This window comes from Leiobunum rupestre, chromosome 5 (assembly GCF_980474605.1).
Source record: "Leiobunum rupestre chromosome 5, qqLeiRupe1.1.hap1, whole genome shotgun sequence".
In the NCBI taxonomy this organism is placed as follows: Eukaryota; Metazoa; Arthropoda; class Arachnida; order Opiliones; family Sclerosomatidae; genus Leiobunum; species Leiobunum rupestre.
In genome coordinates, this window is record NC_143388.1 from 57,920,480 (window position 1) to 58,030,237 (window position 109,758).

Genomic DNA, 109,758 nt, shown 5'->3' on the forward strand with positions numbered 1-109,758 from the left:
ATGTCTCCATTATGTAGTACTTGATGGAGTGTCGCTCGGTAAGGATGATAATGGTGACTGTTTAGAACGCTCCAGACGTAGCCATTTGCCACACACAGGTCATTGCTCTCAACTCTGACGCTCTATCGATGATATGCAACAAAGTACGCAAGGACAACGTCTTCGAAATCAAAGTTGTTTCGGCCTTGTCCACGGAGCCCTTGATTGATGTTGCCCAAATTGTTTAAGTCCCTTATGACTCTGAGAACAGTTGTGTGACTAGGCCTACAGTTAGGAAAACGATTTCTAAATAAATGACTTACTGTACGGGCGTTCCGGTTACCTACACCGAAAAATAGCTCAAGAATATGGGTGAGTTGCTCCAATTTTTAATGAGACATACTTAACTTGAATTGATAATTTCGAATAATGATATTATTGCGTAGTGGTACAGCTTTAAATAATAAATGGCAACTTTTTTTTAAGAGTGAACGTAAGCAAAAAAAACATATGACTTTAGATCTACGCTTAAAAATGTCAAAAGTTATTTTTTTCGAAATTCTAACTGCCTTATTCCAACATAGAAACATGTTGGCCATTTTCGATTAAAATAAATGGATTAAAAATCAATTTCCAACTACGACCAACTTGTTTTTTTTCATGACCTCATATTTAAGTGGATATTTAGGCGGATTTTAACCAATCCAAATTTATTCTAATCTATTAGAGTCTGATCTTTCACTTTATCATTGAAACTTTTGGTCTGCAACCTACCGGTGAAATTATTTTTCTCCAAAACCTTGAAAGATGCCCCGATTTTCCTGAAAATTAAACTTTAAAGCAATTACTAGTCATCGAATATCCCATGAAAATTTCGTACTTCTACAATATATAGTTTTTGTGAAAACGCTTGTATCGATCAATTTCAAACACCCTGTATAGGTAATGAACTTGCTGTTGAGGATTTTGTGTAATAAAAGGGAATATAACCTCAGGTATTTGGTGTGGAACACCAACGTTTGCAACTCTGGCCGCTGTTGCCTTTGGCTTTAGAAATGTTTGGCGCCACTGCACAGGAAGCCATATTTTCACCCCTATGCTCGTCACTATGACCAAACTAGACAAGGCGTATTTAAGGGCGGGGTTTATTGGTTTAAACTCCACCCCTAAATGCGCCGAGGTAATGTTACCTTAGAATTGAACTTCATAAAACTAGGTAACGTACGCGGTAGAAAACGGTTTGAATCGGTTTAAAAAGATTTAGCCTGGCTCACGCAACTCCTTCGAAACGTTTCGAATCGTTATCAAGGCCGAGTGTGAACGCAGCTTATGTTTGCAAATCTAGCAGACCCGAAATATCACGTTTACGTTTTAGTCGATTCCCCACTTTTATTAAAATTAATTAGAAATTGGTTTGTTGATGTTTGATTTATTATAAATGATAAATCAATTAGGGTAGAGCCTTGGAGAAAGATTAAGTTTTTACTGAGCTTCATTTATTCTGCACATACACCGAGAGGTAAGGGGCTGGATGTAGGAGAAGCAACAGCTGTTTTTTGAAACTGTTAATTAATGGTTCGACGAAAAAACAGGTACGTGAAGCATCATAGCATGGCAATGAAATAAAATTTCAAATTCAAGTGTATAAGTATACCAAATAACAAACCAAATTTTAAATTGGAGAAGATAAAGTAACAATTTCTTAAAATTTCAATAAATGTCTTCTAATTTCAGTCCTTTAAATAACTTTTTCTGATATCTGAGTAGCAATTATGGTATTAAACGCACTCTAATCCACAGATCAAACCAATATGGACTACATAATTATTGGTCGCAGCTTAGATCCAAAGCTGGATTGAGTGATCATATAAAACGTCTAAATGTGCTTTATAGGATAAATATGATCATTCTGGGAATTGTTCAAAATAACACAAATACGGTTTGCCATGGAGATAATTGGTACAAATGTGCCTAGCATACATGTAGTTTCAGCCATTATTTTGATAAGAAAGTAAAGATATTGGCGCCCAAAGAGATCATCATTTTGAAAAGTAATGGTGAATTTAATTTAAAACGATACAAAAATTAAAATTAAGAATAGAGACTATATTAATTAATTTAGTGTCTTTTTTTGGTATGAGATGGTGTAAATAACGGGATCTTCCACTTTGAGATTCTTCCTTCGACGCAGACACGTCAGCTTCTTCGATATGGCTTCTCTGGCAGCGTCCCATTTTTGCACGGCGGTTAACACCACGCCAATTACAACAAGCGCCATTCCGACGAAAGTAGTCCACGGCGGATTACTACCGAGAAAGAATATTTCCATCAATAGCACGAGGGGGGACTCCACGTTACCCGAGATGGACAAAGGACCAGCGTCTTCGTACTTGTAAGCCACGAAGTAGATGATGGTTCCGATCGAGTGCACCACGCCCGAGAGTACAGTGACGGCGGCGTCGGTTCCGCAGGTGGGGAACGCGAATTGGTTCGTGATGACCACGGCCATCAGAAACCCCCATGACGTCACGAAAGGATACACGGTGGAACAAGTGTAGGACGAAGTTTTCGTTAGTTTTTTACTGAAGATACTGGTCCCCGAGTTCCAAAACATGGCGCCAACGGCTAGTACCACTCCCGTCAGATGCGTTTCCGTGTCGCTTTCGCTAGAAAAGATGAAGGAAGGCCTGTCGATGAGGATGACACCCGCGATGGTTAAGAAGGCGTTGAAGAGGAAGATGTTGTGGAACTTTTCACCGAGTAGACACGGTCCGGTTAAGGTCACAATCACGGGGAAACCAGCCACGATGGCGGTTGCGTCCGCGGCGGGGATCACGGAGAAAGCGATGATAATGGACATGTGGAAGGCGATGTACGTCACGGCGCACCAGAATAGATTGAGTCTTTCGCCCTTGACGCCGAACAAAGGGATACTGTCTTTCGCCAGGACGGGCATCAAGATTGAATACTGGATCACCATTCGGATGGTGCCGATGACGAATACATTGTCAGGGTTGACCACCGCCTTCGTCATAACGTAGCTGAAGGCGAAAAGAGTGTTGGACAAAACCGAACACCAGATTCCCAGTGCCGGTATCCTCTCAATCCATTTGACCACTGTTGACAGGTTCATTGTGTCTCCGGTCACTTGTTAAACATCGACTTCTTCTAATAGATATTTTAGTTGGTAGCGGTTGTGTTTTTAAAACTAAAGTAATTTAAATTTGTCTCTATTTAAATCTATTTAAAAACACGAGGGCCACGCTTAACGCTCGTGGAATTGGGTCTATTCAAAGACACTTTTTGTCACTTATCAAATCAACAGACGTCTTTCTTCGTGGATATTTTGAGAACCATCTCGTCGTTGCCAACTTCTCTGCTAAAATTACATGTCCTATTTTTCTTTTTAAAAAAGGTTCAAAAATACAAAGAGATTAACTTGTGACCTAGAAAACTAAGAACAGTCAATTAGCATAGCGTTTGCGGCAACAAATTATTCCTTTGTTTGAAATTACGAAGACTCTTTTAATTTTTAAAGATAGCGACGAAATTTAATTTGGGCTTTTTGCCAAGTATATCGTTGAGTTAAGAAAAGATAAATCGTCACTGAGATAGAGAAGTCTGGCGTTCTTACTTTGTTAGTACGCAACCATCACTTTATAAATTACTTTAAATATGTAGTACCCTTCTTCAATCAAAGAGGGAAATTCTTAACACTCTCACCTCCGTCCGTCTCGCCTTTTGGGTTGAACTATAACTTTGATTTGGGTACATTTGTTTTAACTTCATTCGTCCGAACGGTGGTACAAATGTCCGAATTCCGGAAAACAGGATCGTATGTCTGAAAACGTATTTCATTTGCCCGAAAAATGTATCACAACGTTTGTTGGTGATTTAGTCGTTCAATTTATGTTAACTTTACTGGCGAATTTCATTTGTTCGAGTAATCGTTTGTCCGTTTTTTCGAACATTAGGAATGGGGTTTTTTTTTTAAATATTGTTAATATAAGAAAATAGTAACATTAACGTGAACCTAACCTAACCTAACCTAAAATATCCACAACACAGCAATAAGAAATACTAATTTAGCGACAGAATTCGGACAAGTGATGCTACCGATTCGGACTAATGAAACATTTGTTATTTCGGCGGTTCGGACAAATTAAATTCGAACATTTGTTCCACCGTTCGGACGATTGAAATTCGAACAAATGTACCTACCCCATAACTTTTGGCTCAAAACATTATACAATTTTCTTAACTTTCTGTAGTAACTTCAACCGTATTATCAGAAGAAAATAGGGGGAAGTACGCTTCTAGTCAGCTTTGGCAAGGCGTCATTTTTCACAAAATTTTCGCGCCATAACGGTTTGGCGGGAAATCGCGGATGAATACATCGTTTAAAAAATCAATTTTTCTTAAATCGAACAATTGTAACTTATTTTCCTTTTCATTCTCTGCTAAATGAGCTAAGGTATCTTTGCTTTCGTCGTTAATCGCCGTGTTGAAATAAAACAAAAGTAGAACTACTTTTTCAGTTTGGTTTATTTTGCGCTAAAATGCGTTTTCGTGGTCACACAACGACTTCTACGGCTTAAAGCTACAGATACGTACTTCCCATATTTTCTTCTGGTATTATGCAATTTATAGATTTAGATTTACTCGAGCACTGAATTTCTCTATAGAAGTTAGAGCAGTGAATACGGACTTAGATTCAGAAACTTTTAATGATTTTAATAAATAACACAACTGTGTAATTATAAATATTTCCTTTTATTACCATGGTGAATTAATATTGTATTTACTAATGAACAAAAGATATGCTACTTCATGGTTTTATTCTTTTAAATTAAACCACGAAGTAGCAGATCGTTTGTTCATTAGTAAAAACTAGAGCTCTGCGTAACAAATAAATTAACTGACAAAATTTCGATTAATCGTAAATATTTTGGTTAACTGTTTATTTATTAAAATTAATTTATATTTTCGGATAATTGTAGGTTATGGATAAAAATAAAATAAGTGATTAATTTTTATCCAAACGCCGAACTCTAGTAAACACAATACACCTGTGTAAGTTCATTTGCAAAGGGTGCTATTAAATTTTTCACAAGTTTTCACCCCCGATGTATCGCGACTGAGAGTGGAAATAGTAGACGTGCAAGTTGTAGTTTTTTATTGTTAGTAAGCGCGTCATTAAACGATAAAACTAACTTAAAAATCTATAAAAATTCGGAAAATCTACATAGCCTTTCTTAGATAGGTAGAAATAAAATCATGGTTGATGTAACCAAAATTAAATAATATTACATACAAAATTATTATTTATTTATTTATTATTATCAAGGATCCTATATGTTAGAAGGATATAAGGCGAGGGACGAAAAATGGCAGCGCCGTCGGTGGGTCATGCGCGATAGAGAATCAGTCTTTAGATTCCATCAAGGACAAAACATGGAGGAAGTACCACCAAAATTTGTCCTTGAGGGAATAGAAACAAGACGTCCCACATTTAGAGGCTCTCTTAATATCGACGGCGCTGCCGGCGTGTTGAAAACACGGGCTGGCCGGAGGGTTACCTATCCTTCTAACATATAGGATCCTTGTTATTATGTAACCTAGACGCAAACCGAACCAACATTATAATTGGCTGACAATTATCTCTTTTGCCTTGAAAATTTAAGTTGCATCATTTCAAGGGACTAGTCACGCCACGTAATCGCTGTACCTAGACTGTACTCACGAGAGTACGCGTACTCTTTACATTCTGTACCTTTAAAAGTGTTGAGTACGCGCAATCGGTGCACAGTCTATCTGACAGTGGCACCTCGCATCAATTGTACGTGAAATAATATCCCAGTAGAGAGAAGATAATTTAAAGTAAGTACCGTATTCTTTGATGATTTCGAGTTACGAAGGTACACGTTTCATTAACAGTGTAATTAGTTCATCATAATAGGAATATTTAGCTTTCATCACTCAAAAGTATGCCCTATTGGTATTTTATTTCATGAAACATTGTTCATTACGTATTAAATTTAGACAGTAAAGTTGAATAAAATATTACATATTGACAGATAAATTGATTAAAATATTATATTTCGACCGTAAAATTGATTAAAATATTAAATTTCTACAGATAAATTAATTAAAGTATTATATTGTTATATTTCGACCGTAAAATTGATTAAAATATTATATTTCTACAGTAAAATTGATTAAAATATTATATTTCTACAGTAAAATTGATTAAAATATTATATTTCTACAGTAAAATTGATTAAAGTATTATATTGTTATATTTAGAGAGTAAAATTGAATAAAATATTAGTAGATAGTAAAATTGAATAAAATATTATAAGTAGACAATTAAATTGATTGCAATATTATATTTCTACAGTAAAATTGATTGCAATATTATATTTCTACAGTAAAATTGATTGCAATATTATATTTCTACGTAAAAATTGATTAAAATATTATATTTCAACAGTAAAATTTATGAAAATTTTATATTTCGGCAGTAAAATTTATTAGAAGTAGATAGTTATATTGATTAAAATATTATATTTCTACAGTACAATTTATTAAAATATTATATTTCTACAGTACAATTTATTAAAATATTATATTTCTACAGTACAATTTATTAAAATATTATATTTCTACAGTACAATTTATTAAAATATTATATTTCTACAGTACAATTTATTAAAATATTATATTTATACAGTACAATTTATTAAAATATTATATTTCTACAGTACAATTTATTAAAATATTATATTTCTACAGTCCAATTTATTAAAATATTATATTTTGATAGTAAAATTGAATAAAATATTATAAGTAGATAATTAAATTGATTAAAATATTATAAGTAGATAATTAAATTGATTAAAATATTATATTTCTACAGTAAAATTGATTAAAGTATTATATTTCAACAGTAAAATTGACTAAAATATTATATTTGGACAGTTAAATTGCTTAAAATATTATAAGTAGATAATTCAATTGATTAAAATATTATATTTCAACAGTAAAATTTACTAAAATATTATATTTGGACAGTTAAATTGCTTAAAATATTACATTTCGGGAGTAAAATTTATTAAAATATTATATTTCGGGAGTAAAATTTATTAAAATATTATATTTGGACAGTTAAATTGCTTAAAACATTATATTTCGGCAGTAAAATTTATTAAAACATTATATTTCGGCAGTAAAATTTATTAAAATATTATAAGTAGATAACTCAATTGATTAAAATATTATATTTCAACAGTAAAATTTACTAAAATATTATATTTGGACAGTTAAATTGCTTAAAATATATTTCGGCAGTAAAATTTATTAAAATATTATAAGTAGATAATTCAATTGATTAAAACATTATATTTCTACAGTACAATTTATTAAAATATTATATTTTGATAGTAAAATTGAATAAAATATTATAAGTAGATAATTAAATTGATGAAAATATTATATTTCTACAGTAAAATTGATTAAAGTATTATATTTCAACAGTAAAATTGACTAAAATATTATAAGTAGATAATTCAATTGATTAAAATATTATATTTCAACAGTAAAATTTACTAAAATATTATATTTGGACAGTTAAATTTATTAAAATATTATATTTGGACAGTTAAATTTATTAAAATATTATATTTGGACAGTTAAATTACTAAAATATATTTCGGCAGTAAAATTTATTAAAATATTATAAGTAGATAATTCAATTGTTACACCGTGAACGGCGATGTAGTTCCCCGTACAGACGCCTTTAAAGACCTGGGTATCACGCTTGATTCTGGTCTATATTTTTTAAGAACAGGTCAACAACGTTGTTGGTCGCTCACGTCGCACGCTCTTTGGTGTCCTGAAGTTAGCGAGAGTTTTAAAGTCAATAAATTGTTTTAAGACTCTATATTACAGCTTGGTGCGTTCCAAACTAACTTATGACATATTGTCTTGGGGCGGTTGCGCTGACTACCTCTTCGCTTCCATCGAGGGAGTGCAGAGGAAGTTCAAAGAGCTTGCCCACACTTTTTTCCTACAAAAGGAGCCATACGACTATGACCATCTTCTGGGCTGCCTTGGTATGGAACCCCTTCGAAACTTTGTCCGTAAACGTGAAATATTATTTTTATGGCGTTTATTACAATCCTCTAACCTCCCGGCACTTGTGCCTCTACTAAACTTTCACGTTCCTAGCCATAACACCCGGCAACAAATGACTTTTAATATACCGAAAGTGTTAACGCCGTTGTTTCGAATGCAACAAACATATAATTCAAATGTCAATATTCTAGATATATTCTCATGTACATACTCTGCTATTATGAATCTTTCATAACTTCATTTTGTAAAACTTCCATGAACTTTATTTTTATAACAAATAGTAACCGATCTTTTAGGTCCCTGATGTAAACCTCTTTTTTGTAGTGTACTGCCTTGTAGGTGCTAACCGCACTGTTGTTGTGCACTCTAAATAAAGCTTTCATTTCATTTCAATTGATTAAAACATTATATTTCTACAGTACAATTTATTAAAATATTATATTTTGATAGTGAAATTGAATAAAATATTATCAGAAATACATGTATTTCTGATATTATAAGTAGATAATTAAATTGATTAAAATATTATATTTCTACAGTAAAATTGATTAAAATATTATATTTGGACAGTTAAATTGCTTAAAAATTTAAAATATTATATTTCGGCAGTAAAATTTATTAAAATATTATAAGTAGATAACTCAATTGATTAAAATATTATATTTCAACAGTAAAATTGATTAAAATATTATATTTCGGCAGTAAAATTTATTAAAATATTATAAGTAGATAACTCAATTGATTAAAATATTATATTTCAACAGTAAAATTGATTAAAATATTATATTTGGACAGTTAAATTGCTTAAAAATTTAAAATATTATATTTCGGCAGTAAAATTTATTAAAATATTATAAGTAGATAATTCAATTGATTAAAATATTATATTTCTACAGTAAAATTGATTGCAATATTATATTTCGACAGTAAAATTGACAAAAATATTATATTTAGACAGTAAAATTGATTAAAATATTATATTTAGACAGTTAAATTGATGAAAAAACCCTAAGCCTTAAAATTTATTATAAGTAGATAGTTAAATTGATGAAAATATTATATTTCGACAGTAAAATTGATGAAACTATTATATTTCGACAGTAAAATTGATGAAACTATTGTATTTCGACAGTAAAATTGTTTAAAATACTATATTTCAACAGTAAAATTCATTATAAGTAGATAGTAAAATTAATTAAAATATTATATTTCTACAGTACCAATTTATTAAAATATTATATTTCGACAGTTAAATTGACTAAAATATTATATTTCGAAAGTTAAATTGACAAAAATACGAGGGACAGGTCACTTTAATCTTTTGAGGGGTGGGTCGTTAGATAAATTATCGATTCGACCGATTATATTAATTAAATCTAATTAAAATGATTAAATCGAATTAAAATGATTAAATCTAATTAAAATGATTAAATCTAATTAAAATGATTAAATCTAATTAAAATGATTAAATCTAATTAAAATGATTAAATCTAATTAAAATTATTAAATCTAATTGAAATGATTAAATATAATTAAAATGATTAAATCTAATTAAAATGATTAAATCTAATTAAAATGATTAAATCTAATTAAAATGATTAAATCTAATTAAAATGATTAAATCTAATTAAAATGATTAAATATAATTAAAATGATTAAATCTAATTAAAAAGATTAAATCTAATTAAAAAGATTAAATCCTTATTAGAATGATTAAATCCTGATTAGAATGATTAAATCCTGATTAAAAAGATTAGATCATGATTAGAATGATTAAATCTCGTTTAAACCGTGATTAGATTTTCTAATCTTGATTAGATTTTTTAATCTTGATTAGATTTTTAATCTTGATTACCCTGATTTAATCACGATTACCCTGATTTAATCATTTTACTATGATTAAGACGCACCCAAAGTGACCTGCCCCTCGCAAAAATATTATATTTTGACAGTAAAATTGCTTAAAATACTATAAGTAGATAGTTAAATTGATTCAAATATTTTGTTTGGAAAGTGAAAATAAAACATTAAGAACCTTTATAAACTATTCCACGTTAAACTAGTAGCTAATTAAAAATCGTGAGATCGAATATATTGATTTAGATCTAATCGATGACTTATTGTCTTTGCATTATGGTGGTTTTCAATTACCTTCTATAAAGCAATCGAATTTTATCAGATTTATAAATTACATATTTTATAATATTAAAAATATTTTTTGTGAAATTTCTATGGAAATTTATAACTATTTAAAACTTAATTCCAAAAAATAAATCTACGCGATTTGAAAATTTGAATGAAGAGTTTTAGATTAGGAAAACTTACCCAACTTAACCCAACTGAGGAAAGGAACGTTGAAAATTAATTAAGCGTGGTATCCAAGGTGCAATATGTCATATTAATTCGAAATCGAAGAAGTTACAATAACGCAAAATACCGTCAGCTTATCGGTCTTTACTCAGCATTTCTCAAGTCAAACGGACTTCGAGCTAAACGTTACAAGCCAACGAAAAACTCTTAAAAGTACAGTTAACGTCGACCTAGAATTTCGCGTTCCCAACTCCCTTATTGTATAAATACATACCTAAAATAATTGACGAAGTATCCAGGGTAGATTTGGAATATAAATAACCACTTTTAACCAATCTAGCCAATAATGAATCTTCCAATTTAGCACGCTTTCGCAACTAATTAAATTTCAAAAACCAAGGGCAAAAATTCAAAATGTACTGTCCTAGATACTTGTCTATAAACGAGACGATAACGGATCGGTAGATATTAAATAACCGAAGATCAAATTACTTTTGAGATTGCCAATACTCATCAACAACTACAAAAATAATCGCGTCGCTTTGAATCTAAAAGCAGTCGATTGCAAAGACGTTCTAGGTACATCGAATACGGTGATCGTTATAACTTTAACGTACTCTTCGGAAACGAATTCAAGTTCAAATGAGCCAATAGGGATGGCCAAATAATCTTCAGAATTGTCTCGTATTGTGTAATTTCTAGGTATTCTTGTGTAAAATTAACGAGGAGAGCCTTGAATTTTCTTTACTACGCTAAATCCTGTTTGAATCGTGAGGAAGCTATTGAAATATTGAAGTAATTTGTATGCCTACTTCAAATGAAGAAGATGAACTGCGGGGATTTTTCGTTGACGTTCGGGAAACCGTTCAACCCTTCCTAGGAGCGCCTTTGGCGAGTCATTAGCGAGTTTCAGCACGACGTTCCTAACGGCGACTTGTTGACTATCGCCACATTGCGCAGACGTTAACTTCAGATAACTTGGCAAAGGAATCGAAGCATTCTGAATTTTCCGTTAATGCTTCTATAGGGTTTAATCTCATCTAAGACCATTAATTATGTAACTACTATTTAAATCATACGGTAAATTTATTTTCAATGCCATCGCTTCGTTTTTGTTATATATTTTTTAATGGTTATTACCTTATAACCTTGTTATTTTCCCCACATAAGAAAAATGAATTTATACAGAAATTCTAAATTAATAGTTTCAATTGTCTATAATTCGAATATTTTGTTACGATTACAAATTTAACAAAAAATGGTTAAATCCTCCTGTATTCAACTTATTTAACCCACTAATTTTTTTAACATTATATAATTTTATTTTTTGGATTTCCGTACTAATTTGGCTCCCTCTTTAATCTCATAAGCGCAGATAAAATTATAAAATTAAAAGCTAAATTAAGTTAATGTTCTTCTAACTTAAAAATCCACTAACTTCTCGCTTGTAATTTGCATAAAATAATTTATTATTTTTTAAGGAAATTTATAATCTTAACAAAATCTTCTTAACAAAATCAAAACTAGGTTTTTGTATCATATCGCAAGGTGAACGCAACCCGTCAAAAGTCGCGGATTTTCTTGCGTACATTTTCATTGGTTAGACGCTTTAGCGCCTACTGCCGTCGGAAGGGGAAAGTTCGGAAATTGTCTTCCCCCTTTTCGTAAAACGTTCAGTGTAAAGGCTCGTCCAATGAAATTTGTACATAACACTGCATTAGCGTGTTTAAAGGCTAGCTGCGTTCTCGTTGTGTTTGTTACTCCTAGCTGGCAGTCGCTGCGCTGATAGAGATGCCAAACTCTCTATTCGCCCAGCAATCCTTGTTTTTTAACATTTTCGACGATCTCAGCACCACCTGTACGCGGGAGGGAATCTATTTTGGCACGTGGCTCTTTTTATTTTGGTTGTTTACATTACGTTTTTAAGGGCAAAACGCCAACAAAGAGAAAGCCAAGTTGAAACTGAAATTTAACTGTAGTATAATTTTTTTACTTTTCAATGTTTCTCGATAATTATAAGAAAATATTGTAGTTATTTCTTCCGAATTATGTTTGCTATTTTTGCGTCTGAATTACTCTGTTCAAAACGGCCACTACATCCCGAGCGCAACGCGTCGCTGATGCTAGGATTTTTCATAGAAAATATAAGAGCAGAATAGTTTAACCACGGTTTTAAATTGTATCTCGTGGTACTAAATTTATATTTCAATTGCCGATGCTTAAGTCCTAACATTACTGGAAGCTAGGAGCAACAAACACAGCACAAGGAAAACGCAACCCGTTAAAAGTCGTGCATTTTCTTGTGTACAGTATTCATTAGTTAGACGCTTTCGCGCTTGCTGCCGTCCGAAGGGGAAAATTCGGAAATTGTCTTTCCCCTTTCAGTAAAACGTTCAGCATAAAGGCTCGTCCAATGAAATTTGTACACAACACTGCGTTAGCGTGTTTAAAAGCTAACTGCATTCTCCTTGTGTTTGTTGCTCCTAGCTGGAAGTATAATAGGCCTAAATAACCCTGAGACGAAAAATAGTCTGAGTAATCTTTAATCTTCTATATTTTCTATGGATTTTTATTGTCGCGATTTGGCGGAGTTTCACGTCTCTAAAAGCGCAGCGAGTCCAAGGGTGTCTACTATTTACAAAACTATGAGATGCGTTCGTGGACAATGGTTTATCTGTGTTATTGTATTATCGATACAATTCCAAAGATGAAATAGTAAGCCTAAAATTCAGACTAGTTGCACTTTGGTCCAAACGTCGTATTGTGTCGTCATATACCCAGTTTCACACTAAATATAAACAAGCTAAATTAAGTGCTGCCGAAAAAGTTAGAAAAGATAGGCCTTTAATATAAAATCGTTGATCTAAACCTAATATTTTCGAAGTTAAGTTTGCACACGCGTCATCATCAGAAATTTGGGGCCGCCCAATACTTCAAATTTCGTTGGCCCCGACTGCAACTCGGGTAGGCAGCACCCCAACTCTGCTGGCACCACTACTGCTTCAGTTGTTAGGTTTATAAATCTTTTTTTCGATAATTCACTGTAGTCCGCCATTTTGTTTTAAACCTGGTAGCCCTGATAACTTATCGACCATAATGTCGTTCCACGATAGAATATCCCTTTGTAATTTTCGTCCGTCCATCCGTTAACACGAGGTACATTTGAAATAATTTATGTTGTATGGTTGGTGTCTAAGGCCTGGGGCCGACACCACCTTGTGAATTTGGTAAACAAAAAAAACAATATTTTGTATGAGATTCCCAACTAAATCCAAGCTCTCAACATGGATAACTACATAGAAATAAGCAATGAGGTAGAATAAATAGAGATCCAAACAAATCTGGGATTCGCGTAACACGTTTTATTTGAGTAGGAGAATTAGGCTTAAAGGGAATATAACCTGCAAAGCAATCTTTACGGAAGACCCCTTCAATTTTTCAAATGTCCCTGTACAGTGGCGCCAAACATTTTTAAAGCCAAAGGCAAGAGCGGCCAGAGCTGCAAGCGTTGGTGTTCCACACCAAATACCTGAGGTTATATTCCCTTTAAGTTTCAACTCTATCGAATCGTGTTGACGCCATCTGTTCTTAGCCGTAGGAAAGATAACTGTCGTCTGCTTTATTGATCTTGGCGGAAATTTTGAACGCAATACTTGTTTTGATAGTTCTAAGATATGTACAATTTTAAAATTTGGTAGACCTTAAATATTTTGGTTTTAAAATTAAAATAACTTTTGCAATGGGTAGAAAATGTTCTGTCAAAAGTTTTGTAAATACTGGGAGAAATAAAAAAGTTTCTTGTCATAAGTAAGAAACTGAAAAATTGATAAGATCATAGATGTTTCTGTTATTAAATGTTCTGTTTTGAAGATTTCCTATTAATCGGTCGGATTTGTTAAAAGAATGGCTTGAAGCTATCGGTAATTTTAACTGGACTCCTGATCCAAATGACGTGATTTGTGGTGACCATTTTTTGGAATCGGATTATCGTTAAATTAAGATTACTATATACAACCGCGGTTCCAACTTTGCTTTTACCAGAGCAACACATAAAAAGAGGAATTGTATTTAACAAATTGACTAAATAAAATTAAAATAAGCTATTTAAATTTTAATTTAACAAATAATTTTAGAAAACCTACAGTCACATTGACTTAAATGAACAATCTACCTCTTTCCTTGGTTGTGAAAAACATAGGCAAACAATTCAGACTTAAAAAGAAAACCAACAACAGATCGAATTTATGGAAATTGAAACTGATCAAGTACAATACACAGCTGGTGCATTAGAAGATACAGATATATGTATAGAGCTTGCAAATTATGAAATTGAAAATCTAAGTTATATAATATGAAAAAAAAATTAGCGTAGTATTAAAATATTTTAAAATTAGGAAAAACAAAATGAGGTGACTGAAGAGACAGAAATTTATGAAGAAAAATATGCTAGAAAGCAAATTCCTTTAACCGAATTAGATCATGTTTTTTTAATGAACAGTAACTTTTTTTTAAGAATGCATTTCAATTTAGAATTATTTTCAGAATTACAGTTTGTCCTACAAAAAAGGTGTTAAACTATTTTAAACTTTGGCAATGTCATTTTTTTGGTAAAGAATACAATGCGAAGGGTGGTTTACAAAAGCATTCTTTCTTCAATACATTATGAATTTCACAGACTAGATTTTTCCAATCTGAAAGTAACCTATGGCTATTTTTGCAGTCCCTAACAATACAATTTGAACCAGTCATGAATGATGTACCTTAAAAAAGATACAGCATATATTAAGCCTTGGAAAGATTTAAGTTGAGTTACTTTATATACTTACCAAAACTCTCATTCAGTTGATTATTATTTTTATTTAACTTTACAATTTGTAGTAATAAACGGTAATTTCCTCATTAGAAATTTAAAGATATAAACTAAACAGTTTACTTAACTTGATTATCGTTAAAAAAAACAAGCGTGAACGGTTACGTCATGGAGGAAGCACGTGACTGATACTGCGTTCAGTCAATACACGGCCAACTTTGATTTCTCGCGCATCTCTCGCGCTACAGCGGCCATCTCATTCGTTGACGTTTCTGTGTTAACCTATGAGCAAAAGATGTGTATGACGTCAGCGCCCCTAGCGGATTGTTATTTTTAGTATAGTTTTTACATTGGGGACAATATAACCACCGAGCGTGGCGCTGAACTCCTACACATTATAGTACAGTTTATAGGGGGAAAATCCTTGCTCGCGGAATTTCGACGAATGTGTTGGCCGTAGTAGCGCGAACAGCGCGTGATCAAAGTTGGCCGTGGTCAATAGGAGCGGACAATGTATTTGTGCTAGGCCTCGGTATTGCGCAATGATTTTTAAATTCCAAACATTAAAACCGAGGCCTAGCACAAATACAGGTCCCAAAGTCGGGGAATTCATTTCCTCGCCTTAAAATTTTCGTCGATTTTAAAAGTAGATTACAAGCGAAATAATTAAGGGAAAATTATGAAAGTAGTCTTAAATAAAACCTGGAAACTTACTAAAAATCATATGAAAAATTCAAAGTTGAGTACAAACACTAAAATTATTAAAATGTATCCGAATTACAACACAGTTAGGAAAACAAATTTCCGTAGGAAAAGCATTAGGGAGAAAAAACAATTTTCACGAAAATTCGTCCGCTTAGACTCAGTTCGTGTCTCCGCCGTTCGGCAGAGCCACTTGATTTTTCAACCCCTCCTCTTCTATGGAGATGTCCGCTCCTATAATATTGACTGAACGCAGTATCAGTCACGTGCTTCCTCCATGGTTACGGATTGAAATATTTTCCCTAAAATTACCTCGCTCGCGATTTTATCACTTAGTTTTTTCACTTCCAAGGCCAATCACAAAAATATGGACCAAAAAACTTGGCAGTGAAAATCCATAAAAGATGGTAGCTCTCATGAGGTGTAAAAATGGCCGCAGGAAAACGATTTATAGATTGAAACAAACCATCATTCGAAACCGCTCTTATTTTCAAGGATAAGGACAGGTGCTGTTCAATAGTTTGATTTCCAATATTTAAGGGGCAAAGACGACTTTAAAGGGGTAATATTCACCCGAGGTAACATGGTGAAGGCGTTATTTTTTAGTAGATGGCGCTCTGATAGCAGCATGACGTCATAATTTTTATTTTCAACGATTGGTTGACAGTTTTCAGTTTTTGGTGGAGAACGGTTTTGTCGAGATTTAAAACACTAAAAACTCTTCCCTGATTGGATAGTTTAAAATCGTATTATAGTGCCATCTATGGCGGAGAGTGTTAACTTCTGTTAAAATTAATTGTTAATTTAAATTACAAAAATTATATATTTTTAATAAGAATTTAGAGTACTATAATTTAGTAATTAATTAATAACTTTTTAAAAAAGTTTATTTTTCATAAACTTTATAGTGTCGCCATCTATCTCAAACATTATTAAATAGGAAGGTACCTCGGGTGGATTTCGCCCCTTTTTGCATATTTCCCTGTAGACAATATGTGAATGCGTCTATTGGAACAAACATAATTAGGACCTCGTACCCTAGATTCGAAATCACTGCCCTACCCGTAGTCAATAGAGTTCAACCACTTCCTTCATAGTTACCATGGTAACCAACTATAAATAGCGCATTAAAGCGACATATGGAGTCCAATTTTTCAGGGGACACGTGCCGGAAGTGGGTAATCGTTTCGTTACAAAGCTGTCAATCGGAAAACTCCCTGATTTCGAATCTAGGTTACGGAGTTATACATTATCTTTGATTGGACATATCCCTGCTAAAACCACGAAGGTGCCATTAGTTAAACTTATGATAAGCTTATGGTATTAGCCTAGCTGATTATTATTGTTAGTAACAGAATTCCGAAAGTCACTTCACGATAATCCAAAGTTTTCATTTAATGAAGATAAAGAGGGATCCTTTGACGCGTAAAAGCAAACAATGAATACACAAACTAGCACACTTAAAATATTTTACCAAAATGCCAGAGGGCTATGCACTAAAGCTCGCGAATTTTAAAATAATATTATCGATACCGAGCTCGATGTGTATTGTATTACGGAGACTTGGTTCCAGTGACGGCGATCCCGTGGGGGCTCTGGGGCTCGAACCCCCACAGGGAAATCCAAACGAGGGCAGAGCCCCCACAGAAATTAAATTGAGGAAAAATAGCAATCAGGGTAAAATTTATAATATCACTGCCTTTATTTGGGTCCGAATTCAGTCTTTTGACAGAAGTTATTTTGAGATTGCAGATGCGAGTAGCATTAAGATGATATAACCGTAAAATTGATTTCGATAGATTCGTCCAAACAGAAAATCGCCCCGTCGTGTACCCTATTTTACCTCAATACCTTCGTTAAGTATGTGGCCAAGAAGGGCTTAATTATCTAGCCATGTACACAGATATTTTTCTAAAGATATCGACTTAACTTTTATTATCAATGTAATCCATGCCGGATGAGATATTATAAAGAACACTTTTAAAAATATATAGAAATTTAGAGCTGTACATTATCTTGCTTCAGTTTTAAGTATATACATTTTTGGTTGAAAAAATAATGGCCCGGGCCCCCACAGAAATATTTTCCGATCGCCGCCGCTGCTTGGTTCAATGAAACTCATAGATCCTCAAATTATTTCCCGATAAATTTGGGAAATAAAGTAAATTTGGATAAATAATTTAAAATAATTTTTAGACAAACCTAATTTTTCGAGTTACCTGGTTTTGGAAGTAAGGTAGTGAAACGTGAACGAGTTAGATGGCGTCTGTATTAATTGGCACGAAATTCCAATATCACAATAGTGCGTAAGCGGGTTTTGGTGTCCCGCGAATTGACCAGAAATTTATCTTAAAGGCCTAGGTTTGCTTCTGCCTGTCCCCCTTAAATTAACTTGCCTGAAAAGCAAATACCCTGGTGGTAGGCCAACCGCTTAACATGTTGGCCCACCACCAGGGTATTTGCTTCTCAGGCAAGTTAATTTAAAGGGGACAGGCAGAAGCAAACATAGGCCTTTAAAATTAAAATTTCTTAATGCAACCAAAAATGTAGTTCAGAAATGATCAGTACTACCTTAAAATATAATATTCAATCAAGTCGCTCTTAATTTAAAAAAGTATGTTCATTTTAAGACGAAAATCAACAAAAATCACTCAAATGCCCCACCTCCGGGCCCCCAATCTCACAAATGTTAACAATGTCGACGATGTGTCATGGTACCTCAAACGTACCACGAGAAATCGAGCAAACACTGACATCGGCGAACACCAGACGTGAAATTAAATACACACAAATCCCCTAGGATCCTTCCACCAACAATTATGATTTTTATTTTTTTTAAGTTACGGCGGACTGAAGCTCCTTCTCCCACGATTCTATCACTATAAAAAAAGTTCAACATTTAGACGTAATGCAATTGCTTGGTTTTTCCATGTAAATTACTTAAATTGTTTTATTTGTGTGTCCATTCTTCTTTATGATCCCCTGTAGCACAAAAAGTCGGTTTAGGGTCGGGCTTTGGTCGAAAAGTCGCTTTTGGGTCCTGGTCCAAATACCGACTGTAAAAGTCTTAAACATTTTTGAGATAATTACGCGTAAGTACGTTTTTGGTCGCTATTAAAGTCGGTATGGTGACCTAACATTTTGGACCACTTGCCGACTCTAAAAGTCTTAAACATTTGTTTAGATAATTACGCGTAAGTACGTTTTTGGTCGCTATTAAAGTCGGTATATTGACCTAAAATTTTGGACCACTTGCCGACTCTAAAAGTCTTAAACATTTTTGAGATAATTACGCGTAAGTACGTTTTTGGTCGCTTTTAAAGTCGGTATGGTGACCTAACATTTTGGACCACTTATCGAGTCAATAAGTCTTATCATTGGAACTATTTAGCATCCGAACGCCGACCTTAAATAGCTGTCGTGACTTGTAAAAGACATGACACATTTATAGCCCGACCAACAGCCGACTTATATCCGACATTTTATTGGCCAATTAATTGTGCAAAACTGTAAAACTTTGAGATTTAATCAAACAAATTGAAATATTTTTTAAATAACTTCTTTTCTGTACTCATATATTCAATCTGCAAATGATTGCTTTTTTAAATACCTCTCAACTCGAGTAGGTTACATTCATATAATCATATGTAACATAATTACTCATAAGTATGCCACTAGCTCTATTTCTTCACTAAGGGTTTGTTTCACAGATATTGCGTCATCTGTACCTTACGTAATATTTGACGTCATATTTGATGTCATATTTGACGTCATCGAACCTCAAATGCCGATTATGCTCGTCGAACAATTAGCTCTACGTCTGATAAACCGACGGCCATTTTTTTTGTAAACAAACCGGTTTGAACAACCAAGGCTTAGGAGCTAAAATGAACTACAATTATAGTGTTAAGTTCTGTTAATGTAATTAATTTGCAAATTAATAAAGTTCTCGGAGACTTACGTTCTAAAATAAATTTGCATTGACAAATAAAAGAAGCAGGTTTATTGGAAAAAATAGTTGAAATTCAGGTTGAGCTTTTCTGGCGCAATTATAAGGTTGGAGACTTTGCAGATTCTTTTGAGCCTAGGCCTAACTCTTCTAAGCTTGATAAGGGTTTTAGTTGTTATTGGTCATGTTCCCCAACCTTTTATTTTTCTAAATTACTCATTATTTAACTTCATCCGCACAAACCGAGCGAGTTTATAAATTTCAATAAAGCACATTGGGCTGACTAAAATTCCGACGCAAAAAATTCCTTCTAAATTTAGAGGTTTTCCATTGGCTTAAATACATATTTTACTAGCCAATAGTGTGACTCCCAAAATAACTAGGATGAATAAAAAGGTTAAAATCTAACGTAGTCCACCTTTTTACTGGTCCGTGGTGAAACAAACCGTTAGTGAAGATTTTTGAATGGAATAAAGGTACAGTGGCATACTTATGAGTAATTATGTTACATATGATATAATTAAATATGTTAGGTGAGATATTATTAATGAAGATTTATTCTAAACCCCAGGAAAATACAGAACTACGTACCATAGATTCGAGAGCTTTCCGATTGACGGTTATGTAGGGAAGTGATTACCCACTTCCGGCCTCCATCAATTATTCATTGTTTCACTCCCGTTCATGGGACTGCATGTATATATAGCTATATTTACGACTTTACGTGGTAATTTTTCAGTCAGATAAAATATCAAAAAGGAAGTTGGCCCGACGCCGTTAGGCAGTTGGTCCAGTGCCTTTTGGTAGTCGGTTTAGGGTCAATCAGACAAGGTCGGCCGACCATCGGTCTATCCAATTTCGACTAAAATATTAATATTTGAGAGTCGTACAATATTGGTCGGCCGCTCCCGATGCGACTAGGACATTTCGACCAGTAAAAGGAGGGTCGGCCAACGGTCGACCGACCATGCGTCTCGACACTTTTTGTCGACGTCGGCCCGACCCTGAATTGCTACAGGGGATGTACGTTTTTTACTTTCATTTATTCTATATTAATTTATTATTACAGTCCCCATGTGTTTTAATAAGCCTGACACTTTCAAAGACTAACAGATTTGCCAGTCCCTGGTAATTTTAACGATTTATATGAATATATAATGTATTTTTGATATTAAAATTAGCGTTGGGAGAAAGTGTTTTACTTATATTTATTGTATTACTTATGACATCAAAGCTGTTTCATTTTAAAAATTCGTTTTTATGGTATATAGAGCGGCTTAGAGCCACGTAGCGGTCAACACGAGAAGTGCATAAACTGCTAAATTTTCGACTGCTAAGCAGACGATTTGCTAATATAATACATAAGGCTACCGCTACCATATTATTATCTTCCCGCGTTGACCGCTAAGTGGTTCTATGTACATGGAAATTGGTGAGTGATGGAAATTGGGAACCATTGCTACGTTTAGTCTCACATCGCGGGGAGCGTACAAGTAGAGCCTAGCGCCGCCGATCCAACGCCGCCGTCGCCGATATTTTATCTGGCGCCGAACCGCCGCCGCCGAGTCAATTCTTTTCACCACTGCCGATAAATTTTGTTCCCGCCACAGAATTTTTTAGTATTCCTACGTAACTTTTTTTAAACCATTTTGAATTTTTTGAATTTTCAAAAGGGGGGAAACATTTTCCCCCTTTACGCCGCCGAAAATAATCAACGCCGCCACAGAATTTTTTAGTATTCCTACGTAACCTTTTTTTAAACCATTTTGAATTATTTGAATTTTCAAAAGGGGGGGAGACATTTTCCCCCTTTACGCCACCGAAAATAATCAACGCCGCCAAGGAATTTTTAAAAATCGGCGTATCCGCCGCCTGGTGTTTTTCGCCAAACGCCACCGGCGACCGTAATTAAATCGGCGCTATGCTCTACGGACAAGTACGCTTGGGAAACTACCAAGAGATGCTACTAGGTACTGGCCTTCGTCCAGTGGCGTAGTTGATGGTCCGCAGGGCCCGTGGCGCGGGGGGGGGCATAGAGATTTTTGTGGGGGGGGGATTCTGACGCCACTGACTTCGTCGCTCATTCAACGATAGGTCGTATCTACCCTTCTAAAATCACGAAAACGTGTTGAGAGTCAGGAAAGTCTAGTCGAGGTGCCGTGAACTGTCGCTTAAAATGAAAATATTCAGATAATATCTCGCGTTTAATTCCGTAAGTTCATTCCAGTTTGTTATTTACAGCTTGTAGTATTGATCGTTCAACGTTGAAGGTCGCTGATTGGAAGTTACAGAATGAAGAGAGTGGCTAAATTCGCTTCTTGGAATTGGAAGAGATGGAACGAATCCAAAGTTTCCAAACCCTCTGTTGTCTTGAGAAGGCAAAAGGCGACGGCCGCGCCCCTGGCGGAAGGGGCGGAATTGAAGGCGCTCAAGTCCTTTGATGAGATCCCGGCCGTCACGTCGCTTCCTGTTATTGGAAATATCTGGGCGTATTTACCCGTCATTGGTACGTCCGCGTGCTGTTCACGATTTCCCCTAAATGTAATATATTCCGTCACTGATTTCTAGACCTAGCGTTACATTTGTTAACGGTATAGACATAAGCTTATAATTTATATTTAGCCTAAGTGTGTCAGTTCCCTACAGGTGCGTAGGAACGTTTTGGATTAAAGGGGTAATAATAATCAGCTAGGCTAATACCCTAGGCACCACCTTAGGCCTAAGTCATCAAGCGACTTTTGAAGCCATTAATTCAGGTGGCCCGGTTATAATGCGTAGGAGGGTGGTGGCCAGCCCTGCATACCACGAGATCGAGCCAACAGCTCCCTACACTAACTATTACCGTTAACCTCGACAAGTTTTTATGGAAGGGGAAACCGAAGAACTCGGGGGGAAAACCCCTGAAACCAGTGGGGAGAGAACTTGCAAACTCGTATTAGCCTAGCTGATTATTATTATTATTAAAGATTTGTTTCAGTTCCGGTATTAGGCAGGATTTCATGACCGGCCTTTGCGCCTTGGTCGCCCTTTCAGACGATTTTATTATACAGAATTGAAAGCTTTATTTTTGACGTGGGAAATATGTTATTTACTTCTGGTCACGCGTATAGCTAGCAGTAATTATTTTGACTAACTTACACACTTATGGTAAGTAATGTAGCGACCAATTTTAGTAATGTAATAATGTTAGTTAATTTAGAAGCCCGATTTAATTTTTATTCTGTAATAATGTTTTCTTTCCCACGTTAGTCAGAATTTGACCTTTCCAAGAAAGTTTACGGGCTGGGGTAATTTTGGGCCACCTGATGGGGATGCTGGTCGTCACCACCAGGGGGACCCGTGAGAAGTTATTCTTAGCCTTGACTGTTCTCATTGAAGTGACCGCGCCGCGCTTCGGGCGGTCACTATGTGAGGGGGGTTGAAAAAGGTGACCTTGTGGCCAGAGGTAGCCTAAATTCCCCCTTCATTATTCCGTACATCCATCTTCGGGATTAGCGAGTTCCCCTATTATACGAACAATTCACCGCGAACCCCCTAAAACCCTTTCTCTTTTTCCCTGCAGTTTCTTTTCCAAGAAGTCCGAATTGAGGGTTGCCAATTATCTTATTCGGAGTATTTATCCTTTTGTGTTATATTTTTAAAAATAGTTTTAAGTGAAGTGTGATACATGCCTGGCGTCTCGGCGGCACCAGGCTTGACATAATTGCAAACAATGATTTATTGGGGACGCTACGGCTGACCCTTTGAGTGTCCCGCTCGTGGGAACCGAAAATTTAAAATGAGCGTGATAACGCTTTTCTGGCGATTGGTTGGGTCCGTCCACGACTTATGGTCCGGCTCCTCTGATTGGAGTGAATGTGCGTGCCTCGTGAGCCACGTGACTTTGGCCACGAACAAAACCAGGGTGTTCGGGCCCCTTTGGTCAGAACTGGCTTGGGTCTCACCTTTATTCGATAAGGTCGAAGATTCTCTAAGTTGTCCCGGGAACGGCCTTTAAAAATGCGAGGTGGCGGGAATCAGTGAAGCCGCGAGATTCTCGACCGCAAAGTGCGGGTACCGTTACGGTCTCGCGGAACTAGAGAAGTTCTCGGTCAGAAATGACCAAAATAAGGCTTCGATTAGTCGTACCCAATTACGGGGAAGCTACCGCGTATGTGTGCGGGATCATGAGCGGCAAGAGGTGCGGTTAAAGACTCCGACCAACATGGACCACCAATCCGGACCGTAAAAATAAGTATTTTAAAATAAGGAGGATGGCTGTGGCCATCAGTTGTTATTTAAATTGAATTCTTTCAAGTGTTTTATTTAGTATGTGTTTAGTATTTGTAATTGTTTTTATTTGGTTTACCTTCTTTAATTAAATGTTAATAATTAATTTTGAATTTCGTGTAATGGCAACTCTCAATTTAATGTTTAAGCAAATATCCCCTAGACATCCCTTTTCAAACTCGCTAACCCCGAAGGTTACGCGGGAGGGAGGATCAAACTCACCATTGTAGGTGTAACGTTAAATTTTGGATTATTTTAAATCTCAAGATAATTTTGATAATGAGAAAATACTTTTGCTATTTTATGACCTATTTGTTCCTACGCTCTCTCCCAAAGAGCTTTTAGCTAGGGGTAGCTCGTGCGCTGGACGCCCGAGCTTTTAACCCCTCTTTTGTGGCTCTTGTTTTACAAACACACCAAGATGGTGCTTGATAACCAGAAAAGGGAATGGGGGTTGTAACTGGCCAGATCTCCTCCATTTCCACCGAGCCTTCCTTCATTTCATCTGTGTGTCGTTGCCCAATTATCCAACTCGCTCTCCTTCTCTGTGGGGCTGCCGAAGAAGCCCCTTTTAGTTTTATAACCCCTGTCGAATTGACAAAGAACGTATTGAGGTTTGCCGACTTTGCTAACAGATGTTTATTTCTTATATTTATTTGTGTACGCGTTACCAATCTTGTTGTATTACTATTTTTGGATTTTACGCTCACCCGTAATAGGTGAAAAGTGTTTTATTTTATGGTGGTCACCGCGAATGGGTGGAAAGTGTTTCATTTTATGGTGGACAGCTGGCGTCTTTCGCCAAACCAACTTTGAAAGTGAACGATTGCGCGAAATGCGGGTGGTGGTGATTTATCCTTTTGTAGATGCCGGACCTTGGTGACGATCCCAAAAATATCTTCGTGGGTAGGGATTCGTCCCGGGATTCCCAGGGGCACGGGTCTTGATTGGTCCAAAAAGGATGCAATTCCAAGAGACCACGTGACCCCACTCATATTTAAACTGGAATCAAACTTTTTTTTGAAAGTGCTCTTACAAGTGCGACCGAGGAGAGTCTTGAGAGAATAAAATTGAAGACGGGTGTTAAGACACCGCGGTTCGCGCGCAACTTGTCGGACTAGGGTTCTAGTCCCGACGACGCGGAGTGCGTGCTTTTCCGAGAAGTTATCCCGAGAAAAGAAACGGCTTCGTATCCGTAGCCAACATGGCCGCGTGTCCATTTCTCGCGCCACCGTCACCACACCAATCTCCGTTGGAACTCAACGCCATCCTGATGAGCGCCACCGTCACCACACCAATCTCCGTTGGAACTCAACGCCATCCTGATGAGCACCACCGTCACCACACCAATCTCCGTTGGAACTCAACGCCATCCTGATGAGCGCCACCGTCACCACACCAATCTTCGTTGGAACTCAACGCCATCCTGATGAGCGCCACCGTCACCACACCAATCTCCGTTGGAACTGATGTTAATATTATTAAGTTCCCTATAAAGCTGCGCAGCTACTGCTCGCCCCCCCCCCTTGTGTGGGTATGTGTTTCTAAAAGTGTCCAATTTGATTTAATCGATTATTAACTGTTTTACTTTATCAATGATTAAATGTTTATTAAACATTGTCATGGCAAACCTCAATCCGAGTCTTCACTCGTACCTATTAAGCTAATTTAATTTAAATGAAATCCCCTAGACATCAAACTGACCATATATTGTAATTTCCTTATGTTAACTCGCCAACCCCAAAAGTGAAAGTTGAGCGAGCACCCGGGCCATAATTTATTGATGTAGTCCTTACATGATTTGGCTCCTTCCTCCTTAAAGGAGCTTCCCGAGACCCGATACGTCCTACCGAGGCGTGCAAAGGCTACATAGGCTTGGACGCTGGGTCTCCTTTAGGCTATGGTGAACAGTGCGTGGAGAATTTTATTCAACTGGTACTAAGGTACCAGAAGCTTTCAATGGCCTTCGGGCGTAGAACATTGTCATGTAAATAAAGTAATTGACCCTTCTGGTCATCTTTCTAAGAAAAGGATTAATTACATTTTCAATAAGCCTCTGGCATTAAACCTCTGGTTTATATTTGAAATAGACCTCCGGTCTCACTTTTAATTTAGTGTTTGATCATTTTATTAAGGCCTTTGCGCCATTTCTTGTGTTGTATAAAATAACAGTTAAATTCTTGAAATCAATATTAAACATATCCACATGTGGCAATTCTCAATGAGTAAATAGTTCATTAGCTTAGAATTTAAGCCGAAACACATCCCCAAACATTAATGAGCAAATTATCAGTATACAAGGTGTATCCTAAATGGAGGTAGGACAGAGCGTCTACGGGTTCTAGAGATTATTTTAAGACGAAAATTCTCTATGGCATTTTTCCGATTTAGGTCACCATTTCGAAGTTACGAAACGATTGATGTATGGACGACCCCTTCATTTAACTTTGCATTTTAATACCTTAACGTAAATTAGCGGTTTCATCCATAAACATCGGCACACGGCCGAAATAAAAAAATCTTTCTCGGCGAAGGCAACCTTTACCGAATGAATAAAATATTCACGCGCTCACTACAAAATATTTTTTTTTGTTACCATGGCAATTATTTATTTCTTTTAGGAAATAAGTGAAAATAAACTTTACTAAACTTATTATAAAAACAAATCAGATAATCGCCATGGTAACGAAAAAATAGCGCGTTCGCGTCCCAACAAAATGATTTTGTAGTGAGCGCGTGAATATTTTATTCATTCGGTAAAAGTTGCCTTCGTCAAGAATTTTTTTTTTATTTCGGCCGTGTGCCGATGTTTATGAATGAAACCGCTAATTTACGTTAAGGTATTAAAATGCAAAGTTAAATGAAGGGGTCGTCCATACATCAATCGTTTCGTAACTTCGAAATGGTGGCCTAAATCGGAAAAATGCCATAGAACATTTTCGTCTTAAAATAATCTGTAGAAAACGTAGACGCTCGGTCCTACCTCCATTTAGGATACACCCTGTATATCTCTCTAACCCCAATAGTGACAGTTACGCGAGTGTCCGGGACAAAAATAATTTGTTAATGGGATCTGTGCAAATTCATATTAATTATCCTCCTCTTATTTCAACGCATATAGAAAACCCTGCCACAAGGCACAAACTAAACTAGATTGTCAAAGCCAGAATAGGGGGCTTCACTAACTTCACGTAATTTACATAGTAACCAAAAATACCTTTATGGAATATACTTACGAGTTATTATGTTATATATGGTCTTGATTATGTAATTAACGGGAAGTTGATTATAGGCAAATACGACCCAGGTAACCTGCATAAATCTAACAAGGAGAAATACAAAGAGTACGGGAAGATAGTGCGAGAGGACAGGACTAAATCGAAGCCTATGGTCCACTTGTACGACATCAAGGACATTGAGAAAGTGTACAGGCAAGAAGGGAAAGTGCCGCACAGAGATTCTTTTTTCATTTTGAAACTGTTCCGTAAAAGCCATCAGAAGTTGTTCGCCAACGGTGGTCTTCTGGCCAAGTAAGAGTATTTGTCTTCCTTCGCCCTTTGTACGCGTGGACGTAACGAAAGATATCGCTACAGTAATGGAGACGACTGGTACCAGATGCGATCCAAAACCCAGAAGCACTTATTGAAACCCGTGGCCATCCAGAGTTACTTGCCAGCTCTAGACGGCGTCGCCTTAGAACTGGTCGATAAAATTGAGAAAATTGTTGACGACAACAACGAAGTTACGGATTTTACGTCAGAGTTGTACAAATGGGCTTTGGAATGTAAGTCCTCAAATTAGACGCTCCTGAAAGTATATAACGTAGTGGGATCATTTCGTTTTTGCAGCTGTGGGTTTAATAGCGTTAGAAACTAAGCTGAATTGTCTGAAAAGCAACCTCAGTGACAATTCCGACTCTAGCAGAATGATCAATTCCGTCAATACCATTTTACGGCTGTGGAACGTGCTGGAATTTTCGCCACTGAGACTGTGGAGGAACTATCCGTCTAAAGCTTACAGGAGATTCCAACAGCACATGACCGAGTTTACCAAGTATTGGTTTTTCTATGCTTTAAAGCCACCAGATGCGGTGTTCCGAAGTGGTAAATGTCAGGTGTCAAATAATGTGCCAAGAAGTGGTAAATACCGACATGGCGAATAATACTTTTACTGGCTAATAAGCCAAATAGTGGCAAATTATAAATTTTAATCAAAAACATGCCAAAGAAAAAATATATTTATGCTGTTTTAGACAAATATACTGGTTTAAACAGGTTTTGGGCTAGAAACTCAATTATAGCCCAATGTAGTTATTTCTTTTGGATATTTTTCAACGACTTTTCCTAAGTTTGAATTCGTCTGCTATATACCTTTAAGGTGTTTTTAATGGTTCTTTTGTGAAAATTTTTAACGTTATCTAACATGTAAGCATAGGTCAACGGCCTCGGGTATTTTCAATAAATATTGTGAGCCTGAGACGAGACCGATAAGTTTTAACGTTAAAACCGAGCCCGAGCTGAGGTATTGTGGAACGCATATTGTAACTAGTGAGCCCGAGCTTGAGCCCCTGTTATAATACAAATTACTTCGAGCTCGAGCTAGAACCCATTTCATGACTAACATAATAACATTACTTGGAGCTCGAGTCCGAGCCCGTATTAAAAATTAAAGTACTAAGAGCTCAACCTTGAGCTCGACATAGTTTTCATATCTGAGGTGAGCCCGAGCTGAACTCACGATTACGATTGAGCCCGAGCCCTAGACCGATTTGAATACTGTTTTGGTATCTGAGGATGAGCTCGATCTCCTTCCAATTCGCAATATTGTTTAGCCCTAAGCCCGAGATCAAATGTCGAATTGTAATTGTTGCGAACCCGAGCCCGAGACCACCGGTCGATTTGTAAATATGGTGCCCGTATATTTATAACTACAGTGAGTCCGAGCCCGAGACGCTTTGTAGGTCTTAAATCTACTGAGTTCGAGACCTCACGTTGGCGGGGAGACCAAGGTGAGCCCGAGAACATCCGTAAGCTCGACCATATACGCATTCAGTGAGGTGAGCTCGAGCCCAGCTCTTGGCGTTGACCTATGTATGTAAGTTATGCTACATATATGAAAGATATTATTTACATAATTTAAATGCATTTACTGATTATTAGTCACAATTTTCCACTTTTGGCCATATTTACCACTTTTTGCCACTGACATGGACTTTATTAAAAAAAAGTGACATTTAGGTAACACTAGATGTCGGGGCTAATATTAAAGTTGGCATTTTATTTGCGTAAAAAATCGTCATTTCGTTACCAGGATTAGCATGAAATGTATCCAAGAAGCCAAAGCGCGGATGGACGCGGACACGAGCGTAGACAAGGAAGCCACGTTACTGGAAACCTTCTTCTACAAAGAGGGCATGGACGAAAGGAACGCGGCAACCATGATTTCCGACCTTCTCCTCGGTGGCATCGACACGGTAAGGGAATAGTGCCTCCTAGGCTTAAGTCCTAACAGTACTGGCAGCTAGGAGCAACAAACACAGCACCCCACGCAAGGAGTGTGTAACCCGTCAAAAGTCGTGCATTTTCTTTTGTACATTTTTCATTGGTTAGACGCTTTAGCGCCTGCTGCCGTCGGAAGGGGAAAATTCCGAAATTGTCTTCCCCCTTTCGGTAAAACGTTCAGCGTAAAGGCTCATCCAATTAAATTTGTACACAACACTGCGTTAGCGTGTTTAAAGGCTAGCCGCGTTCTCCTTGCGTTTGTTGCTCCTAGCTTAAAGCAATGCCAAAAATAAGTAATGATTTTCAAAAAGTCCAAAACGCAGCTAATAATAATTTAAGCATTTTAGACCTCACACGCCGTCGCATTCGCGCTGTACAACTTGGCCAAATACCCGGACGAGCAGCAAAAGGCGTACGAGGAAGTTCGAAGAATAGCTGCAGAGCCGCAAAGAGGCCCGCTGACGAAACAAGTTCTGGATGAAGCCCGTTACGTTAAAGCTTGCGTCAAAGAAAGTCTCAGGTGAAAATAAATACACCTAAAAAGCAGGCCCGTACACGGGGGGGGGGGGAGGCGCCAGGGGATGCTCAGCGCCCCCAAATGAGTACTTGAGCATCCCCAATCCGACTGACCCAAAAAAAATCGATTGCTCAATTACCGAAAGATATGATCTAAAATATTTGTATATTAATCAAAAAGGAAAATTACTTTTACTAGCGAGCTGGTATCATTAAATATTTGAAACCATTTTACTAAATGTTATGAAAATTGCTTTCGCGCGTCTCACTGCACCAGAAAAACATTTAAATTGTAGAAATATTGAACCAGCTTATCAAAAATGTTTTGACGGATATTTTAGGGCTACAACCGGATTAGTATATTTACCAATTTCATAGGTGGGGAGATAAAAATTACTCAAGGTATTGGCACCCCCAAAAAGAATTTGAGCGCCCCCGAGTTTTGGCGGCTGTGTACGGGCCTGCTAAAAAGTCTACGCGATTATTTGATTGTTTTAATGATGGATATAGGTTGCATCCGGTACTTGTGGCTACGTCGAGAAGACTCAAGGATGATATCGAGTTATCCGGATATCGAATACCTGCTGGGGTATAACGTCACTGTTACTCTAAAGCGACCAAATTGTTTGAAATTTTAGAAACCCTTATCAAGAATCTATTCAGTTTGACCATCTATATCAAGGTCAAAGAATTAATTTCGATGAGCACATACCCTTTATTAAGTGTTAGGTATTATAAATCGACATATTCTGGTAGTTTCATACTCAACTTGGCACACAATCTGTAAAATAGTTAGAAAATTTCCGATTGCTTATATTTTAGGCAAATGCCTACGGGAAGATGAAACCCATTAAAATGGGTTTTTGTGACACGATTGATATTTCATGGTTTAAAATAATTATTTTAAAAACTTAATCATTTATAATTTTTATATCTCTCCATGGTCAAATTTTTTTAACTTTTACGATAAATTATTGAATCGGAGCGTAAAATTGAAAGAATCTTTTCGATTTTCAAAGTACTTATTTTTAAAACTCGGGCTTAAAAGGCGTCTTGTGGTTGCTGTTAACGCATAGCCTATGTACGCTTCTAGCTTATAGGGAGCAAGTATGTTATAAAATTACGCTGTTAATCTCAATATATTCTGGTCTAAAATCCCTATTAACCTCGATCTCGAGTTAGCAAAAATATCGACTTCAAGTTCACACTACACCACAAACGAACCCGGCAGTTTGTGACTTTCAGGTAAACACGTCGAGGAATCTCCTTCGAAATATAATTTTGAACGAGACCAAGGCCCATTGAAAATTAAAACCCTTTCATCATGAAAATTGACGCGTATACTTCGGCGAAATAATAACAAATTACTAAATCAGAACATAAAATTATCTATTTTAAGGCACTCGATTCGTTGCGGAACGAAAATATTTTGAGATTTGAGATAAAAAAGGTCATTAATATCTATGGCCAATAAGGTAACCTTGTTGTCAATAATAGATAAATTATTAGCTCGTGCTCAATATCTGAAGTACCATACTTAGTCTATGTATACGAAGTTTATATCCATTTAAACTTTAAGATTAAAAAGTGGGTCTTACGAAATTTCAATCAATTTTGATGGTCCCTTTCGATAAATAAAAGCCTCCTGGTATTTGACACCTTTTGCGCCACAAAATGTCCCACGCAGGTTTTGATTATCCTTGAGAATTTATTCGTAAGTCGCCTCGAGGAGAATTTCGAAGACGCCAACAAGTTCAAACCAGAGCGCTGGCTCAGGAGTGAAAATGCCGAAAAATACCATCCATTCGCCACCCTGCCTTTCAGTATGGGCGCAAGGTCCTGCATCGGGAGGAGAATCGCCGAACAGGAGATGTGGACCCTCCTCATTAGGGTAAATCACCATTTGAAACTAAAACCTTACGGGGAAACAAGCATTTAGAGTTGGAGCCCTTAGAAGTTCGATTTTTTAATAGCAATAACTTTTTTCAAAGAAAAAATCACCTCAGGGAAAATTCTTCATAAAAAGAAACACGAAAAATCAATATTAAAACAATTCTATGTGTCAAACCATTAGCGCCATCTAGTAAGACTTCTGGTATTTAAAAATCGACCTCTAATGGAGTTACCCCCGTATAAAAGAATGTTGTCTTTGAGAAATGTGTCTATTAGGCGCAAATTGTAGGTTTTAGAAGGTACTTCTTGTATTTCAGCTCCTTCAAAAGTACAAGATTGAATACCACTACGAAGATATTGAAATTGTCACTAGACTCGTCAACACTCCCGACAAACCATTGCGACTCAAGTTTATTAAAAGATAACGGAGTTGGTCCTGTAGTGTTGTTTAACAATATTTGTATATTTATCGCACGCGTAATAAAATAGACGTTCGAATTGTTATCTTACTACCGCAATAAAGTTTATATATAGTTACAATTGTCGAATTATTTCTGTTCAACTGCCGATGCTGATAAAATGTCCATCCAAGAATGTGTGTATTTTTACTTAGGGACCTTGTCATTCTTTAATTTAGTGGCGGTGAAACAAAACCACGGACTTGTGTGAGGATGAGACACACTTGCCAGACTGGTCACACTTGAACCGAAGCGCGAACACTGAGCTCTGCTACTTGTTGTAAATAGTATAACTTAGTCTTTTGAGAAACGTAACATTTATTATGTTTTCAGTGTTTTATTCAATAGTAATTCTTCATAAATATTTTGAAATGTGTAGCGTATTAAACTTTAATTTTATTTCTTCATCTTGGCAATTATAAATTCAGTGATTTAAGCCAAACACCCCTTGACGCCCTAAACAACGTTGCTAATTCCAAATGACACGGTTAGGTCGCGAGGGTTTCTTTAGGCTAGGAATAGTCAGTTAGGTCTGGAGATTAGTGGTCGAACACTGTAGCAATTTTTAGACTAAATTCATGTTTTATAACACTTTGCTTTCGAATACAAGCCGCAAAACAAAGTCGAAAATTTATAGTTTTTTTTCTTAGATTCATTTGGCTTTTAAGTAGTATACGCGATAAACACTCCGTAACGCATTTGTCTTTGCCATAGTAGATGTATTTCGTAGTTAGTGTTATCTAGGAGCATTAATTAATTAAGGTGTCATAGTTATGATCAGCTTTACAAAATACTAAGCATTTAATACGATTAACAAATTGGGGGCCCCCTAACCAGTGGCGTAGCTAGGGTGGGTGGCCCGTACCGGGTGCCACACGTTTGGAACCGTTTTGGGGGTGACTAGTAAGTAGCACACCATGATATCCGCACCGGGTGCCACCCATGCTACATGTAGCTACGCCACTGCCCCTAACATTGCGGGGTTTGCCACTGATAATGTGAATGTCAATAATTGTAATCGTTTAGATGTGGGTTTCAGGAAAACGTTCATCAGAAAATTCGTACATTATCTGATAATAGATATTATAGTTGTCAAAGCTTTCGCCACGTAAACTCTGAAGCGGTGAAACACATTATTCAGAGATTACTATGGTGTCAATTAAAAGCGAGAGCGGTTTTCGATATTTAGAGGACCCACTAGAAAACGCTCAGAGGAAATGTATAGAAGCTAGTGTACACACGGCTTTATTGTAAAGACAGGCGCGTAGGAACGTTTTGGATTAAGGGCGGTACAGTTTGAACGTAATAAAAAATACACTTTTGGTGGCCCTTTCCAATTTTAAGAGGGGTACGTTGTACCACTGTACCACCATTCCTATGCCACTGTGTAAACATACTCTTTACGCTTTCCACCTACGCACAGTGGTGTAGTCGGGCCAGGGCGTCACCCCGGTGCTTCTTTCAAAGTCAGGGCCTTGGTTTTTCCATTTGGCCAGGGCGCGCCTTGCTTCTATTCGTAAATCGTTTTTCCCGAATAAAGGGTGTGTGAATTTATTATAAATTTTGCCCGCAGGAAAATACCATAACAATTTCAAATAGTTACCTAGGTACGGCCAGCTTCGATCACGCGTGAAATCGAAGTTGGCTGTACCCAGGTAGCGCCCCGGTTCTTTTTTTTTAGGACTACACCATTGCCTACGCATTTTCTGGCGCGAGAGTAGTGTGTTCATTAGTGTTAACACAATTAAGTTTAACACAAGTGACCTTATGATAAACTTAATAAACTTCAATATCCTGGATCTCGAATACCGAAAGGTGGCTTGGAGAAGAAGAATCAGATAGATACAACTGAATTCGCAGCTTTTCGGAGTCGAAACATGACATTGCATTGGTAAGAACATTACCCAGCACAATTTGTGAACCCTATTGATCAGAGTAAATGTCATTCATATCCCATTTAACGTGTATGTTTCTTATGATCATTATAAATACCGCTAACAATTCGCTTCAATTACTGTTTTACAATGAACGAATAGTAAGAATTTTAATAAAATTACAGATATTGAGAGAAACTTAAGTTCTTATTTAATTTTTCATGGCTTTTATAATGAAATCGTAGTGGTGCGAAATCATCGGGAAGATGGCGCACGGTGACACTTTTTCGCAACCGAACAAGTCACACATGATGGCGATTAGATAGAATTTGTTGCCTAGTCTCGCTACAATCGGACCTCCCAGCGAACCCTACAAAGGGAGTTCAATTAATTAAACGCACATTTCATCTTGGAAGGCAGTCATTTGAATTTTGCGTCTAATCGATCAGATCTAACCTAACTGCAAATTCCTCCTCTTTCTGTCCAAGTTCAGATACAGTTTTACCACGAACATGTTCATTTCTACCATGAATATCCAACTGCATTAGGACATTTTTATTGTCAAGGCTTAGCGCCAATTTTATTTCGTAAAATTTTAATAGGCATCTTTTCGGTTGAACAAAAATAAGTGTAAATATTAGTATTACCCACCATTGATAAGGATAATTAATAAAACTCTTACTTGTACCGGTAATTCTCTAAGAATTACAAGAAATTTTCTTCGCTGGTTAACACGAAAAGTATTTAAGAGGTTCTATTAATTAACGCGTAAAAATTTGACAATGCGCACCCATCCTAAGCTATTCATAGTAGAAATGAATACATTTGTGGTTTTGCGAACATGAAGACGAAGTTTAAAACCCCTTTAAAGGGAGTATAATCCTCGCAAGGAAGGTCAATCTTCCGTCACTATTAGCTCATGGCGTGACAGTAGTAGGAAATCCTCCTACAAGGGTATATTTCCCAACGATATATCTATACACTTCGCAGCAGAATGGTAACTTGGAATTATCTACAGCGTTCTAGACCTTGAATCTTGACCTCCCTTGCTAGAGTTATTATTCCTTTAACACAGTGGATTCTGGTAGAACTTGCCCTACAACCGATCGTTTCCCACTCCGCGCAAATATCGGACGAGCAGGCAACACCGTCCGTTTCGCATTTCCCCAACTCGTGAAAGCAACAGTCCAGAGTAAGATGTTTCATTCTGTAAAAAGATCCCGAGAAGATGTCGCCATAGCCTGTAAAGATATGGCAAATGATAACACGGTTCATAGGAAAAAAATTAAAGGTTCTTACCAGCCGGTACAATATAAGAAACCAGTTGCACCCTCTCGTAGAAATGCGACTTGCTCGGCGGCAAACATATGGTGGCGATCGAGCCGTTGTGAGAAACCAAGTCCAGACTTTCGTTCATTTTCATCATGGCGAATCGAGCCACTTTCCAAGTGTGGGTTGGAGGTATCAGTATAGTAACTACCTTCGAAAGATTAAACACGTTTAAAGAAAATGGGATCAGGGCATATCCCACTATAAGTATACAAACGCACGGTTTTACAGATTTTTTTCGCAATGTCTTTATCGATGCAAACTTCGATTTCTTTAGTCCTGTAATAAGCGGTAAATAAAGCGGAAATATATCTATATATTTTGATAATGTTATTTGCTTGAAAGGTGTAACTTCGCGGGTTCCAGCACATTTTTAAAAATACAGTTAAAATAGAAAAAACAGTGCGGTGAAATAGGACTATTACTGAGGTATAGTGAAAATATGATTTAAAGGCCTAGGTTTGCTTCTGCCGGTCCCCCTTAAATTAACTTGCCTGAAAAGCAAATACCCTGGTGGTAGGCCAACCGCTGAACATGTTGGCCCACCACCAGGGTATTTGCTTTTCAGGCAAGTTATCTAAAGGGGGACAGGCAGAAGCAAGCATAGGCCTTTAAAATAAGTAAATATCACTAGGTAGGGTAATTTTTAAATTTTACATCCGTGTGCGGAGATATCGCATCTTTTGAAAACTGCCTCCAGCCTGAGAAGATAAACGTTTCATTATTATACGATTAAGAAGGAATCTTCTTCAGTAAGAAATTTATTAAAAAGGTCTGATTGAAGTAATTGTAGATTCCGCGCCAATTGAAAAGTAACTTACCCCACCAGAAATAAGGGACAAGTGATGACCCATTTGGGGCTAATTAGAGCACCCGCCGCTATGAATTTTCGGTGTTGCATGATCCGTACCAAAAACGGAAGGTGGGGGTGTTCGTAGGTGTGCCAAGGAGATAAGAGATCCTCGTAAGCGATGGTGCTGCACCCGCACTCGGGGTGGGTGCAATGCTCGTTGGATTTAACGTCGTGGTCGCTGGAGGCACTGGTCAGTATTAGGATCCCCAATAGGTAACAGCTTTCCAAGATTGCTATAGAGAGATCCAAGCCTAAATGAACCATACCACAGACTCGGAATGATGGTGTATCTCCTACCTTTACCCCGAACGTAGAAAATCATGTTTCTTTGTTCTTCAGAGTAATCTCAAAGTTGCGACATTGACTTAACAATTACTACTCCATTTTTGTTTTTCGTACAGATGTAGCGTTTTTCCGTAATTGTCAAGTATTGCTAGGTTGGCATTTTTCTGTTAGGCGGACTTTCGTCAAAGTAACCTTTGAGCGTTGATTTTCATAAGGACCAGTACACGTGTAATTCAAACAATGCGATTTAGATTCGTAGTGGAAGTTTCGTAAATCGGAACTGTAAGTGGCTGTATGTGGGTTAGAGTGGACAACAATTATGAAAGGTCAATTTAATTTCACCTTTGGACAATAATAAACGTTCCGCAAACTGTTGATAATAATCTGAAATCTATATAGGTTTCTACAGTTATAGAGTGTATTGCGGTGTTCCGATTTCTATTGCCTTTTTAAATATTGTAACATTACGATACCATACTAGTAAATCGTAATCAAAGAAAAGGTACAACTGAGTCATTAATGAAACAACACAAATTAAATTATACCCCTACTGTTCATTGTTCACTGTGCCGTGATAATGACTATGCGTCATCTGTAGATGATTTAGAACTTGTGATGGTAATTGAAACTTGTTGGAATTAATAAGTAGGCGTGTTTTTTTTTATATATTTTACTTCAGCTTTCAGTTATTCTGGCCACTGTTAGAGAAATGATTATAAATAAATTTAAAATAAATTTTATAATAACATGTTCTAATTTTATACATGTTATTCTTTAAATAATTTCCTAATTTGCATCCCCCATTTTACTCTCCCACCGTTTAGGGACCCTCCCGAAAAATAGACATGAGGGGGCTGGTGTCCAAGGACCTTTAAAAAAAATATCACTATTAGTCTCCCTCGCGATATGCAGCAGACAAACTTCGTTAGTGTACACTAACAAGGAGACATCCCGATGTGTAACCAACCGATTTTTTTCAAACTCGGGGGATTGGTAGACCTTCATGTATAATGAAACATCCTAAAGGGAATTTATTCAATGGGCAACCGTTTTGACATGGCAACGAAAAATGTTTCTGACAACATGAAATGGAAATTTTCCCATTGAAAATAACATGGCATTCTGACCGATTCCTAGGGCAAGACAGTCGGGAATTATTTTATAGAAGGGGTATTATATGACTTCTCTTTTCCGTGGAACAAACACCTTCGTTATTTGTCGGTAAGACTTTGTATCCTGCCTGCGTGGCCATAGTGAGCTTTCCGTGTTGTCTGCAGTTTGCGAGTGCATTGCGACCCCTCCGCCGTTTGTCCAATTGGCGATATTTGCTGCTTCTCGTAGTTGAAGTTGCATACGCTCTACAATGCGGCTATGGGCCTTTCCATTAAACCCGTACCACAGCAGGGGCAACCCTCCTCTTGACCATGGGCCCTCGCTCCGTCGATGTTTCAAATTCATTTGACTTTGAAGAGACGGACGTATTAATTGCCTAATCAAAATTATATTATCAAATCAGGTCTGTTACCAGGATGATGATACTGTGTCCAAGGAACGCGCAACCTTTTTGGCTAGTAGACAGGCTCACACTGAATCGTTTGAAACTTTTTATTGAAGCTTCGGAATCGTGGCTCTCGCTGCGAGTTGGCGGAACTTAAACACTTTCCGCGCAATTGACAGTCTGCCTCTTAAAAAATTCCATGTTAATAGCGAAGGCTGTGGACATTTTCAATCCGGCAGAGTCCTTTTGCGCTCATATGCAGGTGTCATGTCGGACTAGACTCTACTATGGTGGGTCGATGCCGCCTCCGCTCCAGCCCTCTGTGACCGTACAACAACACGCACCTACCATGAATGAATTCATTTCAACCATGAATATCGAACTATAATAATAATAATAATAATAATAATGAACTAGGCTAGTACCCAAGGCACCACTTTAGGCCCAAGTCATCTAGCGTGTTTTATTGCCTTAACCAGGTGGCCGGGTTACAATGCCAGTATGAGGTCTAGTATGGAGTTCCAATAACCCTGTCAAGATCAGAACCCGATTCTAGGGCTATAATTCTCAACGTTTTTTAATAGTATACACAGTACGCTCGACTTTCTCGTTAAATTGGGCGAAATACGGACTTGTGGTGATCGCCCATTTGGTCGCTAAGTCACCAAACATCTTTGATGTTCATTGTCCGTAATGATAGTTTAGACATGGATAGGAAAGATATTTATGCAGGTTGATAAAACGTGGTGGTGTTTCCTCAGTATTATTTCTTAAGTAACTGGTTCCCATGAGTGATTTGGAACCGGGTAGAACATAAGTGGTTCCGTTTGGTTGGAGTTTTGTTACTTTTAGCAGATGGAACAGGTCATAATACAATGAGGTGCTGCGTGTAAGACATCGAAGACAGCTGTGCGCTCATCGGTGGGAAAATAATCCTAGATCCTCGACAACGCCTATTGAGGAGATATATTAAACGAGAAATTTGAATTGCATCTTGGACCTACTAAACTTAAGGCCATTAGCTCGAGCAGAGGCAAGGATTTCCTTGATGGTGGTGTCATGATGTTCGTCACTGAAGGCCCAAAAGAGCAAGTCATCAAACTAAAATAAAAAGCTAGAGCAAAACACGAGAACCACCAATGGTCAAGAGAGTTTACAGTAAAAACGCGAACAAGTAATGAGACCAAAGAATATTAGTTTTTTCCCCAATTCTTTGGTTTCATTACTTGTACGCGTTTTTACATCAAACTAAAATAGAAGGACCAAAAACCAAAAGCAGTGCATACGTTGCTAGACATCAGGAGCACAGGTCAGATCATACGGAATGCGTAAAAAACAAAGCGTTCAAATGACGTACTCATGGCCGGCAGCTTTCTACTTTGTTCATCAACCCTGATCTGCCAAAAAGCCGATTGAGCATACCGTATCTGGTAGCCTGCCTTTCGGATTTGTGCAATTGATTCCTCAGGGGAAGGTAGCGAGTAATGTTCTCGTTTGATCTATTTATTAAGTTCAGAGGCATATCCGAACACCTCCATTTGGTTTGAGGATGACCACCATGTGATGGAGCCAATCGTTGGGTTCCGAGATTTGGCTTATAATATCCATATCTTCCATTGTAAGTAACTCAGCGCGACAAAGTTCTCTAAAAGCCTGGAGTAGGTAGGGGTCAAGCAGGGTGGGATTAGCGCTTCCATGAGTTGAACGGGATAAGTACCAGGAGGCGTGCCTAGGACCTGAAAGGCATATCCCAAAATCATGTCAAATGGCCGTGGGGTGTCGTTGACAAGGTAATCCATACGACGCGTATGGGGAGTGAGCTTGTGCCTAGTTAGTGGCTTTATGCATTACAGTAAAAGTTACAGTCCCACGAACTGGTTAGGCTTCCCCGGAATAGGTCTAGAGACTAGACTGGTATGTCTACTGGGCTAATGGTCGAGACCATAGATAAAATAACTTCGTATATAGATAGGAAACTTCATGTTGTAGAAGTGACGCCAGAATTTTGGCCGAAATCTGGTGGCGGCACCCGAATAAGATTATTTAGTGAAGTTCGCACTACTCGAAGTCCGTACTAGAACCTTGGTGTAACGCAATCCCAATTGCAAAGGCTTAAGCGAGCTATATGCATTAAAAGTACTTTTTCTTGAACTGAGAACAAATTTAAAAAATAGCACTAAAGAAATAGCATTCAGTAAAGATTTCAAGTTTGTTTTAAACGCTATTTCTGGTATATTTGAAGACATTTGACCTTTCAAAATACGTTTATTTCCAAAACTCCGACCTCAAATTTCTCAATACGTTCTACGCTCTTGAGAACACAGCCAACTGGCGCAGTCACTAGATGTCAGGGCAACCTCGTCAGAGTCAGTTTGCCCCATTGAAGTTTCCTATCTATATACGAAGTTATTTTATCTATGGTCGAGACGTTGAGATGTCGAAAAAGATAGTCTGATAAAACATTGACACGGGATTCCATGTCTACCTTGTAGCTGATTGAAAGGGCGCCCAACGTAAGGCGGACAGGATATAATTTTCGTAGATCGAGGTCATGAGCAGATGATGTGACAACTTGAGGTGTATCCGATGCTAGTGCATAAATGACTAGGTAAATTTAAGCCTATACGTGAGTAGGTGTGGGAGACACTTGTGAGGAAGAAGTGGCCGGTTGTGGAGAGTGAGAAGGGGAAAAGGGTACAAAGCTCATTGGGTGTGGTTGAAGCTGCAGTAGGGGGTCCAGCGGTTGCGGCCACGTAGAGACAATATGCTGGGTTATTTGATAAAGTTGGGGCTCTTGTGGTCAGCTGTGGAAGTATAATGGTCGTATTGGTAACACACACGGCCCACTGTTGGGCATCGCGGATGCAGTGAAAAGCCCACACTGGTAAGGAAGGGATGTGATGAACAACGATTGCGGTCTTTGGCAAAAGGGTCATGGCGCGGACAGTAATACGACGGGGTGAACAGTGGAGTTGAAGAAGTGTGGCGTAACGTATGACAAGGAAACTGCTTGAATGGCAGGATACGATGGATAACCATAGCTAGACTACTCCACTAGATTCCTCGAAGATTCCCTCAACTACTGTCCAGGGTTCTCATCACCTAATTACAGTCAATTCCCCACCAACCAATAATACGTGAATCGAACTCAATGCAACACATTTTTCACTCGCCTGAAGCTTGATTTCTGCTCGGATCAAGCCATATACAAAAGTGCTACGCAAGGTAGTGAACAAATAAAGACTTAATTTTTAATACCAATACTTAAACTTGTAGAATGTTTTTAATTATTCTTATTAAATTAGAATACATCAACTCAAAGATGGTCTGGTTACGGTAGTGGAATTTAAAATTCAGTCACAGAGTAGTTTGACGATACATCAGCGAAAGTTATCACTTATGGTAATATCAAAAGTGACATAATTACCAAATGTGTGACAATCCCTGTATTTTCTTATGCTAAAAGTTTAATGAATGCTCGACTCGAGATCGACCACATAAAAGACTATTTATTGTCGCCTTTCTGGATCTTTTTTTAGTCTATGGTATTATATCGTCGGTAGATGGCGATAGCATCTACACAGAACGACGAAAAATCAAACAATACACTAACTTTGACCAGTGCTACTTAGTTCCTCCGTTCCTCACTACGAGGCGTTATTTGTTGGTTTTAACTTCCTTCCCTCCCCAAGGCATACTTTCCCAACTTGTATTTCGCTCGTAACATTCATTAAGAAATAGGTCCGATTGACACACTTTTGGTAATATTGATAATTTTATCTCATTGTACACCACTTTCTACGTGCTTTTCAAAAAGTGTCAATTTTATAATATACCTACCAAAAGGCCATTAAGCGGTTAATGTTAATGTTAAAACATATTGAAATAAAGTTGTATCCGTTTACAGTTAGTCAACAGAGTTTAGAGGGTGTAACGGCGCTAGCTTCTCCGAGGTTGCACCTATAATCTATAAACTTATCAAAATATCAGCAAATGATGCAAAAATTATATTAAAATCATTATTTATATAGTCAAATTTAGGAATAACGATGAGGAAAAACTGATAACGACTGCTTTAGCCTCTACCTATTTAGGTTCCAAGGGTGAACCTAAGGGGGCGTAGCGGTAGTTTTCGGTCGCAAATAAGAAAGCTATTTTGGTCATAAATCAAAATCATTTATTGACGCCTGAGCTTCCAATTTAACACATATGGCTCAATAACTGTTAAATATAAAAATAATTATATTGTATTGCATTTTACCCCTATAATTCCATTCCGGCCTTGTTTAAAGACAAAAAAAAAGTTTGAAATTCCCGCCCATTAAAAATAGAAAATGATATTAGTTTTCAAATTTCGCGTCTTCAGTCTCTTCACAAGTGTCTAGTATAATAATAGGAGCAGCGTTGCCAGATTTCCCAAGTCAAATTACAAGATAAAACTATATATTTTCAGTCCAAATTATAGTAAAAGCTTGGCCAAGTTACGTTTCGTTTGGAGGTTTAGTATTGGTTTCTTTGAGTAGTGGCGTTTGTTTATTAGCGTTTTCAATTTTATTTCTCGAGATTCGCTCTGAATCTGTCTCTGACGTCATAGGTCTCACCCTAATCGACTAGAGTAAAACCGCAAATGGAACATTCCAATTCCCGCGCTTTGTTGTTTTTCGTCTGCTTGTAATTTGAATTTTCGCGTCTGGGCCTGCCATTTTGCCAAAAACTCTAAAAGGAACGCGCAAAAATTTACTCCGATCTCTTATCTCGATCCGTTTGAGGAATTTTATCCCTTTTGAGGGATTTTCCGACATAAAGGGATTTTATTTTGGAAGAGAGGGAAAAAGGGAAAATTAAGGGATTTTTAGAAAAATAAGGTTTTTGAGAATTTTCCTAATTTTCGCTATAAATATTTAAATACCACGCCTCTAACTTTATTGGAATCCACGAATGAAATTAACTGTGATTCGGAAGTAGATTTTAAAATATTTTTAATAATTTTTTTCTATGAGGCCTAAATATTATAAATCTTATTGTTTTAGTTAAAAAAATTGTGAAAATTATAAAAAGGGATTTATTAGAACTGACAAAGGGAGGAATGAGATTGTCCAAGAGGAAGCACTGATTGGCAGTCAAATGGAAAACGCTATTACTTAAACCATAAGTGTATAATATATGTACATAAGTGAGACACTTCCTATTCTTCACATGCAAAAGTTTTACTGAGAGCTATTCACGAGACAGAATAGCGTCAGAAAGAATAATTGAAACTTGCTATGGGTTATTTTTGAAAAATAAAGTTGATTTAGGTTTTTAATTTGCATTTCATGATTTGCATTGCAATCTCCCGTATTACATTTGGATGGAAAAAGCTGTTAATTATATCTTTGGTTGTCATATCACAAGCCGTAGGGTTAATGGGTTGAAAAGAATCATTCATTGGACCAATATCGCAGTCAGAAAGTAACATTTTAAGAGCTGAATGACTAAATTTGGAAACCGTCTCAGTGTTTTTGATATTACAGTTAGTTTTTAAACTTTGTAAATCACTTTGTGAATTTGTTTCTTTTACAACATGTTTTAATACTTCGAGAGTCTGAGACTCTGGCATTAACTCTTCTTTTGGATTAACCCAAACTTCATTCTCAGGTTCATAAGACGGGATAAAACTGGTCATTAATGTCCGTACGATAGCTTCTTCTAGTCTGTGATAATGGTCACTTTCTAACTCCACCCATGTATTAACGCTGATAGATGGCTCAAGAGAATGAACGTAATGCCACCATTTTGGTGGTACATATAGAACTTGTCCCGGTTTGAGAATAACTGCATAGGGTACACTTTTGTGATAATTGGGGTATTTTTGATGATTTGGGTTTAAAATATTGACTTTACTGAAAACACTAGATTCTTCATATGGAATTCTAGTTGGATACATGTTGCCAGTTTCATTGGGCGAAAAAAGCACCCATAATTTTTTCCCAACCAACTGAGCCACTAGGTTGCAACCATAAGTATCTTGATGGCAAGGTGTATGCGCGTGCTTGCTGCCTATCCAAAACGTGCTATCATCTCCTTTACGGTCATTCAAACCAAAGTTTCCCCAATCCACTGACTCTAGTATGTCTTTTTCTTGAGCAAAAATATCCTTCACATAGTTGTATGAGGAATAACACCAACTGACTTCATGGTCAACTTCTTTGAAAGGGTGATTTGGATTCAATTTACTCTTGTCTTTATTGAGCCACTCTGAGAATTGAGTTATTGTTCCTTGAATTGTTTCAGCTTCTCCTTCCCATAGTGGTTTATTTTCTGCTACATTCTTAATAAGTGAAGTACGAAATTTTAAGTTAACCTTCTCAGTTATTTCAGCCCATTTTGTGATAGTTTTCCATTGGTATGAAGGCCAATGTTCAACCATATTGTTAAATATTGTAGGCTCTCCGATTGTTTTAATATCTAACCAACATAACTTATTTATATCTACATTCATTTTTCTGTTTAAAGCTTTTACCTTTTTATAGCAGACGAAAGTACTGTTTTTGCCTAGTGATATCAGAGAGGAAAATGATTTTATTATTTCCATTAACAATATTTTTAGAATCAATTACATTTCAAATATAAGAAAAAATTCAAGTGCAAATAAATATTACCGTCAACTAAATACATTTTCGAATGGCCGTGATAATGACGTAACTACTTTCATTATTTATTTGAAAAATGGTGAAGCTACCGCCATCTATATATTTAAAATTTTATCAATGCTTAACAAATAGATGGCGATAGCTGCACTGTTTTCATTTAAAGGGAGTACGAGCAAAGATAATCTAGACTACGTAGTCTAGATTATCTTTGATTTGGCTGACTCCTCATTTGGCCGACTGCTCATATGTCCGAATTCCCATTTGGCCGACTGCTCATTTGGTCGACTTTTCGGTCGGCCAAATGAGCACACCATATGATCGACTACTCATTAGCCCGACTTATCTTTTAGACGAAATTCTGGTCGGCCAAATGAGCAGCCAATTTGACCTCATTTCACCGACTCTTATACTATAGCCTGTCCTTAACTATGTCTTTAGTGTTAATTTGACTTATAGACAGGGGCGGCTGAAGAGCAGCCTTGGAAATAACGGTGGTCAAAGACAAATTAATTAATTGCTCAGACCAGTTTATTTATTCAAAATTTGGGGGGTCACTGGTCACCGTGTACAGTTTATTAATTCGAAATAATAACAAAAAAACAGAAGGTGACCAGTTTAATAATTCCAAATAATAGGAGATGACCTATTAATTTAAGGTTTATATCAATTTAAATTTCCCTATTCACTGGATTTATATGTACAGCGACTCCGCTTACTACCGCCGCGGCCGCACGTCGAGGTTTTATGTAGAGGTAGAAGCAGACCACATAGTACATACCCCCTTTTTCTATATCCCCCGATCTTGGAGGAATAAAACAAGTATACTTGTTTTATTCCTCCAAGATCGGGGGATGTAAAAAAAGGGGGTATGTACTATGTAGTCTGCTTCTACCTAGGCTTAATGCAATATCGCAGTTATAAGATACTCGTGTTTAAACGTTAAAATTTTCTTTAAATTGATCTATTTGAAATGGGACGGTATTGTTTATATCGAACATGTACAAGTCACCAATCATCAAAGGGATTTACCTCCCAAGATATAAAATTTTTCCCTGTCCCCAAGCCTTCAAGGAACTTAGAACTGTGTAAATTGTGGCTAGAAGCAATAAATCGCCCTGATATAAAAACGCAGAATGTTAAATCACATCATTTTATATGCTCAAAACATTTTATCGGTGGAAAAGGCCCAACACTGGAATTTCCGCATCCTGTAAAAGAAATTACTAAAGTATGTCAAACATTAACATTATTCACCTTATCTCTCTCTCTCTAATCATCATTTTTCTTAGCCTTCATTTGTGTTAGACCACAATTATTGTATGTATACCAAGGATAACCCAGAACAACAAATCATGGATCAAACTGAACCTTTAGTGCCAGTGTTAACCAAAACTTTACTTCTAAATGATGGCGATGCAAATGGTAAGCCTGAACAGATGTTGGAAGAATTTTCTCTAAATGAAGTGAACGTTCATGTGACAGAAAATTATAATTTGCAACACCGGCAAGACAATGAACTTTTGATTGAACAATCTTCAAACAACCACACACAAGAGTTTCAAACTAATGAAGAGGGTTTAAACAATAAATTACAAGAGATTGAAAGTAAAGTAGTTCAATCAGAAGAGCCCAATAATATGCATTTGCCAATTGAATCTCTTCGCCAATTAGCGCAAGAATTTTTATTATATCAATCAAACAACTTAGACTCCATTTATTGGTTTATTAATTTAAAACAAGAAAAAAAAAAGTCTAATCTTGATATTACCCAATTGATTTTCAGCCAATGTTCAAATACTAATATATTTAAAGTGGAAATGGATGGAAATTTAATTCCAAAACTCAAGTTTTGTAATGAATATATTTTGAATAGTCATGCAATCTTTAAATCAAATGGAAAAGATTTGAAACAACCTTTACCTTCTCTTGCTGAAGTATTGGAATTCTTAACTGAAATTGATAAATGGACAAGCTGTAAAGGAATTCAAGGTGAATTATTTAACTACTTTCAAGACAAGTATTTAAAATCAGCCAAAAGTTGCAATGTAAGTTTGTCAATAAGATCTTCTACGTGCCAACAACTTTTTGCGAGTAAACGGTCAAAAATTTGCCAAAATTGTCGTCTCACAAAAAAAATATTACAGAATAGGAGAAAAAGAGAGAACAACCACCCAATAAATGAAGTTAAGAATAATACTAATATTCGCTACATGTCTGAAAGCCAAATACGTAGGAAGGTGGCCTTGTTAAACAAGAAAATAAAGTTGCTGAATCTGAAAATATTATAACGGGTAAATCAAAAGAAGTTGATTCGAAATTCAGTTTAGCCACACACATTCTGCAATTGATGGTCAGAGGAATTACAACTAACTTTAAATATGCTTATTTATTTTTTCCCTGTGGTTATCTCAAAGCCGAAGATCTGTACTCAATCGTTTGGGAAGGTATTGAAAAGTTGCAGGGAGCTGGGTTTAACATAATATGTGTCGTCTGTGATAAAGCTACATCGAACCAAAAGCTAATAAAAGTTTGCACGGAAAGTGAACAAAAATTGCATAACCACAGAGTGGGCTACAGAAGCAAAAACCCATTTAGAAATAGTAAACCATTATATTATATATCCGATGTGTGTCATGCTGTAAAAACTGCAAAGAATGGACTTAGCAATAGTGGAAAATTGAAGAAAAATACAAAAAATTAAACAAGTAAAGCACCTCAAACCGTACAGCTCTTAATGAAAAACGGAAATTTTTTGTTATGGAAGCATGTAGAAGATAATTCAAGATATGTATCTAATTGATTCCTCATCTATTTTACGGCTTGCACCAAAACTGACGTACAGCCATGTTTTTCCTAACTCTTATAACACTATCAGAGTTGAACTAGCTACACAGGTGTTAAGTAGTACTGTTGCAAATGCAATTGAAGAAATTGTAGGTGAGGAGGCGTCTGAAACTGTCAAATTTATTCGCATGTTTGATCAGATCTTTGATATTTTAAATGTTTCAAACGTATCAATGACAAAATCCAAGAGAAAACAAGCCTTAGCACCTTTAAATAGTCTTAATGATTGGCGTTTTAAGGTAATGAATTGAAGTGAGAATGAACGACTAATAGTTTGTTTTTAATTTTAGTGGTTAGAAGACATTTCTTGGATATCTGGATGAAGTGGACGCTTAAGAAGTTGATGAGGGTTTTGACAAATCAAAAATGCTCTTAAGTAGAGAAACACTCGAAGGAATTCAAATTACTGGTAAACTGGTGTTGGTTAAATTAAAAAAAAAGGTATTATTATATAAAAATGGTACAAATTATTTCAGTGTATTCGACAATTGAAGTAGTGAAGTTTTTATTGGATAAAGGAGCCTAATTTGTGTTGACAGCACGGTTAAATCAGGATTTAGTAGATAACTATTTCAGTAAACAACGTTAAGCTTGTGGTGCCGGGGAAAATCTCACTGTAAATCAGTATGTTCAAGGTGTTAAAAGATTGAAGCTAATGAAATTGTTAATGGTAAATGTTACTAATGGAAATTTTACAAATACAAAAAAAAGAGAGCCGAAGATGAAAAATGGCTCGAGATGCACAGCTGTAATAAGTTTTTCTTGTAACTCAATACTAGTTACAAGAATAACTACTATATAAAACAATGCTATATAGCTTGGTTTTTAGACGAACTCCTGATTTAAAACCAAACAAATTAAAGTTCAGATTTAATTAAAGCTTTTTATTTGTGATAACTTTGAGCTCTTTCCTTATTCCGCTACTATTTAGACAATTCTTCTTAATCATTTGAAATATATTTTTTACATTTTTTGTTAAACCTTTTAAATCTTTAAACGTTAAATTTTATCTTTAAACGGTTCCATAGGGTTAACAAAAGTAACAATAATATCACAGGTTTTTTGAAAAAATTCAAAAGCTATTGCTGACAGGAACAATAAACCACCTCTATCCTGTTTTTTGCTCCATGAGTGGTACTCTTCTTTGGCATCAATCTTGTTGATTAAACAGATTCTCCAAAAATTTGGGCATTCGTACAGTCTGATAATTTCATTCACAACATAGCCACCAATTTGATGGATAATTTTAGGGTTATCTTCTGGGTTAGTTCAGTTTTGACAGGTTGGGTTTCTACTTCTTTGTTTTCATATAATGTAAAAATTTCATCAAATAACCTGTTTACAAATATAGATGTTACCAAATTCTGGTCCCTTTCTTGCAACGCAGGGAAATGAGTCAAATCTTTAAACGAAAATTTGACCTCTTTTAAGAAATCGCTATTCGTAAATAATTCGTGTCTCTTCCAAAGAAATCTACCTTTGCCTAAAAGGTTGGTAGAATTTTCAGCAAAAGATGACAACATTTCTGTAGCCTTAGTATTGAGCGTGCTAATTTTTCTTTTATTAATTTCTTCAAGAGAATCCTTAAGAATTTAGGACAAGTAAATTATTAGTATCCTGGTTCCTATATTGATATGGTAAGAACTTAAATACAGTACTTACAATTACAATTTGGGGTCTTCCTACGTAGGTGACATTGTACAAATTAGAAGCATTGCTGAGAACAGTGGCGTAAATAGGGCCCCCAAACTAGAGAGCTGCAACGGAGCGGAAATTATTCCGTTCCGCGGCGCTGGAACGGAATCGGAGCTAATTTATAAGAAAGTAGAGGAACGGAATGGAATCGGAGCAAATTTCCGAAAATTTGTTGTAACGGAACGGGATCGGAGCAAATTTCTGAAAAATCGTTGTAACGGAACGGGAACGGAGTAAAATTCCGAAAAATCGTTGTAACGGAACGGGATCGGAGTAAAATTTCCGAAAAATCGTTGTAACGGAACGGGATCGGAGTAAAATTTTCCAAAACCTTTGTAATGGAACGGGATTGGAGCAAATTTCCGAAAAAAACGTCGTATATTGAAGCATGGACACTGTTTTCATTTCTCTCTTGGCTGCTGATTGGGTCTCCCACTTTTCCAGACAGTGAGATCATAATCCCCCTTCTTCACCGGCTCGTGGGAAACATAACTGCAACCAAAGATAATTTAAACTCGTACCCTAGATTCGAAATCACTCTATCGCGCGTTGCCGATAGCGTTTACCCACTTCCCGCCGGAACTCAGAAAAATCGGGCTACATCGGTTGCGGCACGGCCTACTTCGATCACGCGCTGCGGCGATATAGCGCGGCAGCGCGTGATCGAAGTTGGCCGTGCCGCAACCGATGGAGCCCGATTTTTCTGAGGTCACGTGCCGGAAAAGCGTAAACGCTTCGTAACAAAACCGTCAATGGGAAAGCTCTCAGTATTCGAATCTAGGGTACGAGTTTAAATTATCTTTGCTGCAACTGAAGCCTTTTTATCTACGACTACGTTGCGTACATCAATGCGCAGAAGCGCAAAACTTACAAAGGATGTTTAGCGAAAAGAGGGAATAAATAGGCGGGGTGACCCGGCTTGTGGTAAAGTTTTAGTTTTACATTCAATTCAATAGAAATAATAATTGTTTCTGTAAATTTCTGTATTCAGGAAAATAAAATAATTTTTCCTCATTTTTCAAGACTATAGACTATTAAACGCGCCTTACCAATCGACCGCCATTACCTTACAGTCTAAGGGGAGGGTGATGACCAAACTGGTTTTGGGGGGATGAAATTTCTGTGGTAGAGGGCTGGCTCGTTGGTTGTCTGTACAATAATGGCGGCGCCCAGTTTCTAAAAAGAGTGTATACTGAGGGAAAGCAAAATATAAAACGGGAGCGAAAACAGAGCATAAATATTAAGTAATATAGACGATTAATGAAACTGAGCGGAACACGAACGGAAATAATATCGGAGAAACAAACGGAGCGGAAACGGACGGAAAATATTGACGACAACTGAAACGGAGAGGAAACGGACCGAAATGATAGGCGACAAACAAAACGGAGCGGAAACGGACGGAAATAATAGGCTAGAAATAAACCGGAGCGGAAACGGACGGAAATATTGGGCTAGAAATAAACCGGAGCGCAAACGGACGGAAATATTGGGCTAGAAATAAACCGGAGCGCAAACGGACGGAAATATTGGGCTAGAAATAAACCGGAGCGCAAACGGACGGAAATAACGGACGAGAAACAAAGCGGACCGGAAACGGACGGAAATAATAAGCGAGAAACTAAACGGACCGGAAACGGACGATAAACAAAGCGGACCGGAAACGGATATATGTACCATACCGGGAAACAAAACGGAGTGGAAACGGTATGGTATTTTCGCTGCTCTGCAGCTCTCTACCCCAAACGTTTATGATTAAAATCGGTGCTATATAAAAGGGCCCCGAGTCGTTTTTCGCGTGGGGCCCCGGAGTTCCTAGTTACGCTACTGGCTGAGAATTGTTTGAATATTTGCTGACAAAAATTGTTCATTATATTTATTACATAAAGTTATTTGTGGTATTGGTCAAAAACTCGTATCTTTCTCGTCCCAAAAATCTATAGTAGAACCACCCCATGGTACCTTTTCCCCATAGTCAATCCACCCCATTACCACCCCTCCCCCTTTTTCCCATGCGAGAATTATCGTGGTACCCCTTTTCCCCACTAAGGCACCCCTTCCCCCTTTCCCCCACTAAGACACCCCTCCCCTTTTTTCCATGCGAGAATTACCGTGGTACCATTTTCCCCACTAAGGCACCCATTCCCCCTTTTACCATGCGAAAATTACCGTGTTACCCTTTTTCCCCACTTAGGCACCCCTTCCCCCTTTTCCCATGCGAGAATTACCGTGGTACCCTTTTCCCCACTAAGGCACCCCTTCCCCCTTTTCCCCACTAAGACACCCCTCCCCTTTTTTCCATGCGAGAATTACCATGGTACCCTTTTCCCCACTAATGCACCCCTTTTTCCCATGCGAGAATTACCGTGGTACCCCCTTTTCCCCACTAAGGCACCCCTTCCATTTTTTCCCATGCGAGAATTACCTTGGTACCATTTTCCCCACTAAGGCACCCATTCCCCCTTTTCCCATGCGAAAATTACCGTGGTACTCTTTTTCCCCAACAAAATTACTCAAAAACACTTATCCCAAACCCCACCCAGTAAAGCGAGAAGTACCGCAGTCTCGGTTTCCCTCTGTTTCGCGGGTCGCTTTTTTAGATATGTGATACGAAAAGCGAACGGGATATGGTTGTCCGCAAATCCCCAGTCCGATCCGCAGACCGCACCGTCAGCGGCGCCTCGCTTTTCAGGGGCGAGGGAGAAAAAGGCCTTAGAGTTTCATTATATAGACTTTTTTTTGCGATGAAGTAATGGTTTAATATAGTTCAAAGAAAAAATCAACATTTGAATACAAGTTAATGAAATTGTACAGCTATAAAGCCGTTATATAAAGTTTTAATTAACCTATAATATTACTAACCTTTATTTATTTTCTTTTGTTGAACTTTAGTAATTTTTTTTGCTTTTAATTTAAAATATGAATGATCTTTCAAAATGAAATCCATGACTGCCCTATTCAAATTTCCTAATGGTTTATTTTCATACATTCCAATCATAGGCGGCGCGTAGGGTTTGAATTCTTTAACCTCGACTTTCCCCCCTTTTTTTCCCCGCCTCGAACTGGCACTACGCTGTTGGATTTAGCGCCTTCTTTCCTTTCACCTCCTCTACTATTCCTCCATGATAGAAGTGATTGTCGACTATTTTTTTAGTTATTACTTAATGCTCTTTCTATAAAATAATAGTGAGAGCGCATGGTGATAAATTGTTCGAAATTGGTATACAGCTCTGAAAATTAATATACACGTGCCTTGAACTATACTCTCGACTACCTAAATTTTATTTTTGAAAAAAAAACCGACTGGAAAAACTTTTATAAGCAAAAAACGCCCTTGTTGCCGAGGCTGCGTGCATCTTAGTTTAATTGTGTTTTGAAATATATTGTTCTACGTTACACCGTACCTCCGCAACTTTAGGAATAAAAAATTGTAAATCGCGTGTAGCTCGCGTGGTAAAGGTGGTAAAGTTATGAATTTTTTTATGGTAATACGTGTCACAGTACTTCTTCAAACCTGATATGGAACCACATCGAGGTATTTTTTTTACTTGACGTTTTTTACCATTTTTCATTTTTCTCCATAGGAAAAAATGGTAAATCGCGTGTATCTCGGGTGGTAAAGGTGGAAAAGTTATGAAATTTTTTATGGTGATACGTGTCATAGTACTACTTAAAACCTGATATGCCATTTTTCCCTATGGAGGAAAACGAAAAATCGTTAAAAACGTCAAGTAAAAAAAATATCTCGATGTGGTTCCATATCAGGTTTTAAGTAGTACTGTGACACGTATTACCATAAAAAAATTCAAAACTTTTCCACCTTTACCACCCGAGATACACGTGATTTACCATTTTTTATTCCTAAAAATGTGGAGATACGGTGCAACTTAGAAATTAGCATTTTAAAAACACAATTTAACTAAGATATGCGTGTACTCGGCAACAAGGGCGTTTTAGGTAGTCGAGAGTATAGTTCAAGGCACGTGTATATCAATTTTCAGAGCTGTATACCAATTTCGAACAATTCGGGTATATTTTGTAACCATGCGCTCTCACTATAATATATAAGAATACATGTATAACAAGTGTTATTTATTGGAGCGCGCGCTTCCTAATATTTCCGTGTAGAGGGTCTCGCGCGTTTTTGCGCGAGCTCAACAAAAACAAAAATATGAGCACGCTCTCTAACTTCAACTGCACGATGAATCTAACGTAATCACGTGACCTCTCGTATTTTACATAAAGAGCTATTATTTAACCATGGATTGATTTAACATGGGCATATGCCAGACCTCTACTAATTCGTAGCTTGTTCGGGGGTGTGGCCAGTGTTCATTGCCGTGGTAACGCGTTTAGTTCGGCCATGACACTTACGACGCCCATGGTAGGCATGTGCTTATTTCGTAGGATCGTGTGGTGTTTTGCCTAGTGATCTGTTACTTGAAATAATGTCATGGCGGCCGTTTCAAGGCGGCGCTTAGCTACGACGTACGTCTACGACGCTACGAGCAAGCACCCGTATTGGGACCCTAGGCTTTTGGCAGCATCAATTTATTTATACGTTGGGAGAATGGCTATGTAGAGAATATACGCGGACAACGTGGTTCAATTTCACCACCGCGGCACCGAAAGAGGGGAGGCTCGTTGGTTGTCTGTACGATAATGGCGGCGCCCAGTAAACGTTTCTAAAAAGAGTGTATAGTACGAATCCGGACTCATCGTTTACTCAACGGTGAGTCCGTTTAGCGTTATTGTACCCAAAACTTTCGGCGGGAAATTCAAATTTCTTAATGTTGCGCTCCTTTCGTAAGAAAGGAATCGATTCCTAAGGGGGGGGGTTGAACCCCCTAAACCCCCCCTTATATACGTCCTTGAAACAGTGACTTGCAGGTCCTGGTTCTCGGAAATATTTCTTCTTGGTGCTTTCCTTTAAGCGCCTACTCTGAGTTTGGAACATTTTTTCGAAAGGTGGCGCTAGTGGTCGACATTTACGTTGAGAAAACTCGTTTTGGAGAGGAAGAAAATAAATGATTTTGCTACAATAGAATTAAAGTTTCCTTTTATTTTTCGAATTTTACAAAACGTATTCCAGTCTTGACAATAATTTCATCCATTCTCCCGGTTTTACAATTTTGGGTTTTAATCGATTCAATTTGTTTATTACATAATAATCCGTTATCTCTTCTGATTGTGGAGTTTTTAGCCTCTTTGATATTTTTAATTTTTGAAAGGCGAAAATATGAAACTTTTTTTTTTTATATATACTATCAACTTTAGGATTTTAACAACTACCGTTAAACAGATAATTCTGTCATTCCAAAACAACAACGTAATAGGCATTTCCTATTTATTTAACTTAAATTCTTTTAAATTTTGGTTAAAAATCACAACCAGGGATTTTTTTATTAGAATTAATTTATATTTTACACCTAAGTACTTAAAGTAACGGATGAGTTTGACTGGTGCAAAAGTGTCGTATGTAGAGTTACGGGGTATTGTTAAATTATATTTAATGAGTGGTTGTTTAATTTTCGAAACTTCTCTTATATACGGTAAACTCAATCACAACTTCACGCCAAAAGTAATCGAATACTTTTTTTTGGGGGGAAGGGGTTTGCTACTACCGTAGAACAATATTACATTATACGTCATTTGTGGTATAATTATTATTTGTTAATGTACAGCTTGACAGTTAACTCTTTTTTTAAAGTTTATATATTTACAGACATTGCTCTCTGATTTGTATGATATATTATCTTTTTGTTTTTACATTCCACTAATGGAATTTAACTAAAAGATACATTTAGCTGTTTTTCCCGAAGGTTTAAAGATTTTATAAGTGTGTGCATTTAAGTTGATGGTCGATAGATTTAATTGGGTTTGATTTCCCTATATTAGACAGGTTAAGACCGCCTTAGTAAACGCGTAGACGTAGCTGTATCGCTTACTGTCTACACTCGTCTCCTACTCGTTCTCCCTACACGTTTTCTAGCGCGCCCTTAACCTCTCTTATAAAAACCGTTGGTCGATTTATGGTTTATACCGATTATCCCTGTTAACGGGTTACCGTTATTACCATTTTACCGATATCACCTTTTACCGATAATTCCATTTTACCGATATTTTGAACGATACATTCTTTTACCGATAATTCCATTTTACCGATATTTTGAACGGTACATTCTTTTACCGATAATTCCATTTTACCGATATTTTGAACGATAAATTCTTTTACCGATAGTAACAACCGATATTCCTCTTTGACGATGGTTCAACTGATATCGCTTTTATCGATAATTCAACCGATATTACCTTTTTACCGAAAATCCAAACGATATTTGCTTTTTTACCGTAAGTTCAACAGATATACATTTTTACCGATGGTCCAACTGATTTTACCTTTTTACTAATAACCCAACCGATATTGACGGTTTTACCGATAGCCCAATCAATATTTTCTTTATAACGATAATACAGCCGATATCACCTTTTACCGATATTCAACCGATAATTATTTAGTACAGATAATTCAGCGAATATCGCTTATTTTACCTATATTTCATCGGATATCGTCTTTTTATCGATCATTTTCCTAATATAATTTTTTACTAACTTTTAATTGAAAGCGTGCATTATTTACATTTTTACTATAAATTGAAATAATTGAAATCGATAATACTAAAGCAATATTTGATGAAAGCGCGTCTTTGGATTCAGATTTATATTTACGATTTTCTTTGCATATTTATCATTTCTCCCCAATTAAATTTATCGAGCTTATTCTCTATTTAGGGTTTGTCATTTCTTTTCTATATATTGGTGGTTGAAAGTGTGTTATCACCGGATAATTATGTATTTTTAATTTTACGAAAATATATGACAACGCGTATGAAAAGTTTTTTTGCGTTTTTTTTATTCATTTTCCCAAAGGCCTTATTTTAGTGAAAACAGATCTAGATCTTGGTACGTTTCAATATTGAACTTAATAACTATAATTTAAACCATATTCTGTGCAAGGTAATGCCTTTCTCTCCCAATATAGCCAATTTATATCATCTATAAATCGCAACCAAAAAACACGATTTAAAATTAGCTAGCGCCATCTTGCGACGCTTTTTAAAAAGCGTCAATTTAATTAGATATTTTTTTTAATAAGAAAAGAATACATTTTAAAGAACAGCCACCGATTAGGTGGCGCCACTACGTACTATTGGGGTTAAGCTATTTCCACCAATGAGAAAGCGGGTGAAAGGTTACGCTTTATTGTTGCCCAATAGAAAAGAAGGCGAAAGGGCAATAACCTTTCATCCACTTTCCCATTGGTGGAAATTGCTTAACTCCACTAGTACTTGTTAGTGGTGCCATCTCACCGGTGGCTGCTCTTAAAAATTTCCCACATTAGATGGCGTTGGCCAATTTCAAATCGTCTAATGGCTAAAAATGAAGCTTATATTTACAGCTTTTATTTTTTATGTAGTCGTTAATTTTTGCATTTCTTTTTGTTTTAAACTATCAAATCTTGTTTGACAAAGCGTTTGCTGTTAATCTATTTATTAATTTATTCATTCTATTCGGGCCATACTTTTTAACGTTATTTAAACGAACTTTAATATCAATTAAATATTATCGAGATTTAAGCCTAAGTTGATGTTTGTCTCAAGCCATTTACAGGGCGTTTTTGACACAAAGTATAATGGGAAGTTTTAGCATTTACAACACCTATTAGTTTCGATACAGCTTTATAACTTTCATCCACTGAATGTAGGGAAAATAAAAGTGATTTCTTAAGCTGGCTTGACTTAAAACCGATAATTGCGAAAATTAACGTACCGGAAATTTAAAAAGTACACCGATATATATATTATTTTTGATAAAATGCCCCTTTTTTTGCCTAGATAGCTGCTTTGAAATCGAATATATTATTTTTCCATACACTACCGGTCAGGCGCGCTCCCGAATCGTCCTTATTTATAGCGGGTTCCTACGTATTTTCTTATATAATTTTTCATAAACCGAACATCTTAAAATATTGTGTCCCTTGTTTTGGAAATAGTTATGGTTTTTTTTTAGTCGCGCAGTTTGTGCCACTCAGCGATTTGCCTCCTGGGGGCCCCGCAAACCTCGAGCCAGTGCTGCTGCGGGGCCCCGACCGACTTGGGCCCCAATTCCAACCTGCCTATGACTTCGTTTTTGGTGACTCTGTCCCAGTCCAAGACGAGGAATTCTAAGCTAAGGTTGCTGAGGCCCTCGTTGTAGGGCACGTCGAAGACGAACGACTCGTTGAAGACTGGGTTGATAGTCCTCTTCTTGACGTGCGTTTTCTTCTTGGCAATGCGCTGGTTATTGTAGAGCAGATACATCTTGACGTACGGGTCTGGGGATAAAGAAGCCGTTAACGATACGAAGCGTTTGTCATTAGTGGGTTAGTTGATACTGACCACACAAACCAGTTATGTCCATTTTGGGGAGGTTCCTCGCCTTTAGGACGACCACCGTTAGTCTGTTAGCCGCTGGCTGGTGACATAAGGATACCAGTAACTCTCCTCGGCCTTGAGATCTTATCTGTCAGGAGATAACGGTCATAAATGTAAAAGGAAGTCGCGCATAATAAAAAAATCAGCTCTGCTAATACCCAAGACACCACCTTAGGCCCAAGCCAACTAGCGGTTTTTAAAGCCTTTAATTTAAGAGTCCGGGTTAAATTGCGTTGGAGGGTGGTGGCAAGCCCTTCACTCACTACACTCACTATGACCATTAACCTCAACAAGTTTTTATGGAAAGGGAAACCGAAGAACTAGATTGAGGAAGGAACTTGCAAACTCAACCAAGAAGGCGTTATTCCTAAATTTCACCCAGTGACACAAGCTAGAATCGAACCCGGCTCCTCTTGCTGCGCTGTGAAAGTGCTAACCACTCTGCCACCCTAACTAATGACTATATCTATATGGGTACGGAATAGTTATAGTTCTTTACCTTGAGGTTTCGTGGCGATATTTCCTTGTCCAATGATATTTGTTGGTCTTCGAGACCGTCGCATTCGGCGGCCGACATGGGACAGATGACCTCTCCGATGACGTCGTCCCTGGAGTACCTGTCGAAGCTGAGGACGACAAAATGCAGAGTGGTGGCTCGCAGTTGGTTGGGGTTGAGTCCGTAGAAGGTGAAGTCCTCGTCGTAGACCGGGTTTAAAGTTTTACGCAGGACCCTCGTCTTGACCTTGTGCTGTTTCTCGGGCAGGAGCTGCAACTTGACGTACGGGTCAGAGGTGCCCATGTTGACGTCTTTCGCCGGCAAGTTGGTGCAGCGCAGGATGGTGACGAGCAGGGCGTGCTTCTCCGGACTGTACTTCAGACGGAAGTTGAGTTGACCCAACTTTCCGATTTGGTTGTTGATATTGTTGTTCTTGCCCTTCTCTTCCGTCACTTCTTTCTCTTGGGTGTCCTTCTCATCCTCTTTGCAATGAGCCGGACTGCGCTCTTTGTCCTTCTCGTTCTCCACGTAGCATTTTATAGAAGCTGCCCCGCAAAGATTCAAAAACACAAGTTATTATTCAATCTTGCCTTTTTTCTTTACCATATGGGTAAAACCAGAAAAGTATTTTTTATATACTAGGAATGCTACAGGTCCATGGACACAAGGGACGGGGCTTTAACTACGTCAAATGCGTTTTTTAAAATACATTGGCTAACTGCCTTCGCTAAGAAGATGCGCTGCAGCCTGCTGGAACACACTCACTCAGCAAATTAATTTAAGAAACTCCGATTGGTTCTCTTGAAGAAATCGTCACGTGGCTCACGAAACTGATTTAGTTCCTTGTAAAATCATGTATTTAAATGGTTATAAAAGAGTGCAGAAGGCAAGTGAACTTCTATTCGAGACAAGGCTTAATGTCGACTGGCGCCAAGCGTCACTTAGCGCGTCTCGACTGAAATCTCCGTTGTAATTTGTAAACCACGCCCGTTTCTATGAGAATCATCAGGAACACTATTGTCTTCTTTAGAAATTCCAAGTATATACAAATACAGTTTTCTGGTAAAGCTTTCTAAATTATGCCATAATTTACTAATTTCCAATAAGGTATCACTGGAATAGTTTTGTATCATGCAAACACTTTCGGACGAGCGTATAGTTAAGAAACTTACCGTAACTGATGCCCATAATGCTATTTTAATAATCAACTATAATCAGCTAGGCTAATACCCCAAGGCACCACTTTAGGCCTAAGACATAAACGACTTTTAAAGACATTAATTCAGGTGGTCGGGTTAGAATGCGTAGAAAGGTAGTGGCAAGCCCTTGATGCCACGCGAGCCAACAGTTCCCTACACTTACTATTACCATTAACCTCTACAAATTTTAGTGTGTTATTCAGTAGCTTTAAGCCTAAGAGTGCAATCAATGAATGTTTCTGAAAAACCAATTGCTAACTGGGTGCGTACGGAAACGGGCCGTTCCTACTTGGCCTGAGGGTAGAATGCATGCTTCATTTTAGCATAATTCTCTAATTATGTTCTATAGGTGTCTCAGTTAGTCGAAATAACTACAAAATGTGAAATGACGTCAAATAGATAAGCGCCTCTAGCGAGACCACTTAATAACAAATTATCACTCGTTCCATTTCCTACGGTGGGTTCCTGGGACCCAATATCAAAGATGACGGAACTCTGAAAGGTCTTTTTGTTTCGAACGCGAATTCAATTTCCGTGTCGCGTTGGGGGCATTGCTCTACCCGTGAGGAAAAGTCAAGCAAATCTAAAAACGCAATTTTTGAGGAAAACTATGTTTTGGTTTTATCAGTGGCGGCTTAAGAAGGCTGGGTCCCCGGGGCGGCGGCAGTGTTTTGTGACACCCCCAGGACCGTGCAGAAGTTTTCACGGGTCCGTCTTCTTCAAGTTTAATCGTTCTGGTTTGCACCCCCCCCCCCTCGAGCTTCTCCGGTGGCACCCCCTACTGCCCTGGTACCGGGGCGGACCGCCCCCCCCTTAGGCCGCCACTGGGTTTTATATCTAGCATAATTGCAATTCAATAATAATATTTCAAATTTACTTAAAGGTAGGTTAAGGCAACACAAAAATATTAAGTAATATAAAATACTAATCAGCTAGGCTAATACCCAAGGCACCACCCTAGGCCTAAGTCATCAAGCGACTTTTGAAGCCTTTTAATTCAGGTGGCCGGGTTACACTGCGTAGGAGGGTGGTGGCAAGCCCTGCATGCCACGTGATCGAGCCAACAGCTCCCTACACTAACTATTACCGTTAACCTCAACAAGTTTTTATGGAAGGGGAAACCGAAGAGCTCGGGGGAAAACCCCTTAAACCAGTGGGGAGAGAACTTGCAAACTCAACGCAGAAGGAGTTGTTCCGAGTTTTCACCCAGTGCCACAAGCTGGGATCGAACCCGGCTCCTCTTGAAACAACCAATTACAAACGCTTCTTATTTCGAATTTCTTTCGAAAGTCAGGTATCTCGACTTGATTGACTTTTGGTCGCAGTAAGTGATTGCTTTGTTAGTTGTTCGGCTTCTTCGGACCGCGTCATTAGAAGCGTGTCTTTCCCCGTATTACGGTTTCGGCATTTTCCCAAAATAAGTCCCAATCCGAATGACCCCTTCATTCGGAGAATCTCCGCTGGAGTACATGATTCCAGCTTTATTAATCATTTTGTCGGAACGAAACCAGCAAAAGTAACAAAAATAGGTTCTGTCGTATTGGCTTTTCCATTTAGGCGGCCGAAACAATTGAGTCGGGCCAGCGCGTCATTTGGACGACGAGACCCCTGGCGCTTCTGTTATCGCCGCTAGCTTTTGTTTCTATGACGACAAATGTGATAAAGCGAAATGAGAGGGCAAATAAAAAGGAAAGGGGTAATTCCGGGTCCCCGCCGAGTTAGGCCTAGTCGCTTCGACGCAACGCCGTTCGTTAGGCCTTGGCCGCCTGTTTACGTCGCGGGCTAGGAAAATCAATAAGCGCGGGAGGTCGGTTCATTTACCTTTTTGCAACTTGATTTCTTTGGCTTGTCGCTTGTTTTCGGTGTCTTCGAGGGAGGTGTTTTTAACCCCATCTTGCGGAGACGGTGGCGATCTAAGTTGAGTGCCTCCGGGGCCAGTGGGGCTGGGGGTCTTTTTGAGGACCGGTCCGGCGGGCCCGCTGCTAGGACTTCGTACGGCCGTGGTGGTTTTTCTCAAGGGCAGAGTCGTGTCGTTGGCCGCCGCTGCTTTCTTTTTGCGTTGCAACGAAGAGGAGACCAGCGTCGAGCGCCATTTTCCGTTTTGCTCGGTGAAGAGGCGTCGCCTGTAGCAGACGCAACTGACTGCGGCTAGAGTGGCCACGAACAAGGCGCTGCCCACGCACAGCCCTACCAGCGTAGGAGTCGCTACTGTTGACAAAGAAAAGACAAAATATAAATTGTATGATTTATTTAATATATCACGCTGACAGGTCTCTGGTGGCCTGACGATTTGTTGGTAATAAAAATAAATGTAATGAAAGAAATATACCCCAGTTACTTTTCTTGCGTAACGTTCTACCGACTCATTTCCGCCCCAACCCCTTATGTCGTGCGACGGACAGACGGACAGACACAAGTGTGACGCCGCTGACTCGCTGGCCTGCGGTATTGGGAAATTCAAGTGGGTTTCAATCTGTGTCGTGCGAGTGGGTTATTACGTCTATTGCGTCATTTATGTACTCTTTGAAAAATACTTTCCCATATAGGCTTCGAGTGGGGGAAAATTGGGGTTTTTATCGTTCAGGCTGAAACTACTAGCTGTTGTACAGATATAAAATTTATTGAGCAGACAGCAATTCAATATAAAGGCTGCTACTAAAATTGTAAAATAATCCTACATTTCTAATTGTGTTACCGTTTGGTACGATTGCTTAAAGGTGATGTAAATGGTTGTTGAACGCCAAAAAGCTCAAAACCAGAGATCTATATAGCTACGCTACAGGAGATATGAAACACTACCCTAGAGCAATGGTAAAATCACGTGTAGTGTTCAAGCCCCCTTTTGTTTCCCTTTGATAGGCCAGCACCTCAGTGGCAGCTAGGAGCAACAAACACAGCCCCCCACGCAAGGAGAACGCAACCCGTCAAAAGTCGTGCAATTTCTTGCGTACATATTTCATTGGTTAGACGCTTCAGCGCCTGCTGCCGTCGGAAGGGGAAAATTCTGAAATTGTCGTCCCCCTTTACGTAAAACGTTCAGCGTAAAGTTTCATCCAATGAAAGTTGTACACAACACTGCGTTAGTGTGTTTAAAGGCTAGCTGCGTTCTCCTTGTATTTGGTGCTCCTAGGGGGCAGGGAGTAAAATATTTATTTTCCGAAAATTATCAAGGGTTTCTGGTTAGTTTTACCAAGAATGTATTTATTTATACTCAGGGAGAATGAATATGTCGAGACTATCGACGGACACGTTGAGCCCCTAACCCCGTCACGCTAAGGGGGGGGGGGAGGAAAAAAGTAGGCGGTCTTATTTTTTGCGTCCTCGCTGCAGCGTTAATCGCGTCGAAAAACGTAATTTTTAAGAACCAATGAGATAGCAGTATTATTTGATTTTATTAAAGCGGAGGATCATACCGGGGTCCCCAATGGGTGGAATTGGAGGAACGCTAAAAATAATATCGACATATTCATTCTCCCCGAGTGTAAATAAATACATTCTTGGTTTTACTCCATTCCACGATACTGGTGTACGGCCTCCTGAAAAACTTCCATATCTCCCTTAGCTTAGCTATAAAGGATCTCTGTTCAAAACCCGTTTAAAATGAATCAATAAAAATGGCGGCAAGCAGAAATCTTCTACGTGAGCGTTCAACAACCAAACGTTTATTAAACATATCGGAAAAACCTGCTGGCGGAACCGGTTAATGTAGTACCTGGCACTTAACCAAAAATGAAACAACACATTTCTGGTTGTCATGGCACACTTTACTCTTGACATGACTCAATTTGTGTGATCGTAAACCCTAATCTTTCTAAAACACGTGGTATCCTCCGAGCCCCAGATAACACCTTTGCAGGCCATAAGCACTGTGTTTAATTGTGTCATAGGACTGGATTTAACTTGGCCAAAAACGCCGTGACGCAAAAATTAGGCCTATGGGGCAGGGTTGGCAAGAACCAGCCAGACCGGCATAAGCTGGGAAAACAAGCGAACTAATCTTTTATTCCGAACGAAATATGAATAACAAGAGTTTTTCAATACCGGAATTACGAAACTAAAACTTTCTGATTTGAATAGGCGCTTAAATAAAACATCTTCCTAGAAATTGCCAAGAAGTAATATTTCCGACAGCCAGGACTCATAAGTTTTTATTTATATAGTGCTTGTTGAAATATTAGAAAGCTGGAAACTTTCTCGAACGTAACATCGGTTTTTTGCTAAGCCTTAACATGCCAAAAAAAGTTACCTGGTTAAAAGGAAACCTTGTTGCATACCGTACTGCAAAAGTAATACGTTTAGTTCTAAAGGAATTAGTTTTCATCTTTTTCCGAAAGATAATTTTATACGAAATGAATTAACTCTGCCTCCATTAGAAGCTTGAAAATTGCCCGGTATTATAAAAATATTACATAATTTTAATTATTTATACCATAAGAGGATGATAATAATAATAATATTATCTTCTTATACTTAGTTTTAGTAACATTATATATTTTACCTTAACATTTATTATCGAAAATTAACATTAGTATGTTCTTTATACACGTGAGCCGACGCGTTTCTTATCTGACGCAAAATTCTCATGATGGCAAAAACGCGTCTCCAATTGGCTTAAATATGACTTTTTGGCTAGCCATTCTAACCGTTTAACCAACCGACCGGAAATAGCTCCTTCCCAGATGAATTTGGAGAGGGGAGTAGAAACCGAGTATCTTTTATTGAAGCGTTTATTGTGTGGTAAAAACATCAACACTAGGAGAAATACATATTAGGGCCTGATATACATGTAAGATTGTGTTTACTGTTTTCTATGATACTCATTAACTCCAAACTAGTGTATACGTTATTATGGAGGAATAAAAACAACGTTTTACTGTACACTATAAAAGCTCTTTAATTTTACGAAAGAGGTGCGTTACATCATAAGTTTATAATATTTTATATAAGTGTGACACTTCCTATTCTTCGCATGCAAAAGTTTTACTGAGAGCTATTCACAAGACAGACTGAATTACGGGCTTCGCCACCGTTTTGCCTCGCTAGGGGGATATTTTCTTCTTGTGATGAAGTCACTTTATTACTAGCTCTCAGTAAAATATTCACCGAAGTGACAAACTTATTCAACAATATTATAGACTTATGGTTACATATTTCGGATTACCCTTAAAATCCTTCAGATTACCATGTTATTTTCAATGGAAAAATTTCAAATCATGTTGTCTAAAACGTTTTCGGTTGCCATGGCAAAACGAAAGCCCGTCGCAACTTTTCCCTTGCAGATTTTTTAAGGTACATGGAGGTGTACACTATACCCGAGTTTGAACAAAATCGGTGATTATCACCTCGGGTCGTCTCCTTGTTAGTTCCTCCGTTCCTCACTACGAGGCGTTATTTGTTGGTTTTAGCTTCCTTCCCTCCCCAAGGCATACTTTCCTTTCTCCCCTCCCAACTTGTATTTCGCTCCTAACATTCAATAAGAAATAGGTCCGATTGACACACTTTTGGTAATTATGTCACTTTTGACAGAACGTAAGTGTTTTTGCTCAGCCTTAATATGTCAAAAAAAGCTACCTGGTTAAAAGCATCCTTCTTGTTAAAAGGAAACACTTGTTGCACACAGTACAAGTGAAAGGTTTCCATTATTTCAAAAGGCACTATATAAACAGTAACTTTCAGGTCCTGGCTCAAGAAAACATTACTTCTTGGCAATTTCGTTGAAGATGTTTTATTGAAGCATCTATTGATTTATTCCACCAGGTGTAACAGAAGGTAGGGATAACTGGCGTTAGTTATGTTAACAACAAGTTGGAGCGCTTTTAGCAGATGCTTTTTCGATGTAAAATATACGCCTTTTAAGTTTTAAGCCTCCGAAATGTTTCGGGGTTACACGAAATTCTTAAAAAAATACTTTATAATCATTAATTTCCTATTAATATTTTTCCAAATATTGTTCTTGAGCATTAAACTGTTATGAAATAAAATTTGCCACTTAAGCCTTGGCCATAAAACTAGCCAAGTTTCAAAACGTAGACCATCAAAAGTGTTTCTCTCTGAGACTGACTGGAGACTGCTTAATGTAGTTTGATATTCTTGGTAGAAATGGATACATTCATACTTAATGAAAACGACGTTTAGAAGTTTGATGGCTATGCGCCATTTGAATCAGGGAGTACAGAACGGGAGTCGTTTTGACAGATCTTTTAGGGTTCTCAACCAAGACGCCAGAGAATCGAGGTGGGGTGGGTGGAAAGGTTGGCAAAATACGGGACAAGATACGTCTTGTTGCGCCATCTACCTAATTTTTGTGGCTTTGCTGTTTATGGAGGAAGTGCATGCTGCCGTCTTTCATTAGATAACGTAGATCCTAATTGTAAATATTTAAATTATCTTAAGTTTCTTGAGTGAAGCGTATCATTTTTAATACAACTGAAATCATAGTACTAAATCAATGTAAATATAATTTTGTATCATATTTCAAACCTTAAGCCTTTGCAATGATTGGCTAATATATTTCCCATTTTTGCCTTTAACATGGCCTTTTTAAACACATTCCCTAAAATAGAAAAATAAATTGTATAAAATGATATAAAATAATTATAAGATCTGTTAAAATAATTACAATGTTTTTTCTTTTAACTTTTGAAAGTCGATTTATGTAACAATGGTCCATGCTTATTTTCACCACGTGTGTCAAATTTTAATTTCTCAACAAAAACCGCATGGCCGCTGATAATAGATGGCGTTAAATAGTCTAGGTGTCCCGTATTTTGCAGAGGCGCCGGCTGAAGTGTAGCTCATTGCAGCAGAACCAAAAAACCCCCCTCTTTTCATCTCCCGTTCTGTACTCCCTGTTTGAATTAACGTTGGAACAATGTTGAAATTTTTAAATTTTGTAATCCGACCTGGCATATGCATTCGGAGGAGCAACAGCAAAATTGCCTGAAATATTGAACCAAACTTTCGAGCATTGGTGTCGCACTTTAATAAATTGATAAGCTGCTTTGTTCTCGATTGGACTGACACAGGCTTAAGGAGGATATAAATTAGCGTAAAAGTCTCGCGCATTTTTATTATTTTAGGGAGCTCGCGCGAAATCGCTCGAGCCATTTTGTACTAAAATATCAAGAGGCACGTGGAACTTTTTAACAAGTTGAATAAGACATTAATAGAGTTCATGGTTAGGCTAGCGTCTATTGGAGTGCATGCTGTCATTTACACCAAAATATTTAATTTCAGCAGATGGACTCAGCCCAGAATGGTCTCAAAAGGCTTCACAAGTTCACCTATTTTTCATAAACGCACAATGTCAGTTCAATTAATAGTTTAGTCAATTTTAACTTCAATAGTTTGAGTAATTCACAAAAAAATTACGAAATTTGTGTTTTAGTTCAAAGATCTACAGCAAGAGCACTTTTCGTGAGCGTCCAACACAATCGTAAAGCTTAGTTTCCCCTAGCGCGACTAATAATGTATTTTTGAACGCGTGTAAAAACTTTGAAGTGTTTTTCCCTCGTGTGGAAATCATTCTTGAAGCCATTTCTTCGAAGATAAGTTAGGTTTCATATAATCGGTCATTGTCTGTTGGTCGTAATTGGTCATTGTCTGTTTGTCATAGTTCTTAATTGTTCGTTTGTCATAATTAGTTAATATTAATAATAATAATCGAGGCTAATACCCAAGGCACCACCTTAGGCCCAAATCATCTAGCCACTTTTAATGCCTTAAACAGGTGGCCGGGTTACAATGAGTAGGAGGGTGGAGGCCAGCCCTTCATGCCACGCGAGCCAACAGCTCCTCAATCGAAGTAATTAGTAATAAAAAAATTTGAAAATATTCGGCTTTATTTTGATTTCTATCTGCTTTCTTTAGAGTTGAGGACCTAGAGTAAGTTGAGAAATCCTCTCATGAACCTACACAAATTTGGACTTTAATCAGAAGTTTATATTATCTTTCTAATAGATAAATGGTATACTTCTGCTTTTATTTCAACGAAATATGGCAGTTGAGACGTATTCACATAACAAAGACGTCACAATGACGTAATTAAGAGAAAGCAGTGTGCTTGTCAAAAAAATAGAAAAGTGTGAAATTATAAATTATTGTTTCCCCCTTTTTCTAAAACCCAAGGCACCAATTTAGGCTCCAATGCAAATTTTAATGCCCTTAAGTCAGCTCGCCGGATTAAATTGAATAGGATGGTGGTGTCAAGCCTTTCAAGCCAAGCGAGCCAACAGCTCCCTACACTTACTATTACTAAAGATAATATAGACTTCGTATCCTAGATTCGAAATCACTATCTCGCGCGTTGTCAATAGCGTTTACCCACTTCCCACCGAAACAATTAGTTCCATAGTTACCATGGTAACCAATTATAGATAATACCACGGCCAAATTTGATGACGCGCTGTGGTTTTAAGATAACTAGCGTCACCGTGGTGGATGAAAATTGAAATTGAGTGATTCACAATAAATATGTAAGTACCTATTCCCTTTAAATCCAAGCTAACAACTTTATTTATGTGATACAAATGTAGACTTTGAGTACAAATAATTGCTAATCCAGAGACGCGTTTTAAGTTGAATAACGTATTCAGAGCTGTAGATTGAAATAGGACATACGCATTAATGAAGTGGGTGTTTGGTTGACTTCCTTTTTAGACCGCGCGGAGTCGGACACCGTATTTACGGCACTGCGCCTAATTACGACCAAAACAAGCCAATAACTTTGCGACTGACAAACTAGTTCAAGGGAAGGTTCGTGTCCACCACAGCGTGTCTTGGCAATCACCCAAATGTTCAAGGACTTACCAACCCAGGAATCTTCTACTTAGAAGTTTGGTAGGCGAAATCTTCAAGTATTGTTTTATCTCCCTTACAATATTGCAACAAAGTTAAATTCGTCTGCACAAACGCTTTTGTTGGCCAAGTTTTGAAGAACGACCAAATATTGAAATCTAATACTATTCTTACACATCCTTTTAATTACGCTAACTAAATGATAATATTAATTTTAAACACCTTTATTAATATAAATTGGCATATTTTGTAGTAGAAGAAGTATTTTTTTATGAAATACAACATAATTTCCATTGTCACAATTTTTCGCGGAGAGTTTGAACCAATGAGATAGAATAAATAGAGATCCAAATCCCCCTTCCAGGATCTACCGTTTCGCGGGACCGTATGTGTTGAGGTGGAGAGTTAGACCTAGTAAATGAACTTAATCAAATCATGTTGGCGCCATCGATCGTGGTATTCGAAAACTAAACCTTAACATATTTTGCAAAAGTGTCTGCTTACAGAAACAGATGGCGCCAAACGAAGTTACACGATTGGATAAAGTTGAAACTTAAACCTAATTCTCCTACTCAAATAAAACGTGTCCCGCAAATCCCAGATTTGTTTGGATCTCTATTTATTCTACCTCATTGGTTTGAACGTAAACACGACGTTTTATGGATGAAAGTCGAAAACTATGCTCATCAACTAAGTTGGCAAAAAAAATGTTGACTCGTGTTAATAGGCCTTTGCGACCGCGACTCGTGAAAAGTTACATCATTTGACTACTAAAAATCATTACGGGAATACCCGTGAGAAATTTAATGTAGCTGCAGCCAGTGGCGGCGTAAGGGGGGCGGGCGATGGGGGCAGTCCGCCCCGGGTACCAGGGTAGCCATGGGTGCCATCGGAGAAGCTCGAGGGGGGGAGGGGTGCAAATCAGAACGATTAAACTTGAAGAAGACGGACGTGAAAACTTCTGCACGGTCCTGGGGGGTGTCACAAAACACTGCCGCCGCCCCGGGGACCCAGCCTTCTTAAGCAGCCACTGGCTGCAGCTAATATTTAAAGTTCGCGTTTGTAAATTTTACAAGGGGTCTATTTGAGCGTTGTAGGCAACGATAAATCTGCATACATATCGCCTCTCCATTTACGCGTTGCGGATAGTTTGCGTCTTGATCAGTGTTGCCAAAATGATCATATATCTTTATCGTATATGAAATAGACGCTTCAATAAATCATCCTCCAATAAAATCGCCCAGAAGTAATATTTCCGAGAACCAGGATCTGCAAGTCACTATTTATATAAAGCTTGTTGAAATAATGTAAATTTTTTCAATTTTACGGCAACAACAATTAAGCATTCCCTTTTAACCAGGTAGCTTTTTTGACATATTCAGGCTTGGCAAAAACACGACGTTCTGTTTACAGGTGAAAAGTTTCCATTATTTCAACAAGCACTGTATAAACATTAGCTTGCAGGTCTTGGCTCTCGGAAATATTACTTCTTGGCGATTTCCTTTATTTAAGCGCCTATTTGCCAGGGTTGGACAAAAGTATATTGTTTTTAGTAGTCAGCCTGACTAGTGGGGGTAAAAATGGGGGTATAAAAACAAGAAGGACCGTCCCAATTTTAATTTACCCGTCAGAATTAAAATAGTAATTTATTATCACTTGAGTTACGCGACTTTGGTCAATCACAATTTTTTGAAATAAAATGGGATTGATGAATGATGAATTTATGATACGCCACATTTGCCATTATTTATTAATATTTAGGTAAATTTTTCACAAGTCAAATTGACTAGTCAGTCCCCCACATTTCGATTAATTTTACTAGTCAGAGCATTTATTTTAGTAGTCGAATACCGTGACTAGTGCCTTATTTCTGCAATAAACTTACAAAAATATAAGCAAACGATGCAAAAATTATTTTAAAATGCAAGTATCAATATTTATAAAGTCAAATTTACGAATAACGATGAGGAAAAACTAATAGCGTCTGCTTTAGCCGCTACCTATTTAAGTTTCGATGGCGAACTAAAGGGGGCGTAGCGATAGTTTTCAGTCGCGATACAGCAAAATAATACAACTTAAGCAGCAAACAGTGGAATACTATTCTTCAGTGTGCTAAAATTGTAACAACAATAACTCATTTCTACTGGATTATCGTTCAATTGGCTGTTACGCTATCGTGCGTGGTATCAAGGGTCATATTATCGTACGTAACTATAATTATCGTAAGGGTTGGCAACGCTGGGACTCTTGCCAAGGCCCGGATGATAACGTTTCGGGGGAATGTACTTGTAGATGTAGTGGGGAAAATGTCAATATTGAAATTGCCGATAAGCCTTGTTCCGTATTCTAGTACACGAGTGTTTTGAAATGTAGGCTTATCTTACGCGCGAGATTGCGGCCCACCTACCCCCCCCCCTTCTCAATTATTCCCCTATCAAACCTTTGCTACCGGAAATACAATATGGTTTAAATTGAACCTCTAGTTTGGCTTTAAGGGTATCGTGAAATAACATTATATGGTCTTTCAAATTAATAATTATTTTAAAATTTCCGTTCAACTATTTTTTAAAAAAAGTGAATATATTGTCAAAATTATAAAAAATAGAAAGAAATGAAACACAAGTTGTCATTAGTTAATTAAAAATAAGTACTTTAAATATAAAAGTAATACTATTTTAATTATAAGTATATTCAAAAAGTAAATACAGAAAAAATTGGTGGCTACTAAATTTGGTAAAAAAGATAATTTTCATAAAATATAAAGTAAATAATATTTCTTGAAATATAAATAAATATATAATATTATTAAATAACTGGTTAGTTAAATGTTAAAGTAAAGTTTATATTAAATAGCTGAAAATATTTCCATGGTCAATTGTCAACCTTTTCATCATTTACCGTTCGTCATAACATTATATCTCGACATTTGAAAAATAATCAAAGATATGAAGTTAGAAACGTTGAAAAAATTTCGTGGATATGATCCTTCCGGGAAGGAAACGAGAGCTAATTTAGCGTAATTCATTAAATTCATGAAATGCGGATTTACCTTCTGAGACAGCTTCGATGCGGGGCCCATCGTCGGAATGGGGAACCCCTGATCTCAAATTCATAGCCCCTCAAATCAAGCGACGTTTTACTTCTTTAAATAGGCAGATAAAATACACTCAGTCCTGAGCGAAAGACAATGTAACACCAACACTGATCAAAGTTCTACTTAAAAAGTCCGCTTAATTATAAAATTGCGAACACTGGCATAATCAAGACGGGGTCGATTCTAGTTTCATCAACGTATTGAACGAGATAGGAAATTCTCCAGAATATTTTTGAGGCCAGAGCCTCCAGACTCGATCTAAAAGGCCCGACCTAGCGCGCGTGCGTGGTGGAAGAGGGCCCGCGATCGATTGATACGTCACGAGTCGCGGCGGAGTTTCGGTCGCCATGGCAACCGGAAGGATTTTTCCCTCTTTTAGATTTTTCCCACTTCCTTTTCTCCGCATGCTCTCGACCGGCCGGGGGGGGGGGGGGCTGGCTTTGACGTCATGGAAGCGTGGGGGTTTGTTGGGACGAGTTATCCCGAAGGAGCCGATAAAAGGAAGCTGCGAGCAGAGGGGGGGGGGGCTAAAACAATATTAGAAATCCTCTCTTTGGTCCGTGTGCCGTTGACGATGGAGTCTTGGCCTTGCTTCGATGGAGGGGGTTTGTACGTCTTTCAGTTTTGATTGATTAGAACCGATTATTTGATAAACCGGGGGAAGTTTCGAGGATTTAATGTTGAAGGGGGTGATTGGAGATGAACCGAATTAAGAGATTGCCCCTGAGCTCTCTTTAGAATATTGAGAAAGGTAATAGCATAAGTTTATAATATTATTCCATAAGTCTGTCCCTTTGGGGAATATTTTACTGAGAGCTAGTCACGGAGTGACGTCATCACAAGAAGGAAATCTCCCCCTAGCTTCTTACTGGTTATTTTTTAATTAACACAATTGTTAATTACCATTACTTAATTTTTTAAAGAACCAATTTCAAAAATAAAAGGTCTAAAACTTACTAAGCCTAATCATTTAACCGACAACAACGGCGCCATTTTGTCAAAATTGAACTACGTCGGATATGAACTTCAGCGACGCCAAGTTTGTCCACATTGAACTAAAATGAACCGTGATTTTCCTATTCCCAGTATTCAGGCGTACTTTTTAAAGCCTGAACAGTGAGTCCCCTTAGATTCTTGGTCCATGATGGCGCTAGTTACGTTAAAAACATCTCATAGGCTACGTGTGACGCGTTAGCAAGCGGTCGCAAAATGAAGCCCGTCATGCAGTCGGTCTCGTAAATAGTTCTCAGTAGAACTTTTGCATATGAAGAATAAGAAGTGTCACACTTATGTAATAATATTATACACTTATGGTAATAGGGATAATACTACTGATATATATTGTAAAATTTCTTTCGAATAACCTTTGTTTAGAGCTGGATGAATTTGAAACCACGAAATAATCGTAAAGATAGCATTCTTGTATTGAATTAATTTATCTGGTCTGAGTGCTCTGGCTATTGGTTTCAATGTATTTTCTCTATTCTATTGGATTTTGAGTAGCTCGAAGTGTTTTTACGGTACAACTCCAAGTAAGATTGGTGTAAATGGACTTACAGGTCTGCTACTCGATCTAGAATACGTAGAAACGTGCTGGAGTTGTAAAATGAACTGTAAAATGCCAAACGGTATTTGAGAATGAAAGTTGGGTTATATATATATTTTTTTATTAATATGAATCTCAATAAAATATTTATCCATTGATCTCAAATAAAGAACCGTGAAAAAAATCTGGGGCGTTGGAGAAATTCCAGAAACGTTTCAGAAATCTTAAAATGAAATAAAACATAATTCGTAAAATCCGGGTTAATCAATAAATCAGATTTAAAACATCTAAAAAAAACTTTAAAAAACCAAATCTCAAATTGTATTTTAAAAGCTCAAATTGATTTTAATATCTCAAATTGAATTTTAAAATCTCCAACTGTTTTTTAAAATCTCAAATTGAATTTTAAAATCTCAAATTGTATTTTAAAATCTCAAATTGTATTTTAAAATCTCAAATTTAATTTTTAAATCTCAAATTGTATTTTAAATCTCAGATTAAATTTTTAAATCTCAGATTAAATTTTTAAATCTCAGATTAAATTTTTAAATCTCAAATTGTATTGTAAATCTCAAATTGTATTTTAAAATCTCAAATTTAATTTTTAAATCTCAAATTGTATTTTAAATCTCAGATTAAATTTTAAAATCTCAAATTGTATTGTAAATCTCAAATTGTATTGTAAATCTCAAATTGTATTGTAAATCTCAAATTGTATTTTAAATCTCAAATTGTATTGTAAATCTCAAATTGTATTTTAAATCCCAAATTGTATTTTAAAATCTCATAGGGATACGCTGTGTAATTTTTCATAAAACCAATAGTCTGTAAAGGGAAACTTAGAAGTGGTGACATCGCGTTCGACCTCTTGGGATAGTAATATTGCCTTAGGAGTCCCTAATATCTCTTTCGGGACAATGCACTCCCTCTCATCTAAAACGAATCCCGAAGGCCAAGAAATCTTTCTATTCCTTACGCTTTTGGTCTTAGGTAAGCGTTGATTCGTGATGCGGTAATTGACTCCTACGCGAATAATTTAGTATTCATTTTTCTATTTTTATTCGCAACCGAGCATATTAATCTTGGAGATTGTATTCCTTTCCGCCTCCCCCCGAGCCTCCTGTTTGTCGACTTACCAATGACCCGTACATCTCATTTCTTAACTACCGGAAAACATTTTTCTTTGTGGGCTGGATAACTGACATCCACTCCATTATGATTATTGTAATAGGATGATAAGTAAAATTTTTCGGAAACTACACGTATTTACCATCACTTACTTTCGTATAAGCAGGCTTATTGATTTAAATTACAAATTAAAAAACTAATTTAAATTTCAATTTAAAAAACTGATTTAAATTACAATTTAAAAAACTGATTTAAATTACAATTTAAAAAACTGATTTAAATTACAATTTAAAAAACTGATTTAAATTACAAATTAAAAAACTAATTTAAATTTCAATTTAAAAAACTGATTTAAATTACAATTTAAAAAACTAATTTAAATTACAATTTAAAAAACTGATTTAAATTACAAATTAAAAAACTAATTTAAATTACAAATTAAAAAACTAATTTAAATTTCAATTTAAAAAACTGATTTAAATTACAATTTAAAAAACTGATTTAAATTACAATTTAAAAAACTGATTTAAATTACAATTTAAAAAACTGATTTAAATTACAAATTAAAAAACTAATTTAAATTTAAATTTAAAAAACTGATTTAAATTACAATTTAAAAAACTGATTTAAATTACAATTTAAAAAACTAATTTAAATTACAATTTAAAAAACTGATTTAAATTACAAATTAAAAAACTAATTTAAATTACAAATTAAAAAACTAATTTAAATTTCAATTTAAAAAACTGATTTAAATTACAATTTAAAAAAATTGATTTAAATTACAATTTAAAAAACTGATTTAAATTACAATTTAAAAAACTGATTTAAATTACAAATTAAAAAACTAATTTAAATTTCAATTTAAAAAACTGATTTAAATTACAATTTAAAAAACTAATTTAAATTACAATTTAAAAAACTGATTTAAATTACAAATTAAAAAACTAATTTAAATTACAAATTAAAAAACTAATTTAAATTTCAATTTAAAAAACTGATTTAAATTACAATTTAAAAAACTGATTTAAATTACAATTTAAAAAACTGATTTAAATTACAAATTAAAAAACTAATTTAAATTTCAATTTAAAAAACTGATTTAAATTACAATTTAAAAAACTGATTTAAATTACAATTTAAAAAACTAATTTAAATTACAATTTAAAAAACTGATTTAAATTACAAATTAAAAAACTAATTTAAATTACAAATTAAAAAACTAATTTAAATTTCAATTTAAAAAACTGATTTAAATTACAATTTAAAAAACTGATTTAAATTACAATTTAAAAAACTGATTTAAATTACAATTTAAAAAACTGATTTAAATTACTATTTATAACCTGTTTTAAATTACTATTTATAACCTGATTTAAATTACAATTTAAAAAACTGATTTAAATTACTGTTTAAAAAGTTTATTTAAAATATTTATTTAAATTACTATTTAAAACGTTTACTTAAATAACTATTTAAAACGTTTATTTAAATAACTATTTAAAACGTTTATTTAAATAACTATTTAAAACGTTTACTTAAATAACTATTTAAAACGTTTACTTAAATAACTATTTAAAACGTTTATATAAATTACTATTTAAAACTGATTTAAATTACTACTTAAAACTGATTTAAATTACAATTTAAAACTGATTTTAATTACAATTTAAAACTGATTTAAATTACTATTTAAAAAGTTTATGTAAATTACTATTTAAAACGTTTATTTAAATTGCTATTCAAAAAGTTTATTTAAATTACTATTTAAAAAGTTTATTTAAATTACTATTTAAAAAGTTTATTTAAATTACTATTTAAAACTGATTCAAATTACTATTTATAACGGATTTAATTTACTATTTAAAACTGATTTAAATTTCAATTTAAAAAATTTGTTTAAATTACTACTTAAAAAAATTATTTAAATTACTATTTATAACCTGTTTTAAATTACTATTTATAACCTGTTTTAAATTACTATTTATAACCTGTTTTAAATTACTATTTATAACCTGTTTTAAATTACTATTTATAACCTGTTTTAAATTACTATTTATAACCTGTTTTAAATTACTATTTATAACCTGTTTTAAATTACTATTTATAACCTGTTTTAAATTACTATTTATAACCTGTTTTAAATTACTATTTATAACCTGTTTTAAATTACTATTTATAACCTGTTTTAAATTACTATTTATAACCTGTTTTAAATTACTATTTATAACCTGTTTTAAATTACTATTTATAACCTGTTTTAAATTACTATTTATAACGGATTTAATTTACTATTTAAAACTGATTTAAATTTCAATTTAAAAAATTTGTTTAAATTACTACTTAAAAAAATTATTTAAATTACTATTTATAACCTGTTTTAAATTACTATTTATAACCTGTTTTAAATTACTATTTATAACCTGTTTTAAATTACTATTTATAACCTGTTTTAAATTACTATTTATAACCTGTTTTAAATTACTATTTATAACCTGTTTTAAATTACTATTTATAACCTGTTTTAAATTACTATTTATAACCTGTTTTAAATTACCAATTAAAAACTGATTTAAATTTCTATTTAAAAAATTATTTTGTCTATTAAAAATTTATATAAATAGTTTTTAAACATCTAATAACCCCTTTTCCTGTTTAATTTATGAGTGCTTGTATCGGTATCGTTAATTCAAATTAATCTTAAATAAATTTAAATTACTACCAATTTCATTTCAATTTCTTTGTCACACTTAAAATATTTCATAAAATCACTTAAGTTCACTAAGCTTTTTAAACCAATGAATAAATTATTTTATTTCGTTTTAAATTAATTTAAATCAACAGCCCTAATAATAATGATTTCATACCAGTAGAAAGGATTTTTTTTTATAATAACTGCTTATTAAATTCTCCAACAAAGTTCCTTCACAAAAGGCTTTAAAACGCGTTCTTTTATTGCGATAATACTTCATTTTTTAAAGCGAGGCTTTTTATTTATTTTCCGCTTTGTTAAGGCAGGTCATCGTGCCGATATGGGTCAGGTATACGGTACTATTTCATCCGTCGGAAGATCCATTTTTCTCCAAAGTACCGTGCTTTAGGATTCTAAATCTTCAGCCCAACCAGAATTGACGTCGCTTCGTTCGAAGGGGGCATTTTCTCGCGAAAACATTTTCCCTCTATCTTCATTCGAATTCTTTCGTACGCGGAACAGAATCGAAATAATACTTCTCGAAATTGGCGATGGATGGCGCTGCGAATCGCGTGCCCTCCCTTTTGGAGGGATTTCTCCTCGAAGACGAGGCTTAACGTAACTTCAAATATTGATAATTTTTTTTTGAGCCATATGAAATTGCTCCGCGAAATAGGTTAGGACCTACATCAAATTCAATTGGTTTCGCTCTCCCATCAGAGCACTTCAGCTACGTCGCATCTAGCATCTAGTAATATTTTTCGGTCAACCTTTTAAGCTTCGGGTTGAGTGGCGTAAAGAAGGCCAAGGCTTAACGAAAACTTCGTATTTTTTGCGTCAAAGGGAAAGCGTCTAGGCTCTACGGAAAGTTAGCTACCGAGGCTTAGAAAATCTGAATGTCAGATTTCTTAATCAAAGAGGACGGCGGAAGAGGGGGAAGGGGTAAAGTTTCTTCTTCTTCCTTTAAGCTTCTTTCGCCATCTTTTGTCAAGTTGGGGAAATAAAAATATTTTTCTTTGGCGCGTTTTCAGATGGCGTGGGAGAATGGAACGGTCGGCGATCGTCGTATAAAAAGGAAAGGAGCCCGTCGCCGGGTTTCAATCGTCGCTTTAAACTTTCTTTTAGAATGTATGTCTGACGTTTCCCAAATAAACGCGTCACGGCACAGAAGTAATATATTTATTTTTCACGTAGAGTTTGAACATATAGGGTTACACCGGGAAAAACACAGTTTAAAGAGCTTTTGGCCTTCCATATATACATTATGGAGGCTCACATAATTTTACATTTCTGTGACGTTTTCCTTTCCTCTCTCGTACTATGGTGGCCGCTGATCGTCTCAATATAGTCCCTGAGTATAATTATATGTATTCTTGTTTTACCAAAAGATATGGTAAATGGCACCATGGACCAACAATCTAAGGGGACTCACTGTTCCAGATATTTGGACACGGTAGGCGTGTCCTACATCGGAAGGCTTACTAAGCTACACCAGCCGCTTCGAAGGGCCTCAAAAACTCGGTTCAACTATCACTACGAGAGGCTTAGTCGGGGCTTAGCCGACAGTACTGGCGAGAAAGTTAGGTTAGGCTTAGTGCATTTAATTTTTAAGTTTAGAAATGTAATGGATTCCAGTTAATTTGATTAAAAAATACCTCAGCCCAAAATCGTTTTTTTTAAATTCCACTTTATAATTTCTTAAAATATTAAAAACACTAAATTTCATGAAATCTTTCAAAGAATCAGGGAAAACATTAAAACGAGGTTATTTGATTAAAAAATTATTTAGGACACCCTTGAAATCTGGGATTTTCAAAAATCCTAAAAATTTTTAGGTGTAAAAATAAAAAATATCCAGCGAAAATTATAAAAAAGATATATTAGTTTTAACAAATCTGACATTTTTCATGTTTCTTTTTATCTGACTCTACGTATATGCAATTATCACTGACATCAAAAACAAGATTTTAAAATTAAATTGCTTAGGCGAGTCTTGGCAAATAGAAGTAGGTCAAGGCGTCTGTTTTTGCATTATCTTTTTTGAAACGTTGGAGTTGAAGGTTCCCCTCCCACCCCCCAAATTTTACCGAACTAACGAAGGATAATACAACGTGAGTTATAGTTGTCTGCCGCGCCGAAACTACTTAGCGAAATTGGCTTTGATCCAACTGTTTTCTATAGGAGGTCTTTGCGAAATCCTATCCGATCTATAGGAGAGGCCTCCCTCGCCTGGTGGGCAGCTTCTCCCTGAACACTGGTGTCGGACGTGCCGAACACTTCTACAGGCGCGATCTGGCCTATTTTTGGCTTACATTGCGAAACTAACAAAATGTAATTTCCAACTTAAATTTACATACGAAAATTATGGTTTTATGTAATTTTCATCAAAACTCTGAACGCTTTAGTACTTTTCCGACCACTAGATGGTCCCAGGGGACTGTACGAAACCGTCACTCAATCAAGTTTGCGTTTACTGTCTAATGGTTCACTTTATCAGAAAACACCATATGATAAAGACGTGAACCTGCGTTATCTGACGCTAGATGAGGGATTTGTACCAGGAATGAGGAATTTTAATCCATTATTAGACTAAGCTTTACACTTTGAGACTTAATTGATAAAAAGAATAAAGAATTTAGTATTTATTTATTTTTTAAATCGCTATTTCGTGCCATTATGAACGCCTAGAATTAACTAAGAAATATGTGCTATAACATCGTCCTCTGCTGACATCACCTAATACTTCTCACAATGTTTGTAGCGCCATCTGGAAAATGCAAAAGCGGGATATTTTTACCCCGAAATGTCAAAAATAATAATAATAAATATAATAATTAATAATACTAAATATTAATAATAATAAATTATAATAATAAATAATTACCTTAACTTAAGGTTGTTAATTTTCCGGAAAAATAAAATGCGGAAAAATTTCCAGAAACGTTTCCGGAAAATTTTCCGAATTGTGGAAAATTTTCCGCAAATCGGAAAAATTAAAAATTGAAACAAAGGGTTTTTAACTTTTTATCGATATAAAATGTCTAATATCAGTAAACATACTACAAAACATTAATAGTGTTACATTGTTAATCAGTTTAAATTAGTCTAGACGTTTAGTTTTACTTTCAGATTCGAAAAAATGAGGCGAATGTGCCGCTTTGTTTAAATTTTCAAACAATATATTAGACTAATCTTGGAATGAAAACTTTTTTTTATTTTTTTTCGGAAAAATACGGAAAATTTTCCGGAAAAGAGGCCTCAGTCATTTTCCGGAAATTTTAACGCGGAAAATTTTCCTTCTTACAACACTACTTAAACTTCCAATAGATAATAATGTTTTTCCGGATGATAATTTCCATATGAAATGGAAAGTCCTAAAAATACTGTTTGTCGGTGGTATATATGATAAAAATTCTAAAATTCAAAATCCATTTAAAGTTAAATAATTATTAGCTCCAGAATTAAGAGCAGTAAATAGAATATATATACAAGAACCAAAACGTACATTCAGGGGTTTTTTAAATAAGAAAGTAATTAAGAATTTGGAGTATAGAGAATTTAAAAATATAATATTTTTACCAGTACAATTTCAACCAAATTTGTTCACCGAATTAAATAAAAATGATCATAAAAAATTTATAAATCCAATTACGGTTAATGTAAAAGAAAAACTGTCAAATATATTTTAAGTAGGGATATCTAGTGAGTCTGAAAATATAAATTTTAAAATAGTCTGGAAAAATTATTTTAATGGGAAAGTAAATAATGTTCTGTGGCGTATTTGAACATGTTCCATTATTACTCCAAATATTGCATCTCATATTTTCGGAATACACAGAAAGACGACTTAAAACATGTTTTTTTAAATGTGAAATTACCTAGAAATTTCTAAAACAAATGAACCAAACTTTGAAATTTTAAACTAATTTTATTGGTTTTAAACCTGCAACAACGACCCCCTTTTCAAAATTGAGTGTATATTAATATCAATCTTAAAGTTATCAATCTAATACACTTATCATGAATTAATGAATAGTAGCAATGGAAATCCGGAAGTTAAATTATACGAGTTCTTTAAGAACAAATTATTTCATGTGCTACGCAAAACGACACGAACTCTCAATAATAGATGAAATAATTCGATCTAAGGTAGTGAAATTGAAAATTGAAAAAATTGTTAGCGGTTTTTGATGTTTTTTATCTTCTAATTTTTTATTTGTATTTTATTACGGTTTTTGTTTCCTTTCTTTTATGTAACTTTTTAGTTTGGAAATAAATGTCTACCTGATAGATCAGGTAGGTCTAAAAAAATAATAATAAATATTAATAATAATAAATAATAATAATAAATAATAATAAATATTAATAATTATAAATAATAATAATAAATAATAATAATAAATATTAATAATAATAAATAATAATAATAAATATTAATAATAAATAATAATAAATATTAATAATAAATAATAATAATAATAAATAATAATAAATATTAATAATAATAAATAATAATAATAAATAATAATAATAAATAATAATAATAAATAATAATAATAAATAATAATAATAAATAATAATAATAATAAATAATAATAATAAATAATAATAATAAATAATAAATAATAATTATAAATAATAATGCTAATAAATATTAATATTAATAATAAATAATAATGTTAAAAATAATAATAATAATAAATAATAATGCTAATAAATATTAATAATAATAAATAATAATGATAATAAATATTAATAATAATAAATAATGATGCTAATAAATATTAATAATAATAAATAATAATGATAATAAATATTAATAATAATAAATAATGATGCTAATAAATATTAATAATAATAAATAATAATGATAATAAATATTAATAATAAATTATAATTTATAGACGGCTATTTTCACGGCTATTTGAAAATGTAGACACTAGAGGGCGTCAGTAAATTCCCAGTGTTCGTGAAGTATAACTTCATGGTGGCAGCATTTAACAATTTCATAGCTCTTAGCTACTTCTAGGCGTTCTTGATATCACCTTTAATATTTTAGAAATAAATTAGAGAATATCGAACGCGCAGCATACCGCAATTTCGTAAACCACGCAAGAAATTTCGCGAAAAAAACTCGAGTTTTCGACGTAACGTTCTATCAATGGAACCCAGTAAATATTCAAGCTTTGAAATTCGGGATACAAAACCGAACCCCGGATTTCCCTACAGTCCCATAAAATACGACATCCCGAAAAGCTCCGTAAAAAATTCACCTTTGTCGGGTAGATAATTTGTACGCGTGACAAAGCCATTGTCCAATTCAATCTCAACATTTTGACGTCGTCCGCAACTACATTACCTCTATAGTTCCTATGGAAAGGACAAAAGGCGTAGCGCACCTGTCCTTGAAAGCCTCGAAGAATCCATCGATTTTCCTTCAACCTATTTTGGCCCCGAGACTTTTCATTTTGATGATATCGCCGACCCTTCCCTAAAATGTAATAAGAAAACACCAAAGAGTTTTTCCCTCGGTTCCTCACCGTCGAATTCTCCGGCTATTAAGCTTTAAAAGGCAAAAGCCTTTTGCTATAGCCGAGAAAGTTTCGAACTCTGGTTCGCTGGGCTGACTCCCAGCCAAGGCCTGGCGTGGATGCGAAATTTCATTAAAATTTTATCTTTTTTATCACGCTTCCCGGGAAGTCATAGGGGAGCTTTAAGCGCGTTTGGGGTAAACGTGTAAAATTGTCTTCTTTAATCAGTGCGTTTTTTAAGCCTAACGAAAAAACGAAACGCTTTTGGTTAGGCCTAAGAAACGTACCGATTAAAGTTAAAATTTTAGACGTTTTCCTCGCCGCTCAAACTCTGCATTTTCGCGGTTGATGCGTGTTTTTTACCTCTCCGAGGGGACTTTGTACCCTAGGAGGGATTATACAACCACCGTGTCTGTCTGTCTGTCTGTCTGTGGGTCTGTCTGTCAGGCCTGCGAACGCGTTCGCATTTTCGGGGCAAAGGGTAATCACTGCGTACCCAGTTTCTTAGAATCAGGGAAAAGGTTTTTCCAAAAGCGCCCTCTTTCTGTCATTGGGTGTAGTATAATTTTTTAATCGGCCGGGATTCGAACCCGAGCCCTCTTGCACGACAGGTGAGCGTTCTACCGCAGAACCACGTATACAGTTACGCTTCACTTAAAATTAAAAATTCTTCCGAGGAGAGGTATATTTTGGCTTGCCAACTTGTTATTCACCAGAACAGTGTTTTGGATGCGTCGACTAGTTTTATGGCATTCAAAATATTTTTTTCTGGGGGAATAGCCTCGATGATGGGTTTTTGGGGAGCTGAAGGGAAGTGTTATTAATAGTGCGGCGTTGAAACTTTATGGTTGTTACCGAAAACGTGATTTAATGGCGTTTCGTAATATACGCCGCGGTAGTGTTCGATATATACATTATTTTATGAACTCTTCTTTACATGTTTCATCCGGATTTAGTAGAGAAGTATTCATAGGCCATAAAAACGAAAATTATTTTTTTAGAAGGTTGGAAGGACGCGGAAGTATACACCGAATCACGGTTCCAAATTTGTAGCGCCTATTACTTGACCTGGCGATGTCCAAATGAAACTGGATAGATAGTATTTAATTATTTACCATCATTATAGATGGTAAATTATTAGAAAGACACTATGGTGGTGACGTATTTCACCTGATCATCATCAATTTTTCTACAGATCACAAGGACCTATTTGAAAATGCATCCGGATTTTGAAAAGTATGCTGGTTATATACACTCCTGCTAACACGTAACTAATAGCGTTTTCCATTTGAGTGTTCTATCAACATTTCATGTTCCATTTGTGTGCTCGGATCTGCTCCGATAAATTTCCGCTATCAACCTTTTTTAGTGCTCTAATGCATTCAATCTGCTCGGAGAAAGTTTCTTTAGTGTTCCAACGCGGTCGATGCACAGTGGGACGAAACCTGGAAAAAGTGGGCATTTGAGAAAAATTTTAAATCTATGAAATTTTTTTCTTGGGCATTTTATGATGACTTTATATCGATAGCATACTGTAATACCTGAGATTTCAGTTTGCAAGTCATATTTTATTCTGTGGAGGCCATAGAACCTGTTAACGTGACTAAACTCGTTAAAAAACCTGTATATGTTTTGTCATCCTAACTAATTCTTTTATACAAAAACCATAAATTAAAACCAATTAATTCTAGGTTAAATATGTATATTTTTAGTCTCTGTTATTTGACGCATTGATCAAATATTTTTCCAATTTCAAAAAGAAAATTTTGCTATGTCTATGGACATCTAAAATCTTAGTTGCTCTTAAAAAGTGTAAAGATACGAATAATTCTTAGATTTTAAAAAAATTATTAAATAATATTATACAAGTAGTCATATTTCTCGATTCTAGTAGTATTCTAGTTTATAAATATCAATAACCCATATCCATCCGGGTCCCTCTGTAGCACAAATAAAATTATAAAGATAAAGCACTAAATCACAATGTCTCCCAGAAACATTATGAAAAACGTCCAAATACGATTTTCCTTTATCGCGTATCCTACTTCACCCAACTATAGAAGAATTTTAACTCGATAGAGACTACAAGCGACATTTCTAGCGGCCAGCAAAATATGTAGAAAGATTCAACGCCTGATTTAGGGTGATTATAGCTTTTTGCTTTTGATTTAAAATTGAGCGCCATTTTATTAGTCAATTTGCATTTTTGATCTTTATTTTATCGACTTTCTGTTGTGCAAATCCGATTGAATCAAAGCTATGTAGACCTAGAATAGGACGTGGAACACTTTTCTAATTGAAACCATCTTCGTAACTCTTACGGTTTTCGAGATAATGTTTGGATGACCCTGAAGACATGGTTCAAGGTCATCGAAATTTTTATAGTAGGTATTCCCCTACTCACTGTATGCGACCTGAAAATTTCAATTTTCTACCTAAAACAGGTTTGGAGATATTCGCGGCGCCTACTTTTTTCTCGTTTCGTCCCACTGTGCGATGTGCCCCGAGCAAGTTTCTTAAGTGTTTCATCGCGGTCGATGTGCCCCAAGCAAGTTTCTTAAGTGTTTCATCGCGGTCGATGTGCCCCGAGCAAGTTTCTTAAGTGTTTCATCGCGGTCGATGTGCCCCGAGCAAGTTTCTTAAGTGTTTCATCACGGTCTACTTGCCCCGAGAAAGTTTCTTAAGTGTTTCATCGCGGTCGATGTGCATCAATAACGTTTTTTGGAATGTTCCAAGGCGCCTGATCTGCTCCGCACAAGTTTTTTGGAGTGTTCGAACGCTATCGATCTGCTCGCAATAAAGTTTTGGGAGTGTTACAAAGCTTTTTATATGCTTGGAGAAAGGTTTTGGGAGTGGCCAACGCGTTCTATATGCTTAGAGTAAGGTTTTTGGAGTGTGCCAACGCGTTCTATATGCTTAGAGTAAGGTTTTTGGAGTGTGCCAACGCGTTCTATATGCTTAGAGTAAGGTTTTTGGAGTGTGCCAACGTGGTTGATCTACTCGGAGAAAGGATTTTTGGAATTTTCCAATGCGTTCAACCTCCTCGGAGAAAATTGTTTTCGCGTGTTCTTTTTCAACTCAGGGAATAAAGCACCCCAATCTTCTAAACATGTTCGATTTCTTTCAGATCGGTGTGAGAACAATTCCAACGGAGCGAATCTCGAATAAAATGGAATGCTTTAAACCCTATCGCATCAATTACTGAAATTGTATTTTGCGCCTTTTTTGGCTGACTTGCGGCGATTACTTTGCTTATATTTGCGCTTATTTCTGTCAGGAAAATCCACGCGTAAACAATAGAGAGTTCAATAAATCATCCTCCCAGGAAATCGCCAAGAAGTAATATTTCCGAGAGCCAGTGCTTGTTAAAATAATGGAAATTGTTCACCTTTACGGCAGCAACAAGCGTTCCCCATGGCGTTCCCTTTTAACCAGGTAGCTTTTTTGACATAATAATCCTGGGCAAAAACACGACGTTCTGTTTATAGGTGTAAAGTTTCCATTATTTCAACAAGCACTATATAAACCATATCATGCGAGTCCAGGCTCTCGGAAATATTACTTCTTGGCGTTTTCCTGGGAGGATTATTTATTCTAGGAGGATTCAAGTAAACCTGGAGTGGTCGTCTCCCGTTTTAGGCGGGGCAGTAAAAAATTCACGGACATAACAAGTATCGCCATCTATCGTAGAACCTTTACACTTTTAATCGGCTCTTCGTCTGCTAGTTTTTCTATTCGCGTATTTCTAGTCCCGTGTTTTTAGTAGGAATAGACAATGAATTTTAATATTCGAAAACTAGCAGACGAATTTTTAAAAAACATGTAGAAAAGGTGGCGCTAAACTCGTATGTCCGCGATTCTGGCTCGCGCTTCGTTGCCGTAGAGAGAGAGGGGAGCTCGTAGTGGGGGAATACACTTTTCTATTCCAGGGTACCGAGTTTTCATATTCCTAGATTTATTTAATCGCCTATTCCATACTAATCTTATCGATCTGAGCATTTGTTTCCATTTAAAACGCGAAATGTAGATCGCTTAATTTCCATCTCGATTCAACAACGTAACGTAAGACTATATCTTCGGCACCACTCTACTTTATATATTATTCATGGTAATATTTCCGCGCTCATCAAAGTGTCATCCTTCCCCGGCTGCTCGTATATATATTCAAATGTGAGCAGGAGCCACTAAACCCGCTCATTGTTTAGGTCCCGGGATTGCGCTGGCTGGGATCCCAGGCGTCGCTTGCCACCAACTATAAATTGCCATTAGGACGCGAAGGTCACGCTTTCCGCGTCGCCCGAAATCGATCCTTTGGAGCTAAGCCTTTGGACTCTGGCTCGGGACGCGATATATCCAGGCCACGCCTACTCTGAAATGAAAATCTTGTCAACATGTGCTGGCTGGGATACGTGAAGAGCGTACCGGAGAAAGTTCTTTCACCCCAGCGCGACCGCCTCGTTTCGGGAAGCCTGATGAGGACCCCTGGCATTGCGCTAAAGACTCTCGCTTGGAATTTTGATGTGGGAAACATGGCGGAACGTTTTCATCGCGGAAGTTGGGAAATGTAAATAAACTAATAAGAAACATGCCTATAGGCTAGATGGCTGGTTAGTTGGATAACGATATTATCATGATGCTTTGTTGCTTTTCAAGATATTACCGGTCACATCTTCGAAAAGTTCAAATGCGTGGTTGATTATGTTAAAGAGAATATAATAGATCCCGACGCCGCCGACGCTGATCGTTTTTGCGCCGCCACCAACGAACGATTTTGAACGGCGCGCCGCCGACGATGATCGTTTTTTGAGCCGCCGCTGCCGAACGATTTTTATCTTTTAAATAATAATCAGCTAGGCACCACCTTAGGCCTAAGTCATCGAGCGACTTTTACAGACTTTAATTCAAGTGGCCGGGTTACAATGCTTTGGAGGGTGGTGGCAAGCCACGCGAGCCAACAACTCCCTACACTAACTATTATCGTTAACCTCAACAAGTTTTTTGAACGGCGCGCCGCCGATGGTTTATAATTTTTTAACAGGGCTACCGTATTTTCCGTTGACATCAGTGTCTTTGCAGCTTTAAAAAAAATGTAGTTCTTTCTTTATCGCATTTCAATTATTACTTTGCTGGTGCAAATTAAATAAATTTCATATAAACGCCGCGCCACGCCGTCGTCAAATTTTTATGTTTTCAAACCAAATACAGTTCGTAGAATTATTTACGTTAGTTTTCCGTTAGATCGACTTTGGAAAACTGTTTAGTTGATTAAAAATCTTTAATTTAACACATTTTAAATTTATGCAATTCTAAAATAACCTTTGAGCTAAGTTTAAAGCCAGTTTTGTGCCTTTGGGTATCCCACTTTATCACAAACATTATTTTTAACATTATTTAGAGAGGATTATTCCCAATGGTTTTCCGAAGCCTACGCTCTTCCCAAATATTACGCGTCAGCGCCTCGAGTAGCAGAAAAGTTAATGATTGGTGTTTCCCATCTAATTCCCTTGGTAATATTTAGATTTTTCGTATTTTTCCGAAAAAAAGAAAAAAAGTTTTCATTCCATGATTAGCCTAGTATTGTTCTCCAATATTCGCCTCATTTTATCGAATCTTAAAGTAAAACTAAACCTGTAGACTAGGTTAGAAGAACAATACTTAAAAGTAATATATCTTTAATTTTTTTATTTTTCCAATTTGTGGAACATTTTCCGCAATAGGCGCTTAAAGAAATCATCCTCCCAGGAAATCTACAAGAAGTAATATTTCCGAGAGCCAGGAACTGCAAGGTATTGTTTATACAGTACTTGTGGAAATAATGGAAACTTTTCACCTGTAAACAGAACGTCGTATTTTTGCCAAGCCTTAAAATGTCCCAAAAGCTACCTGGTTAAAAGGGAACGCTTGTTGCTGCCGTAAAGGTGAAAAATTTCCATTATTTTAACAAGCAAAATATAAACAGTGACTTGCAGGTCCTGGCTCTCGGACATATTACTTCTTGGCGATTTCCTTGGAGGATGATTTATTGAATCTATTCGGAAACTTTTCTTGAAAATTTCCCGGAAACTTTTCCGCATTTAATTTTTCCGGAAAATTAACAACTCTAGTAATATTCCTTTTAATGCAAAATTTGTGTTTCCGATTGCGCAATTAACAATACCCAAAAACTAAGATTGTTTTAAATATTAGTTGAAAGAGTGCATTACATTCATTTGGCGAAAACTATTCGCTAGTTTTGGAGTATTTTTTTAGGAAATAGCCAGCAACTTCAAAATACAGTTTGGCTGTTATAATATGGAAGAAGTTGGTAGTTTGGGGTAAAAGGTGTACTCTTCGTCCCAAAGCGAACGAATAGTTTTGGCCTATTATCAGCTCGCAAATAAATTCATTCTGTTCTTTAGTATCAGGTCCACAGAAGTTCTGGGATTTCGGAGTCGGGTAAAAGATTCATCCCATGGCGTCATTTTACTCTGATTCTGTGGTGGATCGAATTTAAAATGTTTTCCCAAAATTGCTGCCTGTGGACATTTTAGCAGATAAATTCTGGATAAACCGTTTATTGGTTAACTGTCTTTGCACCTCATTTCGGGGAGTAGAAAAAGTAGTCGTGATACTGCGCAGTGGCGGCCTAAGGGGGGGGGGGCGGTCCGTCCCGGGTACTAGGGCAGCAGGGGGTGCCATCGGAGAAGCTTGAGGGGGGTGCAAATCGGAACGATTAAACTTGAGGAAGACGGACCCGTGAAAACCTCTGCACGGTGCTGGGGGGTGCATTGAGTTGGGAATATTAATCTAGAGATCCAATCAAATCTGCTCCCCGCGAAACAAGTTTTTGAAAAATACGAATGTGCCGTCTGCTCTAAAATGACGAGCAAACGTTATCATATGACCCGTGGCGCCATCCATTATCTTGAAGAAAAAAAATCTTTTTGCTTGAAAACGCGTCTTATTTGAACGAATCATTGAGAGATAGACGGCGCCACGGGTAGAATGATAACGTTTTCTCGTCATTTGGGACGCCGATGGGAGCAGACGACAGTATTCTTATTTTTAAAAACTTGTTTCGCGAAATACTGAAATCCGACGTTTCGATTGGACCTCTAGATTAATATTCCCAACTCAATGGGGGGGGGGTGTCACAAAACACTGCCGCCGCCCCGGGGACCCAGCCTTCTTAAGCCGCCACTGATACTGCGGAACAAGCGAATAGTTTATGGGCCAGAGCGGTGCCTACGTTATTATAAAGGCCTGTGCAAGCTGCTCAGCTAGGGGGTGACTTACGCGCGAAAGACCAATAGGTGGCGTACTATTGGTCTTTTACTTTTCAAATATTTCGAGATTCGTGCCGAAAGTTTGAATCGTTCGGCGGGCTCATTTTGCTAATATATCCTGTCTAATACCATTTTATTAATGGAATTTTCACTGTAAATCCTTAAATTAAAAAAAAAATCAATTAGAATTGGCTTTAAAATCTTAGTTTTAATATCACAATTATAGTAGCAATATTAAAAACAATTTGATTTTTAAACAATAAATAATAGTACTGATATTTAAATAGGATTTTTTTGAAACAAAATCATAATTATGTACTACTGTTTCTAAAATATTATTTATAGTATCACAACAGTAATTTTAAAAATTGAGGAACATTCTTTGTTTAAAGCAAAAGTTAACTATTTTTTCTAACACATTATTTTCAGTATCTCACATTAATATGAAATATAGGAAGTTAGGAACATTTTAAATTTAGTCTTAGTTTACCATTGTTTCTTTTTGTTTACTTAGATAATCTAAAATATTATTTATAGTATCACAACAGTAATTTAAAAAATTTAGGAACATTCTTTGTAAAAGCTAACTATTCTATTGCTCTCATTGCAGGATGGCACAATACAGATATCCATTTTAGTACATTAGAAATTTTCAAATTAAGACATCAAGGCATGAATCTAAATAATAAAGTATGTTACAATAGGCCTTAGCAAAAATTTTATCAGTTAAAATAACCTAGTTATATAAATAACAGTATTTTCTAATAAATTGGTTATAATTATTAAATTTATTAGAAAATAAAATATTTTATAATTTATTTTAGTAATGAAAGATTTTGAAAATATCTTACTACAAGGTAAGAGTAAATAGCATCCCCGGAACAGGCGAAGAAAAGGTTTTAGGGTAAAAGAGTACACTTTTAATCCCAGAACAGGTGAAAAGAAACCACTTAGAATTTGGCTCCTCCCCTTCCGTCACGTGACTCATACATTCCAAAGAACGTGATTATGTAGCCCCACCCTTAAAAATTCAAACGATACGGTGGCCCTTTAAGGGCTTTTAACTTTTTACCTCGAACTACGTCACCGAAAATATTCTCTAAAGAACCATTTTTATGAAATAATGTTTGGAGACGTTATAAAATAGCATGACGTCATAGCTGCGACTTTAATAGTGGCTACCATTAATTTAGGGACGTCAATCTGTTTTATTACCCTCTCTCTCTCTCTCTCTCTTCTTGGAATAAGTTTCCACTAAGCCGCTACAGCCATCTTCCGGCCAAAAATAAAAGCTATTTTTTCCCTTAGTGGGATTTCGTCAACAACCCGGCCGCTAGATTCAAATCGAAGCGCTCTGTTTATCTGACTTCCGTTTTCACTTTCTCGCACTTGTAACAAGCAGCCAAGATGCTACTCGCATCTGCAATCTAAAAATAACTTCTGTAAAAAGACTGAATTCGGACCCAAATAAAGGCAGTGAGATTATAAATTTTTCCCTGATTGCTATTTTTCGTCAGTTTTATTTCTGTGGGGGCTCTGCCTTCGTTTGTTTTACCCTGTGGGGGCTCGAGCCCCAGAGCCCCCACGGGATCGTCGTCACTGGTAACAAGAACCAATTTACGCAAGGAAGGACTTGAAACCAGCACAGTTTTCAATTCCATGTAGTACTACCAATTTTTTATTTTTGTAGAAGTCAGATGGCGTCATCTAGTGAGTGCAATCGAAAGTATTAATAATGACAACTTTCACACACAATTTGTTTTTCAAAATTTATAGCTTATTCTAAATATACTTTAGGAAAATGCTCTAACCATGTTTTTTTATAAACTCAGTTATTTTTATAATATTAATGAATAATGAATACAATACCATTATTGATAAAAACTAAATATAAATTTAATTTATACGCGATATACAAATATTATAAAAAGTAACGTATTTAAAAAAATAATACAAATATAATTATAATTATAGTAATTAAAATAATAATACTTATGAAAAATGTATCGTGTTCCGTTCAAGAGATGGCGTTCTCGACTTAAAAGCAAGATGGACTCTGAAATAGGGCGGGGCGTCGGTATAACAGCATATCACCATGGAGGAAGTACCGAAGCTATTTATATAAGCCACCATAGACAGTATATATCCCTAAGGTGACGAGAAATCGCCTAGGATATATACTGTCTATGAAGCTACTCTCCTAGGTAAATCTTTTCTTGCTTGTGATGTAAGCTCTATTCCAGCGGTTCCCTATTTGTTTTTGTTATGGAACCCTAAATTATCCAGCTAATTCTGGCGGAACCCCAACTCATTTTTTTTACTTATTTTAAAAGACTCTTGACACAAACAAAGATGGCCACACTGCGAATTCTCGGAACCCCCGTGACCCTTCCGCGGAACACCTTTTGGGAACCGCTGCTCTATTCTATTGTTTCTATTGCAACGATAAAGCGATTCGTACACACTTAAAATATTTAATAATTTATCAAGCATAGCAGATATCGGTGGAGTTAGGCAGCCACCCAATTGTGGGTGATAGCAAAATGGCTTATCTTGTATACATGCAAAGCTACGCTTTCGGCAAAGTTTCGTTGATTCAATCAACCTCGTAAATCTTTATCTGATGGTAAAACGGAAAATTAAATAAATTTACGCGAGCGTGTTTGACGATGTCACCGTCGTGGAAAGATGTGATTCTGGCTACTGCCCTAGATCCAGTGTCGTCTGTTGACTACTTGTCGCATTTCCAAGTCTCAACGCCAACGGAAGAGTCATCTGACCAACCATTTAGTAAGTTCTGTAGCTGGTGTTAGTCAAATTGATAATTTTCCGTATAATTAAAGGCCATCATGGAAATGGAAAATGCGTCTGTTGGCGTTCGGTTACGTACTATGGCGTATTACTACGATCAAAAGCGTAACACGAGATACGAATGGATAGAATTTATGCGACGTATTGGAAAGAACCTTATATTATTCTATATATTTTGTACTTTGGTTTTCGTCTTTCAGAGAGGTTTGAACATTTTATCTTATTATTAAATAACACAAAGCGATTCGTATATATTTTACGTAAAATGCAATTACTAATTTATTTTTTTTATAATTTTATAACGTTTGTTTTAAGATTTCATTCTAAATTCTAGTTGAAGATTAAATTCTTTATAATTTACATTCATTTCAGCTGTTTGATTAGTAATTAAAGATAGATAAAAATCCTAGGATATTTATCGTATCTATGCAAGGCGTCAAACCTATCTTTTCAACTTTCCTAAGCACCTAATAATGAGATGCTAGTCGTATTTTTAATTTTTATTGTAATAAGAATATTTTAAAAATTGTCTATTTTATTGTTAAGAACGGTCGTGTTATTTTGTTTTTTTTTATTGTAATAAGAATATTTTAAAAATTGTCTATTTTATTATTAAGAACGGTCGTGTTATTTTGTAATTTTTATTGTAATAAGAAAATTTTAAAAATTGTCTATTTTATTAAGAACGGTCGTGTTATTTTGCAATTTTTATTGTAATAAGAATATTTTAAAAATTGTCTATTTTATTGTTAAGAACGGTCGTTTTATTTTGGAATTTCTATCTTATGATCTCGTTATACATTATATAGGGAGCTAACAGTTCTACGCCTCACGACGTCACCCATGCTTTTTCCTATTGAAAAAAATTCTACCCAACATGGCGGCCAAAGCCAAAGCTACGGAGTGTTAGTTCCCTATACTATTCATACTACGATAACAATAATAATAATAATAATAATAATATTTAGTGTACATTATCTTGAAGATTGGTTATATACTCAAATGAAACTTGTGATAAAATAAAATCTAGTCCTTCTCAAATAGAAAAGTTTCATACATTATTGGGAATATATAATTTGCATTTCTAATAGGACTAAGGTAAGGCGTATTTTCACCGTTATCTTATCGTTTGAATTTAAGTAATATCGCAGTGTCAGAGACTCTTTTACACACCCCTCACCTGAAAATCAGATTCCGATACAACAGTGGTTTTCAAGCTTTATTTTCCAGGGCAGTGGCGTAGATAAGGCCCCCGCAGACCCCGCAGTGCGGGGGGGCCCCGGAGCTTAAGGGGCCCCCTAATTTCATATCAAAGTATATACTAGATACCGGATAAAATTCCGAATATTGTTTTGCGGGGGGGCCTCGCGGGTCTTAGCTACGCCACTGTTCCAGGGAACAACCCGCGTTTGAAATACCAATTTTGAAAGCTAAAATGCCCCAGATTTCATATATATGATTTTTTTTTAATATAAAGAAATAAATTATTATTTAAAATAATACACAGCTGTATTAACAAATTCAGTTTTTCTGCCACCAGGTTTAACAAATGCTGGTGATCATTGGCGCTAGTTACGTTAAAAACATGTCGTAGCGCGTGCTAGCAGACGATGTATTGATTTATTTCATACTCTTTTCAAGTCTCCACTTATTCATTAGGTGGTTTCCTTTCGCCTGTTCTCGAACTAAAAGTGTACTCTTTTTACCCTAAAACGTTTTATTCGCCTGTTCGGATGAGAATTACTCCGGCCCATAAACTTATCGCTTGTTCCGGAGCTTTTTCTACTCCTGAAAAGGAAGTGTAAGGGAGTAAATCGGTTTTTGTCGTCTGCTAGCCAGGATTGATCTGGTAAAAAGGCCACAGCCAGCTATTTTGGAAAAACGTTTTTACTCCGTCTCAAACTATTCACCACCACAGAATCGGAGTAAAATAACCATGCTCTGAAATGCCCCCCGCCATGTTACACCAAAGCGAAATATTCGCGAGAACAGTTTTAGAATGAAAAAAACGTCTACATTAGCTACCCTAGAACAGACGAAAGGTATCCACTTATTAAAACTAGACTGAATCCATTGATAAAGGCAAGAGCATCAATTTTAAATTTTTTATCTAAAATTTGAAAATCGTTCTAGCGCCTAGGATGTTATTTTTTTATTCCTATAGCACTAATAATATTATCCATAAATTGATGAGGTTAACTGCGAAGGGAGGTATATTGGTGCGTGCTTTGTAAACGGCTTTCCTTTTGACTAATTAGCCTAAAATGACTGTTAATCATTGATTCCATTATGAAAATAAAAGTAGTGAACAATGCTGCTACGAACTACGCCTCGGGATCACGCTAGAAGTTGCCAAATTTACGACGTAATAGATATTTTACTTGGCGATTATAATTAACTAAAAGCCGTTTTTTTATCAGATCCGAAATCTGTTCCGACGTTTAGGGCGCCTTCTCTCTTTGTACCATCGCGACACCGAAAGTACGCTCTTTATCAATCCTCTTTCAATTTGGAATATTACGCCATTTTTCTACTTTTACGCCGTAAAACGAATGTGAAAGAGAATAGTTCTTTTTATAAACTAACGTGGCCTTATTGTTGAAATGTTGCTCTTACGTCACAGTCTCTTACTTTGACAAGCCTATGAGCGCGCGCTACAGTCGCGAGGAATATAGCTTTTTCTAGAGCGCGTGCAAATCGCTCGTGCGAGGAATACACTAATAAAGCTGGGTCTCGTGACGTAAGAGCAACATTTTAACAAGTTGGGCAAGACCACTTTTTATTTTATAAAATCAACTATACGGGATTTACGAGAGCATTTCTGTGGGCGCCGTCATAAGATGTCGGCACGCCTTTTTCATTGGCTGACATTCCTTGTCGGTGCATCGAAGCCGGTAGCTTCCACAGCACTAGCCTCCAAAAAGGGGGCGGTTACCTCGTAAATCGCGTATTGATTTAAACCTCTGGTCGGTGGCAAAATACACACGGATAATTTTTGCGCAGCTTTTGCGTCTTTTTTCGAACAGTTGGGCACGATTCTGCTTTTCTATTTTTCCGTAAACAATAGTTTAAATCCGAGCGAAAAATCTATGTTACCTTAATCGTGATATTTAAAATTAAATCAATTACAATAAATTAGAAATATTTTGGAGGAGAGCCTTCACGATGATACGCGTTAGAACCAATCTTGTCAGGAATGGGTTCGGGATAGTTCAGATGGTCAGGAATGGGTTCGGGATAGTCCAGAGTATCAGGAATGGGTTCGGGATAGTCCAGAGTGTCAGGAATGGGTTCGGGATAGTCCAGATTATAAAGCATGATTTATGGATTGTCCAGATTGTCAAAAATGAGTTATGGATAGTCTAGATGGTCAGGAATGGGTTCGGAATAGTCCAGATTGTCAAACATAATTTATGGATAGTCCAGATTGTCAAAAATGAGTTACGGATAGTCCATATGGTAAAACAGTTGTTATGGATACTCCAGATTGTCAAACATAATTTATGGATAGTCCAGATTGTCAAAAATCAGTTATGGACAGTTCAGCTTGTCAAAAATGAGTTCTGGATAGTCCAGCTTGTCACAAATGAGTTATGGATAGTCAAGATGGTCAAACATTTTTTATTGATACTGAAGATTGTCGAAAATGAGTTATGGATGGTCCAGATTGTAAAAAATTAGTTATGGATAGTCCGGAATAACAAAAGATTATAGCTTAAATTGTCAAGAACAAATTCAGGCTTTTCCGGAATGTCAAGATTATTATCAGGGTTGTGTGGAATATGTTAAAGGCAGTCCATAATGACAAAAATGGGTGATGTGGTTTCATGATAGCTCAGATTGTCAAGAATTCTTAATATCCTGATTCTTATAATGATTGTGCGCAATTCGTTGAGAAAAGGTTCAGAATGTCAAGAATCAATTCAGGTGACCAGACGATCAAGAATAGCTAACATGAAATTAATTTTGAAGAGCCGTTTATCTACCTACTGCGCGGAAGTGCAAGATTTATCGCAACCGTTACTGCTGCGTTTGCGTTTCCAGCACACCGTGGATTTTAAGCTTTCTGGATCAACAATCTTTAAAGTATACGATTGGAAACCCTATACTTCCTTCATTGCGACGACGCAAAATACCTTTAGGGGAGCCTTTCTGTTTGCCAGCTATATAAATCGGGTGCCATTTTTAACACTTTTCAAATCTAACTGACTCTAGATTGGTTCTCCTTTGTGGATAATCTTTGACGTAACTAAAGCTTAGTAACGTAAATGGAAAAACCTTCCAAAGCCGCAAACAACGCAACGCCGAGGGTAAAAAACGAATCCAGCTACTGTACGGCTTCGTTTTCCCTGTACACTGGGCAAATCTCTTTCATAAAAGGACGTGGCTCCTAACTTTTATATGCTTTTCAGTCGGCGCAAAAACGGACGCAAAAAGTTGTCATTTTTTTTCACTTAGGCCAAATTTTTGTTGCTGGCGCGTGCGACGCAAAAGTTGGCTGCCCCGGGCGTCGAAACGAATTCGAAGCTCATTTAGCTCCCGTTACCTGGGATTCCCCCGTAAATATGAGCCACAATCCGACAGCTTAACATAACAGCGCCCGTTATTGTTATCCCATTTGATTTGGCGTTTTTTCTCGTCGCGAGTCGGCACAGCCCGCTCGGTAACGATCTTTTCCTCGGCGTCTAGCCTTTAGGCTCGACTCTTCGATTTTTTTGTTAAGCCTCGGCGAGGTACCGAAGCGAGGTGACGCGACCCGCGCCATCACCGGACACTATTATTCGCGATAGATGGCGCTCTTTGGACGCCGTTCGCGTCGAGCGTCGAACGACCAGGTCGAGACTCTAGTATTGATGTAGAAATTCGATATCCACGGATGTGTATTTGCTTTTTTTCTCTCTTACTCCGAATCGATAGTCGCTTAGTGGCTCCGAGCGGCGCTGACTGAATAGTGCGTCTACGCGCCGTTTTTCAGCCACTGTTTTCGCTATTAATGGAACCCGCACCGAGTTTTAAGTACTTTCCAAATACCAGTAGCGGTAATTTCACTTTTGAGAAACTTTTTCCCCCTTTATCACCCGCAACCCTTTTCTCCTCTTTAAATTGATTTTTATTCCAAGTCTCTTTTCCTTTGTCTATTTATGCCAATTACGCAAAGGTGGCTTTTGTAGAATCGCATTTCTAAACTAAACAATTTTTACCTTTTTCACTTTGGTAAACTTTACGTTGTTATAATTTAGATACATGTACAATGGTTTGAATAATTAATCGGAATGAATTGCATAACAGCGTAATAAAATAAAATGTTGAATATAATTGCCATTAATATAAACGGTGTCTAGATTTGACTGATAACCATTTAGTGTTTCCTTCAGAAAGTAGTTCTGACGGGGGAAATGTTATTTAAAATATTTATTTCGAGGGGTCGGACATTTACCAAAATCCCGTACACTTCGTCTAAAATCGCAAAATCTTTTAACTCTCTCTATGGTAAACTAACATTGAAATCCCAAAATCACTTCAAAAAGTAATGATAAAATCGCCAAAATCTCTACGAAATCCCGAAATCCCGTACAAAATAATGGCAAGTGTCCGACCCCTCGATTTATTTAATTTCCAAGAAAACGTTTCACTGATCTTTAAATCATGAAACAAAAACCTGAAATTGCTGAAACCCTGGAAAACTTTCATGGACGGAGAAAATTTCTAATTTATTTCCATTTCAAAATTAAATTCCAATCTTAACTATTATTGCAACCTGAAATTTTTAATTTTCTACATATACGTTGCAAGAAAAATGCCATGTAGGTTCAACCTTAAACACACATGTATTCATATTTATAATTTATATATTTATAGATCTATAATATTCAATTGCTAATGATTTACAACGTCGATATCATATTTGCAAAAAAAAACGTTTTGTAACGCGAATTTACGGTGTCTAATAATAAATAATTGTATTACTTTTTTTAATAAATTCCAAGTATACTTAATTAAACCAAAATTTAAAATAATTATTAACTAATTAATAATAATTAAAGTCGCTATTTTGAAACGTTATTTAGAGTGGAAACCCGCATTAAATATCGTCAAAATAAACCCGCATGTTGTGTTTTCTCTTAAGATAAAAACCTTCAAACGTGAAATTAAATGGTAGAAATCAACGTTGGAAAACATTTAATTAAGAAATTATCTTTTGAAAAAACTCTCTGAACTGACCTGTGACGATGGGGTGATCCGATACCTTAGAAGGAGGCATTGTTGGTAGTCCCTTTTGGTCCAAATCTCTTTAAAGAAGTCTCAGAATTAATCACTTTGACGGGAGTCGAACTTGGTAGCCCGGGAAGGGACCCAATAACATGGCGCGATATTTCGCGAGCGGCTTTGTGAAATTCTTTGATTTTGCGGAGTCCGGCTGCTAAAAATGAATCGTCGAGAATGAGAGCTTCTCCCAATGGCACGAGTGGCTTGCGGGCGCGCCGACTTCTCGTCGAGTTATGAGTCACGTTGTATAGTGGCGCCTTGATGGCGACTTCCCCGCCTCTACTCCCTCTGGCCGCTCCTCCCAGTTCGACTCTCATTTGTGTGCTATTGGAGTCTCGCACGACGCCAGACGACAATTCCACGCCAAAACATCACAACTCGCGTTTTTCGAGAAATTTAAATCAACATTGGGACACGGCGATCGGTTCGTCCGCGTTTAGACAGATGGCGGCACCGACTTGAATTGAAAGAAAGGCCTTTCAAATTATGATTAATTATGGTTCGAGAGTAGTTTTAGAACTGACTGGTACCGAACTAGTTTATTAGTTACTTGGGTAACGTTATAGCTAGCTACGTTTAATGGCTTTATATTAGGTGACCAAGTTACAGAAGCCGGGATAACTGGTCATTGGTCCTTGGGATCTGATTATTATTTCTAAATGTTTCTAATCAGGGGTAGTTGACCCGATTAAGAGAAGCCGGGATAACTGGTCATTGGTCCTTGGGATCTGATTATTATTTCTAAATGTTTCTAATCAGGGGTATGTGACCGGTTACGGAAGCTGGTATAACTGGTCATTGGTCCTTGGGATCTGATTATTATTTCTAAATGTTTCTAATCAGGGGTAGGTGACCGGTTACGGAAGCTGGTATAACTGGTTATTGGTCCTTGGGATCTGATTATTATTTCTAAATGTTCCTAATCAGGGGTAGGTGACCGGTCACAGAAGCCGGGATAACTGGTCATTGGTCCTTGTGATCTGATCATCCCCCGAGACGTACATATTTATGTAAAATTTGGAGTAAAATCCTAGCAACGCCACTGTCCTAAACTGATCATGGGCTCCAAATATCAGTGGGAGACGTTAGGAATCACTGGTCACAGGGATCAGTTGAAAAAAATCTTATTTACAAAGTGTTCAAGCAACAAGATTTTCCGTATCCATCCTAGAAAGCGTCAACATTTTTTGAAACAGTTTTTCCGGAAGGAAAAATAAACATTATTTTCGGTAGTTTTCCTGCTTTAAATTTGTTGTAAAAATAACTAACTCCACGGCGAGTACTTTAAATTTAAAATTCAAACTCTGTAAAGGCCTCGTTAATTCATATATGAAAAATAACTGGCTTACAATTCGTTTTACCAGTAAAAAAGAGTACACTTTTAAGGCTAAAACAGGCGAATAAAACATTTTACGGTAAAAAGAGTACACTTTTAGTCCAAGAACAGGGGAATAAAACATTTTAGGGTAAAAAAGAGTACACTTTAGGGTGAAAAAGAGTACACTTTAGTTCGAAAACGGGTGAATAAAACATTTTAGTGTAAAAAAGAGTACACGTTGAGTCCGAAAACAGGAGAATAAAACATTTTTTGTTAAAAAATAGTACACTTTAGTCCGAAAACAGGCCAATAAAACATTTTGGGGTAAAAAAGAGTACACTTTTAGTCCGGGAACCGGTGAATAAAACATTTTAGGGTAAAACGACTACACGTTTAGTCCGAAAACAGGCCAATAAAACATTTTGGGGTAAAAAGATTACACTTTTAGTCCGGGAACCGATGAATAAAACATTTTAGTGTAAAAAGACTACACGTTTAGTCCGAAAACAGGCCAATAAAACATTTTGGGGTAACAAAGAGTACACGTTTAGTCCGAAAACAGGCGAATAAAACATTTTAGGGTAAAAAGAGTGCACGTTTAGTCCGAGAACAGGCGACTAAATAATTTTAGAGTAAAAAGAGTACACTTAAGTTCGAAAACAAGTAAAAAGAAACCATCTATTAATGAGCTTTTGCTTTACAGACACAAAATCCCAGACTACCCTCACCCCCAAAGCAATTTCCTCGAAATGAACATTTTCGAGTTAGCATATTTAGTCTCTGAGGTTTCGACTTTGGTCTCCCGCTTCTGCAATTTTTTCCCACATCTGCCTGTTCGTTTTTATTTTTTGCATAAGCGACGGTCCGATTGTCTCGGAAACAATTAGCCGCGTGTACTCTTTGAAAGGCTCCTGGATTAGTTCATTTTCAGCGGACATTATTTGATGCGGGCCAGTTCTACTGATTACCCGTACCCGGATTCCCAAAGTATACAGCTATCCAAAAGATATTGGCCTTTTTTAACCGAGGGAAGGAAGTTGTGGTTGGTGTACCCGTTGAAGCGTAATACTTTACTTTATACAGGCTGCTCACTTGGTAAAGAAGTACTTAGGAAACTATAAAAACTCGATTAATGTCAAAGTTTATCCATTTGTCTATTATTGGCCTACTGGCACCTGTAGAAGTGTTTCACACGCGGTATGAATGAATGAATATTTATTTACTCTTTGTCATAAACAAATCCCTTTTAAATCAGGGTGTTTTACGAGTGCCGTACATTTGCCATCGTCAAAACAATTTTTTAAATAAGTTTGGCAAATAATTAAATGTAAACAAAAATTAAACAAAAAGGAAGGACAATATTTGTAGAAAACTATAGACTAATTACAATATGTACAGTTACACCAAAAAGGAGAACATTTGAAAGTATATTATCGTTTGGCACTAACAAGTAAGTAAGCAACATTATAGCTCTCACGCCATCCCAACGGCTCGAAATTATTTTCTTCACAGGCAAGTCTCACCATTTCGCACTACCCGTTCTCAAACCCAACAAATACGCCACGCAGTCATCCAATTTGTCTAGTTCGTTGGCGTAGATGTATTTCCTCCGAAAATCTTCGAATCTCTGGAATTTAATGTCTTCCACTGAGCCACCACAGAGCGGCCACTCCGGGCTCTCTTCGTAGATGTCCGCGACACTCGTGGCAGTTGGGAGCGCTCCCGATCGAGCGAGAAAGAGAAGGTGGCTGGGTCTGTCGTTATTGGAGCGAGCCTCTACCTTGACTTCTTCCTTTCTGCTACACAAAGAGATCCTCCGGTGTTTGTCGATCTCTTGACGCCACTTCCAGAACCGCTTTGTTAACAACTTTGATCCAATCAGCCACCGTCTTTAGCTAGTGGTCCACCAGAGGTTACGTAACCGTATCGCAAGCGTTACGTCACTTCTACGTCGCATGACGTTTTATCTGCGTTTTATTTACGTTTCAAAAAGTACATGTCCATTATCTTTGATGCTAATACGTAGACGCTGATTTTCAACAAAAGTAATGGACGCCCACTTTCAGTTATTTTACTTCTACATAGGGTTACGATACGGTTACGTAACCTCAGGTGGACCACTAGCTTTAACCTCTCCGCGGGAGTGACCGTAACCGTAAGCCCGATCCATGGCTTCAACACGTTTGACCGACGTGATCGGAAAACCCGTTGTCCGTAGATATTGGTATACTTTGTTCGTGGTACGTTCCGGAGCCATATGAATGAGTCGATCCAGTTAGGACAATTTAGCAAAACAAAAGTTGACCAAGCCCTCTCGATTTACCCACGGAAAATTGCGCTTGTTCAAATTGTCGATTTGTTGGTTCCTTGAAACAAAGGACTTCGTTCTTGTACGTAAGAATAGGTACAGCGACTGCTTTCCAGATAGAACGCGAGCCCTTGCGTTTGATCGCGCCCTGAAGGCCACCGGATTTTGATCGAATCTTGCAAGGCTTCATACGGCTCTAGATAGTCAATCTTCGTACACAAAGAGACTCCTATAGTTAATCAATCTGAGTAGTGAATTGAACCAGCTAGCCTGAAGGTACAACGGTTGGAATACGGCGTTAGCGTTACTATCGCCTTAGAGCTAGAGAATGTGACATTTTTCGCGTCCAAACACGAGCCCGTGGTCTGTAGCGAACGGGCCGCAAATGTTTAGAAGGCTTTGAAGATTTTCCACAGTCTCAGATATTGTATTGACATCATCCGTGAAAAAATTTGTCAGGTGTATGAAATTTCAGCTCGAGACGGATGTTGTAGATGAAATCCCAGGACTACTTCCCGATCTGAAAAGTACACGATCGAGCGGTTCCAGGTATATGGTTAAGAGAACCGGGGACAACGGGCAACCCTGTTTCAGGCCCTCTTTGGATTGAATCCAGGACGTCGAAATAGCCCCGAACCAGTATCTATCGACGAATTTCAAGGGGATGTCAAGGTTAAAAAGAGTCTTCCACAGGATATCTCGATTCACGCTATCATAAGCCTTTCTTAGATCTAAGAAGGTGACGTACAGTTCAGTTCGAGCTATTTCTATCAGCTGCGAAAGCTTGAAAATGTGATCCGACTCTCTTCGATCCTTGCGAAAGCCATTTATAGCTCTCCTATAACGCCATTTTCTTCCACTACGCCTACTTCTGGCCGATTCTTCAGAATTGTTCAGAAATAAGTTGAAAACCAGGGTTTCATTATTATATGTATCTAAGGACTCGTATAAAAAGTTATTTATCAAAAAGCTCGTGGGCTTAAACTCCCAGCTAACGATTTCCTGAGAAATCTCCTCCTGCCAATGGTTTATGTTTCGACAAATGGGAAAATAGAACTTACATTGGATATTAATTATAAACTACTGCATCGGAATATAAAAACGAGTCGTTTCGTTTCTTTTGACTATAGGAAATGATTGAAATTTGATTCTATTGCATTCTAGCACGATTTAAATGGGCTCCAGAACACGTGAGTCAAAGATACTCGCGTCTTTTTCTTTAAAACATTCCAATCTTCTAGAGGCTTCTGGGTAAAAGTTTTAGGTCAAATAAGTAATTATTGTATTTTGATTCTTTTTAACTAAACAAACTGCATATAAAAGTAAACAATATAATTTTGTAAACACTTATAAATTTAGTTTTTCGTTTTTAAACCCTCAAATTAAAGCGAACCACGGTGAAGTACACCTTTTGATAAAATGCCTGTAAACAGTTGGTTAAAATGTTGGATCTTGTTAATAGACAACAGGCCGGCGTGAGCACCTTTCCGGGCCCTAGGCAAAGTCTTTCCACCGTGGCCCACACATATCAAATTACATTACATTCTGATTACAGGTCGTAGTACAATAATGTAGTAAAACTCATCCATTTGTATTCGTATTTGTGATACAATAATCAAGCTGGAAACGTCATTATAAAAACAATTTCTTTGATATAGGTCTATTTACAATTTTTATAGTAAACAAAACTGCATTTGTATTTTTAATATATTATCCCAGCATGGGAGAGGATGTCAGCGTTTACAGAGAGTACTGTAAACGCTATTCGGGGCCGTTTAAAACTAGATAGGACGCTATGAGCTTTTGGCAACAAGTAGCGTAAAGGCCCGTAACCCGGATTTTGATTCAAACAATTGTAGCTTCAATCGCGTTTTAGACAAATAATAATCAGCTAGGCTAATACATAAGGCACCACCTTAGGCCTAAGTCATCAAGCGACTTTTAAAGCCATTAATTCAGGTGGCCGGGTTAAAATGGCAAGTATTGGCTATTCAGTAGGGATGCACCGATATGGGTAAATATTATTAATATTCGTGGCCGATATTAACAAAGTTATCTATCATAACAGTAGTTTTTATGATAAAATCATTGTAAAAGACGGTTCAGTGCACTGTCATACCATTTTTTTTATAATTTTTCATTAAAAAAATTTGTGAGAGCATATCCGAATATGTTTATTTTCATTTTACGTGAAGCATATTTTCTATCACAAACCGAATATCGTTGTTTTCTATTTCTTCACACTCGTAACCCCCTGTATAGAAAATGGTATGATCTAGCTTAGTTATTAATAAACACATCTTTATTTTTTAAGTTTTTCTTTAAAATATTTAGTTTAATATATTAGAGTTCGGTGCATCCCTACTATTCATGAATCAATAAACGTCTTGGTTAGAATAGCATCGGCGTCGCGTGGATTGGAGAAATTTCTAGGAAACATTTTACAACACGAGTTATTAAAGCCAATGCCCATCTTTTATGTGTTAGAAAATTGGCCTTAAATTTATCGGAACTTATCACTTTATCTAGCGTCCCTTCCTTTTAAGGTAACATTTGTTAATTTGTTTCAAGCATAAATATAAAGAGCTTGGTATTGGTAGTAAAAAGGTTGATGATTGATCAACGAATTTGATGCTTCTGCCGCTAGGAGCGCTGTTGATTGAACTTTGTAGCGAAAAGACTGTACTCTTCAAATGATGATGCGTTTAAAGAAAATTCTGGTAAACAACTGAAGATGCGTTAACTTGTGGCCAAATTCGTATTGATTGTGAAATGAAGTTTTGAATCTAGCTTAATAACGCCAATTTTCGAAACACTAACGTATAGAGTAGTAACGTTAAGTCCCTTTACAGAATTATTGATCCATATTTCTTTTAAAACCTGTTTATACGACAAAAGATTAAAGGAATACAGTGAATTTTCATTAAAGCTCGATAAATGTATACAAAGTGCTTCAGCACAGCAGCGAATCCATTTTCCTACAGAAAACCTATTTAAATATTTAATTTAAGTGCTTTTAGATTTAAGCCCAAAGCTTTACGGAATAAAATGATTTCCAAAATAATCTGTCCACTTAAAGAGAGTATGACCTTGTATATTTATAGTGGGTCAACGAATATCACCATCCTGCCATAAGGTTTTTACAGAATCTAGGGATATCATTGACGCTAGATACGTTAATAACAAATCGTAGCGCCTGTTAGCAAGACGATTTTTTGATTTAGTTCCTACTCTCTTATAATTACCTCTATTAGTTCGTGACAAGATTGTACTGTTACCCTTTTTGGTTCTGTTAAATGTTACTTTTAATCATGATAATTGTTGTACCTTTTTGATTTTTTACATTTAAAATTCTCTCTGCGCAACAGCTGAAAATTCAACCGAAAAACCAATTTAGTTGATGGATATTGAAAGCTGTCTGCTCGTTCAAAATTCTCTCTGCGCAACAGCTGAAAATTCAACCGAAAAACATTCAAAGGTCGTCTGCTATTTCTTCACATATTTAGTTGATGGGTATTTCCTAAGCTCGAAGTCTATTTTAATTTATTTACTATTTTAATTTTTTTTATTTGATCAAATATGTCTACTGTCGGGCATCAAGGTCTAATACGAGAGGGAGGGAGGAAAAACGGCACCATCGTGTGCTTCAATCGCGTCGGAATACGTCAGTGTTATGAAGATAATATACACCTCGTACCCTAGATTCGAAATAACTATCTCGCGCGTAGTTAATAACGTTTACCCATTTCCTACCGGAACTCAGAAAACATTACCTCCCTAGTTACGATGGTAACGAACTATAGATTATACACGAAATTATAAGGCCGATTTTTCGGAGGTCAAGTGCCGGAACTATGTACTCACTCTTTACAAAACCCGTCAATCGGTGAGCTCTGTCGAATCTAAGGTACGAGGTCTCTATTACCTTAGGTGTTAGGGAACCACTGAGGTACTAGCTGATTTCATTTTTCTTAGCACGTAAGGGGGATTGAGAGCAACGCTAAAGATCTTACTCTTAGCACGTGAGGGGGGTTGGGAGCAACGCTTAAGATCTTACTGTTAGCAAATGAGGGGGGTTGGGAGCAATGCTAAAAATCATCTCAACATAGTCATTCTCACTAAGATTTTACTCTTAGCACGTGGGGAGGTTTGGAGCAACGCTTAAGATCTTACTTCTAGAACGTGAGGGGGGTTGGGAGCAAAGCTAAAGATCTTACTCTTAGCACGTGAGGGGCATTGAGAGCAACACTAAAGATCTTACTCTTTGCACGTGAGGGGGATTGGGAGCAACGCTAAAGATCTTACTCTTTGCACGTGAGGGGGATTGGGAGCAACGCTAAAGATCTTACTCTTAGCACGTGAGGGGGATTGGGAGCAACGCTAAAGATCTTACTCTTAGCACGTGAGCGGGATTAAGAGCAATGATAAAGATCTTACTCTTAGCACGTGAGGGGGGTTGGGAGCAAAGCTAAAGATCTTACTCTTAGCACGTGAGGGGCATTGAGAGCAACACTAAAGATCTTACTCTTTGCACGTGAGGGGGATTGGGAGCAACGCTAAAGATCTTACTCTTTGCACGTGAGGGGGATTGGGAGCAACGCTAAAGATCTTACTCTTAGCACGTGAGGAGGATTGGGAGCAACGCTAAAGATCTTACTCTTAGCACGTGAGCGGGATTAAGAGCAATGATAAAGATCTTACTCTTAGCACGTGAGGGGGGTTGGGAGCAACGCTAAATATCTTACTCTTTGCACGTGAGGGGGATTGGGAGCAACGCTAAAGATCTTACTCTTAGCACGTGAGCGGGATTAAGAGCAATGATAAAGATCTTACTCTTAGCACGTGAGGGGGGTTGGGAGCAACGCTAAATATCTTACTCATAGCACGTACGGGGGTTGAGAGCAACCCTAAAGATCTTACTCTTAGCACGTGAGGGGGGTTCGGAGCAACCCTAAAGGTCTTACTCTTAGCACGTACGGGGGTTGAGAGCAACCCTAAAGATCTTACTCTTAGCACGTGAGGGGGGTTCGGAGCAACCCTAAAGATCTTACTCTTAGCACGTGAGGGGGGTTCGGAGCAACCCTAAAGATCTTACTCTTAGCACGTGAGGGGGGTTCGGAGCAACCCTAAAGATCTTACTCTTAGCACGTGAGGGGGGTTCGGAGCAACCCTAAAGGTCTTACTCTTAGCACGTGAGGGGGGTTCGGAGCAACGCTAAAGATCTTACTCTTAGCACGTGAGGGGGATTAACAGCAATGCTAAAGATCTTACTTTTAGCACATGAGGGGGATTGGGAGCAACGTTATATAAAGATCATCCCAACATTATCACTAAGTGGAAATAAATACATAATTGATTTTATTTATTTTATTATATATTACTTTACTTTACATCATATTACATATTTATTTATTTATATTTTTGTTCATATTTATTTTTGAATGCAAATACATTTAAATAATTATGGTAATTTTTATTATTAATGGTATTGGTACCTTCATCGTGAAAATTGTTCTGTACAAGTTCTTTACTGTCAAGCAAAGCGACATAAAACCCCCAAAAGTGTGTCAACTCTACCTTTGCGCACCCTTTAAAAGTGTAAAATATTTACTGAGAGCTAGTCTCACAATAGACTGCATAGCCTACTAGTGGAATAGTACTAGCAACGATTTTAGTCAATGGTCTGACGCGATTTTTTATAAAATTTTATGACGTATTTTTAACCCCCTCTCCCACTCCCTCTTTTTACTTGGCGACAAGCTTTCATTAAAGGGCTCCAAAGTTAGGTGGCAAAAAAAATTAAAATTGAGCATGCTTTTCCTTCCCTCCAACCCCTCACTCGGCCTTGGCAGAGTCAATCGTAAATTTCGCACTTTACTGACTTTACACACATTTTGCCACCGAACTTTGGAGCCCCTTTAAACATCTTACCGCACTGACACACTTTTGGGTCTTATGTCACTTTTGCTGTCAATGATGTCATCGTGCTGTTTGATTTTATAAAAGTTAAAGTAATAGGATATAAAATTAATGGATAGTTTTTTTAACGATCATTTTTTTCATTGTGTACGCAATTACAAAGAACTATAATGTTTGGTGTTTATGCGCTCGTGCTTTTAATTCTTGCTCGAATTTATGAAATCGTTAAAAGCCCATTAGTGGCTTTCCATCCATTAAACGGAGCGAACTCAGAAACGGCAGGTTCGGAAGACGTGATATTTTTGGTCCGGCGTGGAAAAACCCAGTAATGACCGTAGAAGTATTATCACAAACTGGCACGCGATATTAGGTCGATTCCTAAGGATGGGGTGGGAAGGAAATGTACGGCCCCGAATTCTTTCAAATTTCTGGCTGCGTTCGGCATCCAATAACCCGATACCTCCGATTGCGTTAGCGTTTGTTCTTATTGCCTATCGTGACGTCAAAGCTTAAAGGAAGTATAAACTTCCATATATAAATATGGTGGTTTAGAAACGATTCGTTTAGCTCGATTTATTTTCGGCTCCCTTTAATGAAAAAACACTTTTCTATTTTTTGGAAAGCACTCTTAATACGTCATTGTGACGTCTTTGTTTTGTGAAATTTGTGAATATGTGACAACCATCACATTTCGAAAGTAGACTCCTTGAAATAAAAACAGAAGTATACCATTTATCTATTAGAAAGATAATATATACTTCTGGCTTAAAAAAAGCTAAGGCTGATTGGCGCTAGTTACGTTAAAAACAAATCGTTAACAGACGATTTTTAGATTTATTTTTTACTCCCTTTAAACGTATATTTTTTTCCTTAAGTTTTTTTAGGGAAATTTTTTACTGAAAAGCCATTCGTAAAGCTACGTCATCACAGAAACAAAATCGCTCTCTGGCGAGGCGCTTTCAAAGACTATACGTGAGACGCGAGAGCGAGGGGACGCAGAACAGTGATGAATGAAAGCATTTCATGATGGGAATAAGGCTCGAAGGTTTGACTTTTGCAACTGGCTCCTGACATGTCCCACGAATATCCCAATTTTCTACATCTACTGGTATTATATTTGATGAACGCTCTTTTTCCAGAGATGGCCCTTTTAAACCCTAGAACCCACACACGTGGAGTGATAACTAACTAACTTATAACTAACTAACTAATAATCAGCTAGGCTAATACCCAAGGCACCACCTTAGGCCTAAGTCGTCAAGCGACTTTTGAAGCCTTACTTCAATCCTTACTGGGGATTATAGAAACCGTTTTTTCTTCACCTCGTCTTAATGGGCCAAGCTACTTAGCCTTCTTACAAAACGAAGTTGAGAACGAGTTG

The 109,758-nt window shown here is 36.7% G+C and overlaps 6 protein-coding genes and 2 long non-coding RNA genes across 10 annotated transcripts; 3 read left to right on the forward strand and 5 right to left on the reverse strand.

Annotated features, from left to right (window-relative positions):
• Positions 1–2,008: 2,008 nt before the first annotated feature.
• On the reverse strand, positions 2,009–10,485 carry LOC149945378 (solute carrier family 35 member G1-like). Its single transcript, XM_090175741.1, has 2 exons — positions 10,441–10,485; positions 2,009–3,381 (listed from the first exon to the last, which is right to left on the reverse strand). Exon 2 carries the CDS (start codon positions 3,110–3,112, stop codon positions 2,093–2,095), a length of 1,020 nt encoding a protein of 339 aa, XP_090031867.1. The 5' UTR covers positions 3,113–3,381; positions 10,441–10,485; the 3' UTR covers positions 2,009–2,092.
• An 11,693-nt stretch (positions 10,486–22,178) lies between these two features.
• On the forward strand, positions 22,179–32,490 carry LOC149945379 (putative cytochrome P450 301a1, mitochondrial). The gene is made up of 9 exons (XM_090176543.1): positions 22,179–22,392; positions 27,448–27,685; positions 27,749–27,939; positions 28,004–28,208; positions 29,466–29,628; positions 30,004–30,176; positions 30,683–30,761; positions 31,860–32,063; positions 32,383–32,490. Exons 1-9 carry the CDS (start codon positions 22,179–22,181, stop codon positions 32,488–32,490), a joined length of 1,575 nt encoding a protein of 524 aa, XP_090032669.1.
• Positions 32,491–34,608: 2,118 nt separating this feature from the next.
• Positions 34,609–36,944, reverse strand: LOC149945380 (urokinase-type plasminogen activator-like). The gene is made up of 6 exons (XM_090176544.1): positions 36,877–36,944; positions 36,548–36,812; positions 35,948–36,005; positions 35,697–35,877; positions 35,493–35,638; positions 34,609–34,767 (listed from the first exon to the last, which is right to left on the reverse strand). The coding sequence occupies exons 1-6, from the start codon at positions 36,899–36,901 to the stop codon at positions 34,609–34,611; spliced, it is 834 nt and encodes a 277-aa protein (XP_090032670.1). The 5' UTR covers positions 36,902–36,944.
• A 6,711-nt stretch (positions 36,945–43,655) lies between these two features.
• On the reverse strand, positions 43,656–44,897 carry HSPBAP1 (HSPB1 associated protein 1). Its single transcript, XM_090176545.1, has one exon. It carries the CDS (start codon positions 44,841–44,843, stop codon positions 43,656–43,658), a length of 1,188 nt encoding a protein of 395 aa, XP_090032671.1. The 5' UTR covers positions 44,844–44,897.
• Positions 44,898–45,894: 997 nt separating this feature from the next.
• Positions 45,895–48,799, forward strand: LOC149945382 (uncharacterized). 2 transcript variants are annotated; one of them, XM_090174918.1, is made up of 5 exons: positions 45,895–46,222; positions 46,284–46,416; positions 46,477–46,983; positions 48,129–48,247; positions 48,315–48,799. In XM_090174918.1, the coding sequence occupies exons 1-4, from the start codon at positions 45,965–45,967 to the stop codon at positions 48,212–48,214; spliced, it is 984 nt and encodes a 327-aa protein (XP_090031044.1). In that variant the 5' UTR covers positions 45,895–45,964; the 3' UTR covers positions 48,215–48,247; positions 48,315–48,799. The 2 variants fall into 2 exon arrangements, with proteins under 2 accessions (XP_090031044.1, XP_090031043.1); XM_090174917.1 differs by having other exon boundaries at positions 46,284–46,983.
• LOC149945383 (uncharacterized) lies at positions 48,725–50,027 on the reverse strand. Its single transcript, XR_016480847.1, has 3 exons — positions 49,501–50,027; positions 49,316–49,421; positions 48,725–49,240 (listed from the first exon to the last, which is right to left on the reverse strand). It is a non-coding gene; the product is annotated as an uncharacterized LOC149945383 (long non-coding RNA).
• Positions 50,028–54,598: 4,571 nt separating this feature from the next.
• Syt4 (Synaptotagmin 4) lies at positions 54,599–99,124 on the reverse strand. 2 transcript variants are annotated; one of them, XM_090175210.1, is made up of 5 exons: positions 98,788–99,124; positions 61,524–61,910; positions 58,507–59,048; positions 57,972–58,095; positions 54,599–57,907 (listed from the first exon to the last, which is right to left on the reverse strand). In XM_090175210.1, exons 1-5 carry the CDS (start codon positions 98,825–98,827, stop codon positions 57,600–57,602), a joined length of 1,401 nt encoding a protein of 466 aa, XP_090031336.1. In that variant the 5' UTR covers positions 98,828–99,124; the 3' UTR covers positions 54,599–57,599. The 2 variants fall into 2 exon arrangements, with proteins under 2 accessions (XP_090031336.1, XP_090031335.1); XM_090175209.1 differs by lacking the exon at positions 98,788–99,124 and adding an exon at positions 71,548–71,803.
• On the forward strand, positions 92,168–93,592 carry LOC149945385 (uncharacterized). Its single transcript, XR_016481001.1, has 3 exons — positions 92,168–92,544; positions 92,598–92,769; positions 93,375–93,592. It is a non-coding gene; the product is annotated as an uncharacterized LOC149945385 (long non-coding RNA).
• Positions 99,125–109,758: the final 10,634 nt, after the last annotated feature.

Coding starts and splice junctions, on each gene's coding strand:
- HSPBAP1 (XM_090176545.1), bottom strand. CDS start 44,843: ATGAATGTAGATATAAATAAGTTATGTTGGTTAGATATTAAAACAATC.
- LOC149945379 (XM_090176543.1), top strand. CDS start 22,179: ATGAAGAGAGTGGCTAAATTCGCTTCTTGGAATTGGAAGAGATGGAAC. Junction 27,686..27,748: donor AACGGTGGTCTTCTGGCCAA/GTAAGAGTATTT, acceptor ATATCGCTACAG/TAATGGAGACGACTGGTACC. Junction 29,629..30,003: donor TCCTCGGTGGCATCGACACG/GTAAGGGAATAG, acceptor TAAGCATTTTAG/ACCTCACACGCCGTCGCATT.
- LOC149945382 (XM_090174917.1), top strand. CDS start 45,965: ATGGGACGGTATTGTTTATATCGAACATGTACAAGTCACCAATCATCA. Junction 46,223..46,283: donor CTGTAAAAGAAATTACTAAA/GTATGTCAAACA, acceptor CATTTTTCTTAG/CCTTCATTTGTGTTAGACCA. Junction 46,984..48,128: donor AAGCTGTAAAGGAATTCAAG/GTGAATTATTTA, acceptor TTTTAATTTTAG/TGGTTAGAAGACATTTCTTG.
- Syt4 (XM_090175209.1), bottom strand. CDS start 71,611: ATGAATTTGAGATCAGGGGTTCCCCATTCCGACGATGGGCCCCGCATC. Junction 59,049..61,523: donor AGAAATCAAGTTGCAAAAAG/GTAAATGAACCG, acceptor TTTGCGGGGCAG/CTTCTATAAAATGCTACGTG. Junction 58,096..58,506: donor TATCGCCACGAAACCTCAAG/GTAAAGAACTAT, acceptor ATCTCCTGACAG/ATAAGATCTCAAGGCCGAGG.
- LOC149945378 (XM_090175741.1), bottom strand. CDS start 3,112: ATGAACCTGTCAACAGTGGTCAAATGGATTGAGAGGATACCGGCACTG.
- LOC149945380 (XM_090176544.1), bottom strand. CDS start 36,901: ATGATTTTCTACGTTCGGGGTAAAG. Junction 36,006..36,547: donor TGTCCCTTATTTCTGGTGGG/GTAAGTTACTTT, acceptor CGCTTATTACAG/GACTAAAGAAATCGAAGTTT. Junction 35,878..35,947: donor CGAAAAAAATCTGTAAAACC/GTGCGTTTGTAT, acceptor AATCTTTCGAAG/GTAGTTACTATACTGATACC.